The sequence below is a fragment of the Ammospiza nelsoni genome, chromosome 5 (genome assembly GCF_027579445.1).
Source record: "Ammospiza nelsoni isolate bAmmNel1 chromosome 5, bAmmNel1.pri, whole genome shotgun sequence".
Classification (NCBI taxonomy): Eukaryota; Metazoa; Chordata; class Aves; order Passeriformes; family Passerellidae; genus Ammospiza; species Ammospiza nelsoni.
In genome coordinates, this window is record NC_080637.1 from 37,537,537 (window position 1) to 37,681,715 (window position 144,179).

The 144,179-nt window shown below is 40.4% G+C and overlaps 3 protein-coding genes across 4 annotated transcripts in view; 1 reads left to right on the forward strand and 2 right to left on the reverse strand.

The window, feature by feature from the left end:
- Window positions 1–7,178: 7,178 nt before the first annotated feature.
- On the forward strand, window positions 7,179–71,551 carry ZDHHC17 (zinc finger DHHC-type palmitoyltransferase 17). 2 transcript variants are annotated; one of them, XM_059472136.1, is made up of 17 exons: window positions 7,179–7,345; window positions 23,631–23,734; window positions 31,076–31,198; window positions 34,445–34,522; window positions 35,874–36,018; window positions 41,840–41,904; window positions 43,184–43,346; window positions 47,878–48,003; window positions 49,243–49,385; window positions 51,653–51,753; window positions 58,202–58,326; window positions 60,333–60,395; window positions 61,542–61,635; window positions 64,861–64,944; window positions 65,349–65,506; window positions 66,337–66,431; window positions 68,449–71,551. In XM_059472136.1, the coding sequence occupies exons 1-17, from the start codon at window positions 7,283–7,285 to the stop codon at window positions 68,585–68,587; spliced, it is 1,869 nt and encodes a 622-aa protein (XP_059328119.1). In that variant the 5' UTR covers window positions 7,179–7,282; the 3' UTR covers window positions 68,588–71,551. The 2 variants fall into 2 exon arrangements, with proteins under 2 accessions (XP_059328119.1, XP_059328120.1); XM_059472137.1 differs by lacking the exon at window positions 64,861–64,944.
- Window positions 71,552–73,456: 1,905 nt separating this feature from the next.
- On the reverse strand, window positions 73,457–82,386 carry CSRP2 (cysteine and glycine rich protein 2). Its single transcript, XM_059473270.1, has 6 exons — window positions 82,333–82,386; window positions 78,331–78,449; window positions 76,263–76,431; window positions 75,124–75,256; window positions 74,355–74,448; window positions 73,457–73,758 (listed from the first exon to the last, which is right to left on the reverse strand). Exons 2-6 carry the CDS (start codon window positions 78,440–78,442, stop codon window positions 73,682–73,684), a joined length of 585 nt encoding a protein of 194 aa, XP_059329253.1. The 5' UTR covers window positions 78,443–78,449; window positions 82,333–82,386; the 3' UTR covers window positions 73,457–73,681.
- Window positions 82,387–135,614: 53,228 nt separating this feature from the next.
- E2F7 (E2F transcription factor 7) overlaps window positions 135,615–144,179 on the reverse strand; it is a 19,306-nt gene continuing 10,741 nt past the window's right edge. Inside the window, exons 8-13 of the mRNA XM_059472655.1 lie at window positions 144,047–144,179; window positions 143,314–143,398; window positions 142,146–142,665; window positions 140,911–141,181; window positions 139,228–139,652; window positions 135,615–138,676 (exon numbers count right to left, since the gene is read on the reverse strand). The exon at window positions 144,047–144,179 is cut by the window's right edge and continues 62 nt beyond it. Of these exons, the coding sequence (XP_059328638.1) occupies window positions 138,500–138,676; window positions 139,228–139,652; window positions 140,911–141,181; window positions 142,146–142,665; window positions 143,314–143,398; window positions 144,047–144,179 (1,611 nt within the window). The 3' untranslated portion in view covers window positions 135,615–138,499. The remainder of the gene's footprint in view (window positions 138,677–139,227; window positions 139,653–140,910; window positions 141,182–142,145; window positions 142,666–143,313; window positions 143,399–144,046) is intronic.

Here is a 144,179-nt window from a genome sequence, read left to right on the forward strand (position 1 = left end):
CAATAAGCAAATTAATTGTTCTCTCCAAAAAAAAACTCAAAACCAACCACAGAGAATTTAAACATCTCCCATGAAAAGCAAATAGCCACCCCTGAGGTAATCAGGCTGTTGGACTAGATGATTATTGTAGGTCTCTTCGAACTGAGCACTTCTCATCTCTTGCTCTTCTCTATTATCAGAAACTTTCATCATCTTTTTATTTAATTTATCATTATAAAAAAAAATTTATTTTATTTTTCATTACTTTTGATAAAGTTTCCCTCTTTTATATTGTTTTCCTGTACTATTCCTTTTTTCTACTCTTTCATGTGCAATGAATGAGCAGGTCTATCCCTGACAATACACCTCCCTTGACAATGGGCTCTACACATTCGCTGCCATGGCCATGATAACAACAATTCCTCAAGAGGATTGTAAAACAGTAGTATTCTAGGACCATGCTATTTGTAGAAGTGTCTTATTAATTTATGTTTGGACTTCACCTTGGTCACTGAAAATTATTTTAATTCAGCTAGAAAATTCTCATTTGTAAAGGGGAAGGGTGTTAGTCTACCATGTTCCTCAGAGCTTGCTTTATATCTGAGCAGGAAAAATATTTGCTTCATTTGATATAAAGTGCCAAAAAGAATTCATTTATTGGTTTTCAACCAAAGATTGTAAATGAAACTCTTCACTGTTATTCTTCTCTTATTGCATCATTCAGCCCGCTCCAACCTAAATTCCTGAGGATGCAGTATTTCCATAAAACCATTGCTGAATATTTATTGCTTCATTCTCAATGGTATCTTTTTAAAGTAGTGGAATTACTATTAATTTTATTTTATTGGTTTGTCACTGGTTTTCATTTTGGCAGTGAGTTTCTGCCTCGGCAACTGCCTGTATTTCAAAAATTCATTCTTTGGATATATTCTGCACCTTCTCCAAAGGCAGCTAGAATAATCAGCCCAATGCAAAAGATACAAAGACAGGTCTGGGAGAGGACAAAGGATAAAGAAAATGAAAGTAGAAAAGGAAAAAAGTTCAGAAAGTGTAATCCAGTCTTCAATTTAAGTCTGTCCATTTTCCTTTACAAATATGGAGCATAATTCAGTGTCAGCTGCATCACACTAGTCCTGGGTTTCCCCAAAACACGAGCACAGGCAGATGTGTCAGCAGAACAAACCGGTACATGTGGCACGTTACTGAATGTGCCAAGAACAAGCTCTGGGGGGAAACTCACAGGGGACTAACAGACTCAGGTAACTGAAAAATTATTTTAGTGCACCTATTAGATCTACCTAGTCTAAGTAATGAGAACACAAAGTAATAGCCACTTTGACTGTAATGAGCAAAGAAAGGAGAGATGGTCCTTTGACATAAAAGAGAGCAGCAAAGTCATCCGTGAGTATGATGTGGTATCAAGATCAGATATTTAAAACACAGGGAGTGGGAAATAGAAGCACATCATCTTAAAGGGGGGGAAAAAAGGGAATAAAAAGTCAAGTTAGATAACCCCACTCATTTTCTGCACTTTAAAATCAATGCAGAATTTGTCAGCAGTGGAATTGCATCAGCAAAGATAATCACCTAGGGAAATAATATGATTGCTTTATGTCACTCACGGGTTATACATATTTCATGCTAATAAGATTATTTTGGCAGAAAAGAAATATACACTAAAATGCAAAACCACCAAAAATGGAGAGCAAGGGTGCTATGCTTAGCAGCAAATTATGTTTAGTCCTTACCCCTCTGTGTTCAAATACTAAGTAATGATTCTACAAAAAAACTTGAAAGCAACTGAAAGTGACAGAAAGAATCTCTCCAGAAAGAGATATTGGATTCACAGGCTGATGTGCTTACTGTTTTGAAAGCACAAGATTAATTTAGACATTTAGGATTCAACAAATATAATTTATTTAGGGTTTTTTTTTTTTAGTAGATGTCTAGCATCTTGCAGATTGTCCCTGTTTTCTCTATGTGCTCATGTCATCAGCATTATGTTTCAATAACTCTATAGGGACATCTCCCTGGATATAATTTAATACAGGGATTTGGGGTCCAATTATGCAGTGGGAAACTACACGCAGAAAAGGCTCCCTTTAAATGAAATGGGTGACAATTTCCTCACTGGAAGGGCATTTCCAGCTTCCAGTAGTAAAATGGAAAGTTTGCTCCGTTAAGGAAAGTGAGGGGGAAATAGTACAAATATATTATTTTTCTGATGTTTTATATCAAACATTGCCACTGGGCCTTTTTTAAGACTAGCAACCTCCTGGACTGTTTCCAAGGGAGCAAGAGGCTATGAAGCAAAAGAAAAGACTTCCTTGGCAGAGTCACCCTGTTCCATAAAAGCACCTATCATTTGCAGACCAGTAGACAATACTATGGCTTCTTATCCCATCAAAAGAAGCTTGCCCCCAATGAATACACTCAGGAGGAATAGAGAAGAAGGTGACTTTCCCTTTTAGGACCCCTGTCCATGCTGTGTACACTACAGACTACAGGGAGAACCCAGACATTGGATGATAGTTCAGCTGGGATTTTTCCAATATTTTCCCCCCTGTTTCAGGAGGATTGCTTCATGGTACCTAAAACCGCCTGTCATGATGTACAGTGCTATTTGGCAAAGAGTAAAGCATCTGACTTTCTTCTCTCAACACAACAGTGTAAATCAAGATGACCACCACTGGAATTCAGAAACACACTGATAATAAACTGGTGTAAGAGCATTGCAGGCTCTCTTTGGTGATGCTCAGGAACAAACTGCCCAACGCAGCCACTGTGACTGATCCTCTGCACTGGCTGTGCAGAGAAGAACCTGACCACGCTCAGCAGCGAGGGAAATCACATCCCCCACTGCAGCCTTGTACAGCAGCACCGGCTGACATGCGGCAGCACATTACATGGCCACACGACTGCTGTCCCCAGCCATCCCGGCTGACAGATGCTGTCACTGCTGAGTAAGGACACTTGATCCCCTCATGAGTCCTCTCCTGAACTGCCATGGCTTCCTGCCCAGGATGCTGAAATCTCACATTACCCTAACTGCTGAAGCCTGCAGTAGTTCAGGATTGGACCTACAGCGAGATCTGATGGATCTGCCTTGCAGGACAGTCACTCCTCGCCACTGTCATATTTTCTGGAAATATCCCTTCGCCAGGATTTCTTCTCCATCTTTCTCTGAGAAGCCTCAGAGAAAAATGAAAACAATGATTATCTGATTGCTTCTCCTGTGTTTTGCTACTTTGGAATGTGGTTGGAGATTGTTTATCCAACATGTGAAATGTTTTTACTTAATGACCAATCACAGTCAGTCCGAGGAGTCAGTCACGAGTTTTTAATCAGTATCTTGTTAAGCCGTCTGTAAGTATCCTTTCTCTATTCTTCAGTATAGTTTTAGTATAGCATTCTTTAATGTGATATAATATCATAAAATAATAAATTAGCCTTCTGAGAACGTGGAGGCAGATTCTTCTTTCCTTCCTGCACGGGAGACCCCGAAAATACCACAATCTCTCTCAAGAGGGCGGGGCAGGCAGTTGGGACCAGTCACACAGGTTTCATTCACATCCACACTGCTGTCAGAGCCCTGAGATACTGTAACAGAAGCAATGCCTGCAGCTATAAGAGGCGCTGTATAGAAGAATTTCACTGTCTGATTTCTGTTTTCAATCATGCATATTTAATATTCTCTTAATGCACTTGCTTTGAGAGCATTTTCAGCCGGATTATATTTTTAAAGACAAATTCTGTGGAGCTGTCATGCAAACTCACAGGCTTTCAGTCACCCAAACTGGTCCAAACTGTGAGAAGTGGATGTTCTCCATGTAGGAGTGAATGCAGAGAGAAATCATAGACTTGGATAAACCCATGCAGAATGACACATTTTATATATTCATTTTGGTATACACATTTAGATAGGTGGGTGTCATTTCCAATACATAAAGCACAAGGCTCAAACAGTAATGGGATAAGAAAATGAAGCATAGATAGAGAATAATAAAGATAATTACTCATAGCCCCTCTGCAAATATACTCAAGAGAACAGGACCACGACATGGCTTCTCCAGATATTTTAGCCCTTGATAGTGAGGCTAGTTTTTTGGGTCACAATGCAAGTGACAATTATGCCAGAGAAAATTTCAGAGGCACCTCTGAAGGTTGGCAAATCCATCTGATGATTTATTAATTAGAATAGGATTAATCAAAACTATGTATGAAAAGTGAAGGACATGCACAACTGTTTTAAAGATACACATCTTTGTAGGGTTAGGTAAAGTACTTTTGACTTGCTACCTATTTTTGTACTAAGACATTCCAATATTTTTACTTTAAGTTTTGACCTGCCATGAGAATAAACATTTAGCTTTAATAGCAATATTTCCTTGCAAAGTTAAACATTGTTTACACACACTTTTAGTTAAGTGTTGATGGCATAATACAAAGCTATTACTAAGAAATGTGTGTTAAAAGTCTTTTATTTCACTGTCACATTTCACAGTCTAGTAGAATACCGAAGCTAAAAAGGCTGCACAGTCATGCCTAGCACTGAATAATGTATACAGATGTGTGTTCCATAAATATGTTTTGTCTCTGCCAGAGGGTTTTTTTCCTAATAACTTGTTAAAGAAGATAAAATTCATGTCACAGAATAGAGACTCATAAGACTTTGTGCTATTTACTTCCAGTTCATCTGTTGTTTGGCTTACCTGAAAATTAAAAGGTCTCAAGACCTTATGCCCCTTTTCACAGTGATTAACATAAAGCAAAACAAAGGCAAGAAAATCTGTGTCTGTGGTACTGGTGAACTGTTTACCTTTTGTGAGAATATGACCTAAAATAATTTCTAGTGTGTGTTGTTTAACCAATATTACAGACTTGTCCCTACTGCATGCATAGTTAAGTAGAGCTGGATAAAACCTCTTGGGTCAATAGGGAGAGCACTTCACACATCAGCTATGGAGCATTCAATGCAATCACACGGAAGAGCATTTCCTGCCATTGATCAACAACAATTCCTGGCATTTACAAGGCATCTTTAATCAGAGAGATAAAATTGCTCTGCAATGGTAATAAATTCCCAGACTACCCCCCGAATGAGATGACAAAGTTTTTGATTTACAAGTGAGCAAAGTAAATTATAGAGAAGTGAAATACTTTCTTAAGGTCAGATAGTAATTATTTTGGCAGAGTCCAGAGAAACATCTAACCTTACAGCCTTTTAGATTTGTGGGAAATAGGAGTAAACTTTGTTACTGTAGCAGATTGTTGGGTTTCTATCTGCCATTTGCTTCCTCTGCACAGATCATAACCTCTCTGTAATGACAATGCAAAACAATGAAGAATCACATTTCCATGTAATTATGTTAGATGGTATGTAGATTAGGAAAGGACAGGGAATGCTTCAAGTGTGGAAAACTTTTTAAACTCCTGAACCACTGCTAGCTTTTGAACGAGGAGCTCCAATGCAGAGGCACAGCAGCACAATCCCATATTCTAGTTCTGCTGTTACTTGGCAGTAAAAGGGACACTTGTTCTGAAGAAAAATATAATAGGCTGCACATGAACTACACTCGCAGATCAGGCCTCAGTTCAAGCAGCAAAAATTCTCTGTACAGAAATATCTGGAAACAGAATTGTTTTGCAAATGTATAGATCTGTGAAGAACAGGCTATAAATACCTAGAGAGATGTCAGAGTGTTTACAATCCCGTTCAGAGCTATGGGACAAAGCATAACTTCTTCAGAGTTCTAAGGAAAAATAATCTGAATAGTAAAAATACTATAAAGATTTTTAGTTATTTTAACACCTTTGCTTTTATTATAAATAGGAGTGATGAACTGTCATGATTAATAGGATTCCTATTTCTGGAGGTTGTAGGGGATTGAAAACCCTCTTCCTCATGCAAATCAAATTGCAAATTATATCTAAGCCCTAGTACATTTAATAATATAGACAGTTAAAAAAAGATCCTCTCCTGTATACTCAGTGTCTTGTTCTGCTCTTTTAGCCCTTCAGCCCTTATGGTTTCAAATATGTGCTTTGAGACCTGTTTCACACCCCCGCTTTCTAAATCTTATGTCATTCTTCTTCACAATTTTGATTTTAAATACATTAAAAAAAAGACATTTATGGTTTAACATTTTAATAATGCTGCAGTCAGATTTTATTACTGCTTCTCTGTTACATTTTGCATGAGATAGAAAAGAGTAATGAAGAGAATATCATGAGGCTTATGAGCTTAATGTATTATGATACAACAAAATGTATTATCCAAAGGTCCCTTTCTCACAATAGCAAATGAGAGCACCATAGATATAGCAATATAGAGCCGTAGTCAAACCAGCAATAACGTTCTGTAATTGCAAAACCGTTTTTGATTAAAATGTAATTTATTTGTTAAAAAAAGAAATAAAGCACTTTAGGATTCCTGATCTTGGCTGTATGCACACTATTCAGCCTGTGACAGTAGAAATGACCAGCTAAACAGAGCTATTTTGTCACTTGTCCCCAAATCTGCAGCCATCTGGTCGGGATGTGAGAAACCACTGGCCCAGTAGGGCACGAATGGTTGCAAGGAATTGCTTCCTCAGGGAGTCCTGCTGGGGGTTTCCAACATTCCTGCAGCTGGGAGCAAAAACCTAACTAAAACCTTCTGGCTTTCTTCCCATGCTCTCTTTGCTACTCCAGCAGGCATGAAGGTAGCCCCCAGAGAAAAATGGACAGACGCTGCTTAGTATGGAACCAAATCTCCATTAAAGGCAGAAGGTGAAGGGCTCTCTTCTGGCTCACATTCCAACTTGTAATGAACCCCACTCCTCATTAGGGGTATCTCCGCTAACCTGCGCTATACTGAGTATGGATTCCAGGAGAATACACGACACGCTGTGTGTGTATATGTACACCACACATGACACACGCTGTGTATGTGTATATATGTACACCATACACGACGCACGCTGTGTGTGTGTATATATATATATATATATTTGTACACCACACGATACACGCCGTGTGTATATATGTACAACATACCCTGTGTGTATATATGTACACCACACACGACACCCACTGTATGTATATATTATATATATATATATATATATATATATATATATATATATATATATATATATATATATATATATATATATGTACACCCGTAGCTAACTCGCACCCTCAGGCCGCCTCACCCCACTCCGTCCCTCCCGCCCGGGCCGCCAGAGGAAGCGGCGGCGCGCGGGGGCGCGGCGGGCACGCGCACTACCCGGCATGCAGCGGGCGCGGGGCTGGCAGGAAGATGGCGGCGCCGCTGGAGGAGTACGAGAAGGAGGCGGGCTGCGTCCCCATCCTGCACCCGGAGGTGCGAGCGGCCCTCCCGCACGGAGCGGGGCGCGGGAGCGGGGCTCGGGGCGCGGCCCGGACGGCGTCCCGCCGTGGGGCGGGGGGGAGCGGGGCTCGGCAGGCAGGAGGGCGGGCGGGGTGCACGGAGGGCGGGAGGTGCGGCGCTGCCGCCCCCCGCCGCCGGCCTGGGTGTGCGCGGTGGCGGCGGTGGCGGGCCGGGGTGGGCAGGACCGGGCCGGGCCGGGAGGAAAGGCGGGTGCGGATGGCGGGGAGCGGTGCAGGGTCCCTCGCCGGCAGTCCCGGCCGCCCCCAAGCCGGGGGAGCAGCGGCGGGGGCAGAGGCGCCCCGGGTGGTGCCGCCGCACCGGCCCCGAGCGGCTGCGCTCGGAGCCCGGCCCGGCCCGGCTGCCCGGGGGAAAGCGGCTCGCAGGAATTACTGTTCCCTTGGGTTTGATGGCACCGGTCTGCAGCTCAGCCGCAGGTCGGGGCTGGCCCCATCCAGCCCAGCGCTCCCTGTGTGGCGTGGGCTTATCTAGAGAGCGAGCGGTCTGGTTTTTTCCAGTGTGTTGACGGTGGGAGGAATATTTACAGGTAACATGTAGAGGTCGTTTTATGCCGTTTTCTTTTATCCTCCTTTTGTGCCGCCCACCTTTGTCAGCAGCGTGTGTGTATTCTTGACGACTAGCATGATTGTTTTGAAAGGTATTTTAAATAGTTTAGAAAAGCTTTTACATTTGGACTTGTCACCTGATACGTTAAGGACTATAAGAATTGATTTTTCAGCCTACAAAACAGATAAGTGCATATGTCAGGCTCCAGTTTTTGCTAAACAGATGGTATCTTTTCCTTAAACAGTATCTTAAAAGACTGTTAGTTTATTTGATGACTGAAGAGGCTGTATAGGCCTCTATACATTGTACCTTACCTGCTCTACCTCTCTAAACTATGATCATGACTTTGGTATAGACCCGTCTGTTCTGAAAGGTAATTAGCTATCACTAAACCCCAAGTCTCGAGTTTTTTGTTGTTGGTTGGGGTTTTTTTTTGTGGTTTTGGTTTGTTTGTTTGTTTTTTGGGGATTTATTTTAAGGGATGTGTGTAGACTGTTGCTACACGTTTTTGCAGCCTAACTGGAGTCAGATTAAATGCAGTACCCTCGGTAGCGGTGTCTGATGATTTTCAGAAGTGACACAACTTTTCAGTAGTGATCCAGACTGCAGGATGTTGATGTTCTTTGAAAGACAGTGTTCTTAACTTGTGGAAACTTGAAATAGGCAATCTAAGATTGGAAAGTGGAATAAAAAGTATTTACAGCTTGTCAGAAATTCATTGTGTTTTAAAGATTGAAGACTAGTGTTTGTTAACTTGGAATACTTATTGTATAGCAAACGAAAATATCTCAATTTAAATTTGTAGTCTAGCTAGTTCGTCTGGTAGAATTTTATGCTGTTCCTTTGATGCATAAAGTTGAATGTCTGCACAAAAGATGGGAATTGAAGTTAATATATATTGTGTGCTGTAATATAAACTGGAATCTTTTAATATGCAATCAACATCACTAGTTTGGAGGGAGTTTTATTCGATATTTCCAGAAATGCTGTATCTGACTAGATCTTACTCACAAGATAGTGTCTACATGGATTTCAGTGAGTGTTTCTTTATTCCCTAACGTCTTTGTACAGATAAACTTTAAAAGAGAAGGATGTTTTTCATGTTGGTGGTGAGACATCAGTGTGTGGCTGTTCACAGAGCCTCCAGAGATGCTCTTTTGAAAACTTACGGCTGGTGTGCCATAGCAGAGCTGTACTGCACAGACCTGCCCACTGAGCAATGCTCTGCATCTGTGTTCACTCGCTTCTCAAGGTCAGGGCCCCTAATACATGGTGATTTCCACTTTTTAAGAAAATAGCACCATGTCCTTATGTAAGTAGTGACGTTAGAGCATATAATCAGTTTCAACATTTGTGTACATTTAATACCGATGCTTTTTATAGGACTGTCAAAATCTTAACCTTTTTTTTTTGCTTCATGCTGTTGTTTATTTTTGGTATCTTTTTCAGGTATTTTTGTACACCTTTTTTAATGAGGCTTTTGCTTCTTACTGTCTTTTTGTATTGACTAATTTGGATTACTTTCAAATTGTTTGAAGTTTTTGCAGGTTTTTTTGTTTGTTTGATTTTTTTTTTTGTTTTGAAGGGATGTGTTTGTTTTTATCTGGGCTCTAAGGCTTTGCATTTTGCCATGAAATACTATGAATACAATATTAGTGTTGTAGGAAAGAGCTTTGAAGGAATAGTGAAAATTACTTAACTACTGTCATGCTGGGAGATCTGTTTGTTTATTTATTTATTTGTGAAAGACTCAGTTTAAAGTGATTCGGTAATTTTGGTAAGAAGAGGTAGAAATGAATGGAAATGTGCATGCTTTAGGAAATTTGTGATGGGACTGCTTTTGAGGGGCTTTGTGTGGTACCATGCCGAGTTCTTGGGCCTCCCTTGCTCCCTCCCTCATGAATGCAAGCTGAACCTAAGTAATAGACTCTTCTTTCCAATGGTATTTATTCTGCTTTATGGCAAGTTCAGTTTAGTGTGACAGGGTAGATCCCATCTTTCTAGCTGTAAGATTGCCAGTGGGACAACAAAGCTTCTGAAGATAATTTTAGTGGTGAAGTACAACAAATAATATTGATAGCAAATGTGATACTTGTAGGAGGATCTTAGTATGTGATAAATGCTTGGAGAACTGCTGGCTAACTGATCCATCTTGGTAATAGCTGTTAGGATTATTCCTGAATTTCATTGTTCCTAAAAGTCATGAAGGAGTTAGTCTACTGGACTTGGATTTTCTTCTTTAATGATTTGGACGCAATATCAAAATTGTCAATAATAAATTTTGCAGACAAACAAGATGGATGGGTGCAAAGCAGGGAGGTTGGAACTGTAGAAAACCATCTAGAATTCATGTGAAATTATGCTGAAATATTAGCAAGGCACACCTTAGAGTAGCTATATTCAAAGTAGTGCACTGAAGGTAAGAGGCACATGCATGGGATTGTATTCCAAAAGTTATTGACTGATAGGATACAAATATGAACAAGCAGTTCAGCAGAAGTTCTCAGTATAATGCTTTGTTTACAAATGTATAAGAACAAGGAGATGATTTTTGGCTGAACATGTGGCAATGCTCATGATGAAGTTTTGTCTTTAAAAAATATTAAATAGTGAAGAGTACGGGAAAGAATTAAAAATTACTTTTATAATGCCTTACAGGAGGTAAAAGGCCTGCAAAAGCCCTGTTCACATTTACCTGGAAAAGTGAGTGGTATCTTTTTTCCCTTTGTGAATATTTTCTTACTGAAATCCAGTGTTTTATTCAGTTCATGCTTAACAACATCCAGTGACTGGAAAGTGAAGTTGAATGGGGTCAAATTGAAAAGCACAAGTGGTAAAGGTGGAGGGTGAGTAATCATTGTAGTGAAGGAGGGAGGGCAGTAGTGGATTATCCAGCTGTTGATGCTTTCAGCTGGAGTTCAGGGATCTTTCTATAGACCAGATGCAAGTTTTTAATTCCACAAATGGCTAACTGAGTGGTGTGTCAAATATATGAATGTAGAGGAGTGTAGACTGTGTTGGAGTGACTCTGATTCATATCCATGAATTCTTAGGATTTCTCAACAAGGTTGGGAAGTACATGGTCGACCAAAGGGAGCCCCATGGGTGCAGATCTCAGATGGCCACGGGGTGGTTGACCTGCAGTGTGTGATGTGGTGGCTCCATTAGGAGGGATGCAGAGCACCCTGCCATGGCAGGCTAACACTGGGCCAAGGAGTCCCTCCCTGCTGGTTTGTTCCCTTCTCCCAGTGTTTAAGTTTCTGGTGATAGAATAGCAAGCTCTGCTTCCTTTTATACACTGTAGCCCTGCTATGGGAATGTTGTTCATGCTGATTATGTTTGTTGTCCTCTGATTAAATTATTTCATAGGCCAACAGACCTAACTTTAAATTCCTTGGATCTTCTAAACAAGAGTGAATTCCTAACTCTTCTGTGGTAGGTGATGATAGGTTTGGATGTTTTATTCTGAAATTCAAGGGGCGGGGAGGGAGAAGAATCTTAGAAAATGGATTTTGCTTGTAATGCTCCTTTGTATTTGAAAAACATTCTAGATATGTGTCTAGTATGGCCCTAACTGCCAAAGATATTGCAGCTGTTGAGAGCTGCATCTCTTCCTAAATGGTAAGAGCTATTACTGGGAAGGAAGATCTGGTTTGCTATGTCAGTGTAGTGTATTTACCACTATCAGGTGGTGGTAGATATATTTGAGAAAGATGGAAGTTATTGTTTATTACAGATTCCTCTTGGCATTTAAAAAAATCTTGTCCAAGAACAATCTTCCTGCAAAGTTGAAAAGCAATATTAACAGTTATAGCCTCTGTTTGACAGGAATTTTTCCAGTTGGAAGCCATCATTCTTATCTTTGTTTCTCTCCCTGTGGTTCAGTTTGTAACTACCAAGGAAGTTAGAAGCATATATACTTATATTCCTTCTTGGTGATTTGAAGAAAACAAGTAAACCTACTGTAAGTTTTGCTCTAATTTTTTCTGTTCAAAATTTCAGTGAAAGGCCTGACTTTACCATCCAGCTCTATTCTCTGGAGTTGTGTCGATATTGTTGGGGTTGTCCTGGAGTGCGGATTGTTCTTAATTGTCCTGTACAGATCCAGAACTTACTGTGTTGTTTAGTCAGCTTCACTCCCGAGACTAGTCTTGCATTTGTGAGCTCATTTAAAGATCAGGTATCACTTATTATACTGCTTAGAAAGGACAACAGTTCTGTGAAGTCTCAGACAAATTAGCATGCTTCACAATGAAGGCTGAGCCTTGCTTGGTATATCTTGGGTAGCTCCAGAGGCTGAGTATGGAGAGGACTGCAGATCTAATCCAACCTTATATCACAGGCTGAAGGTTTTTAACTAATTCTTTTTATTGCCAGAGTGCTAATTATAAAGTAAGAAAGAAAATAAAATCCTATGTTAATAGGTCATATTGCATAAATGGGAAAGTTGCCCTCAAATTTAATTAGTCTGTTGAAGACTTAAACATGTGTCTAGCCTGAATTTAATTTATTCCTGTTCATTACATCTTGCAAGATACCTATCCAAATATAGGTCTGTCTGTATCTATTTAATATGCTGATGATTATCAGACCCCTACACTCCTGTTAGGGTCTGCAGTCCTCCTGACCCTTTTGAGTCTCTCATGTTCATTTGTCCCTTCAGTGTTTTGATGGCTTTGCTGTCAGTGCAGTAGCTGTTGCAGGAACTTGGAAGCAGTGCACTATGTTTGCTCTGGCAGCAAACACCCTCTGGATGACCCATCCCTGGAAGTTTTCAAGGCCAGGCTGGATGGGGTCTGAGCTCTTGAGGCAGGTGTCTTTGCTCACAGCAGAGGGGTTGAGCTGGATGGGCTTCAAGGTTCCTTCCAGCCAAGGCCATCCTATGATTCCTGCTCATCATTCCCCATAGATAGATTTGTACTGGTCTTGTTGGGAACTGTGTCACACTGGAAACTTGTACTCAGATAATGACCAACCCTTTGAGGTAGTTTTTAGGATAGGTCCTTATTTTAGATAGGACCTAGCTTTTGTTGATATTTAAAAAACCCAAATTTTGTCCTGTCCCAATATTCCCTAAGTTGTATCAGAAAGAGAATATTACTTGTTCCCCTTTTTCTCTCTCCACACACACCCCACCCTCCTCTCCAGTAAGAATTATCTCTAACTGTTGTTTACTTCTGGGTTGCAGTGATGAAATAGGGTGGGTCAAGGTACAGCCTATGAAGGATGCTTAGTATTTTCACATTGACACCTCTCTGGGGGTTTAAATATTGGAGCTACTGAAATAACCAGAATGAGGTTTTTTTGGAGCATATTCCTTAACAAGGAGAGTAGGTATAATTGTCACAAAAGAAATAATTAAGCTTGCTCACCTGTAGCTTTTATACATGCAAGATAGACCACATTAACTTTCATTGTATTCTGATTTCTTAATCAAAATGTCAGACACTACTAACCCAAACATTTTGGACATTAACTGTGTTTGACCATTGCTACTAATTTATCAAAATCAAGTGACAGGTTTAGTTTCCTGTGAAGCCATGGTGCTAGTCTTTGTAGTCTGCTATATTAGTATTTGCTCTTTTGTCAGTTTTATATCAAAACCTAGAAAAGGCAGCAATAACTTAAAATGGTAACTGTTTATAACCCATGTCATTTTGTATCCAGACTGCAGGAGTTTCTTCTGGCATAATGAATAGCAATATTCACATCTTTTGGACTGTATGGTTGACCCAAACAACCTGTAATTTGCAGAAGTTTTATAGTTATTGTTCTATAAAAAGCATTTTATTGGGGCAATTTAAATTTTCTTTTTGTTCTGCACTTACCAAACATTTTCAGATTTTGTGGGTTTGTGTTTTTATTGACAGTTCTATTATTCTTACTTTGTAATCTTGGCAACTTTTGTTAATTTCTTTTATTGCTAGGATGGTGCTTGCCCTTCTAGGGATAGGGAGGTATTGTATCCTTTTGCTAGCATTTTTTTTTCATATTTTTCTAATTTGTCATCATCATTGCCAGTGCTTCATTTACAATTCTTACAAGATTTTTTTATAATTGTTCTGTTACAGTGGCCTTTTTAAATAGTGCAGTTTTTCACCACTCTCATCTTTTTCTCAATGGTAAAATTGTGGCTTCTTGGGCATTGGGTGAAACACTTAAACTAGTTTTCAACTATTTAAAATTTTTGTTCTGTGTATCTTCTGATTTGGGCAGTAATTGATTTTAAAGTTAAAAATTTGTTTTGAGACAGGCCCTCTTAGTGCATAAGAGAGAAATGTCTAGTTTGATCCAAATTTGTGTTTGGATTCAGTTTGCTTTTACTCATTAAGCACAGGCCTTATTTCTCTCAGATTTCTCAGAAGATTAATCTTTCAACAGTGCTTGTTTCACTGTGTTTGCCTGTTTGCTTAGGGAAGTAATAAGACTTTATGAATGTGGAAGAAAATTTACAGAATTAAGGAGGATGTTTGTTTGCTTGAAAACTGAACAATGTTGCCATTGGTACTGACATGTTTAGGTAGGAGCAGCCTCAGTAAGTGATATTTCAGCATGCACACTGTCCTCTGTGGCTTTTCAAAGACAGTATGAGACTAAGATTTGACTTTTATGGTGTCCTTGTAGTTGAGATAAACACTGGGGTATATTACAAATGAGACTGTGAAGCAAAGTAGAAAGCTTTTTGTGAAGTCAAAGGGAGTCTGGCTGAATTGAAGCTTTGGGCCTGTCACATCCAGTATGTAGTGTATCATTAGACTACAGTTGTGCAATTTGGAGGTCTAGTAATTTCTTCCTACACTTGCAGGATGCCCTGAGGTATGTAGAAGTGTTTCCTTGATTCTCTCTATGAGGGAGGAGGTTCCAAAAGTGGAGGGTAGTGGGAATGCCGTGGTCAGAGCTTGGAAAGCTGCTCAAGATCAGGAGAAGATGACTGAAGAAGGAGGGAGCGCAGTAGCAAGAGAGGGAGGACATCAGCGCATACTGTGAGAACACTTGCCTTGCTGGCTCTGAAGGGTGTGATTTTTGTGGTTGAGTTTAAGCTGGTCTCAAGCCATGGTGAAGCACAGACACAGCTCCTCCCCCTTCTTGGGGTGAGCTCTTGCAATTGTGTGGCCAGTAGGTGACTTGGGGTGGCACTTACTTGGTGGGTCTGTGGCCTGATGTGACACCTTTGCTGTGCTGTTGTGAGAATGGGTAAGAGGTAATGGAGAAGGTGCAGCCAGGACCAGGAGTGTGATCACCTGCCTGATTGCAGACCACTTTTAGCTTGTCTTAAGCTGATTGTGATTTAGGTGCTTCCAGCTGCACTCATCTGCCAGTGATGCTTCTCTGGTCCCAGGATGAGTCAGTTCAGAGAAGTAAATCAGTGACAAATGCATCCAGTAAAAAAACTGCTGTGAATAACACTCTGCCAGTTCACTAAGCCTACTCATGGAAGGGTCAAGTGCACTAAAGCGCTGACAGAAGGTAGATGGTGAGCTGTCAGTCCTGGTTTGGAAAGTGAGGAGTTGGAGAAAACAGGACCCTTCTGCATGTTAGACCATGGATTCACTGAGCTGTCTCATTTGCTGCAGAAGATTGTCTGTTAGCATGACTTGAAACACCTTTCATGCAGTTCCTAGTTGTGGTGGATTAACCAGCCACTATTTATTATAAGTGGTAATGGGAGTTTGCTCCACTGGCTGTTGATGAGAGGTTCCATGGACTGCTAAAAAGTTGAGATGGGAACGCTGAAAATTGAAATTTTTTGTAAGGATTGAGCACAACTTGTACTAACTTTTTTCTCTGTATCTGAGAAAAAGGGCATCTGTAGCTAGGCTGACTGCTCGTTCTGTTGTGTGTACTTGCTGGTGATCTAATTCTTGATGGGAAAAAACATTTACTTTTGAAAAATACTTTTAAGAATATCCTTTTCTGTGAATTTGAAAAAGAGGACTTTTTTCTCCAAGTAACTGAGTATCAGTGTTGGGCTAGACACATCTTGGGTGCATTTTTGAAGTTTAGCACTTTAAAAGAGTGAAATATGTAAATGGTTTTACACTAATTTCATGACTGACTCTTAAAGCTTGCTCTTTCAGAGATTTTTTGTTTAGATCTGTAAGCTTCTGTGAGACCTAGAGCTGTGTAAATCACTTGGAAAAAGCATAGTTTCATTTTTGCCAAAGTCCTGAGATTTTTGGCTAAGAACATAATGCAACACTCATTGAAAAGAAAGCCGAAAAGATAAATGTACATGTTAATGTAAGTTGCTGACTAAACAAAAGCTTTATAGTGAGCTTTACACCATAGCATTTTAAGTTTTGAAGCTCTTTAACCATTACAAATGCTAATAAATGTAACTTTTAAATAGTGCTTGCTTTGTGTGCAAATACAAAGCCTCTTGAAAAGCTTACTTGTGAAGCTATGGCTTCCTAAAGTATAACACTGTTCAATTTAGGAGGAATTCTAATTCCTCCTCTAATTCTAATATTTTCAAGGAAAATATTAGAAAACAGTTGACTGGTTATGGGTGCTTGGTTTGAAGAAACAAAACTTATCATTATAGCTGTGCTTTAAATCACATGAGCTCTGACCTCTGCATAGAGTGGTTGGATTAAGGGCTCTAGTTGAGCATCTCTAACTCGTTATGTAAAAAATTAGATCTGTGTTGGAGAGTATGCAGGATTATGGTCGCTGTGTGATGCCTGACTTGCATGTGGGTGGAAATCTGTAGCAGCAAAAGGACTGCTTTATGGTGTTTGAGGTGAGGCTTTTCTCAATCTATTTCTCCACTTTTTAAAGAAACATTGTCTTCTTAAACTGTATATTGATTTAAAAAAATTGAGTATTAGGCAAAGATTTATTTCCATTGTTTATGTATTCTATAATTAGCTTCTCTAGGGATTTTCATAAATGCATCTTTTCTTTTAGTCAAGAAACTGTGCAATTAGACCAAAATTATAGGAAGTAAGCCGAACAGACTTCACAAAATGCAGTAAAATGTACAAAGTAATGGAAAAAAGTAACAGAAATACCACTGAATCGAAGGTTATTTTATCATGTCATACTCATTTTGTGTAATTCAGTGCTATAATAGGGGCAGGGAAAATCCTAATGTTACTGGTTAAGGATCAAAGTAAGGCAAGTCTGATGGTATGTATTTGCAAGCCAAACACTGAACTATTTTTTAAAATGCATAATTTGATCAGTTAATAATACAAGTGTATGGCATTTTTTTCCCATGGAGAACGTAGTCTGGTTTAGGTGGGCATTTTCTAGTATGGATTAGCTAAACTGAAGGTGTGTATGAATCATTCTGGTCCAGACAATCTAACAGCTCATAGCTGCTGAACATTCTGGTTCCTCAAAGTTATGAACCAACATAGCCCTAGAGAAATCTTAACTTTCTGGTCTAGGTGTTTGTGTGAATATGAGAAGGATCAGACTGTTCTCACTGGATGGCAGTCAACAGTTAGATGAACTGTTGCAGCAGTAAATGTTGGGGGAAACTGGTTTTGAGAGAAGAAAAAGCTAGTCTTCTTAAGCCTGTGATTGTGATTCATTGTGATTTCTATAATGCTAACGAATTTTAGCCTCTGTTTCTGGAACTTTGTGAGTTGCAGAGTTAGCTAAAGGGGTAGGGGAAGGAAGACGATCTTTAGAAGAGGATCTTTCATTAAAAATACTAAAATACCAGCAGTGTCACTTTTTTGTTATTTGTGTTTGATCAATTTGCTTGTTTATTTTGGGAGCATTTTTCTATCCATGTTAGTTCACGAGTGACTAGTCTGTGTATATAAATGAATGTGGGTGTTTATAATATGCAAATAACTATATATAAATTTGTCCGTATAGATTCTTGCACCTTTTTAAAAGCAGGAGGAAAACTGGGAGAGAAAACTATAAACCACTATAGTGTAGTAAATGAAGTACAGGGAAATTGAACACACAAATATGGGGGAAGGTACTAACCTCCAGTAGTCCCTGCTAAATGTAACACACATACATGAGGGTTATTATTTAGCTTCCCTGAAACAGTTGCAGTCACTTCCAATTTGATTATGATTCTCTGACTACAACCAGATATGAAAATAGTGTAGTCATCAATTAAAGAAGAAATTTATTTTGTTTCCATTAACAAACAGATGCAATAGTATGCAATATTTTATGGAAGGTAATACTTCTATTTCTAAGTTTATATTTTGAAACCTATTAGTATTTTCTCTTTTAGTATCAGTGATCTTGGTCCTCATTCAGAATTTGAGTGTCTGATTTTGATCATGGTATCTCTTCCTTTCAGCAACATTGCATAACGTTAAAGGAGAAGCAGTGCTAGCCATCTGTTAGTGCTCCCAGAGCCATGTGTGGCAGCTGCAAGCAGCAGTTCTTTCCTCCCTCCCTTATGTCCAAGCAGGCACATTGACCTGGTCATATCCGCCTGCTGTGTGTAATTGGGAATTATGAAATTGCCATCTCAGAGTAATTCAGTCTTGGATATCTTACTCTTTCATGCGTAACTTCTTATTTTTTTCTGTAAATACTGCTCTCAAAATCCTTCTTAAGCTTGTTTCATTTAGGCTTTTTTTATTGGAAACTATTAAGAACTTTGAGTGTTGAGGGGAAATTAGTGTAACTTTACTTATGAATTTGGTTTAGGAGGAGAACTGATTGGGAATGCTGAAATTAGCAGAGCTTCCAAGAATAAACACTTTCCCCGCTCCTCTCCCTTGTGCTTCATACTTTTGCCTTTGGAGTTACATTTCATTTCATATTTTGCATTATCTTCTCTTTCCCCATCTTACTGGTCTTGTTTTCCAGAGGAGGTTTTTTTTTCTGTTGTTTCTTTTTTTACCAAAACATGTCTTTTGTTGTTGTTGTTTTTACAGCATTATTCTCTTTTGAGTTTTGTTTTTTTTTTTTTACATTGTGTTACTTGTGCATCTGTGCAAGCAGTCTGCACATTTTGTGACTAATGGATAATGACAAAATTGTCACAGATGCACATGAGTGATTAGGGCCTTGTCAAAGGATAGCCACTGATGTGGGAAGCTCATCTAGAAGTGATCCTTCGTAGGAATGGAAGAACCAAATATCATTCTTACAGATAAGCGAAATTTGTCTTTTTTGCAACCTTCCACACCAGACAACACTAGCAATTTCTAAGCAGAATAATTTCTTCAACCTGTCAGCCCAACTTCTTTGGTTATTTAAAAACTGAAGTAAGTTGTCCATGATTACTTAGTCAAATTAACAATTAGCAGGTGCAGAAATGTTCCTGCTACCTTGGATTGGCTTGCTTTCCCTCTGTCAGTGGCTCTGTGTTTTCACAGGACAGATTCAGCTCTGTCCTACTAAAAGATTGAGATTTTTTTCTGTTTCGTGTTGATCCCCCCTGCCCCTTCCCTGTCATGAGAGGAGTGGGTGCGGTGTGACCACAGCTCCAAGTACCAAAGTTGGCTTGAGTTAGGCAGCAGGAGCAAAGAGTGGGCAGATGAATGACCTTTCTCTTTTAGCAAAGGTAACAATTTTGGCTCAGTCCTGCTTGAAAATGGCTCCTTGAAACAGGATGGAACAACCAGAAATCTAGTGTTTGCAATTTGCCTATTTTAAATCATTGACATCAGGTCTCTGCTCTACTACCTTCTTACAGGTTTTCATGACTCAGCTGGGGAAGAACCATTGTCACAAAAGATTAAAATAACAAAAAACAAGTGCACTTGGGTTTCAGTTAGCTTTCTGTCTTTTAACTGGCTCTTGAGGTTTTTTTAACAGTGGCTCATCATTGAAAAATTAAATTTTCCTGGAATAAATATTTTCATCAAAAAAGGGAAAATATTTTAACACTTAGGAAATGTTGTTGAAGCCATTTGTGAATGCAGTTTATACTCTAGGCTCAAAATGTTATGTCGCTACTTTATTATCAATCTGTCATATCATATGTTTAAAAAAGTCTTAGTGGTTTCAAGAACTTAAAGTATAATCCTAAAATTTGTGTGAGGGTATATGAATTTGGGGGAGATTCAGTCTTTTAAGTGGGAACTTAGAAGTCTATAGTCATCATTTTTCAGTTTTTTATGCTTATTTCTGTTCCTCTAATAGTGGGAGGCAGGTAATCTAGATCATGGTAGAATTTAAAAGTTGAGCGTTCTCTTCTGTCCAGCAAGTTGGAGGAAGCAATCTCTATTTTTGTGTGTTATTATTTGTTAACTCTGAAAAGAGATACTGTGTAAATATCTTAGGTGTGATTTCTTTCTAGTTTAGCTGCTGATGCAAAATACACGCTGGGCAAACTCCCCCCAGTGTAGCAGCACTGCAGGTGGTCCTGCTGGGGCTGAGCAGGCTGTGTGATGCCTGGGCACAGGGAGCTTTGTTCAGGCAGCCTGCCATCCAGTTAGAGAGGTGCCTGGCTGTGTTGTGGCAGGATCTGCTGAAAACATTGTCTGTGGTAGCAATGCGTGTAAAAAGAGATTGTGTTTAATATCGACAGGTTTTTTGAATGGCAGTCTTTTAAATTGCTGTGCTAAACGTTGTGAAATGGGGAATGTGGCCCCTTGAGCTGACAACTGGTTTGCATTCACTCACTGCAGGTCTTCTAAAGGTCTCCTACTTCAGGCTGTCAGTTGTTCTCCTATTTTTGGTAACTTGCCCAGTTAGTGGCATAAGCCTATGTTTCATGCTCTTAGATCTTTGGTTATTTATTTCTAAAACGTTCTTCCTAGAATAATTTGGAAAACTAGTTTTCTGCATTTATATTCTGGTGTCCTAGCACTGCATGGAAATTTCAGAACCCTCAAACAATTGTTTTCAGTTCCTAGCTGCTGCCTTGCTTCTACAATTTTTGCCTTGTCAGCCCAGCATAGTGTGTAACAGCATTATTTGCATTGCCTTGGTCCAAATCACCCATCACCGGGTGAATCAAGGATTACTGTAATTCATAAAATCCAGGTTTTCTTTTCTCCTGATTCCTGATAGCTTTTTGACTTAGGAACCCAGAGGTTACTGTGCAGGTTACAGTCATAAACTAGGCACTCATACTGCCAGGTAAGAGTTACCCCCACAGAATGGCACTTGAAGTAGCCAGCATGCTACTGTGAGCCAGCATGCAACTGTCAAGTTGCATAGATAATAATGAGTAATAAATTTCAAGTCTAAGATTGGGAATCTGTGTCCAGGCTGCAGAGAATTGACTATATTGGCTGAGTGTTCAGTTTTATGTGCTTTGCTGTAATTTATTGTTAAAGATGTACTTCCAAAGTAAATCAGTGTTTGCATATTCTTCTCTAAAATGATCCTTTTTCCCACAGTTTATGCTGTAATATAGAAAACTCCAAGGTATGATTTTGGAGGAAGTGATGTTCATAAAACTTTGGGGATTTAGTAATTGTTTCAACTATTCCTAAATGTAAAATATGAACTCAGCTCTCTCGATGAATTGTCTTATCTCTGGCTAATCTGGTAGCTGGGGGAAAAAAAGGTTTGGTTAAGCTGTTGCCTTTTTCAGATACAAAGCAAAGCTATGTTTCTGAATTGTAAGAGGATTGGTTGCAACGTATGATTTGGATGATAGCAGATGCCCTGTTACATTTTTAGTTTGTCTCTCCTGTAGAGATGGCAACACAGCAACCTTCCTGCTGAGCTGGCAATGCTTATTTGGTTCATCTAGGTAATTTTTCACACTAGGAAAGAAAAATTAAATGTTGCAGAATAATATTGTGGTCAAACAAAAAGATATAATCTGCTGATCACTTAGGTACTGTGTGAAATGGAAAAATTATGACTTTTTTGAAAAAAAGTCATACCTAAGAATAAGTCTATTTTAAAAATGAAGACTTGCTGCCCTAGTCATCTGTGTTAACTATGCTCTGGTCTTAAAGTTCTAAATGCTTCAAATTCTTGAAAGATTATTTTAGTGTATAAATTTTCATAATTTTTCTAACTATAAATTAAGGTGACAAAATGTACTCAATACATTAGAAATTCTTACTTGGATTTTTTTTCCTTCTGTCTGGAATAGGCATAGTGTATGTACTGGATACAAATATGCTCAACTGAAGTGACTCAGTTTTTACATAAATATTGAGAGTTTTCATATTTGCAACTTGACTAATTTCTTGATAGTTTACTCTGAAGTTATAACTGATATCCAAAGTTTTTAGACTTCTGCCTAAGTGGTACTTCAGCATATTGAAATCTAGAAATAATTAAAATGTGGGTTTCAGACTTAATTTTTTTCTAGCCTCATTAAAAGAGATAATGTATGTAATAATTTTAGAGTAGAAATAGATATTTTAAAATAATAGCAGCCAAGAGGAGTAACATCTGTGGGTTAGAGGGCAGTTCACTTAAAATCCCATCCATTCAATGGAAAATTGGGTAATGCCCCAGGAAGCAAGAAAACACTTTGGTTCACTAGCCACAACTAGGCACAGTATAAAGTTATTTCTCATTGTGCCCAATATCTCCTTTGCAGAAATTACTGCCCAGCTGAGAGAATATGAGAAATAGGAAGGCCTGTTCCTGCTGGCAATTGGAACTCTCCCTCGCTGTAATACATCTCTTAGTTGAGCTAACAGGGCAGCATGCACCTTTAGGGAGAGGTAGTAGTGGAGATTCGTGACTGTGAATCCTTGGTAAGGTTAGATGCACTACATGGTCATTGCCTTGACTCTATTATCTTTATTTTTTAAAAAACATTTTAAATCTGTATAGTGTAATAATGAACAAGTTGATTGCTCATTTCAGTGACTAAGTGGAAGTTGGAACTGTTTTAATTAAACGTCTTTCATAAGGTGTTTAAAAGTTTTCTCAGATATAGATGAAAGATAAAAATTCTTCTACTGGAAGTATATGTTGGGGAAAACTGAAAGTAAACATTTTAATACATTTTAAAGAAATCACCTGAAATGCATTTTTAGAACTTGTACAGGACTTGCTCCTTTTTTTTTGCTTTTTCACCTGTGTTGCAGTTTTCATGCTTTTTTAATGTAGCATGGCTGATGCACAGAGGTGATTTGCTGTAGCATCTGCAACACATACAAAATTGTCCAGAAGATGTATAAAATTAATTGTTCAATTTCAGCTTGCTGAGCTTTCCACATGTCTAAAGAAAAACCATGTGTTTCTGTCCTAGTGATATATCAATAGTGTTTGAATATAGATTCCACCTAATGGAAGCACTGAGCCTGCAAGTGTTGCCCTTCATCAACAGAATTAAGTCAGAAGGCTGTATGGTCATGGTCATGCCATTTACTTTCAAGACCCACAGCTTAAACATCCTCAGCTAACCTCTGCTGTTTGAAATGCAACATTTATTTGTAGTAACAGTGTGAGACTTCATCAATTTATGGCAAATAGCTTTTCTACCTATGTTATGTTGCCTTTATAAAAGCAGAAAAATAAAAACCCAAACCAAATAACTACCTAAAGAAATTTGGTAATAGTTTTTGTTTGCTTTCTGTAAAAATACGAGTAGGAAAAAAGTGTAGGATTTGGCAGAACCCTGTGATTGTGAGTTTATTTTCTGTAAAGTGTTTGATAAGTATACTGGGGGGTATGGTGGCCTGCTTTCCAAAATGTAGAAATGTACCACTCTTATATTTAGGTGACTTTGTAATACATTGAATTGTGTACTGGTTTTAGTTTTGCTCATCTTGTTTTTTTTTTCCTCTGAAACTTACTGATTTGAGTGTTCTAAAAGCAGGTTTGTCTTTTTTAGGAAATAAAACCTCAAAGCCACTACAACCATGGATACAGTGAATCTCTTGGACGGAAAAGCCACATTGATGATTACAGCACTTGGGACATTGTCAAAGCCACACAGTAAGTTTGTTTTTGAATGCGAGATTTGTCTGTGTTGGTATCAGTTAGAAACAGTAAAACAGATTGTTCTATTTGTGTAAAGTAGAAGATAAACTTTTTTCAAACTGTATTTTTAAGTCCAGTAGTGGAAGATTTCAGAAGTAAGCGCTAAAAAATTACTGTTATGACAGATTTGGGATCATTGTATTAAAAATATGGGAGGAATCGTGGTAAGTTGTAAATATAGGTGGTTGCTGGACAGGTTGTTGGAAGAGAGAATGGTACTGATGTTTATTTTCCATAGGTGATAAGTAAGCAGACAACATTTATATGTAAACATAAGGGTTTGACCGATGTATGGGTTAGAAAAAATGTGTCTCTAACTTCCATTATCTCTGATTCTACAGTCTCAGTCCTACTATGAAACTGAGTTTAATTCTGAAGGAGGACTGTTGGAGTAAACTGAGTGCAAATTTAATTGCTCTCTTTATGCAGATGTATTATACAAATTTGTTTGTTCCACAATCCTTTAGCAGACACTAATTTACAAGACAGGAAAGTTGTTACAACACTATTTTTTAGTTTGCTACTTTTTGCCATTCAGAAACCCATCACCACCATTACTTTTCTTCAATGAGCTGAGATAGTTCTGTAAGATTTTTATTATTGTATTGTTAAATTGAATGCTTAAACCATTATGTATCTTGCCTTTTTCTTCTTAAAAGAAGATTTTCTTGCATTTTTTTTTCTTAAAAAAGCCCTGTCTGAGCTGAAAGCAGCTTTGCAGCTCTGCATGTGACACAGGCCCAGTTTAGGCTTAGCAAGTATGTAATTTCCTTCACTTTTTGTTTTGACCTGTAAGGAGTCTAGCTTCCTGAAACAGATGTCTGACTGCTATTGTTGCTCTAAATACTTAATAGTAGGACGGAAACCTATAATAGTCACATTAGGGTTTTTTTAGAAATGATAGTATTGGCACAATATCAAACTGACTGCTTCTTATAAAAGTATGAAAGTGTGTTTGAGAGCAGAAGTGGTTTCACAAGTTACCTACTTCTATTCTTGTCTGCTCATTGCGTGTTTGAAACCCTAAAATATCTTTGTCCTTCTTAACCCTCAGATTCAGACTGATCTGTGCTTTCAGCTGAGTTGGTACACTTCTTTTCTGCTCTCCTCATACAGGGACCAACAGCTCTGAGTTGACATCTCACCACAAGGACTGCAGTTTCATATTGTAGCCCTAATGGTTATTATTGTAGAGAAGGGGGTTTGTCAACATGATCAAGTTGTGGTATCCAGGCAGCACTTCCCTGGCTAGAAGCAGAATTCACAGAATCACAGAATAAACTAGATTGGAAAAGACCTTTGAAATCAGCAATCCAACCTGTGACCCAACATTACCTTACCAGCTAAACCATGGCACTGAGTGCTTCATCAAGTGTTTTTTAAACACTTCCAGGTGACTCAACCACTTCCCTGTGGTGGTTCTGCACTCTTTCTGTGAAGAATTGTTTTCCAGTATGTAGCCTAAACTTCCCCTGGTGCAGCTTGAGGCTGTGTCCTCTCAGGCACACCTTTATTTAAGCATTTACTAGGTTTTGAGGGGTATGTTATAAAAGATGTCTGTTGTAAAGCGAAATAGCTCTGAAATGTCAGGTAGAAAATAAACCCACCAAATATCGTAAGGCTTAGAATAAAATAAATAATCCTGCTGCTATATTAATTCAGTGTTCTTGAAAAGATAACACTTTTCCTCCTAAAATGATGTAGCTATTTGCATTTATAGAAGCATAACATATCACATCCATGTAGAAAAAAGGTGATCTTATTGTCTACCCTGTGTCCTCAGTTACTAATATTCACTGAGATTATCTGCTGACTTTCCTTACTTTTTAGTTCAGTGCTAATGTAAGAAAGATGCCACAACATTTTTTTTTAATGGGCCACTCATCAGTCTCCTAGAAGTCTTACCCCAAGCCGGTCAGTAAGTTCAAGCAAGATGTAGCAAAATATAATAAGAATTATTTTCAGTCTCTTGGTTTGGATTGTTTTTTTCCTCTCCTGGAAAAAAATAATTAGTTATGTTATTGTTCCAACATACATGAAAATTGAGAGCCTTGTTCCTTTAATCAAAGATGATGGTGAGAAAAATGGGACGAAAACATGTAAAACTCATCTATATTTCATGTATGCTGTTTGAGTTTCGAATTCTATTTTGACATGTTTTTATTGACACTAGATTACACAGAAATAAAACAATGTTAGTGAAATACTGTGCTCAATTTTGTTTCTCAGCAAGGAAAAACAAGAGCTTGCAAACTTCTCACATTCTTCCATAAGTGTTTGTGTGTTGCTTCATATCTCACTGAACTGTTCCAGTGCTTTATTGTCTTAATCTGTAGATTGGACACAAATTAACATCCTCATACAGTACGAGCTACAAATACAATAACTTCTTATAATCACATTAAGATTTCATATAGAAAGCAGTGGTTAGGCTCATTGAAAAGAGTTTATTGGTATTTGTATTTTTTTATCCATTATGCTCCTCATAAGTTCTTACAAAGACCTGGGGCCCTAGGCATATTTTGTATCAAAAATAGTCAGTCTCTGTTTTTTATTTTGCAGAAACTTTTGCTGGAGTAAAAATTGTAGTGCTTGGTTTTAGTACCTATTCATACAAAGAATACTTTTCACTGACTTTGTAAATGATCCAAGAGCATCTAGATAGCTTTAAAAATTATACTGTCTAGGCCCTTCATGTTGCAGATGTTAGAATGTGTGTGTAACTTTTTGTCATCTTATATTTGGTTATAGCAAAATTGTTTAGTTCACAGAAAGTCTCCACTGTGTTTCTGAAAGCAGAAGCAGGCCACTCATCTGTATTTGAAAAACTGTTTTCAGAGGAACAGTAAAAAAATCATCCATGCTTGTCTTTGGTTTTGTTCCACTATATTCAGAGTTCTCACTGGAGCTCCAGGGAAAGAATGGAATCTTTTTAAAAAAAACCAAAAACCAAAGCTGTCACAAGTGTTTTAAAGGTGAAATTTAATGGTGATATGTTGGGTACATTTATTTCTATGGTCTAGCAGCAGTAGCCATCTGTCATCAGAGGCAGCAGTCATAACTTTTTAATATGATATCTTGGGAAGCATCCTGTGTTAACTTGACAAAGTTGCTGCTTTGTTTTGTTTTAAATCTTTTAGCTGAGAAACTGAGAAGTAGCTAAAGGTCTCATGTAGAGAAGCATGTGATGGGCTGTCACTAGGAGAGCAAAATCTGAGGCATTAATCCTGGCATTGTGTTCTTCTCTTCCCTTGAGAGTTAATAGACACTTACGGTTTGTAGCAAGCTTGATCAAATTCCACCTTTGTTGAAAGTAAGTTAAATGACCATTATGAACATGGGTATTAAACATTAATGGTATTAATAAGTGCTTTTGTGACATCTGGAAGACTGATTCCTTGTGCTCAAGTATTATAATTTCATTATCTCAAGATGAACTTTTCTGTTAAGTTTTATTCAATGAGATCATTCAAAATGAAGTTGTGTGCATTCTGAATTAGTGCAGCATAAAATATAAATTATGTTGAATCTTGCTAAGGGAAAAAATTGTCAGATACATGCTTTTTTCATTACTATTTTTCAGCAGTCATAGGGTAACTGATTTTAAAAAAGGTATATATGAAATAATTAAAATTGATAAAGATTGGCCAAAGGAACAGTTACTCCTGGCTCTTTTCAGCTAGTCATAGGAGAGAGTGGACAGACTGTGACACAGGTACACATTCTTTATTCCTGGTTATTGTGCCCATGAGGTTGATTATATTGCTGAAAGTGAAATGTACCTGACTTTCATGTGGAAGGATGGGACTTTTTAAACCACATTAGTATTATGGCCACAACTGTCTAGACAATTTAGGGCTTTGGAACAGTATTTAAGAGCTAAATTTCTTTTGTCTTTCAACACTACTGTTAATGGTCTATTAAGTAGCTCTTGAGTTAAGCCTTTTCCGTTGAAAACAAAACTGTTATACTGTTAACACAAAAACCTTGAGAATGTGTTAAAGGCTTTTTTAGTATTTACCACCATTATTCATGAGAAAGAGATTTCCAAAGAGGAAAAAAGATCGTTTTCCTGTTAATTGCATTTCCACTTCAAACAGCTTTGATTTGAGTTAGAATTATAGCAAGATGAGGGAGTGAGCTCCTGGTTTACCTGCTCTTTGTTGGCATGGTGATGTGCTCACTGTAGAGAGATTCCTTGCTATTATTGTGGCCAAATCTAATGTTAATCATGCTGCAAAGCTGGCGGTGTCTATTTTCAAGAGTCTATGTATTTATAGACAAAAGAATAGAAAATGGATTACATATTTAAAATGCAAAAGCCAGTAGGGTACTGTATTTCAAGGTATTAAGGTCAGAATATTTTTAACCTGAGATGTCAAATAAAATGTTACAGGTTAGTTACTGAAACAGCTTAGAGACTGTGGTAGCAAAAGGAAATTGCATAATGGTATTTTTTTCCTGGACTAATCCCGTTTCTTTCAGAACAAGCCAAACTCAATAATATGCTTTAATTATGCTCCGTATTGATGTTTACAACATGACTCTCTAGAATTCACTCAGATGCTGAATATTTGTCAGATTAATGTATCAGTCTCCTCTGAGGGTTTCAATCTTGCTCTCCATTACCCTTGAAGGGCTTAGAGCCCTTTATAACAGCATTGCAAGTGTGATTATGCTGAGTGTCTGAAATACGTGACTTTGTCATTTTCTAACCTAACAGTGCATCATGAACCTTTGGAGAAGGCAAGGTGAAGTCAGCTGCAGCAAATTGATGGGACAAGACTGTAGGTTGTATGTGAGAGAAGAATGGTGCACTTCTGGGATGGATATGGAGAAACTGTAACTGCAGCAGATTCAGTGTTTTATTTAATTGTAGAGAGCCTGCTGTTTCCAGGAAGAGGAGCAAATGGATGTAAATGCCTAACTTTTTTTCCAGGCAGATACTGGTCTGTCAAGATCCTTAAGTCCTCTTCTGACAATAAATTGAAGTGTCAAAAATTATACCTTGTGTGCTGCATCTTTACTAAACAGTTATGATTATGTTCAAGATATTAAATGTAAATTGCTAGAAACAGACTGAAGTGACTTAAATTAAAAAATTTCTGTATACTTCATTCTCAGTGTCACTTTTGGAAAGAGCTTTATTTTCTTGTAAAGGCTATTCTGGTATATTGCAGAATTTCACGTTCTGTTTTGTGCTGAAGTAGTACCATGCTCTGTGACTTGTAGATTGCCTTCTAGTGGGAAGAATGGGAAGCCTATGGTGCTAACTCCAAAAGAGTGAATCCATTCCTACAATTCCTTCTTGTATCTGAGGCCATGTCAGCAGTCTTTGCCCGAGGCCTGACCACAGTGTATGGGTGAATTCTAGAAGGAGGTACTTGTAAACATCAGTGGAGCATAAGTGGAGCATTCTATGGGAACTGGCAACAGCATTCTGCATCTACAGGCTGCAGGGTCACTTGTGACTGCTTTCCTTGGTTTTCATACATCTTAAGCCAAGTCCTTCAGAAAGTAGCATCACATTTTCTGTAAGACTGGAGTTTTGCTTTTAATTAAAAACCTGACAAATAACCCCTCCAACCTCCTTCCCACAAAAACTGCCAAAGAATAATCACCCTTCTTCCCCCTTCCCCTGAGACTGTCAGGGGGCTTCTTGGTTATTACTATCTTGACAATATGACCTAACAAAAACTTGGGTAGCAGTCAAAGGTTACTTTCAAGGAGGTTCATGTGTTGTGTAGTCAACTTGATAGGACACTCATCTTAAAGCATATGTGCAGTTTGCCATAGCTGGCCAATAGTGATGTAGTGGTTTAGCTGCTGTGCAGCTGAGCCCTGCTCAGCCACTTTCTTGCTTGCCTCTGCTGGGATGGAGAAATTGGCCAAAGGGTAAAGATAAACAAAGTTTAATACATAAAGTAAAAGCTGCACATACAAGCAAAGCAAAAACTAATTAATTTGCTGCTTCCCATGGGCAGGTGAGTGTTCAGCCATACCCACGTAATGGTTACTTTGGTGGGTGAGCACCTTCACTCCAGATGTCCTTCTTTTGTCCCTCAGCTTTTATTGCTGAGCACACTGCCATGCAATACTGGATATCTCTTTGGTCAGTTGGCATTAGCTGTCCCTGCTGTGTCCTCATCCAGCTTCTTGTGCACATCCAGCCTGCTGACTGGTGGGGCAGCATGAGGAACAGCAAAGGCCTTGACCCTGTGTAAGCACTGCTCAGCAATAGCTTAAATGTTGTTGTGTCAATCAACACTGTTTTGCTCACAAATCCAAAACACAGCACAGTACTAACCACTCTGAAGAAGAGTAACTTAATCCCACTCAAAACAGATACATGTTGGTAAAATCCTAATCCATTTGCATGAAAGCTTTATGTGATTGCCTCTTGCATTTTATAGGAAGTTAAAGTTATTGTATCCTTGTGTTCTTTGTATCTTTCCAATAACTTAGACTATTTTATTTAAAAAATTCCTACTTGTTGTTTTGTACTGCTTATTAAAGCAGGATGAGAGTCAGCTAAACTCAGCCTTAGACAATACATTTTTTTAAGCTGGTGACTGTTAAAACTGATAGCAGGGCTTATGTGAATTATTTCTTACATAATGGTTTCAATTTGTAGTTTAAGTGAAGGCAGCAGGCATTCCAGCAGGAAAGAGTGTCATAAGAGACTGGCTGGAGTAGAACTGCTTGTCAACAAATGGTTGCATTGCCATTCTGTATGAATCACTTTCCAGGCTGCCTTCACTGTAATATGGCAGTGTGATACTGTACTGTGGGAAGATCAGAATTTTGTCCGTTTTTGGAAGTCCTTCTTTCCCCTCTCTTCTCTTGATTGCTTGTTCTTGCCTGACCTGCCTTTTTTAGTCCTAACCTATTTCAGTGGCCCTTCCAGCTGACATGGGAAGTCAGGAATGGTATGTATGTGTTACAGACACTCATCAGGCCATACTACTGATCTAAACTAGGATTTGGTAGATGGTGTGCTTCAAGGCTGGATTGACTTAGAACCTTACCATTTTCCTACCAGTTATGTTTGTCTGAGTACATGTATCTTGTCTAGCTGGTTGCATATTTTTAAGTCATCGTAACCCAAACGTCTTCTTTCCACCTGCCTCAGTGCATTAAAAAAAAAATCATTTGTAATCATTTAGAAAAGAAAGTAAAGTTTCTTCTTCATTTCTCTTCTGTTGAGGATTTTGTATTGTGACTGAAAGTATGGTGTTTGCTGAATGCATTTTAATCTAAGGTAAGCATTTTGACAAATGTTATTTTATTTTCAAGGTATGGAATTTATGAACGATGCAGAGAGTTGGTGGAAGCTGGTTATGATGTTCGACAGCCAGATAAAGAAAACGTAACACTTCTCCACTGGGCTGCAATCAACAACAGAATAGATCTGGTGAAGTATGTATTAGACTTTAAGTTTAAAATTAATTATGTCCTTACAAATGTTGATTTGAATGTCTTTAAATTTAATATGTTTAATATGTCCTTTTTTCCTTGACAATATGTCAAAGATCTTGTCCATTAATGCACCTCTACCACTGTGACATACAGCATTGCATTATCTTCCCACTGTTTACTAGCATGCATGTAACTACTGGTGTGTCTAACTGTATCTAAAATTCCCTTCTCTTGATGCAGTTCTTGCACTTCAGATTCCTCTGTCTTTAGAGGATCTTGATTTTTTTTTTTTATCACTCGCCTTATTTTATGCTCTCCCACTCTTTTTTTGCAAGGCACTAGTTTATTTTATTTCCTCAGAATTGAACTATTTAGTGGTTTTTCTATTTCTTCAAGCCTATCACATCTTTCCCCAAGTGTTCTCAATTTCCCCATTATGTGCAGTGGATAATTTCATTAAATATGTTGGCTATTAAGCTTGGTACTGCCGAGATAAAGTTGTTTACTCTTGTGATACTAGATCTCAGTGTCTTGTTTAGTGAGTGTTGACTATGTAAATTCTTTCCAGTGAAGTACCTTAGCAGCTTGTCTGTCAGGAGTGCAGGCTTGGAATTAGACTTCTCTTATTTTTAGTATTTCTTCATCCTGTCTATTTTGAGACTTGAGATTCAGTGTACATAACAGTGAAACTCATTGATAAGAAAAGCTACAGAACCTTTTCCTATTTCTGTAGAATCAGGGATGAGTGTCTAGAACACCATTCTGTTTTCATAATTTCACTGATCTATTGATGTCTCTTCAACTCAGCTTTGTAAAAATGCAAAAAATGGCGTCATGTCTCTACAGTTACTTACTTCCTACAGTAGTTCCCCATCCCCTGGGGAACTTTCTCCAGAGAAGGATTTCTTTTCTACTTTTCCTTCTTCTAGTAACAGTGACTGCACGCACTTTGATTCCTCAATCACTGAATGCAAGCTGTGGTAGTTTTCAAATGCCTGCCAAAGACTTAGTGATCCTAATGTGGAGATCAGTGGAAGTATTTTCTTCTTAAGGCGACCTCTTATGAGATCTGCTTGCTTTGAGTGTAAGTAGTTTGCTTAAATAGAACTTGCATGCCTGGCATCTTCTATTGGAAGCTTAGATGACTCACTGAGAGTGGGATTGCCCAGTTCTTTCTTTCTTCAGGGACCTTCTCACCTAGCACACATTTCCTTCTGCAAGATCTGCTTAGACAAATAGACTCAGTTCTCAGTCTGGTTTTGCAGAAAAATCTTACCATTTTTGTATACTGAAACCGAAATGCAGTGATAAATTTCAACTGAGTCTCAAAACACCCTTACAGAAACATAAAATGATATTTCAATGCACCATCTGGCAGGAGATTGTCGCCTTGTCTTTTCCCAGTTGTCAAACTGCAAATTCTTCCTTCTAAATAAAACCTACTAACCAGTAAGCAGTTCTGCTGGCAGTAGAACCTGAACGTATTCTGCATTTCTGCAAGGCCCAGTGTTTGAATGAAGACAATCTGTTTAGTGTTCACCTCCCCATGAGTGGCTGTCACATCAGGGAGATGAATCCAAGCTTTGACTGTGACTTTCTCTGTGCTGTCTTTTTATCTAGACAAGATTTCCTTTGGAGCTCCTTCCCAAGGGGGAATAAATAGCTCTTCAGTTAGTAGCTGATACTTCACTGTAACAAAATTTCTTTGTTTCTTTACCATATAATCTGCTTTGTGTTTTCACCTAGGTGGGACAAAGACTTTCGCAAAGTCTCTGGTTTGTCTCATGGAGAAATAAAAAAAACTTGCACAGAAAGATGTCAAAGTTTTGTTCTTTTAGTGTTGGAGACCAGTGGAGTGGACTGTCCTCCATCAATCAGAGCAGATATTGTTTGTCTTTCACAATGTTTGTTTTTTTTTTTTAATTTGGCAAATCTGTTGAAGTACTTAATTGTGTCTGATGACTCTAAAGCAACAGTATAAAAACTTTAGATGTGTTTAGTCTGACGTGCATTTTTCAGTTTCTGTTCCTAAAGGTTCCTAAAAGGGCTGGTTTTGAAATTTCATTCTCTGAATCAATAAGCACTCTAGAAAATGAAGGTAGTTACTTAAGACTAATGTTTTTCAAGATTTTCTCTTTTTTGCCCTTCTTCTTGCCATGTCTTGAAACACTTAGCAGAGTTTGAGATGGCAGAAATTCACTGCCGAGGATTTGAAGGACAGCTCGTGTGGGTGGGAGAGCAGTGTTCATGTATACCTGACAGGTATTTTCAAAGTGAAAAGTCTGTAGGCACATGCACTGGAAATGTGCAAACACAAATCTATAGCTAGGTATAGGCAAAGGTTAGACAGTGGTGAATGAAAAACTGGAAGCCTTCCAGGAAGGCCTGGATTTGGAAACCGTAATTTCTCTAAAAAGCATGCATTTCCTTCTACAAAGGAAAAGTAATGTTGCTAGTTTAGTGTTCCAGATAAAACAGCAATGACAGCAGTTCACAGAAATATTGCAAATCACTGTGAATATGAATTGTTGCAGTTAAAAATAGGTAACTTCTTTTGTTCTTACAGATAGCTCATCTTCTTATAAATGTTTTTGAGGGGAAAATAATGTCTATCCCATAGATTAGAAATACTTTTTAAATACTCAGATGATTTTTGTCCTTTGATTAATAATAATTGAAAAGTAAGTAAAAATCTCAGTCCTTCACTAAATTTGTAACTTAAGTGTATTCTCTGGGATCTATGACTTCAGTAGGGTTATTCCAGTGATGATATAAGCTGCAAGTTTAACGGCGTATAATTTAACTATTTAGCCAAAATTCTCTAAAATTATAGTCTTCTAGCACTATAAACTTTTACCAGTAATTCAGAATTCTATTTAATGTAACAGCCCCATAATATTTAAGAATAGTTTATGAAATACTTCTCTGGTAGCACAGTTTGTACTACTGTACATACTGTACACTGTATATAGCAATTGTTCTGTTTTACCTTAGAATAAAATTAGGAAATAGCATAATGTTTAAAACACTGTAGGAGGCATCTCTAGTTTCCCAACCCATGTCAGAAATGCAAGAAAATTGAAAGTATATGCGTGACATCTAAAAAGGAAGGTTATATGAAGGCAAGAAAAGACTGTGGTCCTCTGATCTCGAGCTGCCTATTTTGCCTAACATTAGACATGCTCACCTATGTCCTTTCAATTTAACCAAAACAATCAGTAATGTTTACTGTTTCTGTTATTACAGGTACTATATATCAAAAGGTGCAATTGTTGATCAGCTTGGAGGAGATTTAAATTCTACCCCACTTCACTGGGCAACAAGGTATGAAAAAATCTTCTGAAATTTTCTTCTCTCTTTTTTTGCTTAACATGGAGTACTGATGGTTTTATGGAACTGTTGTGTTTTATGGAAGTACTTTGTACTAGAATTAATTCAGTCTTTGATAACTGAGCTCACTGTGAATGTGATATGTTTGAATTAGAAGTGCTTTCAGCATTTTTTTTTTTTTCTGATATAGAGGAAGATGATTGCTACAGTAGGAGAAAAGTGAAGTATAGGCAATTTACTCTTACTTCTGAGCTCTTATTTTTGTCAAGTCATCTGAAATTCAGTGGCACTTTTGCAGATGGGTCGTAGGATGGTTTGGTGTGACATTGTCCTTGAAATGTTATATTGCATATGTGGATTTTAAAAAATATGTACTTAAAATCAGGGTTTTTGTGTAGAAGATGGTCATGATAAATGGCTGAAAAAATTAAAACCAGCCTTCAAGCAGTACCTGCTCCTTTAGACAACCACTTAGAAATAGATGGGAAAGGAACAGTGTCCACATTAATATTTTAAACTGTAGATGGCAAAAGGAGACTTGGAAAATTAGCTTTTAGAAGATTTAATGTATCAAAATAATCTGTTTGCTAAAGGTGTGAGGACTTGCTTGTTAGCCTCTATTAAAGATTTTAGCTCCTATGTTTCTTTTTGTTACAGAACACAGTCTGTGATTCTGTGTTAATAGCACAAAATCTTGACTAAATTTCCTGGTGTTCATTCATACCTGTAATCAGTTCTGTGAAGCATTGTCTAAAGTGGCTTCTTTAAAACTGAAAAGGTCTTTTGCTCATGTCAGAAATGGTGTACTGACACTTAGGCACCATGTCTAAAAGAAGGATATGCCTATGCTCATTAAGCTAAAAAGATGCATAAGCTTTTAAGATAGTATGGAGGAAATGTAGACCTTCAGTTTTCCTTTTTTCCCCTACTTTTGTTTTACTGCAGTTTTTAATGCCCACAAAAAGGGAGAGTATCTAGCCAGTTTGACATCTCTTAAAATAGCAGGTTTCATATGTGGTTTGTAACAAGTCATAGTGGATTAAATTTCTCAGTCATAACTTGATTTTTTGGTTGACTGTCTTTTTTTGCTGTGCAGTACAGTTAAGCAAATGGCATGTGATGAGTGCACTATATGCATAGAATTTCTCATATGAATGAGTTTGCTTACTCACTTGGAGAATCAGATCATGGCAGTTGCTGTTTTTAAAGTACGAGTTAAAGTGTGGGAATTCTGATAGTGTAATTAACTGCTAAACATACTTGTTGTTTTTCATTATTCAAATTTTAATAGTTTTCCTGCATATAGTTATTCAGTTGTTTGTTTTCTGTGTTTTGTTACATTTAGACAAGGTCACTTATCCATGGTTGTACAGCTGATGAAGTATGGGGCAGATCCGTCGCTAATTGATGGAGAAGGATGTAGCTGTATTCATTTGGCTGCCCAGTTTGGACATACTTCGATTGTTGCTTACCTGATAGCAAAGGGACAGGTAAATTTAAAGTAATACCATATTTAAATAGATTCTACTAAATTTTAGAGTAGGAACACAGTTTAAACTTATACCTGTCATTAAGGAGATGCAAAATACTTGCCTGAATAAAGAATAATTCCATGTCCTTTTTTGTAGACTACAGTGTTGATATGCCACCTGTTAACTAATTTCCTGCAACAGTAATCTGAGTACTTTGGCTTTAATTCACACCTGCCTAATGTAGTGTATGGAAATTCTCATTCTTTATTTCTAATGAATTTATTCTTTAAATGTAGCTATGACAATGGTAGCAAGTGTTGTAGAATTCTTCAGCGAGAATGAAACAACCCCAAACCTTCTTGCTAGCCCCTTATATTACTGCTAGATCTGTAAAGTGTGTATATAATGTGTATTCATTACTGTTCCTGTTATGTCTCATCTGTCATTCTGTTCTGTCTGCTCAAAATCTTGATTGTGTTTTTGCCATGCACCCTGCACTGTAATTTGTAGATTTACACACCCATAGGCATGTGCCTGAAGCACAGATTGGATTTACTGTGTAAACCATATAGGAAAGTCAAAGCCCTCCTCTTGTGTGGCAGTCCTACTAATGCTGTTCACACTTCTCTATTCTGCTTATTCTTTCAAATACCAAGTGAGTCATGTAGAATATGAAATCAGTGAGTTTGGTCTGTGTAAAACAAATACTGAATTTGCTGCAGAAAATTACACCTGTACATGTGAAAAACCCCAAGCTACTGCTCCAGGCAGTATTCAGTTTGTATCTGTTTGGTAGAACAGTACTTAGAGTATGATAAAGAGTAAGCTAGGCAGAAGAAGAGTTTGATCCTATTCTGTATAACTGCTGTTTTGTAAGAAATAATTACTGGAGGGGAGAGTGTTTTAAGAGGAGCAAGTTTGTAATTTCTTCTCGAATTACGTATAATTGCATGTGGGTTTTATGTTATTAGAAAAATCTTGCTGTATTTTACAAGTGTGAATTTGTTTAGAGCATAGCATTAATAAAGCACTAGTAGCCTTTAAAGTATTCTACTGTGGTTATGAAGTCTCCCTGTGTTTGTCTTCATGTCTGTATACAGATTTGTCCTGTTTATTTGAACATAAAATGCTTCAATTGAGAAGAATCTGTATGTCTTTACATGAGTACATACATAAAGACAAAAAAAGTGCCTTAAAATTTAAAACTGTTAGTTTGAAAATAGCTCTTCTTATAAATAGTTTTTAAAACAATGATTTTTATTGAATCTCTCAAATATTTTCAAGTATGATTTTGGTATTCTTTCCATGATATAAATTTAAATTAATTTAACAGTAATTTTTCACAGTGCTTCAAAAAGTTCCACTTGAAAAATTATGTATTGATTTGTATCTAAAATCTAGTAATATCAATAGCATTATAATAACAATCCCTAAAATTATTGTTCTCTAGCTACATTACACACAACTACAGAACCTTTAGTTTATCTAGAAGCCATGGGAGATACGTGATTCTATTTTTAAATTTTCCTTCAATTAGTACTGAGGTCACTAATTTTTTCTCTTTATTTCTTTCCCCACCTTCCTGGTGGTGCTGAGATTCAGATTTGGAAACTTGAACTGCTTTTGCTTTTGTGGGCTTACCCTTTATACTGCTACTTATTTTCCTTTTGTCTTTACAGAGACCAGGTTCCCTTATATCCAAAGAATAGGCTAGCCCTTGTTCTGAACCTAATTCTAGCAGCTGTGTGGCAAGTGACAGCTAAATAAATGTCAAAATGAAGGTCAGTGTAGGCTGTTGTGGTGTGTTAGTTCAGATCCTCATGCCTTTGTGGATGAATGTGGCCAAAGAAAAGCCAACTTTCTTAATGGAATAGAGGACTGACAGGTGGATTGAGAAATTGTTCCTAATTGCTGCCTTATCAATTTTTGAGACAGATCTGGAACCCAACTTCAGTGTTGCTGTTTCACTTTCTTCTGGGCTGTAGCAGCCAATGGTAAAATTTGCAATCTGAGGCTTGAGTGAAGGGGAAGAACTCTTGGTCAGATGCACTCTGGCTTTGATTGGAAGTGAACCCATTTTCATGCCAGCAAGTACTACTCAGCCAAGAGGCAGCAGTGGCTGATAGAGTTGCATTTTCTTTAGTCATGCCTCTTACTGAATTGTGAAAGACTGATACCTAGCTGTATTGGAATTTGAACATGTTGTTTGTGTCACTAGGTTGCCTGGGCCAAAATCAAGCGTGGTACAGGTACATGATATAAATATAATAAGAAATCAAGTAACAGAATCTGTAGCACAGTTCAAGTTTAGGTAAGACCTTTATGTAAAAAAAATGTGAGAAAGAAAAACTGAAAAAGCGGTTGAAGGCACTTAATGTGCAGTGTACAATTTGACTGCTTGATCTTCTGCTTGGAGGCATATCAGGAGCTTACATACACAAACATTGACCTGGAATAAGTTAGGATACAGATGTGGTATATGAATGGTTAAATAATGTGTTCTCATCCTGTGCATGTGTGAGGTGACTTAATCACAGATAATGAATGACTGTAAGGTTGCTTGTAGGGTAAAATTATGTAAAAAATATTCTACTTCTAAAATCACAGTTTATTTCATACTCATAGTTCAACTATCACTTCCATAGTTTAACTAGCACTTACTCATCAAGTACATTCTTATACTTTCAGAGTTACACTTTTGTATGTTAACTAATGTCTCGAGCTATTTAGGGTCACCTGAGCTGTGGCTTAGAAGTACGTTGAGAGATGCCAGTGTGGTACCAGCAGCTGTGGTTACTTTGGTGCTGTGATCCATGAGCAGTGCTCCTAAGCATTGTCATCTCAGTTGCCACTGAGGCTCCTTCTCTCCACCAAGCTCAGGCCAGCATTAAGACACTGAACCAAGTATTTTATTTCCTAGACCAACTCAAAGCACATTAGTTAGAGAATTATAAGCCCAGTTGTGTTCTTCCTTATGATTCAAGCCTAACTGTGTTTGATGGACTAGGGTATTCAGAACAGAGCTTTTGTTTGAAGGAATGGAGTAGGTTTAGTTCTGTGTGTTGTCTTCTTTGTTGGTCTGTGCTCTGTTCTATGGGACTCTTAAAAATCTCTGGTTTAGTGGGAATCTTACAAAATCTCTGCTTCTAGTCTGTAACTAGCACATATTTTCTAAGTTAAGAAATATTGTCAGACTTACATCAGCCTTACTGATAAATCTTCTTTACTATATGCTTTTAAAGCCTTTTTTCCTTTCCCTGGGCAACAGTTCATGTGAAAGAGATCTTTTCCTTATGGAGAATAGGATTCTGAGCAAGGATGTGATGGGTCTTTTCTATGAAGGTCTGTGTTTTGTGAAAGAAGCAGTAATGGTTCTAAAGAGGATCAGACTCCTGGTTCCTTTCTGTGTGATTTAAAGTAATTCTAAGTGGGATCTCTTGATGCTTTCTGTGCATATTTAATCACAATACTGGTTTGACCATTGCTTGTTAAATCTCCTGGTAAGCCTAATGCTGCTCTGATCTCTTTAGAATCCTTCCTTGTCAACTCTTGCTTTCAGAAAGTCGTATTAACCTTTTCATGCAGAAAACTCTTTCTCCCCAGTATTTCTGCCTCACTAAAAGCTTTTTGTGCAATGTTGTATTAGTGTCCTAGGATTAAGTCTGGTTATCTTTGCATGTGAAAAGTTTTTTCTCCTTCAGAACCAGAGTTGTACTTTAGAAACGTGAGGAAATTTTGCTCGTTGTGGTCCACAGAATTCACACTTGAACCACGTGCAAAGGGCAGCAGTATGTGCAATTTTTGATCATTACATCACTTATTGTTTGAATCTTTGGTTCTTGCAGTGCTTGCACCATGTCCTAACAGCGCAGACACACCCCTCCATGAGCCCTGATCTGTCACTGAGAGTTAAACAAGAAAGTAATGTTAAAGTGCCTGCTGGATGCTGCAGAATGGAAAAACAGTCTCTTAATATGAACCAGCTGCTGAAGATTTAATTCTTTGCCTCAGCCCTCTCCTTGTCAAAAAGCAGGAGCAGAGCTTCCTTTTTAAAATGTCTCCCTCAATCTGTGCTTATAGTAGTGATCTGGAGAAATAACAAGGAATTTTTGATGAGAGATTTGTTGGAGGACATGTCTGCTATCTACAGCTACATCATCTTTGTTACATCTGTACAGCAGTGCGCAAGTGAATCTTAGCATTGCCTCTTATTAAAGTTCCTTTGAACAGGGATCTGCTTTAGCCAACGTAGTAGCTTAATATGAGTAGTAGCTGTAGCCTGCCTAGGTAACTTACAGGTAGGGAATGCTCTGGAGCTGATGGGTTTGGGTTCTTTTAGCTGACTGTCATCTAGTGTGCAAAGTGTAGTTTGGATTTGTCAGGTGGAATCATTGAAGGAATTGTACTACTTACATCTAGACACATTCCTGCTGTCACAAAGAGATGCTTTTCTGTACAAAATCTAAAGATGAAGGAGTGCTTGTTCCTGTTGCAGTAATTTGTACAATCCTCCAAGTATCTTGTTCGCACAGTGTGAGCTGTGAATCCCAGTGTGAGTTGTGCTTCTCAAGGATGAATGAACTTGAGATTGGGCTGTGTTTCTAACTTCCTTCATTATTTCAACCACAGGGGGTTAATGGCAATGCCAGCAGATGCATAGTCCTGGTAGGCTCAAAAGGATCTAACCTATACAAGTACTGTGGGCAGAGTTGGATCCTGATCTCAAACCAAGTAACTCCTCAACAAACAGTAGGAGCAAGTAAATCAAGTAACTGTTCTTCTCCTCCATCAACTGTGGTTTTTAAATAACCTTTTTTTTAAACTAAGCAACAGAGTAACAACTCTGAAATACAAAGTAATCTGCAGGCTAGAGATGTTTTAAAAGCAATTATTTGGAGGCCCGAAATTGGATTATCTGGAAAACAGCTGCCTGGGTCAGGCTAGCGGCAGTGTGAGTAGGGAAACCAGGGTGCTAGGCATTTTGTAGACTCTGGAGCAGGGGAGGTTCTGGGGGTGACAGAAAGCAATATCAGTCACTTTCTGGGTTTTTGTCAGAAATTTCTCTAGCAGAAGACTTCATTGAAATGCTTTCCAATCTATTTTTCCTAGTAAGAGCTGAGAGAAGTGGTATAGGAAATGTTGTCATAGGTCAGTTGCCTCTTCATGTCCTGTGTTACCTTAGCTTGCAGTGATTTTGTTAGTGCTGGTGTGGGAAATCTGCCCAAATGTGCTTGAGAGTCTAATCTGCCTCCAAATATTTAGGAATTACCAATTTCTCTAGGCAGGAGGGGAAAGAGATTATAGATCAGTTTTATTTCTGAGGAGGTTGTTTGGCATTAATTAACTGGATATCCAGATACATAAATATCATTGGAACTCAGTGAACTATGGGAAATTGCTTTGCAAGTGGAAAAATAGGTGCAACTAGCATTTAGTAGGATGTAGAATTCAGACAGTGGTATTTATAGTAATTTATCAAGTATCTTTTCAAATATTGGTACATTATTTCAATTTTTTTCTGCTTTTTAATGCAGTAATACACCACCTGTATATATCTTTAATATTGAAGAGTAATAGTAAATTAGAAATTACTGATCTTACACAGTATGACTGTTTGATAGTTTTCAAAATAGATTGGAACAGTTATTTTTTGGCAGTGGTGGCATCAATGTTTGTTTTCATTTTTTAAATACTGTTTGAGTGCTAAAAGCTTGCCAGTTTTTCTTCCAATTCAGATGATTAGTCTTAGAACACTGCTTCTCATTGAAAACATTGCATCTCCTGGATCTTAAGTATGCTTACTTACCTCACCAACTATTTTTCTTTTCTTTCTTTTTAGGATGTAGATATGATGGATCAAAATGGAATGACACCTTTAATGTGGGCAGCTTACAGAACACATAGGTAATACATGCAGTTTTGACTTTATCTTAGTGTTAATCAAGTGGCATATAGTAGTGACTGGTTTAGGGAGTTTTTTGGAAGTTTTTTTCCTTTCCACAGTTGCCATTTTATCTTTCTTCATTTATGGTTATTGTGAATTCATCCCGCTTGGTAGCTCAGCCCTACACAGCCAGTTCTTCACTCCTGCCAAGTGGGATGAGAAGGAGAATCAGGAGGGTAAAAATGAGAAAATTCATGTGTTGCAGTAAAGACAGTTTAATAGATAAAGCAAAATAAGGAATTCATTTGTTACTTCCCTTCAGTAGGCAGAGGTTTAGCCATTTCCAGGTCACCAGAGCTCTGTCACCTGTAACAGTTACTTGGCAAGGCAGATGCTGTAACTCTGAAATGTCTTCTGCTTCCTACTTCTCTTCCCCGGCTTTTATTGCTGAGCACATTGCCGTGCAATACTGGATATCTCTTTGGTCAGTTGTCCCTGCTGTGTCCTCATCCAGCATTTGTGCACCCCCAGCCTGCTCACTGGTGGGGCAGCATGAGGAACAGCAAGGGCCTTGATCCTGTGTCAGCACTGCTCAGCAACAGCTAAAACATCCCTGTGTCATCAATACTGCTTTGGTCACAAATCCAAAACACAGCACAGTAGGAGCTACTGTGGAGAAGATTAACTTGATTTTAGCCAAACCCAGTACAATGACTTTTTCAGGAGAGAGGCTACTATGAAGAAGTGCTCACTAATCCTTCCTGTGGTGATGACTGGAAAAAATGGATTAAAAATAACTCTTCTCCAAAGACCAAATGTTTGAATTAGATTCCCATTTGGAAGGCCCTATCTCTATCTATTATTGGGAGGAACACAAACTAGCTCTTAGCAATACTTGCTATTGCCAGCATTCACACCCTATTTTAGTTTCATCTTCTGGACTGTGAAGTGGAAACATAACATGTTTTGAATTTCATTGTTTAAGTATATAATCGTGTGCATATTTTTACAGATCTGTTAGTAGTGTTAGATTGTGGTAAACACAAAACTAGAGCTGTAGAACAAATGTTTCTTGATATCCCAGAATGAGCTGTGTTAGGGAGATCCTTTAAAGTCAACAGAATAGTGGTTGGTTTTGGTGGGAAGAGATTTTGAGTCATTCATAATTGGCAGCAAAAAATGTCACTTTGCTATTATAGTGTGCCTGATCAATGATCTTCATAGAAATTGAATGCATCAACAATAAGTTGTCATGTATTTGAGTTCATCTGTAGCTCTAACAAGAATTTTCTTTTCTAGTGTGGATCCAACACGATTACTACTTACATTTAACGTCTCGGTTAATCTGGGAGACAAGTACCACAAAAACACAGCATTGCACTGGGCTGTGCTAGCAGGAAATACTACAGTCATTAGTCTGCTGTTAGAAGCTGGAGCTAATGTTGATGCTCAAAATATTAAGGTAAACATTTGGTCTGGTTTAATTGTAAGTGGTTTGAGGCAGAAATAACAGAGACTATGATAAATCCCAAGAATAGGTGGGTATTGTTGGTATTGTTGGGATTATTGTGGGTATAGTGGGATCATGAAGATGGAGCAAAAGCAATGCCACTAATTTGTCATTTGGCAATTTTTTTCTTAAGAGTGATACATAACCACTAGATTTGCACTGTAAAAGATGCTCAAGGAAATTATTTAACAATGATTATGTGTAAATATAGGGGAATGGGATGTGCAATTAGACTGCATGTATGAAGACTGGTGTATTTGGATGCAAAATTGGAAACCTGACCAAATATCTTCTAGTGGGATTTTGAGCTGACTGTTGGAGTGAGATGTGAGGCATCTCAGTCCTGTCCAGGGAGCTGACAAATGCTCTAGTCGGTCTCCCAGTGCCAGTAAGCAAATTGGAAGCCTGAAAATGCCAGTAGGAGTCAAATAAGCAAATAGGCTCTTTTTATGCATGTGAACTTAGCTTGCCTGATTACCAGAATTTCTTAACTATGAATCTAGATTCTGTACTAGCAGAGCCATCTCCAGCATATGTTAGACCAGCAAAACAGCTCTTAGAATTTCTGCCACAGATTTGGAGCTTCTCCAGCTTGGAAGGTGTGCCTTTGGAATGTGGTTTTGTCCATTACTTCCTGATACTCTGTATATCAAATTAGATGCATATTGCTACCCAAGCTGTTTCATCTGTGATGTCAGAGAAGAAATCACTTTTAGAAAAAGAATTTTCTACTTAGTTTCTCTTCAAATATTTGTATTTTCCACTCAGAGTGTTATGCTTGAAAACACAGCTGTAACTTAATTTAATTTATTTGTCCTTTCGCCATTTTTCCTACTGATGGCTGGGGCCTATTTTGCTTGGCCACAACTGATAGAAATATATATATATTCAAAAAAAAGTACACATCAATTATCTTGGAGAGCATGGAATAGCCTTTCTAAGGGAGCAGCCAAATTTTGCTGGCAGCTTTTTAGGTACTACATCCACTTCAGAATATCAGAAATGCTCATTATCATGAATGAAAACTCATTACAAGGAATCACTTGTATACATGTTTAAAACAAATAATCTAGCCTCTTAGCATGGACTGAGGTGAAGCTACATTAATTATTCCTGGTCTGTAAGGTCAGTTGTGTGAATGATTCTAGTCTCACTTCTGGTGTTGAAAAGCTATTTTCCTATGCCACCTATGGTAAAAAATTAAGGTATTTTTGTGGGAAAAAAAATCAGTATGTCATACCTTACTTGTCTTGGCAGACTGATTAGTGTGACAAGAGTTCTAAAGTTGTCACTGTACCTACATTTCTGGACTTCTATAAAATCTGTAATAAAAATTTCTGTGTTTGGCTATATGAAAAAGTATATGCTAGCCTGAAGTAGTTCATGGTCTTGCCTTCTTTATTGACAGACAGCAGCAGTCAGTAGAAAAATAGGTTTTTGAACCTGCTGGATCATGATACTTTTCTAGTCATGCCAGAAGATATGTGTCTGGTTTCACTGACCACTGCCTATCTTCTGCAGTGAAATCTAGGTTTCTTGCATGCCTTCCCAGGTTTTTGGGATCTTCAGAGGATCAAAATCATTTGAGCAATGGCAGTTTTGCCATCCAGCCAGTGGCTATAATGGATGCTGACTTAGGTGGTAGTAAATATATAGGAAATATAAACATTTGGTTGATTCTTAAAGGCCAATAGAAACTCAGTTTGGTGCCCCTCCTTTGACTGTTCAGCAAAAGTGTTCTTTGAGCCAAAAACTAATTAAGTGTTTGGCTCATGTTGCCTCAGAAATAAAAGGAATTGTGAAAGGCTTCTTACTGATGCAGTCAGTTCTAGATTCCTGCAGCACTCTTTAGTGAATTGCTTTTCTCAGATAGCCCATGGAATTGACCAAGAATGGTGATGAGACAGCTGATATTACAGAAATGCATTGGCTGAAAGCTGTTCATCTTCTTCAAATGATGATATGACTGAAATATTAGATGTGAGCTTTGACCTTACTGTTATCAGCTCTAGTCAGTCTGTGCTAGAAAGGCACATGCTGCTGACTGCCTAGGCTTGGAACAAATTGGGACCAGTCATCTCTGCAAGGTGTTCTTTACTTTGCACAACAGTTTGTGAAGTATTTGAACAACAGCACTCCTATCCTAGAGCAAAACTTGATACAAGCAGTGACTTAGTCCTGTTTTGTTATTTACTCTCTTTTTATTATGCTGTACAACAAATTAATATTTTCTGTTTGGTAGTAATATACGTATTTCGTTTTTGAGAACTAGATTAATGTTAGAGTCGGAAGCTGTATTTCAGTAATCAAAATAGAGTGGATTTTTTGTTTGGTTGATTTTTTTCTTAAGGAAATTTTCTTGCCAGACCATTAGATAGGTTGGGCAGATGAGAATAGGATTTCCCAGGGAGCCAGGTTATCACTGGGGACTTGGGGAAAACTTGTAAATTTTATTTAAGTATGAGCAGAAACTCCTTTTATTTAGTAGAAAGATATAGAGACCTACAAGAGCTCTTATGGTCTAAGAAAGATTTCCTTTTTTTTTAAATCTATAAGTGAATCATTTATTGAACTTTAAATGTAGTTTCTTGATTATGCAGTGTATCTTAGGCTTGTCCATGGAAGTATGCATGTACAGTTCCCTATCGTAATGACTCTTCAGATTATTTTTTCTATGTAAATACTTTAAATATGTATTACTGAAGCCTTATTGCTTGCTGACAATTTTAAGTATGTTACTAGATTAAGTTCCCCGATACTTTTTTTTTTTTTAATTTTTAAGGAAGTCAGCCATCAACTACTCCTATAAAGACAAGAGAATATCAAAACGGCCAGATGATGAGAGGCATAGTCAAAGACTTCTTTAAAGCTCCCTCAATTTTTTTATCTAGGCAGTTCCTAGGTGTCTCATGGCCCTCTAGTGGAAGGGATGCTCAGCTGGACCCCAAGACAACTTCAGGATTTACTTGGGAGATCAACTCCCAGAGGGGATTGCTTGTCCACAGGTAATTTTTATAGTCTGGATATATAAGATGATACTAAAACAACAGCATCTCTGGAGTTTCCTAGATATTAGCAATTCAAGGTGCTATTAAACCTGTGATAAAACAGGCACCAATAGTTTGATTTCAGGCATTTCTGTTGAGACTGGAGTTCATTTAATCTGTTTTTTTAAACATCTGGCTAAATAACTTTGAAGCCAAGTCAGAAGGTTATTCTTTTTTAACTGATTTTTCTAGTTAAACTTCTCACACAAAAGGTGTGAAAGGTGTTAAGTAGCAAAAAGCTTCACCTCATAATTTATATTCTATGCTATTTACTCTCTTAAAGATTTGAAGCAAGATTTCAAAGGCAGAGATGACATTCAAGTACTCAGTTCCCGTTGTCTTTCTATGGGACATAGGTAGCTAACTGCAGTTTTTAATCTTTGAAATCACTTCTGTCTATAGTAATTATTGCCCTTTCTGGGTAGTTTCAGTTTCTAGTACCTGTCTCACTTTTTTTTTAGGAGGGGGCCGAGCGATGGAGGATTCAGCCATTTTTCAAGCCTCCATGAATGATTTGTTTAGGAGGGGAGTTAACTCCAGTAGAAGAGAGGAAGAGTCAAATGCAAAACTGAAGCTGGAGGTACCTGCAATTGGTTGTCTCTTGCCTCCTCTATAATTTTAGACCAAGTCAATAACTTTTTCATTTATCTCTCTTCCTAAGTGTTTAAAAAATCAAGTCAGTTTAGTAGGCACCTTTGGTCCCTGTATCTTTCACTCTGTGTTTCTCTTTTGCTGCATCTGTTAGTCCTTTCTGAAATTACAGAAATAAAAACATGAGCCATTGCTGGCTTAGCACCCAAAATACATGAAACACAAGCTCAAAGTAAAAGCTCAGAATTTTGAAATAAGTTGGATGTGAACACTCAGTTTATTCTTTCACGTTTTCTTCTTAGGACTTTCATAACTGAAATAAACTTAAGAACATTAGGCTGGTGGAAAAAAAATATCCCAGAAGCATTCCATAATACTAGTAACTTCAGTCTGCCAAAAGGCAGAAGTCAGGCTTTAGACTTGGGAGAGTTTCCATGATCCAGTGGGTCACAAGTTCTTATTCTTTGCTTGATTTCTGCTGCCTGTCAATAGCTGAGGGGGAAGCACAGTCCTTGCTTTACAGACTAGTAGACTGTGTGTAGAATAGTGGAACATAGATTTGTTCTATGCCAAAGGCAACAATTATTACTGTCAGGACATACATCTCATCAGAATCATACATTCAATATGCTACTTGTGCACACTTGTATAGTTATGAGAGAGTGAAAAACCAAAAGGAGTGAATGATGGTTGGTGTCAAGTAAGCTGCAGAGCAAAAAGTATGCCAGAATGTAGCTAAACGGCTTTGAAATGTGTTAGTTTTAACAGCCAATCTTCTGTTTCAAAAGTGCTGCAAATGCATTTTGTTTTAAATTGGATGTTTCCCACATTTTTACTTCTGACAGGGCGAATCACCACTTGATCTTGCAAAACAAAGGAAGAACGTTTGGATGATCAATCATCTACAAGAAGCAAGGCAGGCAAAGGGCTATGATAGTCCATCCTTTCTGAGAAAACTAAAAGCAGATAAGGTAAGTAGTAGCATAACACTTGTGTAAATCAATCTTATGGCTGCTCTTGGTTTGGGGACCTGTGTATTTGTTTAAAAGAAGTTCATGACTGTGGTTTCCCCACATTTCAGCTTTAAAGAATGTCTTCTTATTATGACTAAAGTCATAATAAGGGAAAAGGGGAAAAGTGCTTTATTTAGGGCAGGAGGAAATAAAACCCTAAGCTTCTATACACTTACTTTTAGTTTTTGTGGTAGCTAAAAGAAAGTGTTAGGAAAGTATTATGTGGTCATGTTAGCCAAGACATTCCAAAACTGATTCTCAGGTAGCTGAGGAAAGAAGCATTTTGGGTATCCTGAACTCTGATCTCCTTTCTAGTTATGTATTGTTTATTGTTATTGTGTTGAATGAAAGAAGCAGTCAGTCTCAGCAGTATAAACTAATACATGAATCACTAATGTGGAGGCCTTTTGCTTCTCAGAGCATTGTTTAATACTGCAGATAGGAAGAGGCCATAAATGAGGGTGTAAGGGTTAACATACTGCTGTAGCAAGAAGAACTCTCTTCCTACATATTGTTTGATAATTTAAAGGGAGTTAATGTTTTCTTCTTAGTATCCATCCACATTTAGGCTGAGTGTTGGACTGGATATTAAGTGTTGCTACCACTGATATAATTTTTTAAAATAAAGATACATTGCATCAAGGTCCTGAAAGTACTGCTACAGTCTGGGCGTTAACCCTGTGGTACTGTAACACTGCTGTGATTATTGACCTGAAGTGGTTTGTATCTTTCATTGTCACTGTACTTTAATTATTTGGAAAGAGTTCAGTGGTTTCATCAGGAGTCGTATCCACACAGTGTAAGACAAAAAAGGTCATATCTTTATTAATAGATGCTTCAGTATGGCTTAAAAACTGCAGTTACACGAGTAATAAAAATTTACTGACATTGTCATGTGCTGTGTGGCAGTTCATACACCCACGGATTTGTTAAAAAGAGCTAACGTTGCTTGATTCTGGATTAGTAGCAAAGTCTCTAGAAGACAGTTCTAAAAGTTATCAATTTGTAATATGACTTTAGGAAGGTTTATTTTCTTTGCAAATTCATTGGAGATGTGTAAAGACAAGAAATGAGGAAAATTTGTGAAGATTTATCCCCCTAAATTTTTTTGAAAATTTAAGTTTTTATGACTGTCGTGTTTATTATACAATCTGTTCCTGAAAACAGAGTTACTCACTGGTGTTTGTTTCTATATAGGAATTCCGTCAGAAGGTGATGCTGGGAACTCCTTTCCTAGTTATTTGGCTGGTTGGGTTTATAGCAGACCTAGACATTGATTCTTGGCTCATTAAAGGGCTGATGTATGGTGGCGTTTGGGCTATGGTACAGTTTCTTTCAAAGTAAGTGTTTTACTGGGACACTGTCTATTTAGTGTGCATGTAAGAAGTATTTTGCTGACATCTTTATTGGATGGATAACCTTAAATTTCCATTTGTTGGAATTGGTCTTTATTTCTGCAAAAGATCTTGTGCAACTATAGCTCCTGTAATGCTCTATTGTCTTGTGAGACCTGGAATTAGCTTGGGTGAATACTGCTGAGCTAACAGAAGCTAACAGCAGAACAGAAATTCAGTCATTATCCAGAGGAGGGTGCTGATTGTCTGTCTACAAAGTTATCAGCATGAATGTAGCAGAAAGCAAGCAATGGAAAAGTTACTATAAAGTAATAAAGACAATATGCAAGTGTACTATTAAAACTGTTTTCTCTCAATAATTTAAATGCACAAAAGCATCTAAAGATATTTATAGAGAGAAATTAAGTTAGAATCAGATTTTGAAGCTTTTGTTGTTGTGGAAATAAGTGACTAAAGAAAGAGGCTGCTTTCTTAGAGTGTTTTTTGTACATCTTGTTACCTGATCATAAATACTTTTAGTTCTATTTATGATTACTTCAAATGTCTGTAAATGTACCTACAAATACACACACACACATGTGTAGTCATCCTCCAGTGGATTTTCAAGAGCTGTAGACTGCCTCATCTCTACTTTGCTTTTCATTATCATGTGCTGCCAACATAGGAGTACTTGTTGTATCCCCATACTTAGCAGCTTTCTGCTTTTCTGGGGTTGGATGTCATGTTTGTTTAGAACCATTTGCTTCTCATTTCTTTCTGTATCAAGAGGAAAATATATCTGCTCCTTAAACCAAATTCAGAAGATTTTAGTGAACTTAGTAGACTGGGAGGGAAGTGGAAGGTTATCCAGCATTTGCAGGATCTTGGAGATGATCTGTCTGGTCTTTTTGTCACCTCTGAGGCTTTGCAATTTGCTGGCCTCCTCCCACAAAAAAACATATTTCTCATTTGTCAAATTCTCAGGTGTGTCTCCTACAGAAAGGAAGGACAAGATTTCCCAAGATCTGTGTTTTGTCAAGTTTTATATTTTTGGCCTAACTGACATGAGTTCAAGATTAACATTTTTATTTTCTCTTATCTGTTGTTTAATATTTAGTATAAATAATTTTTTAAATGTTTTACACAAAGCCCAGGTTTGAATTAAATTTGTGCTGTTATTGTAATAGTGTTTTCTTCCCCTGTAGAATTTTAGGTAATCTGCTTAGCTGTATTTTCCTCCCTGCTTTCACACACACAAAAATGCACAGAATTCACTGAAAGAAAGAGTAGTGCAGAGTAACTACTGTGTGGCCAAATCTATATTCACCTATTATTCATCGAATTAGCTCATGTTGCTTACAGGATTTTCTCCTAAGACCTAGGGAACTTCCACTAGAGAAAAGAGAGGTACTGTAAGGGAGTAAAGAAGTGAAATGGAAACTACTCCCTGCACACATTTGTCTGTGGCAGCCCTGAGGGAATCACCAGCACAAAAAGCAAAATGGATCAATAGCAGGATGTTTAGGCAGATAATGCAGAAATTTTATTTCAGGGAGGTTAGTTGTTCAGAGTGTTGTTTTCCATACGTTTTGTAGCAATTTCTTCTTGAATATGGAGTAGCCTAGTTATTCACCTAGTTTATCTCACTGTGTGCAACTTTATTCAGACAAGTCTTTAAAATGCAAAAGTGTAAGAAAGTGAAAGTCATTCCGATGGCCTAATTTTTTAAATTAATCTAGCAGCATTTTATCTTAGAATTTGGTAAATATAGTGATATATGGGAAATTAATTAGTCTGGATTTTTTTTCAACTTTATATTGGCAACTGCAGCAGAAGCAAAATATTGAATTATCTGAAATATTTCAAGTATGTAGGCTGATAACACCAAAGTCTCTTAAGCTTGTTTTCTTAAGGACATGATTTTAATGTACAGTTTTCATTGTATGAGTTTTCAAAATGTCTTTACACTGGAATCTCAAAACTTACTGCAGTTTGCAACGCTGTCCATGTTGCTGAAAATCTCACAGGTTCCTGACTGCTTGCACAGTGTGGTTTTAGCATCAGTATTTACTCATTCTGCCTGTCTTGGCAGGTTGAAAAAAGGAATTTCTCATGAACCTTGAACAGAAAAGTGAGGAAAATGTATGTATGGCATATTGTGCAAAATCCCATATAATACATATTTTAATAGGAAGTGTTTCCCTGAAGCAGTAGTTCAGGATTTACATTTTATGAATCAAAACTTACCATGTGACATTGTTCTTTCATTACAGGTCATTCTTTGATCACTCCATGCACAGTGCATTGCCTCTTGGAATATATTTGGCAACAAAATTCTGGATGTATGTGACGTGGTTCTTCTGGTTTTGGAATGATATCCTTTTTAGTGTACAGTAGTATTTTTTTCATGTTCATAGTATGAGGAATTACACAGCTATATCCTATATATAACACTAAGTAAACTAATAATAATTATAAAAAGGGAAGCACCACTAAACGTCGCTTTCTATATTAATGTTAATTAATTTATTGCTTTAGAAATGTGCATGCTCTTGCTGTTCTTTGGTAAGTAAAAGATTTTCCTCAAAACTTGCTTACAGTACTCGGCAGAATTTCCTTTACCAATTTTCTATGTGGAGGAAATGTTAGCAACTTTGTAAAATATTCTCTGGCTGTGAGGGGACACAATGTAATTGACTGCATTTTTTAGACACTATTCTGAAAACAGTAGGCTGATTCATGGTCTGTATCAATTCTAGTGGAATTGGTTTCACAGTTACAGCTTCTGAAAGATTTTGGAAATTCCATTTTGTGCAAACTTTAGATGCATTTGATAACTATATTTATAGTTATGTTGAAAATATGTTTATTAACAATACCAGATTATAGAGATTCAGCATACTGCCGTATTTTTGTGGTTTTGATTGTCTGTCTAGATATGAATTTCCCTTACTCATGGAGGTAGAAATTGAGTCAGAGTTCAGTGGGGAATGTTAGTTTTCTATGGCAATTAAATAGATTCAAACTTTTAAACAACTTTCTTGGGTTCTGTAATTTCAGTTGCCAAGAAAACAAAGTAGAGATTTGATGTTTAATATAGTTCTTAAAGTTGTAATTGCAGGATTTTTATCCTGAAGCTCATATTTCATTCATATATCTATCAACTTGCTTAGATTTTTATTTCTGTAATTCATTCTGATTAAATAGCTTGAAGTTCATCACATTTTTTTTTGCAGAGAATAATCTTAATTGTTCACTAGAACTGTAGGCGATTACCCTAATAAAACCTGACTTCAGAATGTCAATAAAATACTGTCCTACTTCTGTCCCAAGCTGGTGTCTCACAACCACCAACAGTATAGAGAAGTTGTGGTCTAAGACCTTCAGTTACTAATTACTTTCATTAGAGCTGACACAATTCTCTGACAATCAGTTTTAGAGACCAAGTGCTTGAGGCCATCTTTCTTTAATTGGTGATTTTTAATTGGAAGTCTTTGTAATAAGATTCCAAATTCATTCTTCTTCTGGAAAGTAGCCCTGTAACTTTATTGCAAAAAAGAAATTGCATGCCTCCTCTATTTTTATAACATGAGGCATAGCATTGTGGTTGGATAAAGAATTCCTGTATTTTTACAGCTTTATATGATTGCTTACAGCAGACTAGAGTACTACTTTACACTTTGTTCTGTTCAAGTGATAAAACCTGTCCTAGTAGTTTTCACAAATTCTGACTGTCTTTTGCTTGGGGAAGAGAAATTATAACCTTAAACAACTATCAGGACTTGCCTTACTGGAACTTTACATTATAAATAACATAAAGATCTTAATTGCTGCAAGTGCAACTTTAATATTCAAGTATTTAAAGATCATCAACTCTTGTGTGTTTAATCCTAATAGGACAGAAAAGGTCAGGTGATGCAATGTATCATAAAGAAAAAACAAGGATTTGCAGTGCATTTTCTTGAATTTCAGTGTGGTCACATGAAAAATAGATCTCTAAATTCTAAGGTTTAATAATGTGTCTTTCAAAAAGCCAGTATTGAAAATGTATTGAACGTTTTGTAAATGTTTCAATTCTATTGGATTTTTCTCAGCAGCTTCTGAGTCTGGTGTATTTGATAAAGTAGAAATCCTGTTCTTGCAGGGAATGCGGAATATGATCTGTGTATTTTTGAGTCTATATATGAGTTTATGCTCCTATGCCTCCCTGCCACTGTTTTGCTGCATCCTTGTAACTATATTGTGTTTGTAACAAAGGATACTTATGTCTTGCCCCATTAGTGTATTCTAGTTTTCTAGTGTTTGCAGAGTAGGAGCAAAAATGCCCTCAAAAATCCTACACACTATGTTGCTGTGTTTTAATTTAGTTTTATTTGTAAAAGAAAAAAACTTACTGAAAATTACACTTTTAATAATGTGAGACTAGAATTTCACATTTTTTTTTCTTTTTCATTAGTATTTACAGGTATAACATTCTCTTGTGTCCTGTAAATGCCCTGCCAAGATTATACCTCAGTTGTTCATGCAGTCTTTCCAGTTGCAGCTGAACAAATACTGCTCGTTATGTCAAAAGGTTCTTACACTGCTCTGTTTTTCTAAAATGTCAGAGTTTACTGTAACCCAAACTATTCACAGTATTTTTTTTTCTCTTCTGTTTGTATTTGGTGCAAATGGGAGTGTGCAGTTTTAAGTCAGCGAGCTTTTATGGCTGTGACATCCTTTCTGCAATGCTGAGATTTTGAGATTATATAGGGCAATTTGTGTTTTTTAAAATAATTTATCGTTGACTAATGCTGTATTGATTATCTTATTTCAAATATACTTCACCAATTTCTGGTGTCTAGGTTAAAGGAAACAAAAATTGCGCACGTTTTCAATTAGTTGAAATTAGTTGAATTAGATTGTTTTAAAACTGGGTGTAAGAGAATTCTTTATGATTTTCATTCTTTCACAAAGCTGATACAATTGTATAGGATTTAAAAACTGTAACAAGCTAATTGGTACAGTTAAGCAGTTAAAAAAAAGTTTATTACCAAAATTAGTTTCAGGAAAAGAGCAAAAAGTCTTCATGCAGAAAAAAAGAAGTCAGCAGCTGTTTTTCTACAGGAACTAAAGACCCCAAAAATCCAAGATCTGGGCCCAGCTGTGCAGAGCTTCTGTTCCCATGTCTAAATACTTTTTCTAAAGTTAAAGAAAAAAGTTAAAAAAAAATCCAGTGTTGGTGGAGATAGGCTAACTGAAATAATTTGTAAGCTAAGGGATTCTTTTATGTCAGGTAGAAATGGAGTTAAAAGGCTTTTGCAGAGCTTCAGTTAATTACAAACTGATTTTGTCTAATAAATGTCTAGTGAAATGAGGCTTCTCATGTAGCTAGCTGCTGTTACCTGCCTGGACTCTTAGATCCAGATGTACAGCTGTTATTAATTGGGGATTTGGAGCATCTTTCTAATAGGGAAAAGCTGAGGGAGTTGGGCATGTTGAGACTCAAAAAGACATGTCTGAGAGACATTAGTCATCAATGTCTGTAAGAATCTAAACAGGGAGTGTCAGAGGATGTTTCCAGGCTCTTCCTAATTGTGCTGAGCAGTAGGACAAGAGGCAATGGGCAGAAAATTATGCACAGGAAGTTTCACCTGAATATGAAAAGGGGCTTCTTTACCATGAAGGTGAGCATGCACTGGAACAGATTACCCAGAGAGGTTCTGGAGTCTCTCCTCAGTGTTCCAGAACAGTCTGGACACAATCCTGTGCTGTGTGCTCTGGTGTGACCTTGCTTGAGCAGGAAGGTTGGACCAGATGACCCACTGTGGTCTCTTCCAGCCTGGAAGAGACCCATTCTGACCCATTCTGTGATGCTGTGATTCTGTGAATTGGCAGGTTTATTAGCATATATTTGATCTCTGACACCTTACACTGGCTGCAGATTTTTCTGTGCAGGAGAAAAGGATTTTTGGTTAGTGAAAGGGCATATCTGGGTCTATAATGTGCATTTTGGCTTGATCTCAGACTTGTATGATACCTGATACCAGGAAGCTGCATGTATTTGAGGCCTTTAAATAGACTACAGTTCACAATGAAAAATTAACTTAACCCATGTTTACCTGACTTAGGGGATTGGTGGTGCTTGTTTTGTTTAAATTTTCTTTTTAATGAGATGATCCTTTTCATTCCAATTCCTGCAATGATTTTCAGCATCTTGTACTTGTTCCAATAATTAAAGAATATTGATCAGGACTAAAAGTAGGAAGTGTTTTGTGGGTGTTTCTGCTTTGTCTCTCAATGAAAACTGGGGAAACTGCATAAAAGAGGAGCAAATTGGTGGTAAGGCAGGAGTTGTGAATGCCTGGTATATTATGCATTTTGCAGCCTTTAATAATACAGTAACGCGCCTTTTCCTTTTGTAGCTGTAAATGAGGATGTTAACACAAAATGGGACACTCTCCCTAGAGAACCAATTCCCTGCTCTACTCTGAAGCTATTGCAAACCTACAAGAATTTTTTACATGTGAAGAGTTTTGAGAGATGTCTATGATGCAAGTTGCTAAGATCTCTTTCAAAGTAGACTTCAGAAGGAAGTTCAGTATGATTTTAGATACCTCTAGTGTGGGCATCTGTACTGAAGTTTAAACACTCTTCATAGCCAGTGACAAAAAATAGCCACTTGTAAGGCTCTGCTTCTCTTATATAATTTAAATATCTTGATACTGAAGATAGATTGGACATGGCTTTTTTCCTTCCTGATGTCTGTGAAGGCATAGTGAGTGATTTAAAGTGGGTGAGATGAATCCTATACCTGAAGTTGTTTACCTACATCACATGCTGGAAATACCCTGAAGAAAACTTCTAAATTCTCATGTGGTTTCCCAGCTGCAGCAGAGAAATCCCCTATCTGCCACAATTTGCATTGTCAGCATTGCTCTCATCTGACACCACCTGATAAAAACACAGGGAAAACAGGTTCTGGGGGATGTCTCTTATGTTCTGTCTGTATTTGAGGGAATAAAATGGGGGAGAAGTCCATTGAGACAATGGACTCTGCAGCTTTGTTACCGATTATCCAAATTTAAGTTAGCGGAAAAACAATTGCAAAGCATTAAGGTTATAAAAACCCTCTTAGTCTTTTTTCACATCTTCTTTAAAAGTCTAGACATGACGTATGGTATTTAGAAATGGGTCATAAAATTGGTTCCAGTTGTACCTTCATTGTTTGTAATGGTTGTCTGATTAAGGTACACTTAATGGAAAATCAGTTTTCACTGTTATAAAAAACCCAGCAATTACTTTAGTATTCTAAAAAAATGTAACCTCTCTCTAGCTAAGCAGTTCAGTTGCACCAGCTTATTCTTGGCAGCAGGTAGCTTTAGAAAAAAATAGGAAGTTGGATTGTGTAAATTTTGACATCAGAGCGTTTAATCTCTAATGTATAAAATAGAACTGTGAATGTTCGGGTTATAGTATAGCTGATGTTTTTTCCCCCATTATAAACTTGCAGGAAACGTTACTGGAAAGATAAATTGCCTTTAATAAGCTGATACTAATTCTACTATATAGTATACTTTATTAAAATTTTAATTTAGCTTACCAATATTTTTTATTAGAAATTCACAGCCAATTCCTTACCCCAACCAGAGGAAAATAAAAATGATTTGTGATACACTTCACATAAACAATGTGACTTCCTTAGCATTACAGAAGTCAAAAAGAGGCCTACTTGTATTTGTTTGCATTTCTGGGTTCTTTTGCATCTCAAGCTGTTTAGATCTGAATGTATCTAAGTTCCTCAAAATGCAGTGTCATTTGGGTGTGTAGTGTTTTCTACCTGAGTACTAGGTGTCCTTTTTGTTTGGATAATGCTGTAGAGGTTTCTGCACCACAGATTTGTCAAGTAGGGCATCTTTTGGCAGTTGTAAGTGGTAGTGACAGCAGGTGTCTTCATTCAGTTTTGTCAGGTCTTTTGTAGGTTTATGAGAATAAATAATTTTCCTTTTGTGGAAGAGAAACATCTGAAGTATTTGCTTTTTCAACATCACTGCTAAAAATGTTTTAATTCTCTGAAGAAATGTCAAGTGCTGTAAGACTAGCATGTTACATGACAAGACATTGAATGCAGGAAATGTATTTTAAAACAAATGGCTATTTTCTGTCTTTATGGTAACTGATTTTATAAACACTTCTAGAGAATAATAAACCCTGTGGTTTTTAAAGTATTAGACATATTAGTATGTTAAAAATAACTTCCAGTGATGCAAAATATGTGTATTGCCTTATTACAGGACCAGGTTTCAGACACTACCTTTCTTGGAGATAAGTGGTGTTGGGACATGATTGCCGTGCAACAGTGGCCATTGCAGCAAAATTCCTTCTATGGCCAGAAACAGCATGTCCTGTGATATCATAGGAATGTCAAGCCAGTGAAGACATAGGCAGTCAAATGTCTGTTTTATAAATAGAGCTCCAAAGTGTTTATTCTGAAAACAGGAAATAGTTATTGAGAAGATAAATTTCATGGGATTTAATTTAATTAAAAGGGAAAACAGTTACAAAAACTGAACTATCGTTGTTCATCCTTTAGAATGATAAATGCTTTAGAAATACTTTATGAAACAGACCATTCTGAAAAGTAAGTTTTGAACGTCAAGCAATGGCAAATGCTGAGTACCAAGCTAGTTCTTACAGCAGTGCTGAATTTTGTTAATTCTGAAGACAGTGACTCAAGGGCATTAGTAAAATTTAAATGTAGTTAAATTTTGTTTCAGAATTATCAGTGAGAATGTTGAAGAGGAAATTCAGTTTTACACTTGAGATTCCTTGACTGTAAACACATCTCAATTTTTTCTTTATACATCTTCCGTTCCTTGCTAATAGCATTGCACTTTTCTACAATTTTGGAAAATCCTGGAAATCTGATCCAGGAATCATCAAAGCTACGGAAGAACAAAAGAAAAAGGTAAAGCCAAGAGATATGAACTTGTTCTTCAACAGCCTTCCATCAGCTGATCAGAGTATTTAGTTTACTATTCAGTACATTGCATTTCAGTAAGTTGTATGAAAAAAGTTTAAAATGTTGAAAAGTCTTCCAGATTTATTTTTTGACATGTGGAATGCATTTCAAGTCTTAACTGGTGCAAAATTACATATTAGTCATTTTGAGTAGCAAAATAAAATTGTAACTTGAATTTTCAATATTAAAAGTTTGAAAAGCAGTTATGTGAAAAAGAAAATGTGAAGTTTCAGACTTTTGCCATAGTGAAACAAATAGCGCATTGTGGGAAAAGTGTTAGTTAATTTTATGAAAACTTTCCAGACTTCTAAGCACCTCTAATTTTCTTTACCTTTGTATCTAAAAGTATTAAACTGACAAACATTTTGAAGCTAAAACAGCCATAATCCCAGGCAGTTTGGGGTGGGCTTTTATTTTGGCATAAATGTCAGAGAAAATATGGGTGATCTAATGATATCTACGACATTGTATCATTATTAGCATCTCATATTGTTATTTCAAATTAAGTACATTGTTCTCAGCAGCCAAAATGAGCATTGAATATGCCAAAATTATACAAGCAGCAAAACTGTTTTGTTTTGTTTAAGTTTCCTAGAAGCCAACATTCCACCTAAAAATGAACTTTGAGCTTCTACTTCATGGTTATTTGTGAAAAAACCTGTGTGAATCAAAATCAGACCACTTGGAGTTATGTTCTTATGTAGGAATGAAAATATAATAGCCATTAAAAGGATGGTGTCAATGAAATAACTTTTGTGTTCTGCAATAGGCTATAGCTGAGTACTTAGTCAATATGCAGATTTGGATTTACTCTGAAAATTCCATTTCTGTTATTGCCAGTTGCCAAAGTAAACTCCCAACTAAATTCCACTCCTTGAACTGGACTAGATTAAGTAGAGTAGTAAACTATGATACTTTGGACTGGATTCAGCAAATTGCACAAATATGCAGTTTCTTTAATCTACTTGCTTAAGTAGGTGATTAAATGTGGTTCCAAAAGCCTTGTTGAACTGCGTAGGAATTGCAAAATGTAACTTTTTGAGGCAGATACATATGGCTGTGAATGTTTTGGATTTCTTACATTGCAGCTAACCACATGGTAAAATGTTTTGTTACCAGGGGTATGAACCACTGTAGGACATGTGTGTTACCTTCATGCAGTGTAGCACTTCATAACATTTTCATAATTTCTCTTCAAGTATTTAATGCGGAGTTATCCTTTAGCTTTGAAATAACTAAGTAAGAAAATTAATTTCAGATGAACATGTTAATTATGTTTAGAAATGAGTAGTAAGCAACAATTTCAGATGTTTGTTGTTTTAGTATGTCAGGTCCTTCATTCTGTGTTACAAAATAACCCAAATCACTCTTAAAGCAAGTGAAGGAATAAATAAATAAATAAGATATTCCTGTAGTTCAAAAGCATAGAAGGTACACAAAGGTTTACAAAGCACAGTGATGTGGATCTGACGGAAGTGATCCTGGGTCTGCACAATACTTGTATTTAAAAGCTCTTCATCTGCTCTTGTTCAGTTCTGTTCTCCTCAGGTTTGGGATTTTGCTTGTGGACAAGCAAATACTGAACTCCAGTTTTGAGCTGAATGTGCATGAGACCATGCACATTTGTTTTTACATCCTTTTGTTATCTGTAGTGTAGTGTTATACCCCCACTGAAATCAGAGGGACTCATAATGAAATTGTCCAGGGTACCAAAACTGACACCAGCAGCACTGAAATCGCAGTAGGTGACTAGGAATAAGTATAAACTAGAATTAATTTGGAAGTAAATATGCATATTGGTTTAATAAAGTAGATTCAAAATCAGTTTGATCTGAAATGAATTTGCTCCTGTGTGTAGAAAGTACCTGAAATCAAGGGTTCAGAGCCACAGGTCTGAAAATGCTTGTCACCATTTGTTTATATGCTAAATTCTAATTTTATTTTTCCTGCAGACAATAGTAGAACTTGCAGAGACAGGAAGTCTGGACCTCAGTATATTCTGCAGTACCTGCTTGGTAGTATATTTTTTCATCCATTTCTCTGTTTTTTTTTTTTTCTTTAATACTAAGCCAAAATTAGTGTTCCTGTAATTAACACGTATTTGATCTTACTGCAGTTTCAAAGGCAGAATTTATTTGTACTCTTTAATCTAAGCAGTGTTTTCAATACATAATATGTACACAAAAAAAAATGCAGCAGTGAGAGGAAAAAGATTATCTCTTTGGAAGTAACTTGCCAGTGTCAAAATTCAAATATCCAGTATATCTACCAGGTTGGTTGGTTATACACCTAGCAAGTTAGAAAAAACACATGTGACATTCCACTTACCTCTATAACTTGCAGTAACGTTATGGTGTGCTTCTAGTAAAACATTTTTTCAAAAATCAAGTGTGTTTCCCTATCTGGCAATAGTCAGGAGGCGGGGGGGAAGAAATCTTAATTTTTGTAAAGCAAATATAACGTGCTTTTTCTTTGGAAGTTAACTAGCAGATACAAAATGCTCATGCATATCAGTGTTAACACCGCAAAGCTCTGATGTATGTGGAACATGAATGCTGTTTGTATCTCCAAATTTGAAGCTGGAAAATTATGTACAGATGTGGCACCTTAAAAATGATGTGTGTGTATATACATATATATTTCAGAACACTTCTTTCAAGACATAACCTTTCAAGAAAAAATTCTGGGAGTAATTTAGTATTTTAAGTGCCATCGAGTTCTGCTTGTTGAATCATATTTCTGTCTTTAGAAAATAACCTGAAAAGTTTATGTTAGAGCTTGGTTATGAATGATACACAATCATGGAATTCAAGCTCATTCTTTATTTTCATTGTTAAAAGCTGAAATGAAGCTGGTTGCTATACAAAGCTCAATAGCTGGAGGTGATAGAAGAACTTTGTATGAGGAAAATAGTTCTTCATGTAAGAAAAAAAAAGTGAAAATCATTTCAGTGCAGTTTTAAGGATATTTGTGTTTAAAAGTGAGTAGATTAAGCTAAATAGCTAGGATGGCTTTTAGAATTAGCTTCAAGTTTGAAGTTCTCTGAGGAATTAACAATAGCACAATCAATTTACATTTAAATGGAGGGTTTGTGTTTTCTCCTATTTAAAATACATCAGGGTAACTTGCTTTTCTAAACAGATGTTTGTTATCTATTGCAGATACGGAAGCCAGTGAGGTCCAAACACTGCGGCGTTTGCAATCGATGTATAGCGAAGTTTGATCACCACTGCCCGTGGGTGGGGAACTGCGTAGGTGAGCAATTTGCTAAAATGCTCTGCAAGGTTTGGCTGTTCTCATTTCACAGTGGAAGTGACTTGGCTTCTTAAGAAAAGCTTTTCAGTATTGAGCTCAATTTTTTTTCTACTTGTGATTCTCTGCATTATTCTCATTTGTATTGTCTATTATATACCCGTCCTCAAAATTGTTCTGTGTCTAATTCAGTTTGCTACGTATGTATTTTAATTGACATGAAGTTTAGTAGTGAAAAGATTCAAAGCTTTACTGCTGAAAAGGTATGTCCCAATTCCACAACTGATTATTATCCATTACATAAGATGAAATTTTTCATTTTGACCAATATTCAGTGGCTTATTGGTAGAGTATGTGTATTTAAAATTGTTATGGTTATACAAGTTAGATCCAGAACGACTTCCTGTTGAGGTATTCTCCTCTTTTTGACCATCCAGGTTGTCTTTTGTTCTCCCCAGTGATTATTAAATGAATGGATATAAAACAGAAATAAAGTCTCTAAATGCTGCTATTTCCAGTCATATTTTTTGAGAAACTTATTTGAAAACCATTATTATGCAGGGAGCACTGAAGACCTCTCAGCTAGGAAATGAGTGCAGCTTGCTTCACGTGTTTAATTTTTTAGGACACAAGCAGAGGTAACTTTAATCTTGGGGAGGAGTTAAGACCTGGGTTCACTGACAGTTGACAGTTTCATAAATGCTTCATTGTAGTCCTTTCAAATAGATATAATAGTGAATAATCCGAGTAGTTTGGTCTGAAAATCAAGAGTAAAATCTTGGCATTTAAATTGTAATAGAACATTTCTAAAGTCTCATTGATCAATTTATATCACCCCCTTCTGTTTTATGTTTCCTACAGATGTTACTATCTGAGATATTTTTGTTTTATATTTTAGATGTTTTACAATGAAAAACTAAGAAATTTTTAATTCAGACAGGCAGGGGACCATGGGCTCAGGTTTTACAAGATACCAAGAAGTATGTGTCAATGGGACAGAAAGATCCAGTATTTTAATCTCTAACCAGAAAAAACCAAAAAACAAATGGGGAAGGAAAGCCCTTAGTTTGAGTGTATCAGTGATGGGATTAGGGTATGTGGAGGAAATGGTTTTTAAGTCACAGTGATGATGGAAAAGTAGAATCTGTCTTTTACTGGTAGTGTACAGAGAGGGGTAACTGGAGGTAAACTTAGGGCCCTTGAAAGTATGCTGGGAAAAAGCATTTGAAATCACAGTATGGGAGCTGGAGTGAACTGGAGGGATGGTGGTTTGAACAACCATATATGGCTTCTCTGTCTCACATTGGTATGTGGTCACTCTAAGCATGGGATTGCAAAACAGAATCCATTCTTAAAACAGCATTTGTGGTATGTTTGCCAAAAAGGGAAGCATGAATCATGCCTTTCTGGAAAGGTGGAATTTGGATGTGTGTGGAATGTGTTAAAAGGATAAGAATGTTGCTAAAGATAGGACTGAGAAATCTTGTAAGAGTGTTTACAGACACTTTAAAATAAATCCTTTGGGGATAAAACTTGGCACATAGAATATTTTTACCATTTTTAAGAGGTTGACAAAAAGTGGAGACTATTTGAAAAATAAAGGAATTGGCAACTAGGGCAAATTTTTTTCCTCAAAATTTTAGTTAAAATACAGCAAACAAATCTCTGGAAGTGATGATATTTATATTCTAAATGGAGCATCAAAATAGCGTTATGTTTTTCTACAGTTTTTAAAATTTTATTTTAACTGCGGAGGATGACTATTCCTGCCAGTCCAGGAGGCAGCTGTAGAGCACAGTACTGTGTTTTGCCTAATCTTATTCAAAGTACAGGTTCTCCAGTTTATTTTTTCACATTTTTTTTCTTTTTAAACTGCAATCAAGATTGTACTATTTCATTTATAGTTTTAAATGCTACATGTTTTTACCTCACACATATGGATTTCCTGTTAGGCAGAATTTTGTTTAGTATCACTAAAGATGTTGCTGAAAGAAGCATCCCATCAGATGTTTCTCAGATGGGCTTCTAGGCCACTCTTTAACTTCTGTGTTCTTTATAGAATGTCTTTTATGAAACTTAACAGTTCTGAAATTTAGAATGCAAATGAAAGTGATACCTTAGGGGCATTCCCACCACTTTCTCATATGCCCTTAGGTGATTGAAGGCAATATTACAACATGATTTTGTGTTTTCAGGAACTTGTTTGATTTTCAAGGAAGTGTCTTATGTTTAGTCTAGTTTGTGTTATATGTATGTTTTTCCTCATGTCTTATTTATACAGTCTTTCAGCTCACTTGCTAAAAGCACTTGATTATTTTCTGCCTCCAGAGGATGCTCTTGTTTTAGCAGGGAAAACATTTGACATAATAAAGAAGTAAATGCTGTGCTGGTAAATGATGACAGCCAAAGCTTTTGTAGCCCATTATCATCTCTGTGGGTTTAGTTTACAGCCTGGAGCTCTTGGAAGGTTGCAACACTGGACATATTTTACCAAAGGAAGGAAGGCTGAGTACTTCAGAATTATGATGTACTCTCATAAAAGGCATATTTTTAGCTCTGCTACTGTTAAAAATAGATCAGTCTTTTAGTAACTGAGTTTTCTTGCATTAGAATTCTATCTAAAGCAGAGTTGTTTTTATCCCATTCATTGTTATAGCTCGGTTTCCTAGACCTTGTTTGTTCAGTTACAGGTATTTGTTTTACAAGTTTTACCAGATATTTTATTTTTAGCTAGCTTCATCAGGCATCCCAACATAAGATTTGAGTTAGTTTATTATCAAAGAAGGTTGTATATTTGTTCATGTTTCTGTTACTTTTAACAAAGCAAACTCCATAGTTTGATGATTTTTCAGTGGCTTTTAACAAATACTTACAATTTTCAATTCCTGGCTGTTAAGGGCTCTGCAACAGCTGTCACCAACTTTGCTCTAAATATTGTCTATCAATAATTTTATTAGCTCATGAAAGAGGTTACAAATGAATTACTGAATTGCAGTTGTAACATGACAGAAAATTAAAGTTGCTTTGTTGTCTGAGAAATAAAAGAAAAATCATAAGTAAACCAGCTAATTTCACTGTCTTGAAGTTATAGAGGCTTAATATTGTAGCATAATGTTTCTGTATACAATAATAAGCAGTACTTCTAAGCAAGCAATTAAACTTTCTGGTGTAATGTTGTCTTTCTGCTGCTGAAAGTGTAGTAATTTGGTCCCTGTTGTGCAACTTTAGGAGCAGGGAACCATCGTTATTTTATGGGATACCTGTTCTTCCTGCTTTTTATGATCTGCTGGATGATCTATGGATGTATCTCTTGTGAGTAAATGTCATTTTTGGCTTTTTTAAAAATTGCGTCTAAATATTGCTTCTGAATACTTTATCTCCTCATATGGACTTTTACAGGTCTTTGCCTTATCAGGGTTTTGGGTATTTTTATCCTAGAATTGAACTGCACATTAATATTTGATTATATTGGGTATTTTAATTTAGAAGATGTTTTTCTTGTTCTAGATCTTTCTTTTTTCATCACAGACAAGTGTGTGCATGTGTCATGTATTCAAGGATCTGGGAAAGGAAGAGAGAGCAAGTAAAGCTCAGAATTCTGACACTTGTCATTTTCTTATTTAATTTAACACATTCTAATGTGGGCATTATATGTTGCTGTAAAACAAACATACCTTAAATCTTTGTATATTTTTTGACTTTTTTTTCCCCTCTAGACTGGGGTTTCCACTGTGAGACAAGTTACACAAAGGATGGATTTTGGACCTACGTTACACAGATTGCTACCTGTTCTCCATGGATGTTTTGGATGTTTCTAAACAGTGTGTTTCACTTCATGTGGGTGGCTGTGTTACTCATGTGTCAGATGTACCAGGTATGGAAGGGCACTTCACTCATAATGCCATGTCTTGGGAGTGACATAAGAATATCAAATAGTTCTGTCGTTTAAATGTGCATGTTCATTGTGCTAGACCAAGTGTTTAATCTCTCAGCCCTGCTGGAGGAGGCAGGCATCTGCTGTCTCTCAGTATTAGGCATCATTCAGCTCTAATTCACGTGGCCTTTTTTTTTTTTTTTTTTTGCAAGAGGTTAAAATACCTACCTCTTGCTTTCCATTCTCAGAATGACAAAAAGGTAAAACAGACCAGAAAAAGGCAACAAAGACTAATAGAGGATAAGAGCCATGGGGCAAATTTATAATAATGCTGTATGTTATTAACAGAAAGGGAGTGGTAACATGAAAGAGGATGCAATAATTTTTTACATTGCTTCAGTGTGAGTTGAGGCCATATTATTATACTCTCATCTGACCAAACCCAAGTTGTTTTTCTTTTTATCCTTTCTATGGAAAGAAAAGTCATACTGAAAGCCTTGAAGTATGACTTGCCATTAATGAACCATGAGACTTAATTTCTATTTCCAGGAAATCTTCTGGAAAGATTATCCTCTAAAGCTTAGATAAAACTTGCAGGAAGTTTAAATTTTGTCGTCCATTTTTACAATATTTGTCACTTACAACGTATATAAATTTCAAAGTCTTATGGTTTATATTTGCTCCTGATAATTTCCCCAGTCAAAAACTGGTTTGTTTAAAAATTAATTTAAAAACAAACCAATAAATTGGGTCCTTCCTCAGTCTGTCTTGTGCAGTACTTGGTTGCATGTTTTTATGTGAGCTAAAATACTTATTCTTCCTGTCTTAAGATATCTTGCTTGGGTATCACAACAAATGAAAGGATGAATGCAAGAAGATATAAGCACTTTAAAGTTACAACCACATCTATTGAAAGCCCATTCAAGTAAGTTTTGAAGCCTATACAATTTTCTTATTTGTGTAGCCTTGCATACATTTGAATCACGTTGCTTGTTGAAGCAGAACACATCTAAACACTTCCAGACTGTTTTCTCTACTTGGAGTGCTGAATCTTGTCAGCTATTTTCAGTTACACATTCTGTCCAGTTAAAGGAAGTGATTAATGTTTTGTAGCGTAGGAGGGACAAACACAGAAAAGAATGCTTTCCAGCAGTGGTTGTATTTCACTGTAGAGTTGATGGGGAAAAAAGTATCATCTTTATAGAGCAGATGCTCAGACCAGAGGTAGTTGCTTACTGCAGCATGTCTGTGTTGACCTGGACATTCATTTCCACACTGGGCACTTTCTCCTGAGTAATACTTACTGTGCTGGTGAAGTTGCTGTGTGCAGTAGCTTCCCTTTTTCTCTTCTGTGAGAAAAGAGACTTCCCTTTCTTCCTATTCATCAGGAAGAGAATGGCCAAAGCTGTTTGTGGGGAGGGAGCAGGATGTCCCAGGAACTGAAGTGGGTGTTGCATGGGTGAGAGCAGGCTGATGCATACAGTTTTTGGGCATCAGTATGTAAAAGAGTAGGTTGGGATTCTGGTTTCTGTAGTGATGAGGGTGCAAGATGAAAGATGGGGGCTTGGGGATGAAATAGCACTGAGATGGAATACAGGGTCATGGAGCAGCTTGTGGAGCCAAAGCAGGACATAAATGAAGGCATGAAGCTGGTATATTGGTGGGTTGAGAGCATGTTACAAAAGGAGCTGGAAAAAGGAAAAAGCACATCTCATCCTGCTGCACATGCTGTGCCTCCTGTGGGAGCTGCTGCTCTTTCTGGTGCAACACAGGGTAAAGGAGATAGGAAATGTGATCAGGAGCAGTCAGCATGGATTCACACAATCCTGTGCAATGAGCTCTGGGATGATCCTGGTTGAGCCAAGGACCCACTGTGGTCTCTTTCAACCTGCCCATTCCGTGATTCTGTTCTGTAGCAGATGGATTTCTGTGCTAGGAATTTGTGTGGTCTTTTTTTTAATATCTCTTCGTAGAAAACTTGTGAGAAGCAGACAAGCATTCTTGTAGTTGCAGTTTTCCTACAGATTAGAGTTGTAACAAAACCAAATAATTTGCCTGGAAAACACAGGGTGGTACACAGGATAAGAAAAAAGTGCTGGTTTGATCCCAAATTGCTGTCACATTCACAAACCATTTTTACTGAAATAGCTGCTATTATAAAAATTACACCTGAAAATAACACCAGATGTCTGAAATAACTGACTTGGCATCACCTGTCACATGAAGCATTGACATCAAATAGTTTCATCTCCTTTTTGCTTAGACCTGCTCTCTCCTATATCATTACATGAGCTTCTCTTCCAGAAAACTATGATCTATTCAGCCCATTATTCAGTCTAATTAAGTTAAAAATTCCCAGCATGCTGGGAGTTTTTATGTAGCTTTCTTAAATATTTGACAGTTAATTGATTCAGCCACAGAAAGTGCTTGAATAGTTCATTTAATTCAGATCATGGTTTCTTAATTTTGTGTTGCCAAGGGACCTGGTTGATTCTAGACCTGCAGCTGGTGAACCAGTATGTATGCAGAAACAGATACCAATAAATATGGAAATTATTCTAGGAAGACATTCATTTCATGCCATTTTGTTTTGCATCCATCTGTACAATGCAACTGTCCTCTTAAAACAGGATCTGACCTACCAGGTTGTGCTACATGGTGATGGATTGCTAAAAACATGTTGTGGTGGATAGTGGAAGAAAGTTGGTGTCTTGATTATGCCCAAGGATCAAACATTTACCAGTCTGGTGACCACTTCTTATTTCAGAACTTATTCATCAACTTGCTGATCAAGTATGAGAAAAATTCTGAACAGAGCTCATTTTCTAAAGTTAAAAACTTTAAAGGTAGAGAATCAAATTTGTAGGTAGGCAAAAGATTGTGTACTTTGTAAGATGAGCTATGATATTGCTTGCTAATGTGTGTTTCTCTTTTGTTTTTAGCCATGGATGTATAAGGAACATTATAGACTTCTTTGAATTCAGATGCTGTGGGCTTTTTCGGCCTGTTATTGTGGACTGGACAAGGCAGTATACAATAGAATATGACCAAACTTCAGGATCAGGCTACCAGCTAGTGTAGCACCACCTTCATCCTGTGAGCATATCATCCTGAGTGGTGCCTGGAAAATTTTCCCTCTCTCTCTCTTGACTCCGCATCCCTTGAAGAGTAGCATGCTATGTGTAGGGCTGATGATGAATCATAAAGGTACCTTCTCTTCATCAGAATTTTATTAACAAAAGTAAAAATGGACAGAATAAACTGCCAAACCTGATAAGGAAGAGGAGGAGGATCAAAAAGGGATTTTAACAGTTCTTAACATGAGAATTATTCATGACAACATATTCACAGTATTTGTTATCGGGTTTTTTATTTAATGTCTTTCACAATGGAGCATGAGATTATTGAAGTATTGACATAAGTAGTTACATTGTGCTGAGCAGAAAAATTTGTATCCCAATATCAATTATTCCACTGAAACAAGAATCTAGAATATAAAACTAAATTTCATGATACAGAGTTCACTGATCTCTATGTTGTAGTTCCTGTAATGTGATTTTTTTAATACAGATTTTCTGTAGTAAGATGTACATTGAAAAATGTGCTTTTTAGTACATTGAAAAATGTGCTTTTCAATACTGTTATAAACATCCTGTGGTGGGGATCCCCTGTAACATGTTAAGTTATAGCAGTAGGGCACGTCAGGTAATGTTGAGTAAAAATATGTTGCCCACGTTTTTTGGTGATTGTTTTTGCCACCAGTTAGTGGTACAACTAAATACTTGTAACAACCCTGTTCTGAAATAATGTAGTCTGAAATAAACAGCTGCGCCAATAAGGAAAGCTTTTCTGTCAAAGTTAAAGCCCTGCCTAAATGCATGATACACCTGTAAAATTAGTTTACAGTATATAATGTTCAGGGAAAAAAGTGGGGAAAAAATAATTATCTTTGAAGTAATTGTATAAGCAAATTACAAACTAGTGATGTTTTAGTATTAGGTTTGGTCCTCATACTGTACAGTGTAGTGTATTTGGAGACACATTGGAAGAGAAATTACATGGGGGATACCACAGATGTAAAAGCAAAAGTCTCAGTTATTAAAATACAAGATAGTTTACAATTGAATGCAATTGGAGAAGAAGAACCCAAAGTTGCCTGAAATGCTTATTTCATTTGGATGTGAAATAATGGAACCCAAACTTTAACAAAAACAAAAAATTAAGAATCCCCATAATGGCACGTGCGCACAGAAAATGCAGAGCAGTGTTCTGAGGAAGATGGTGCGTTGGCACCTGGAAATCACCCTTAATTTCTGTTTTTAAGTTCTCATGCTACAGATGTGTTTGGAAGGTAAGGAATGATCTGAAATTGCATTCCAAAGGGGCTTTTCTTGAATGTGATGCACTGATTTTTGTTATGGTGTTTTCATATACTCATAGTGAATTGTTCACTGCTTCCTTAACTATTGTTTACAGAGAGACTGAGAATCAGTTTAGTTCTCTTCTAAGTGCTGTAGCAACCCAGTGGTTCAAGGAACCTGTGAGGGGAGTTTGGGGAGGGTCCTGAAAGCAGATGTCTGAGACCAGTGTAAAGAATGTGTATCTGTATATAAATAATTTATCAAATAGTTTTCTCTCTGTGAGTGTGTGTTTAGTGTGTTTAAAGCTGCTCATTTTCATTTTATTCAACCAAAAAAGTATAGGAAGATATCTAATGAGCTTTTAGTGATGTTAAATATTGCTGTTAATAGGCATTATGCCCTGCAAATTCACTGCATGTTTGATGCTTGGCAAAATTAGCGTTTTCTGTAATATGCAGATTACAGATAATAAAGCAATCTAGTGGTATTCCCGGCCCTTGCCTTAGTAGGAGGAGCAGTGAAACTGTAAATAGTTGATGTTCAGTATTTGCAAGTAAACATTTTTTCTGTAGTTGTTCATTGATCTCAAGACACACACTTAGTTTGCAAGTACCAGATATCAGGATTTACAGAAGTGCAGCACCAGAGTCCTTGAATGTTTAATACTGGAAAAATCAATGTTGTCTTGGACACTTTTAGCAGGAGAGGTTTGGGTATAGGGGTGAATAATCTTTGGCTATGTTGTCAGACAAAATTTGTAATCCTAACAAAAACATGCTCTATTTCTGTGAAAACAGTTGACTTCATTTATTCATATTTTTTTTCTAATCAGAAAAAAGCATGAAAGCTTTACACTATGGTTTGTTTTGATCACCAATGATGTTCCGCATATTTTTTCATTAATTTCTTTTTTCACATTTTAGTTGGGGGTAGGTTGGCTTGAGGAGCTTCAGTACACTTTATAAAATATCACCCAGTTCAGTGCACGATGCAAGTTTTGGTCACATTTACCCAGTAGCATTAAATGCCATGAATTGTATCGTGCACTCCATGTCAAAAATGTTTGCAAAAGAAGAGGTGATCCTTGGTAGCACGTAGGAAGTTCTGCACTATTTCCATGCCAGTAGCTCTCTGGTGACAGATTTGTTGAGACCTGCAGAATCTGAGCTATAGAAGGTAGTTGTGAAAATTAACATGCATATATGGATTTGGGATGTATGAAGTTTCCAGTGCGAAATGTAACTTGTCTTGAGTAACACTGAATTGTTGATGTGAAATCATAAAGCAAGCAGGGGGGAGCCAACTATGCAGCATTTTTTCTGTCAAGTTATCAAACTTAAAATTCACTTGTTGAACCAAAACTGCATTGCTTCTGAAACTTAAGCTGATCTAGACCAACAGCAGATCAGACCAACTTAATCTGACATAGGTAGAATAAATAGGAATTTTGTCTTGGCCCTAAACATGTGCTGTTTCTTTGCAGGTTTTTGTATTCTTTGATGTCCACCAGATTTTTTTTCAATTAATGTGTAAAACAGCATCACTACATTTTAAGCTGTGGATTTTTTTGTATATTATTTATAACTGTGCCAAGTATTATTTTAATATCTTGATGTGTATTACATTGTGAACAAAAAAAATCTGTAAAATGTTTAATAAACTAGCTCTCCTTACGTAAATTAAATCTGTTAAATTTTGTAAGTTATTAATCAAATAAATATTGACTCTTAGATGCAGTGTTTGTATTGACTTGGGGTGTGATTTCATACAGTGCAGTTTGTGTCCAGTTTCAGAAGCCTTTCTGGAAAGAGGTACAGCTGTCTTACAGATGGCATGCACCCAAATCTGAACAGATGTGAAATCCTATGAGTTACTACACTGTGGTAAATTACACCTTTGCACTACCAATTAAAGTTAGCATTCACTAAATTAAATATTCCTGTCTTTTGAGTGAAGCATGCTGGCAAGCATGCTTTCTTAAGGGAGAACTCCATCTAGGTAATGCTTCATGTGGCCTAATGTCCTTTCATATATGACATTATAATAATGTCATTTGAAGTATTCTGAGGGTCAGCCAGGCATCTACATAGGGCTAGGATGTGTCACCAAGATGTGTGCTTCTGAGTGGCACTTGCAGGACACAGACTACCTTGGCTATTCTGATCCACCCTAAAGGTTAGAGTTTGAGCAGAAACAAGGTAACAATCCATGTTCAAATCTAATCAGGATATTTATAACCAGCAAGGTGTATTAAAGTGTAAGGCTAGGACTTAGGAGCACATCTAAAGGGAAGAAAAAAGTGTTTTTCTGCTGAGTCTTGTTTTGCTATTGGCATTGGGAATTGGTGGTGGTGTTCACCCCTTCCCCAAGCAGTGTTCCTGGTGAGGCTGTGTCTGGGCTGACCATCCATGAGCTTGTCAGGAAAAGACCAGGGAAGACTTTCAACCTGTGCTGAAGATCTCCATCCAAGATTTGCAGTTCTCCACCAGAGGAATTGCTGTGTTTGGGAGTCTTGATGATTTGAAAGCTGGCTCCTGGGTTTGGGTTTTTTTGGAAAGAAGCCAGCCCTCTGCACCCTCATTATGCTTCTACTAGAGCTCAGTGCCTTGCACCTCCCATTAGCTGCCTTTTAGTAAAATCAGACTTACTTGCTATGAAAGCAATGTCCATGGTATGAGTAGCAGGACTGAGTTTTTCCTAGGTTTCCTAGGCTGTGCTGTTGTTTACTGTCTCACTCCCACCTGAAATGTGCTGCTTCAGAGTTACTGTTGTCTTTTTCAGCTCTAATCTTTCCTGCTCTGTGAACTGGACAAGTTATTGGGTCACTGAGCTGGCTTGTTTTTCCTCCTATCCGCATGGTTCCTTTATAACCTGTACAAAATACTCTTTGTGTATTATTTTGAGTAGTACATATTTTTCTAATTAGGCTTTTGGCTTGAACTGCTTCACTGCCTCAGACCATGGTCATAGATGTTGCTTGAAACTGCTTTAGACCACGCTGACACAATTGCTTAGTGTTTCATTGCAGCAGTCCCAGTTATGTGTTTCCATAAATTCAGTGTTGTGAAGGGTTCTTTTATCCCAAAAAAGTATCAGCTTGTTTCTCAAACTAGACAAGAGTTTCAAAGTTCTTTTTCTATCTTTACCTAACTTCTTAATCTGCAGCTGTCTGGGTGGAGTATTCCTGCACAGTAAGTTCTGTGCATAACAGTACCTCAATACCAAAGCACGCTCAGTCCCCCAGAATATTACGCTTTGGTTTTCATTTACTTGAGACTCTGTGCCAGAGACAGGCAGCCATTTAGGCACACAGGTACCCCTTATCTATCACTTTCAGAGCTGTGTCACCCTAGAGAGCAGTAGATTAAGATTTACTGCTTTTGTGCAGCAAGCAGCTCTTTGCCTTGCACACACATATATTATGGTGTGATGCTGGAGGAGAGTTCTTCAGCTCTGAAGGCCATGACTGCGTATGTCCAGCTTTCAGCAGAGCTGTGCATCAAGTCTGTAAAGCATCATTCTTCCACCCCTGAAGTACCCAGTAACACTCCCCTCACTTTTATTGTTGACAAAGTAGGCAACACTTAGATTTAGGGTATATCAACAAGCAAAGCTTTATTACATTGATACTCAGTATTAAAAGTTACAGTGTGATACACAAGGCAAGAAAAAAAGCATTGTGTGTGTTTTTAAAATCATTGGCTGAAGGTACACTACAGTAACTAGTATCTGTTTCACAGTAGTTAGTAACATTTGGAAAACTCTTGCTCCTTCTGGCAGGATCTCAGCAGAACTGGAAGGCGTTTTAGCCCCCTCACTGGGCATGAACAAGGGCACCTGCTCCCTGGCCATACCCAAATCCCTTGGGGCCAAAGTTCTTCGCATAACAACCTGTGAGAAAGATGAACACACAGTAGCTGAGTCTTCTAGCACATTAATTAAGAGCAGCACTGTCTGGGCTAAGCCTCTCAGTGGCTTCTCCTTAGTCACTAGAATATCCCCCTGGGAAGCAACACTTAGAAACATTTTGTTAAGCTGCATAACTAACAGGACTGAACTCAGTAGCCAGGATTGTTCCATCTGTGTAGCTCCCCGCCCACTCTGTGACAGCAATTCACAGGTCCAGTCTGTGGCTTGGTATCTGTAAGTCATTTGTTGTCATCAAACCACTGTGTGGATCAAGTTTACATCCACAACCACTCAAGAAGGCAGAGCACAATGCTTGCTGGCTTGTTTTCTTACTCTGATCAGGCACAGGGCAAGGCTGCTGCTGCATTTTTCAGTATGTGATGTCTTACTTGATGCAGATGTCAATTACATCAGCAGCTTCAGTAATATCCATTTCATTTTTTACTCTATTCCTATGACTTACAGAGCGCTTCCATGTGACCATAAGCTGAATGTTTCTTATGTCAGCAAGACATTGACTGTTTGTCCTTGTAAGGCATCTTGAACCATAAACAAATGCTCTTTGCTTATTTTCTCACCTTTACAATAGATTTCTCCCTCTTTTTCGGTTAGGGTTGTAGATTCTAGGCTTTTTCCACACTTGGCACATCGGAAGCAGTTCTTGTGCCATGGCTAGAGAAAAAATAAAGACAGTAGTATTAATACACAGGATACCCAAGTTGGTAAAAAACCACATTAACTGGAGATATTTGCATCACTATTGGTTAGAGACTGGTGCAATGAAAAGCAGCTGAAGTGCACCAGCAGCAGACAAGAGCATCTGCATTTCTGTGAGCAGCACAAAGCCCCAGATTCCACCCAACATTTTGCTCAGAGCAGCACTCTGAAAGTTTGGGCTTGCTGTGATCAATTCAGAGCAATCTTGGCTCTCAGTAGCAAGTAAGCCAGACACCAGGCAGACTGATATGCAGTTTAACATGGTATTTTCAGAGACCATCCCCCTTCAGATGAAACATTCTTTAGATGAAACATTTGGCCTCCCTCACAAGCTGCACACCTAAAGATTGTTTCCTCTTCTGGGTGAGGGGCTTCTGTCGTTTTCTTCAAATCTTAAACATGAGACAATATTAAATCTTCACCTTTGAAATCTAAAGCGATCACTCATCACCCTGCATTTCAAGTGCTTTTTTTTCAATTAAGTTGATTGATTTGATTATTTCCAGTGCAAAGAAATGCAGTTTTAAGGTAACTGCCCTGCAGTTGGTTCCCTGCTGGGACTGACGTCACACACCTTGCCCAATTTAAAGTCCGCATAGCAGGTACAAAACGGCACATGCAGTTCCTTACCTTGCCAGCTCCTATTACTTTCTCTGCTGCATAAACAGAATCACCACACCTGGAGCATTTCTCTGTCCCTCCAAACTTCTGAGCGAACTTGGAAGGGTTTGGATTTGTGGTGGGCCGGTGAGGAGAAGGCGTGCTGAAAGAAACAGGAGATTTGTTTTCTCTACTCTTACTCAAATGATCTCTTGCTCTGCTTAGCAACATGAACAGACCACGACCCAGCAGATAGTACAGAATACAGTACTGCTGCAAAACTGGAGAAGTAAGTTACCAGAAAGGCTATCCAATTACACTTGGTAGAGAAAAAACCAAAGCCACAACAACAAGAAGAGAAAGGCCATGCTTTAAAGGATAAAAAGAAGGTACTGTAAAGGCTAATTTCTTCAGAGCCTTCCTTTTTTCACTTAACTAGAAGAACTGAACTCCATCAGAACATGGATTTTTCAGACAGTAAGCTACAAATAATTCTGTTAAGTTCCTGTCCACTGATTATAATCAGGAACCTGAATGGATCACTGAACTTGGTTGCAGAGCATACATCATATAAATATTAAGCAGTCATTTGGGAACTTGCATGAAGCACATTGTGAGACATACCTCAGCTTCTTTCCACAGAAAAGCTGTGCTTTTCTGGCATTCCTAATGCTCTGCTTTACAACAAGAACTTAATCAGATTAGGAATGTTTACTATTTAATGTGACTTTTGGTTTTGGCTATAATTAAGCACAAATGGTTCTTCATTTGCCAGTTAAAAATTCGTTCTGCTTGTGGCCCCAGATTCTCAGTTGTCCAAATCCATCCCTGCAAGAATCTGTAGAACGGTAGAGCAATGTGAGACCCACATTCACATCTGCGAGCTCATGCAATGCCATCAGCAGCTCCATAATCCAATCCCCTATGGCTCATTCATAAAATGAGTGTGTCCTTGCTTGCACTAACTCCTGCTTCTACTGTTCTGACTCACACAATCACCAGTGGGAGCTTCATGCAATGCAGGTTCAATGCCCTGCATTCAACTAGACTGGGGTATTTTGCAGCGTTTCTATTCCCAACATGAACATAAACAAAATCCAGCCTGAAAGACTCCTCTGAAAATAGTACTGAAGGACAAGGGCCATGCACCCCCAACTCAGTTCACTCACCTCTCAGGCTTGATGCCTAGTCTCTCTCCCCTGTCCATGTTCAGCGTGCCTGCCCCTTGGCCATATCCATAACCTTTTGGGCCATACTTTTTCCCATAGCAAGATTTGCAGTAAACCTCAGCATCATGAATTGCTACAGTTGTGCTGTCCAAGTTTTTCCGGCAGACCACTGGAGGAAAAAAACCAAAACAATTAAACTGCCTTAAGGGACTATTTCCATCAGCACACATGGTAAGCCAAAAATCAAGTGAGAAGTGATGTGGTTTTCCCTGTTCAAAATTCTTCCCATTAGGCAGTGGGACCACCAGAGATTAGAGGGAGCAAGTTGCTGTTTGAATTTGTGAATAATGCTTAGCCCCATAAAGGGCTCTATTCCCTCCCACCTCTTCATGACCGTGACATTTAAAGCCTGGAAACTTGCCGTGGTTTGATGAACGAGGCTGCTCAGAAACCCAGAGAGGGCAGTCTGCAGTTTCCCTTGACAGATGCCATACAGCATGAAGCCAAAGCCTATCAGTACAGAAGAGCCCCTGCTCTGCCCTTTTGGCCAGGGTGGGGCTGGGAAAAAACCCAAATCTTCAAGGTTTCCCACCTCCCTCACCCCCCAATACTGCTTCAGGGCAGAGCTGGGGCTGGTTCTCAGCTGACACTGGAGGGGCTGTGCTTTTCTGGCATTCCTACATTGTCCTCCAGCACAATGAAAGCCCTCTACTCAAGGTTACAGTAGAAAGGAGAACTACTTCCTTCCTAAACCTCCTTTTGTATGGCAACTGCCATGCCCTTTCCATCTGCAACAGCATTATGCCCATGAAAAAGAATTTGGGGGAGAAAAAAAGAAACACTCTCAATGAATTTTTTGTTTAAAGATTTTAATGTCTGCAAAACACTGGTTGACTTTTGTGTATGGCAATCATTAGCTCCAAGGTTCTTTTTATATAATATCCAATAAGTAAATCAATTAATGCATGTTTGTTAAGCCTGTGGACTTTAACCCCAACAGAAGTATGCACTAAGGAAAACCATGTATTCAGACACACTAGAGCCATTGTTTGACTGCAAGTTCTAGGTTTCTTTTAATAATAACTCCCATAAAAGGCTGAAAATGAGGCAGCCGAGGCATCTAATCTTTGTTTTTTGTGACCACTGTAGAGCTCAAGGAAAGGAGTGTAGGTGTGCCGAGGCTCTCAACACCAGCACAGCACACCAAGGTTAGGCAGCAGACTTAACAGCAAACTTGTTTGAGAGGCCCAGGGTGACTGCAGACAATATAAGAAGGCTAAACCCTAGTTCTGCCCATATGTATTAATCACCAACAAGTGGGGAAAAGCAGTACCTCATGTTTGCAATAAGGTAAAATTCTCTGATTCGGACAGAGAGGCTGTCTGCTCGCAAAGTAGGAGCCTCCGATTCACAGAGACCCTTTGTTCCCCTCATCTAAGCAGAGGTATTTTCAGCACAGAAAGCGATTTTCAATGCCTCACTAGGCTTGTTGGTTGGACTGGAAAATAATGCTTTGGACTCCTTTCATCTGAAATAAACCACAGGCCTCTGTGCCAAGAAAGTTTAGGCTTTTGGCTGTGCTAAAGCATCAACAACTCTGCTGTGCTTGTGTGCACTGCTGTCCTGGTCTGCACAGGACTCCAGGGCAGCAGTTTGATAACTGTTCCTGCAGCCTCTGCCAGCCCCAGGACCACGGGGAGAAGCCCAGCTGAGCTCAGATCAGTGCAAACAAGGCTCTGCCACTGGCCTTCCTCCTCTGCATGAGCCATGCTTAAGCCAGGTTTCCAGCCTTAGGATCCCTTAGACTCCTGAGGAAATTTGTACTCCTGGCAAGAATACAAATGGATGTGCTCTGCTCTGAGACATGACAAAACCTCTCACTGAGAGGTGAGCTCTCCCCTCGGGACTGCCAAGCCCAGGAAGCACATGGGGAAGCAGGAATCATGACGGACAAAGTCATCTCTGGCCACTGCCCTTCCCAGTGTCAGGGACACCTTCTGTGGACCAGCCCCCTGCTGCTGTGACTCCCACAGCTACAGCAGGAGAGATTTTGGAGGAGAATACTTACTGCAGAGGAAGCAGCAGCGGTGGAAGCTCCTCCCGTCGCACTGCACCTCCTCAGCATGGTAGACGGTGCGGCCACAGGCTCCGCATTTGTTGCCACCTCCCCAGTTCGGCATGGTGGTTCTGTGTGCCCAGCCAGGCAGGAGGGGAGGAGGGGATCGTTAAATGCACATTAACAATTAAGAGACATTGTTAAATGCAGTGTCTTCCATCACCCTGGCCCCAGGACAGCTGGGCTTACAGGCTCCTTTAAACCAGATCTGTGAAGTTTGGGTGGCATCAGAGCACAACTCTGTAATTTCATCAACTGTTTAAAAACATGACCCTCCACTGCGTGAGAAGATTTTGGGACCAGTTCAATTTCCCAGCTCTTCAGATGCCAGACCAGACTTAAAGGCTTAGGCAGGCTCTCTACAGCTGTTTGTAAAAGCAGACGAACTGGCAAGGGGAACAGAGACCACTGCTGCTGAACAGCAAGAAAAACAGAGACACAGTCTTCACGAGCCATGTCCTCTGTCCCTGCCCGGGGATTTTGAAAGTTATATAAATTGGATATGCACAAATTACAGTTTCATGCAAAAGAGCTTTACTGTACCTGGAACGAATGCCCCCCCAGATGGATATAATTTCAGTTTCTATGCTTCACTAATGCTGGGCCTCTTGTCTGATAGAAGCAAACCAGTTATGCCAACAATGGCATTTTGTTTTACTGCAGGGCCTGTCATTTGGGATGTGGAACAAGCCAAAGTTCACTTCACCGGAAAACCACTTATTAGGGTTGTAGGAACATTCTGAACTCCTTTGAGATCACACCTGCACTTCAAAGAAGTTTAAGGGGGATTATTTTCCAGAGACTCCACCCCTGTTACATGAACTGCACCTTTACCAGGCCGGTATATCAACCAAACCCAACTGCTCAAGTAGCCACAGCTGATTTAAAAGGAAGTGAAACCCCCTCTCATGCATTACTTGCAATGGACACTCAGAAAACTCTGGGGACAGGCATCTCACCCAGTGTGTCAGCCTGTAGCCTTGGGAACAGTCTCTTACATTAAGCCAGAAGCAGTAGCTGTCCCATCTCAAGCTGATTTGCTCCCTCCTGAACTCCCCTGCACTCTCTGGCACCACCATCAGTGGTTCCCCCCAGCTCCTCCCATTCACTGTCTGGGGTTAAAGCTCCAAAGCAGATCCCTGCCCATCACCCTCGAGATCTCTGGGGCTTTCCTCCCGCCACCACTGCCACTACCGTGAGCTAACACAGCTGTGTTTGCTGAAGGCTCAGCTCAGCACCACCACCTCCCACCAGCACAGAGGCCAGCAGCAGCCAGACAGGGCTACTGCCTCCAGGAGCTTAACCCAGCAGAGCTGCTCAGCACTCATCACCCCAGTGCTCCTTACTGATCCTCATTTCACACAGGGCTTTTGGACAAGGACCATGGTTTGCCCACAGGCACCTCCTGCCATCCTCCCCCACCAGCAAGAGCATTCCCTCCCTGCAGAGTTCCCACAGCAGGACAGGTCAGCCATCAGGGAGGGAGGCTGGGAAGGAATTTCTTGGGACTTCTGACTTTTCTCTGCAAAACTCACCTTTAGTTGCCCTGAGAGGCTCTCCTAGGCCTGACAAGGAGAAGATACACACAACATCATCCCCACACAAAGCCCAGAGCCTGCTGCCTTCAGTTAACTCTGTGCTCATCCCTCTGAGCCAGAAGCAGAGGACTACCAATCTCCAGTTGCCTCCCTTGTCAACAGAGAGGAACTGGAAGTGCCACCCCAGGGAGCTAGAGAGGAGCACTTTGCTTGAAGAGCTCTTTTCTCTAAGGAGTTTTTCTCCCAAAGCAGGGGACAGGCCTCAGCGCAGAGCGAGCTGCCTTGTACCCCAGGCAAGGTAGAGCAGACTCCCAAATCACAACTGAGAGCAGCAGTTTTGGCTAAACCTGAATTATGTGACCCATCTTGCTTGGTGAAACAAGCCTCCCACCCCAGCAGGATGAGCAGCAGCAGTTCAGCAGTGCAAGGTAGGACGTGTGGTTCCCAAGTAAGACATGCTTCCAGGTAGCTGCTACAAGACCTTTGTCCAAGACAGGCAGACAGCCATTCATAGCATGTGGGAAAGTGAGATTAGTTTATTAACCTAAACTGGGGCACCTTAGGTACATTCCTAAGCAACAGCTTAGGAACCTTGCTTGGAGTGGCTGAGCAGTGCCATTTGCACACTGACACCAATTACTGAGAAAGCCCTTTGTTTAATACTTCCATGGGATTAGCATCATACTGCTCCATGGTTTAGCACTAATACCCTGACCTAGCTCATAAAATTAGTTTTATGACATTTCCCACTTTGCTTTTGTCATTCTTGGCACAATTGTACAGTCTAAAAATCAAGATTCCATTTCTTTTATCCAAGTGCTTGGCTGTGCTACCGCACAGCAGCTGACATCAATCAGAGCAAAGAGCGTCCTTAGCTAAAGAGAATATAGGCTGCACAACGCTCTGGAAAAGGAATGCACGGACAGGGGGGAAAAAAAGAAAGGGAGAAAAGATTCCTTTCCACTTTGTTTGCTTTCCAAAATGTAAATGGTATTTGGTACAAGAACTACTTCTGTCTTTTCCTCTCATCACCACCATCCTCATGTTCTATTGTACACTTTCATGAGCCTGCATTACCTTAATCGTTTTGTTAGCAATTCAGTTTCCATGCACACTACAGCTGAGGACCTGAATCAGGTTTCCCCAGCTTTGCCCCAGATTTCACATGAAATGTTGGGCAAGACAGGGTGCAGCTCCACCCTTTCTTCCCCGAGAGAGACAGAATACTAGACGACCCGACAACCATTAGCTAACTCAAAACTTCTGATAAGGGCTTTGGGAATTCATTAAATGAAAAATAAAAAGGAACTGAAGTCGGTAGGTCAAGGTAACCGTATTCTCTTCCAGGGAAAGTATTTCCATTTATCCTCCCCATGATGTTCCTATGACGCTTGCGTGGGAAGAACGGCAATATTTCCTCAGTTACTCAACAGCAGGAGCTGCCTCCTGGCAGCGGTGCTCAGGAGGCGCCTCGGGGGTGAGGGCTGGTGCCCGGCAGCAGCTGTGCCCCGGGGCAGCGCTCCGCTCCTCACGGCCCGCTCCTCACAGCTGTGCCCCGGGGCAGCGCTCCGCTCCTCACGGCCCGCTCCTCACAGCCGTGCCCCAGGACAGCGCACCGCTCCTCACGGCCGTGCCCCGGGACAGCGCTCCGCTCCTCACGGCCCGCTCCTCACAGCCGTGCCCCAGGACAGCGCACCGCTCCTCACGGCCCGCTCCTCACAGCTGTGCCCCGGGGCAGCGCTCCGCTCCTCACGGCCCGCTCCTCACAGCCGTGCCCCAGGACAGCGCACCGCTCCTCACGGCCGTGCCCCGGGACAGCGCACCGCTCCTCAGAGCCCGCTCCTCACGGCCGTGCCCCGGGACAGCGCACCGGCCCGGCCCGCTCCTCACAGCTGTGCCCGGAGCCTGCTGCTGCCCAGGGCTCCCTGCCGAGCGCCGGGGGGAGCGGGCTCAGACCGCCAGCCCCGCCTCAAGCCTGCCCTGCTCCCTCGGGACTCTCCGGCTGGTTCCCGCAGGCCTCCGGGGAGCTCAAAAGCAGCAATCAAACATCCAGGTGATCTCACTGCCAACACCAATAATTCTGGCTGTCTGATGCGGCTTGATGGCAGCTGCTCGTACCCAGCACGCATCCACGGGACAAACCGCGGCAGCCGCCAAGTCCTTTCCGACCCATTTGCTAACAGCGGCTCAGATTCAAGAGACCTAAACCACCCGCAAGACAGACACACAATAATTCCAGGCTATCCGGTTATCCTAGACGGCTTTGTCGGGGAAGCCCGCAGCTCCATCATTAGAGCAGCGGAGCGGGTGAGCATCGCTCCTGCCCGCCACCTCCCCGGCCCCGGCTCGCCGTGCGCCGCTCGCCACCCCCGAGCCCTGCCGGGATCCGCTCCGGCCCCCCTGCCCCGGCACTCACCTCGGCTCGGCCCGGCGCGTCTCAGCCCGGCGCGGCCCCGCGGCGCCTTAAAGCGCCGGGGCGGAGCCAGAGGGGCCGGGCCCCGCTACCCGCGCTGGGCCGGCCGGGGCTCGGGACGCGGGGCTCGGCGCTGCCGGGGCCGCCCCGGGGGCAGCGGGACATGGCCCAGCTGCAGCCTCGGACCGCAGCACCCCAGCTTGCGGTTTCACCCAGTTTTAGGGTTTTGCTTGACGTACTTGCCGGCTCCGTGACCGTGTTTCCCCAGAGCACAGGGAAAGGATGCCGGGGTCGGGAAAGCGGTTTCCCAGGACGTGAGGAGCGGGCGCAGGCAGGAGCCTGTGCCCGGCTCACGGGAGCCTCGGGGACTCGGCACCGCGGCTCCCGCTGAACCACTGCTCCAGCGGGGACTGATGAGGAGGGGCCACAATATTTTCACAAGAGGCCGGCAATTAGCGCTGTCTACAGCATGCTGGAGAAAACTGCCCGAGGCTTCAGCTGCTTTCTGTAAGCGTCCCAGTTTCCCAGGGCTGTTGCACACTGGCTCTGTCGGTTTCAGGATTATGCGCAGGGCTCCCTATGCCTAGCGGGAGATGTGGGCTTCTCCCCTGCTCGTTATTAACCCGATACCAAGTCACCTACTCGTTGGCCACAGGAATGCCAGGCAGCACGGGAGCGACCTTTTCACACCCACCAGGGATGGAGCCCCAGGAATGAGGCTCAGCGAGCTTGGTGGAGGCAGCACGCAGGAGCCCTGCTGCACAAGCACTGTGCAATGAGGTGGGCTGTGTGCTGGCTGGGGTGAGAGAGATCCCGCCGAGCTGCTGGCACAGACACTGGGTGACATGCCACCTGGGCCCAAACTGCCTGTACTGGGAGGTGACTGACAATGACCTCCACCCCAGGTCAGAGAATACAAGGGTTACTCTTCCCCGCCTTAAAATGTACTTTCCATGTACTGCAGCCTGCATGCTGGCAGCTGCAACTTGCTGAGATTTTTTGCTTTCCATTTTTTAATTTTCTTTTTTTTCTTTGTAAAGAATCTTGAGTGACCAGACTGTGCATGATTTATGTGCATCTCGGAGTCCTGCTCCATAAGCAAAGCCAGTATCTGTTCCTGTGGAACAAGCTGGTGTTCATTGTGAGCAAGACCAAGAGTCTGACCTCAAGCAGCACAGCAAAAACTTTATGTGAGGCTTTGAGGGAAGTGAGCACTAGGAGAAGCAGAAGCGTTAGCAACTGTTGTTTCTTGAATTGGAGGTTGCATGAAGGGAGAGGATCTCTCAGAGTCGATGAGAGGCTGTGAGTCAGAGCAGGCTGACTCCATTTGCTGCAACAGAGCCTGTGCTCTCTTGTCCAACTTGTCCTGCTCCCAGCCCTGCTGGAACTGCGTGTGATGATGCTGAGTTATTTACCATGTCTCCTCGGGTAGCCTCCAGAGCTAATACATTTTGTCTTTTGATAACATTTCCTACAGAGTACAAAAAAATAAACAGCAGAGATCCCAATGGAGAGAGAGAAACTTTGCAGACCTAGCAAGGTCTGACCATGCTCAAAGAAAGGAAATTCTCACTGTGACGAAGGGGCCATGCTGGTACGAAATAAAACACTCTTCAGTGTTGAGGCACTGCTGAGTGAGCTAGAAGACAGTCTGGCATCCAGTATTTCATTTTCTCATGTTTAGTATTTAGTCAGTTAGTCAGAAACAGACTAACCATGAGGGTCAGACATAAGTATATCAAGTATGTCCATTACTATAGGAACAATATTAAGCATACATTACTGCAACACTTGGGAATAATACCTTGGAATGAAGAAAAACAAATGAAAGAATGAAAAATGTTACCACATACTTAATTTTTATTGATATGGACTATTTTAATCAATAAATTTTATAAATTTAAGTATGCATAGATATATTTGTTATCTATAAATACATAGTTATTTTATTTATGAGCGTACTTATTCTATCTCCTCTGCAGGTCTCTTTTTCTCTGTTTCTTTCCTGAGAGCATAGTTCAGAATATATTTAAGATAAAGCCTGGATCCAGCCCTGCTGCATTCCTCCTTGTTGTCCTGCACTCCTTCAAGCTGTCATCCCGAGCATGCCTGCCACTGCCCAAGCAGCCCCACTGCCCCCTCCACCTTCCTCAGCATCCTCCTGACCCGATCCTAGCCTTCCCTGTGCTCCTGCCTAACTAACACCTGCTGTAAGCTACTCTTTCTGATTCACCCAAAATTTCAGGTGATGCCTCTACTCACTGACTTGGGGAGAAATTTCCACCTAGCCACCATGGCAGCCTGGCTTCTGCAGTCTGCCAGCTTTTTGTCTGGCTTTTGCCATTTTGAGCTCAGCAGATTATAATTAGGGCACTTTATTTCTGAAAAGCAGTGTTCAAGTGTATTAAGAGCTCCTGTTCCTTTCCCCTGCAGATTCGGCAGCTCAGGGGGCTGGGGACATTGGGTGTGTGTGTTTCCTCTCTCTTCTTCTGCTTTCTTAGCCATGGGAAAGCCCACAGGCTCCACACAAAACTAGTTCTCCCTTTGTGGAGGAATAGAATGTAAGAGAATAGTGCAGAGGTCATCTCACACCTGAGGAGTTGCAGCTGTACTAATCACCAAAGATTAGGAACAGGCCTGAACTTAATAGGCCACAGCTGTGTCCAATAAGGAGCCGAGTGCTACAAAAGAGTGGGTTAGCTGGGTGAGGAGAGAGTTGGGGTTTGTTGGCTGTGCTGTGAAGAAGAAGGAGTCAGTGCTGTGAGGAGCTGGCTATGAGAAATCACCAAGAAGGTATGGGATTTCACAATAAGATGACACTATCCTTTCACATGTAAAATTCACCTGAAGTGTGTCTGTCACCTCAGAACAAATTTCTCAAGGTTTTAGCCATGCCATAATTTTATGTGAGGGCTGTTTTCCATGTTTTGAAAAGCTGAGTAAATCATCAGCTTGTTTGACCCAGTTACTTCTCAAAAGACTTGGCACACATCAGTGTACTCAGGGCTTTTGCACCCGCTAAGTACCTTCCACTCACCTGGGATTATCTTATCCTTGTTTGATCTGGCGAGCATGGACCCACGGCTGCTTATGGCAGAATCAATCTGCTCTGCTGGTGACCTTTGCTATCGTTTTCTGAAAGTTTATTCTTGTTAGTCTAGATTTTACTTTGCAGAGGGTATATCCATATTCTGACACTGGTTTTTTGTCAGAACTAGTTTTATCCAAATACTGTTACTAGTGACTGAAAATCTTAAGTATATTCTTGTAAGAGCCTGATTTTAGCTATTTTGCCTATTAGGAAAGCTGTTTTGAAGCTAGCATAGAGTTTATTGTTTACCAGCCTTGGAGGTCAGACACTGAGAAGTGCTTCCCATGGTTCCTTGGTTAATTTCTCACTGGCCATCCTCCAAACTTGCCCCTAGTAAAAGGGATTTTCAAGTGCAACATCAGCAAGTGAAAAATTAATTTGTGCCCAGCATTACCCAGATTTGTCCTATCACAAAGGGAACTATGTGTTTAGCTAATTTCCTTGTCTAAGCATCCATGCATTTCAGCAGTGTTATATGTTTATTCTACTATGAATATAATAATGATAGATTTGTGAAGTTTGCACAAATTTATGAAAATACAACAGGCGATTCTAGTGTTTACCGGAGTTGTGATTTTTGGTTTTTAACTGTCTCTTCAAATCCAACAGATATGGAAAACATTCTCAGTATGAGACCACCATGCTTCTTAAGGTTATTGATTTCTTTATTATTGGTTATATTTTTATTTATTTTGCTATAGAGGCTCCAGGCAGAAATGGAGGCAGTTTCAGAGCTGCCTACTGTTACAAGTGAGCACTGATGGGATTTTAAGGAGATTGAGCAGCGCGTTTGACTCAGAGGTTCTCAGATTCCTCTCCAGTTCAGTGAAGTTTTTGGGACCCAGTGTGTTCCTGGTCCCCCAGGGAGATGGATCATTCATTCTGAGGGTCTTGCCTGCAACACTTCAGCCTGATGTGGGACTTATCTAAATGGAACACATGGTTTGCATCTAATCCTAAATACATTTAGTGAGGTAAAGCATGGTGTAGGCTGCCAGTGATGAAATTATCAGATCACAGCACTGTAAAAACCCAGCAAAACATTGAAGTTCTAAGGGTTTGAACAGAGGTTTCTGAAAAGTCTGGGGAAACATGAGCTCTGTTTTAGATGCCAGCTCAGCAGAATATGAATACCTGGACTAGTAATGATGTCACCTCCCTGGCAGGAGGCATAATCTAGGCTGAAAGTATTGATTTCTTTAATAAAGCTCAATTTTTTTTTTCACTGTATGCTCACAAGGCCAGATTATCCCCTGTGTTATGCTATGGAAAAACCTGCAGGCAAGAGCTTCAGTAATCTCAACCATGTACAAGTTCTGTTGCTGACTGACAGGATATCATTAGCAGAGGACAGAATTTGAGGACCCACACAGCTTGTTCCAATAATACTGTTACTGATTTTGAGGAGGGCAGGGAAGTGTATTTAATATTAGATATTAAGCAGAGAGGGGATAGCCAGGTGAAACTCTCTGACTCTGCTGTTTTCAGAAAGCTTCCCAGCTCCATCAGGCTGCTGAGGGAGCTGCCTGGATAGCAGATAGCAGTTTCTCCAAATACATAATGTCAAAAAGTGCTGGTTGGGTTCAAAAAAAGAGCCTATATGATCTTTTTTTCCCCCCTGCATTGTCCCCTTTCCCAGTAACTCCTAGGACTCTAAACCATTCTGCACCATACCAGCACCTCTGCATGCAGCTTCTTGTCCTGATAAGAGCAGGAAGCTCAAAGCCTGTTGTGCCAGGGAGTTTCATCACCTATGAGCAACCTTCCTCGGAGCCTCTGGCAGTCTTGTGCCAGAGCCCTGCTGAGCGTTGTGAGAAAGAAGAGGGCGGACAGTTTCCAGCTTGCATTGTGTTGCCATTACGTGAAGTTTCCAGTGTCCTTACATCAAAGGAAAAGCATTTCATTCTCCACAGAAACAGCTAGGGGTGGTCAGCAGTAAACCCAGCAACGTGCTGATGCTTGCTGCAAACCATTGCTGCTAAAGCTGTCCCTGCCCCTGGCAGCACAACACGCTAAGATGCAATGATGCTTTACCTTTCCCAGGCTGGGAACATCAGATGTAGAGAAAGGAAGGGAAAAATTTGGCAGAAAAGCTGTCCCCTTGCAGGAGAATAAGCTATCGAGTGTGGTGAGGCTGGTAGTTTCTAGCATGTCTCCGTGCAGCCAGGAGTGCTTTAATTGCTCTGACTCTTTGCAGAGGGGCTTGGTGGGCTTTTGTTCTAATCTGAACATAACATGAGCATCAGACTCCTTTTTTACTGACTGTAATGCCAGTGACAAGCACATGTCATTTGGGAGTGTATGAGCATGCTGTGAAGCCTGTTTTTCTCCAGCAGTAGAAAAGTAAAGGGTAGGTAAACCTTGTCTCACATTGAACCTCCTGGAGGAGAAAGACAGGACTACCCATAAATATGATTGTGCTTCTTTAACAGCCACTGAAGGGGAATAGGACTCTAAGAGTGCCTCAGTGGTGCTGCTCACCACCTTAGTGGTGCTTCTAAGGCTGGGTGTAGCAGCAGCAGCAAGAGCCAGCCATAAGATACAGCCCCCCTCTGATCCCTTTGCCTGAAAACAGAGCACCTGAAGTAGGCTCTGTCTAAAAAAGCAAGGGTATTCTGGTGCAGGCAGCTTGCCAAGGGAGACCTGTGCCTGAGAGCTATTCCCAACCTGCACAGCTCCTGGTTTGGTGCCTAGCAGCTGTGAGTCTGAACCTCTGTGGTGAACCAGCAGCAGTGCTGCATTTGTGTGATGACTTTCTCCAGTGGATACCAGCTACAGGTGAGGCTGCATTAGCTCCTGCCATGAAAGTGAGCTTCCATTAAGCTCTTGATGGACACATTTCTGTCTCTGACATATCCCTGGTGTGCAGGATCCATGGCAGCAGCTGTGTGGCCATCTTGGTTTAAAAGATCTGCCAAGGAAGATGGAAAACTTCCTGGAATGGAAAGGCACCCCCTCCCTCCCAATTATTGTGACTGCATGACACAACAGTAATACCTCACAGCTGCATTTTGGAGCTGAACCGCTCACTGCAGTGCCATCTGAGGAGGAATGAATACTTTGTCAGTTCAATCACTCAGCTAATCTGGTTATTAATTAATTTAGTTATCATCACTGACTGGAAAATTTTAATTACTCTATCACTAAATAATATTTGAACCAGTAAAAACAGACAATAATAGCACCATAGAAATGCTGATTGTTTGCAAAGGTTTCAGCAGGTAGAGGATGTCAGGGCTAAGTGCTTGGAGATGTGTTTGTGACTGTATTAATGTAAAAGCCATTGCAGTGCACAGTGAGCACCCGATGCGAGCTGCCCTGCAGAAACTGCTCATTTGGGATGCTGCTTTCCCCCAGCAGCAGTTATATCCATCACCCAGCACTGACGCTGGAACTCCCTGTGTCCCTTGGCCCCAATGCTCATTCCTACTCCCATTCCTGCCTGTTATTTACCCCTCTCATTGGCCACAGCATGAATCAGGGTGCTCAACAATCCCCAGCTAAAACCGACTGTGCAAAAATCCCACCTAGAGGCAATGCTGCATCGTCAGGAACAAATCACTGCGAGGCACTCTGCTCCTCTGTGGTTTCTTGGGAGAGCAATTTACAGCCCCTTCCACACACAGCGAGTGAAAACAACTGTGCTTGGGAAGAGCACTTTGGCCAGCTCTTGCACATCACACAGCCTTGGCAGAGATCCCTGTTTTCTTGGCACAAACACAGAAGCTCTCGGAGGCTGGGGGTGTCAGAGCCTCGTCTGCACGGCGCCGATGGTCAGCTTTCAGTGCTCGGCTTGCTCATTATTGTTAATGCTGCGTTCAAATTATGACAACCACTGTCACATAATGCGTGGTCTGTGACAGCCACACATCCTCCTGCTATGGTAGACCAGTGCCTGTAAAGTACAGATCTCTTTTGCTGAGAAATATGGGCATGAAAAAGCAATGAAAGAGCTGAATGGATTCCTATTGAAATTTTATCACTTGGAAAGAAGATCCAGCATCAACAACAGTGAAATTCCATGGTCAGGAAAAAGCCCAAACAATTTCCAATATTTTCCTTAATTGGATTACAAATGCCACCTTTGGAATACATTTTGAAATCAATTATTCTTTTATCTTTGTTGTGCTGTCAGTTTGCTTTTTACACTTCATTAGGCAAGGGAATGAAATGAGGATGTTGTGTTTCTTATTGATTCTGCTTTGTGTTTGAAGTCAGTTTATCTTCCTAGATGTTAGGCCACAGTAAAAAATTTTCTTTTCTAGCACAGATGAGATAGCTATCTGCACAAACTTTAAAAATAAGGGAATTGCCATTGTCTACCACAGAGTAATTTCTGGTCTTCCTTGAAGTCTATGCTCTTCCATACACTTAATTAAATAGCATATTATATCATAAAAGAGATTGTAGGGATGTTGGGAAGACAGCCTACTTAACCCAACCCCAAGAGGAGATGTACTAACAGAGACTGAAGGGGAGGTGGTTGAGATTTATTATCTAAAGGGCAAGGATTTAAAAAGATTTTAAAAACTGAATGTTCTGGAGGTTGTTTTGCAGGCATAAGTGGGGACACTGGCAGGCAGAAGAGAAAACGTCAAGCTCGGAGTGAGTACAGAAAGCAAAGAGAGTAAACAGGGTAAATGCGTAAATAGGGGAAACAAGATGAGTGGTACTAAGGGAAACTGGAACAGAGATAAGTAGGAAGATAATATGCAAGATCCTAGTGGGAAATATTCTGGAAGAGGACAAAGAACCAGCATTTAATGCTGTTTGAGAGTGGAGACTGACCTAGGGAAACAGTCATCAGCATGAGAGAGGTTTTAGTAATAGGTTAAAAAATACTTTAAAATGCAGAAGTTGATTAACTCCAAACTGGTTATGAGATGCAGGAATACGTGTATTTTCTGTATTCCTTGCAAGTTATGTTACTGCTTGTGCAGTTAGATTTATCTTTGATTTTATTTTTTTGTCCTAAGATTTTTTTCCTGCAGCAGTCCAGATGTTCAAAAGCTTTAATAAACAACACATTAATTGGAATTTAAGGATTTAAGGGTGATCTTTTCCTACTACTGAAAGGCCTGTTCTCTTAACTGAAAATAATTTGCATATTTCATCAGAGACTGAATTTTAAGTCAAAAATGTATATAACCTTATCTGTCTATCTATCTGGATACAGACGTGGACCTGTTGAAATGGGTCCAGAGAAAGCCGGGACAATGATCAGGGGTCTGGAACACCTCTTGTATGAAGGCAGGCTGAGACAGTTGTGGCTGTGCAGCCTAGAGAAGATCCCAGGGGCACCTTAGAGCACTTTCCAGTGCCTGAAGGGGGCTGACAAGAGAGATGGAGAGGGACTTTTTACAAGAGCATGTGGTGACAGGGCAAGGGGAATGGCTTTAAACTGAAAGAGGGTAGGTTTAGTTTAGTATTAGGAAGAGATTCTTTATTGTGAGGCACTGCAACAGCTTGCAAGAGAAGTTGTGGATGCCCTGTTCCTGGAAATGTTCAAGGTCATGTTGGCTGGGGCTTTTTTTTGAGCAACCTGGTCTCGTAAAAGGTGTCACTACTCGTTGCAGGGGGTGTTGGACTAGATGGCCTTTAAAGGTCCATTCCAACTGAAGCTAATCTATGATTCTATGATACAGATGCCTGTAGTTTTTTGATCATAGGCTATACACATTATTGTTTATTCTCTGTCGTTTGCTCAGCACAAGTACACACTCACCAGTCCAACGTAAATCACCCAAACATTTCTGCTCTCAATTGAAAACCTGTAAGTTACATGCTGTACCCTGCAGTTTAATACTATGCTTTGTGTGCATATAACAGCCTCAGTGACATGGTTCAGAGTGGGAGGAACAGCAGGAGTTTTTTGGCATTTCTCTCTCCCAGGGGCTGGTGTAGGTCATGCTAGGGCAGCTCTGGCTGCTGGCTGTTGCTGGGCTGCAAAACCCTCCTAAGAGTAGGTGATCCCCTCATCTAGCCAAGGCTGAGGGCAAATCAAGAACCTACTAATTATTGAATCATAGAATGGTTTGGATTGGAAAGGAACTTAAAACTTTGCCTAGTTCCAGCCCTCCCCACCATCCCCCCACCATGCCAGCTAAAAGAAGCCCGTGGATTTCAGTAAGTTTGGGGCGGTTTTTCGCTCCTTTTCCTTGGCCATCTTACCCCTGTTGAGTGAGGATAGCATCTAACTGTGATAACTGAGCAGGGGCAGTAAGGTTTAGAGAGCCATATCCCTCTCACAGCTGGTTGCAACTGTAATTAAAGGTCACTAATTAAAGGTCAGCAGTCTAGTCTGAAGATTTAATGTTAGGCAATACTCTTATGGCCCTGGTCATTGAGTAAGCAGCCTGCTGTCTGTCTTTCCTCCACCAGACGTGGTCTCAGTCTTGTTTCTGCAGTGAGCCACAAACTCTCTTTGTCCAACAGCAAATCCTCAGCACAACTCAGGCCAAACCCTGCAGAAACAGCAGTGGAGCAAAAATGCAACTAACACTGAACAATTTCAGCAGGTATTGCAGCATTAAAAGCTTATGAATTTTTCAATCCAAAACCAAACCGTTGTGTTTTCTTTACAAAAGAAATAAAATACTTTTGTTTCCAGCCCATGATAATTTGGTGTGAATCAGGCCTTGTAAAGGCCCCTTGGCATTGTTTGCATCCTTCCAAACCTGGATTTTAATGTTCTAAGTGTAATTACGTGGGCCTGAAATTCACAGCTAAAATTTGTTTTGATTTGTTTACATGTAATTGTTGTCAGGCAACCAGATACTGTTTTCAATTAGGCATTATGTTCCCAGCAAGAGGGTTAACAGAAATCAAAAGTAATTAGCTCTCCTAAAAAGCAGCCATTCTATGCCAAACAGAAGAGGATTTTTATTTTTGCAGAAGATGTGAGGTAAAATAGAACTGCTTTGTAGGTTAGCAGAATTATTACTGTTTGGTGATACTTTCAATGGTCTTAAGAGAAAGAAATGGGGCAATTCCATTGCCTGTGGTGAATCTGGAGTCTGGTGGCAAAACCAGTATAGAAATCAGCTGAGAGATGAGAATTCAGCCATTTCATGAGACTCTCACTGATAATTTGGGGTAATCAATGCTGGTAGTTTCCACCAGCTGTTTTACTTGAGCAGAGGGCTTCCCAAATTTAGGGCACACAGCAGAAGACCCCTCATGTGCATGTTGCCTCCTCTCTCAGACCACCTGGCTTGCTCTTACCAGTTTGCTGTTTCAGGAAGATGTTCCCTAGGAGCTAGTGTGCTTCAGGAGTACAGCTCTTGTTTGGAGAGATGGCAGGCAAGCTGGTTAGATACTAAATCATTTTTTGATCGTGCAGATTTACTGTAGAGCACCTGGACACCTTGGGGGCTTGGAGGTGTTGGAGATTTCTATCAGTTTGTTTCCTTGTTTCCAGCCCACTGTTTCACAGCCCAGCTGGCATGGCGCTCAGCCAGACATTTTTTGGCCTGTTTGCCCATGTTTTGTTCATTGTACATGTGACTGTATCTGCTCAGGCCTGTGCCAGCTCAGTGAGGCTTTCACTGTTGAGGATGGAGGCCCTGCACTTGCCTGTGGATGTTTGTGGGGGTCAGCACATCACTGGGGCCTTGTTTGAAATGAGTTTGTATAAATGAGGAAACAATGGGTTGTCTGGTCCTGCCATTGACAGCTTGCCTGCCATCAGGACACTGCTCTTGCTGCTTTGGACTTGTACAACAAGACAAAGTCCTTCCTAAATGAGGAAAGCTGGTGATTCTTGGAGTTGTTTATTTAGCTACTGTAACTCCATAAGATATTGAAACCTGTGTGAATGTAATCCTTGTGTTTTCTATGCTGTTCATCTTAGTAATGTGTATGGAAGTAGTTTCTAGGGGCTGTTCTCTAACTTACACAAGCATTTCTTGATACTCATTTTGCTTGCATTGCCTTTTTGCTTCTCCTGCTCTCACTGTATGGAAAATGCAGGACATAACATGTTGCCTAATCCTTTATTTTCCCCTATGCCTGGCGGTCTTTTTTGCCACCTTCACTCCAAAGCCTTAATCTGACCTATTTTACTCCTCCTTGCCTTAGAGCAGCCCTCAAGCTGGTATGGAATGCCCACACATGCACAGACTCATGTGCACATGTATATCTATATGCAAACATTATTTTCATGTGGACTGGGAGGACAACATGGTTTACATAATCTCACATCTATTGCCCTGACCTTTTCAAATAACTTATGTGAAGTTTCAGTGCTATTTTAGTTTGTCTTAGTAGCAAGTTTGCCGTTGAATTTATATAGTATTTTAGAGTCTTTTTTCCATAGTTCAACTGTACTTCAGGGAAGAAATGTTGGGAAAAAATAAATATATATGAAATAAAATTATTGTGCAATATACCACTAATATATGAATATATCATGCAATATACTCTAATGTTAGAATTTCACTGTGCTATAAATAATTTCACGTAGAGATGAGGAACAGACTTACAGATTTACTACTGGCTGTCTGAATTAGTCATATATGGTAAATTTCTCTAAAGGGGTCATATTTGACCGAAGGTGTCTGTTATTGTTGGCATTAAGTAATGTGCTTTCTAGAACTGCTAGACTACTCATGGCACTAGACCAATTTGTTATTTTGGGAGTAGATAAAGTCTTTGTTTAGCCTTCTGGCACTCAGTGCAGCTCTTAAAAATGGTTTTCTTTGTTTTGCTAAGGTTTTCTGTTCCTCTTAAATCTACTCCGGTCTATGGAGTTTTGTCAAAGGAGACAAGAGCCCTGAGTATTAGGTGCTCTCCTTTCTTGGATGTTTTCCCAGAAGGCTCAATTTCAGGTGGGTGGGGGGGGACACGAGCAGATAATGTACAATACTGTGCTTGTACATTGCAGTGTCAGCACTCCAGCATTTGTCTAAAACCAGCAGCTGTCACTGTTGCTGACATTCACTAGATGTCAGGTATGATTTTCCTATTATACAATAGTACCTGGAGAAGCTGAATCATATTTTTTTTCCACTTAAAACTGTTACCTCACTGTGTACAACTCAGAGTCAAATCTGCTAGAGGACTTGGGCAGTTAAAGTGTGGGGATTTTTACTTGATAGCAAAACTTCCTCAGTTCCTGATTTTAAGATGGCTCGACCTGCATGTTTACAGAAACCCAGAGCTGCCCAGCCCTGGCACAGATGTTACCTCGGGGTGTGGAGGATGCCAGAGACCAGCTGGGATCCCAAGCAAAATGTGTCTGCCCCACAGCCATTGCTGTGCTTAGTACACAGGCAGGATTGTTCTTGCAGAAATACCATTGCCAGCTTCCCTGAAGGCAGCTTGTGGTGCGGCTGTGTGCGACAACCTTGCAATTAGAGCAGTTAACAAGAGTCTGGGAAACCTGGACTTAGGTCCCTGTCCAGGCAGAAGGAATGCCAGCTGTCCCCTTGCTGGGCTCCAAGCTGACCTGTGGGAGTGGAATGTCACTTGTGGGTCCAGAAGGGGTCCATGCTGTTGGAATAAAGGCTTATCCACCCTGCTCTTCCTCATGCCTAGGCCTGCTTTAGTGCATCACTCAGGGACTGCGTCCTGTAAGAGCATCCACAGGGGTCTGAGCATATGCACTGCTCCCAGCCCTGGGGGCTTGATCCTAGCTGAGGCTTTCACCGTGTTACACAATTAAGACGGACTTTTGTGAAGCTCGGGGGGTCGGTGGGCTCCACTGATTTACAATCCAGAGCAATTTTCTAGATTCGGGCTCTGTACTTATGCTATTTCTATTGCACAAGTTGCCAACAATGCCTTTTGTTTGGCCAGGGCATTGTTTGGTCAGTAAGTATGCTCCCTGATAAACTGCCCACTTCAGGACATCCTTAAGTCCCCATCAGCTTGAATGAATCTTGAATAGGCTCCCTGTAGTTGCTTTGCAGAGCAGAGCTGTGACCCACAGGACCTGATTTCATGTTCCTGCTCAGGCATTGTAGTCGGTGGGGGCTGGTATTGCCATGCTACAGCCCAGGTCTTGGAGCTGAGTGAGGGTTTCAGGCTTTGATTCTGAGTCAAGACATGATCACCCCTTTGAACGTATAGCACAGAAATGGCACTGTGCTCTTTCTGTACTCTCCTGCCACAGCATGTTTTCTAGAGAGTTCAACAGAGGTGGTAGACTTGAAACATTTTTTTCATTTGAGGCTCGTAAAATATCTTTCACTCCTCAGTCTTTGAACTGAAGTACTTCCATATTTTCTCAGGGCGCATATTAAAATGTCAATCAAGGAAAATATCTCCAGGAATCCAGTTTTCCTGGAGACAGCTCCTCATTCATCATGAGTCCCAACTTACATTGCAAAAGGCTCAATTCAGCAAATGTAAACCCAAAAGTTTACCTCAAGTACCAAGGGAGCCCTGCTTGGTACAACTCTGTCTTGCATTAGCATGTGTTTGAAGAGCCTGAACACAGAGACCTGATATTGGAAATATTTATTTGACAGCATTTACTTGGAAATGTCACTCCAGCAGCCTGTGGATCTCACTCCAGCCCTCATGAAAGCAGCAGGTGGGTGTCACTGATGCCCTGTGTTGCAGGTGCTCTGATAACAAAAGTCTAAATGATTTTTAGAGGAATGAAAATATGTTTCAACACTTGGTTAATTTTTATCCAACATGCACACACTCTGTACAATTTAGATGGCTAAATGTCAACTTGCAGTGTTGCTTAAAACATAGGGCTGTACTTCGTAGTCTTTTAGTGGTTACTAGAGGCTTAGGCATCTGGATGTTCTGAAACACAGCTGAAGAAGCTGATGTGGACAGTTCTGTGTCACAGGTGTATGCAGTACCCCAACATCCCTGCTTTCCTGAGACCTGGGCTTCTGGCTCTACCCACACCTTTTGGGGGGCCTGAGAGGAAGGACATGCCCCAACATTCTTGTATATAATCCCCTAATTCTGGAATCAAGGCTTTGAAATTTCAGAGCTGTCCTTTGGTTTGTTAGTAGTTCATGTGAAGTGACAGGACAGGGAGTGCTGGATGCAAAGAAGGGAAGCCACCCAAAGACAGCGGCACTCAGCTGATGGGGGCAGGCTGGTGAGCAACACTGACCAGGGCTAGAGAGGTACCAGTGTGCTGTTGCTGGCCACACCCTGAAGCCCTCATGCTGCTATTTGCTCAAACAGGCTGTTAACATCAGATGGTTTGTCTGGGTGAGGTGAGGTATATACAGAGCAAGAGCATCAGTATTTGATGTCTTACAGTGAGGGAGGGAGCTGTAAAATTACAAGTAAAGAATGTGATTTAAACAACAATTTGAAGGGCAAAAAGGGGGGTGAGGGGTTTTACAGGAAGGCAGGTCTCTAGGCTTATAGCTAGAATGGATTTTAAAACAGAAGAGCATTGTGGGTACAAGAAGATTCAGCTACTTTTTGATTCAGTGTTTTGGCCAACTCATCGCTTTGCTTGTTTTTGGCTGAGTGGCTGCCGTGGCTTGTTTCCATGGTCATCATTGGCTCATCGGATTTGCTCAATTCTTTGGCACTTTCAAAGGGACCAATTAAGGCCATTTCCTTGAACTTCATCATTAGAGAAAGAGCTCAGTTTGTGCATTCTGGTTACTTGCCAGATCTGGAGCAGCTGTCCCATGTTTGGGGACTTTTGTGCAGCTTTGTTTTGTGGAACTGGGATTTCTCCTGTCAGCAGAAGAAAAGTTTTCTACCTGACTTGAATTCCCCCAGGCCTAGAATGATACCCAAGAGGAAACTGGAACCCATGCTTCTTTTATTTTAAATACATCTGCGCAAACATCTGCCATAAAGGGAGCTTTGAATTACTGGGAGCAAGGGCAAATGGGAGAACCCCATAGGGTATGGGAACATATTGTAATGCAGAGGATTTGGGTTTTAATTTGAGTTCAGCCAAAAGAAAGGTGTCAAAATATTGATCTTTCCAAATTCTCTGCAGCATGCATTAGAATTCGCCACTGAGATTTTACTTCAGTTTGCATCAGGATTGTTGATACAAGTCACTAATACAAACATTACTAAAAGGTTCATTTTTCTCCTTTAGCATGGCTTCTGGAGTTTTCAATTTCAAAATTTTTTTCCTGACTATTACTTACTAAAAGTACACATTTAAGGGGTTATCTTTTTGGCTGGATAGATATTTTATGGTGTGGTCAGTGATGTTTATTGAACAAAGCTACAGCCTGGGTCAAAAGTGATGCAAAATTGCAACAGTGCATTCCTAATAACTTTTAACAGGAAAGTAATGTTGAAGAAATATAGTCACCATCCTACAGTACCTGGAAGTGGATGCATTCTCCTACTTGAAGAGTTCTTGGCATTACATCTCATGAGAGGGAATGAAACATATTAGATTCATGTGATGAGAAGAGAAGTATATGGACATTTTAATCACAGTTACCCCAGCCAGGAGCCAAATCCACACAGCTGCTTATTCATTCCCCCACCAGTAGGATCAGGGGGAGAACTGGAAGGGTAAAAGCCAGAAAACCCATGGGTTGAGGTAAAGACACTTTAATAGGGAAAGCAGGAGCTGTGCACACAAGCAAAGCACAACAAGGAATGAACTCATCACTTCCCATGGGCAGGGAGGTGTTCAGCCATCTCCAGGACAGCCCCATCAGGACCTGGGATGACAAACACCCTCACTCCACACATCACCCCCTTCCTCCTGCTTTCCCCAATTGATACACTGAGCATGATGTCAGATGGTCTGGAATGCCCCTTTGCCCAGTTTGGGTGACGTGTTCTGGCTGTGTCTCCTCCCAGCCCCTGAGGCATCCCCAGCTCCCTCACCAGTGTGGCAGCATGAAAAGCAGCAAAGGCCTTGGCCCGGTGTAAGCCCTGCCCAGCAATAATAAAAATGTAGTACCAACCCTGTGTTCAGCACAAATCCAAAACACAGGCCCACACCAGACATACCAGACGCTGTGAAGAAAATTAACTCTACCCCAGACAAAAGCACAAAAAGAGGAAATGCGATGCAGTGCAAAGGACCAAACCATGCCAAAAGAAACCTCACAGGTGTTGCAAAAGCAGGGGAAAAAGTCAAGGAGGAAGACACAACTTGGAGGGGAAGATATCAGGAACATGGCATGGATACTTCAAAAAAACAAAAGAAAAAGAAAAAATCTTTACTAAAGTAAAAGACATTGAAAGCCATGGCATGCCATCAAGTGCAGGGACATGGACCAAAGCTTGCCAAAATTGTTCCCCATTCAAATCGCAATATATCATTTCCCTTCCAGAAGGGAAATAAAATTTCATTTCCTTTCAGGAGAGGGAAATTAAATCTTCCACAGCAGAAAAGAAAGGCTTACAAACACTAGGGAGAGGAGATATGATCAAATGTAATGCAATTGAAAAAATCCCAAAAAAACCCTAGAAAATGTGAAGATTTAGCGACTAGAAGAAAATGGTCTGGGAGGAAATGAGGTGCAGTGCAAAGGACTAAAACACGCGAAAAGTAACCTCAAACCTGTTGCAAAAGGAGGGGAAAAAGTCAAGGAGGAAGACACAACTTGGAGAGAAAGATATGAGGGACATGGCATGGATATTTAAAACAGAAAAGAACAAAAAAGAAAAAAAAGAGAAAATCTTCACCAAAGTGAAAGCAATCAAAAGGCATGGCATGAAAAAAGGGCAGGGAAACGCACAAAAGCTTACCAAAATTGAACAACACTAAAAACCAGCAAAGATAAAAGAAGAATTTACAAACACTCTGGAAAGGACATACCATCAAAGAAGATGAAATTCAAGAGAAAAAAAAATTTTAGGAAATTTAGTGACTAGAAGAAAATGGACCGGGATTACAAGAAGTGAAGTGCAAAACACCAAAATGTACCTACATTACCCTCACAGATGTTGCAAAAGCAGCGGAAAAAGTCAAAGAGAAAGACACAACTTGGAGGGGAAGACATGAGGGACATGGCATGGATGCTCAAAAAGAAAGAAAAGTAAAAGAAAAAATCTTTCCCAAAGTCAAAGGCATCAAAATGCAGGCAGGCCAAACGCCATCAAGTGCTGGCACATGCAGCAAAGCTTGCCAAAATTGATGCCCACTGAAGGCCAAAACAGACAAGAAGGACTTACAAACACGCTGGAATGGAGATACCATCAAAGGAATTGCAATTGGAGGAGAAAAAAAGAAAATTTGGGAAATTTGGTGATTACAAGAAAATGGCAGGGGACCACCACAGGTGCAGTGCAAAGGACCAAAAGATGCCAAAACTAAGATCATGGAGGTTTCAAAAGCAGGGGAAAAAGTCAAGGAGGAAGACACAGCTTGGAGGGGAAGATATGGGGGACATGGCATGGATACACAAAAAAAACAAAAAAAAAGAAGCAATCTTTCCCAAAGTCAAAGGCATCAAATGGCATGGCATGCCATCAAGGGCAGGGACATACCCCAAAGATTCCTCTATTGGTCCCCATTGAAATTGCAAGATTCCGTTTCCCTTCCCGAAAAGAAATGAAATTTCCTTTCGGGAAGGGAAAAGGAATCTTGCGAACCCAAAAAGAAAGGCTTACAAACACTCTGGAAAGGAGATAGGATCAAATGAAATGCAATTGTATAAAACCTCAAAAAAACCAGAAGATCCCGAGTTTTAGTGTCTTCAAAAACTAGGCTGTGAGGGAATGAGCTGCATTGCAAAGGACCAAAACATGCCAAAACTAAGCTCACAGATGTTGCAAAAGCAGGGGAAAAAGTCAAGGAGGAAGACACAGCTTGGAGGGGAAGATATGAGGGACATGGCAGGGATACTTAAAAAGAAAAAGAAAAAATCCTCACCAAAGTGAAAGCCATCAAAAGGCATGGCATGCCATCAAGGGCAGGGACATGCTGCAAATCTTGCCAAAATTGATCCCCATTGAAATCCTGCAAATAGAATAAAGGACGTAGAAACCCTCTGGGAAGGAGATACCATCAAAAGAAATGCAGTTTGAGGAGAAAGAATTTGTTCTGGAAGTTATGATCAAAGGGCAGCAGTAATGCTTTATGTTTGCTTTTTTTCCTAATGAATTAAACAAGTTATTTGTTCCTGTCCTGTGTTCTGGCAGCCTGAAATGCATGGAGGTGGTGTTAACTGTTTTGCAGTAACAGATGCCTTCTTTTCCTTTACCCAGCTCACATACTTGTTTTAAACACATCCATCAATTTCTCTAAGACTTTGTAACAGTGTTTAATTTGAAAATCCAGAAGTTATCTGTTTCCATATAGTAGTATAGTTAGGAAAGAAAATTCAGATTGGCCCAGCTTATGCTGTACAAGCAGTAAATGTACTTCTGCTACAGAAAATCACTCCATTTGTACTCTTTTGAATGAATGAGCAATCAAAGTAATAAATTTCATACTTTTTTTTCCCTCAGAAAGGGTTATTAAAAAATGATTAATACATTTATTTTCAATTCAGTACTCACCTGGATTCTGTTCTGAGATTTGCATAAGCTGCATCCTACTTGTGGTTCTGGTACCCATTTCAGCATGAGTTGGCTCAGCTGAAGGCACTGGGGTTTGGACCACATGAATAAGTTGATTTCTGCCCTGGACCACACATATATTCCCCATGTGCTGTGTACAAACACCCTGTGGTGAGTAAACACTGGTCTAAGGGGTCCCATCAAAGGCTATCATTGACAGAACTGGTTTTGGATGAGGCAATGAACTTGGGCCTCCCTCTGCATCCATGAAACAATTTTCTGCTTTAGGAAAACTGACTCAGAAGCTTATTTGCCTGTAGATTTCCATGCTGAACAAATGAATGCAGGGAGTAAGGAGAACTAAGCACAACAGCAGATGTAGCTAAGGAGTTAATAGCCCAGAAGGAGCAATGAAAGTTTTAGGATGTGGAGGTTTTTTCCCATTGCAGTGTTACAACTCTCCTAATTTGTGAAAGGGAAGATGATTAACCTTAGCTGTGTTGCTGTAATGTTATAAAATGAATGGGACTGTATCTTTGAAGGAGACTATCTACTGATCCAGTAGCATGGATAACTAACTGCAGATTTCTCTGCATGACAAGACTAAGTTGTAATAACAGCTTGGGAATCATTCCGGTACATTTTTCCATTAGCAAAAGTTTAATTTCTGGAACTCTGACAGGTTTTTAAAGTAACATAGCCATTTCTTACCACTGAAACCCACATCTTTATTACAAAGCCAAACTGTTCTCTCTGAAACCGCATTATGCATGTTGTAACAGTACTCTCCCACAGATGATGAATACTTAGGACATATTTTTCCATGTGAATCATCCATTCACTTAAAAATAATTTCTCTTATTAAACAAAATACAACCATGTGACACATTTTGTAGGTTTGTCTCTCCTTTTCATTAGCTTACCAATGGGTTTTTACTGCCTCAAATAATTTTCTGATGATTTCATTATTTTTCATCTTTACCCCTTCCTCCTCTTCTTTTCAGTTTAATAGAAAGCAGTTTCCAGCCTCACTTTGCTGCAAGCACCGCTCAGTAAAGTCAGTGACCAAGAACTGATCCTGCAGTGAGATGAGTGCAAATACAACTGTAGTGTTCCTTGAACCCAATGGTCACACAGCTGTATATAAAGTTGCCTGACTGCATTTCTCTGCTGGATAAAGCCCTTAAAGAGAGAGCCATCATTGCAATTCCCAACCCTGATTCTTGAAGAAAACAGTCTCCACAAATTTTTTTACTTTCCTTCAGAACTAGAAGGTTACAAGGGGGCATGAAAAGCATGTGTTGCTGTAATGCTGGCGCTCTGGGTGAGCATCCATCACCAGATGCTGAGCCTTGCCACAGGTGATATGGTTTTCATGGTTATTATCTGACTGCTTCATAGCCCCAGATAAAAGATAAACAACATCCTAAGTTCCAGGACTGATTAGTTTTGATAATTGTTCTGCTGCTTGCTTTGTGCAATTTACTTCTATAAATACACACTAGGGGAATCATTTGTCTAGTGTACCATGGCACAGTAATTTCCTATATAATTTTATCCTACTGCTGCAGGAACTCATTTGAGCAATTGTTAATTAATCATTAACAGTCATTAACTTTGGGTAGCAATGATTGCTAATCAAGATTTTCATGCTGCATTTTTTATTTCTGAAGGTTCCTAATTAATCAAATTAGTAATATTTTTTGTTATTTGAAAAAAAGAAAGAGTATGTTTCTAGCAGAACTGTTAGTTGCATCTTTGACTTTAAAATCTTTGCATGCCTACACTCTGGCTGCTTTTTTGCCACATAAATTGCTGGAAAATATTTTGCTGTTTAAATTAACAATGCTCTCCCATTGTTCATACTGTTGGCAATTATGCTGCTAGGAATAACCATGAAAGTCATGACACCACTCCAACTATTTCCCTTATGGTTAATTTTCTTTGCCTCATACCTCATGTCTTTGAAAAAAAAGAAAAAAAAACCCTAGATATTTATAGTACTTTTAATATCAGCTTTTTCTCAGTGGTGTAGTTAATAATAATCTATTTTTCTTTTAGTGTACCCTGTGGCCCATCACTGTCGATGAGGTAGACGTTGCTAGCTCAAGATTTTGGGCAGATCCTCAATGAAGGAACATATAATTCTGATTTTCTCTTGCACTGAAGTGACTTTGCAGAGTCCCCTTAGAAAGAATGGAGTGGCACAACCCATGGATGACACAGGGATGAAAACTTTCCCTTAGGGAAAAAAGCTTGGCCAGGTGTCTCTGCTTTCCTTCCTGCACCCCTTTGCCTGCTACCCTGGGTAGCAATGGTGGTGGGAAGGAAGGAGCAAAGGTTGAGCAGAGCTGCAGCTGGGCTGTGCCACATCTCCAGCAAGGACCTTCCCCCTCTGCAGCTGGGCCAGGCTGCATCAGACCCACACAGAACTTAGGATAACCATGTGGGACAAATGGGACTTAGAGAGTGAAATATTTCCCCTTTCTGAGGTGGTGGAGAAGCAGCCCAGAAGCTGTCAGGTTAGCAGTGGAACCTTTGCAAGCCCTGGGAGCGCAAGGACAATGGGCTTCCTAAATGGGCGACAGGATCAGCTCCAGCACCCTGGCTTTAGGCAAGAAACTCCCTTCTATGTGCCTTCATTCTGGCCAGAAATGTTAATAATTAACTCACATGGCTGTGAAGTACTCGAATAAGAAAAGAGCAGCATATTTGAACAGCACCTAAATCCAGCTGAGCCTACCTCCGTGACACCAGAGCGAGCTGCTGTGACCCACCAGCCTTGGGACTGAGAGATTAGCCACTCCTGTCACTGTGGTTACTGAGATAACCTGATCACACACATTCCTCACTGGGAGCTGCAAAGACTAAGGTTGGCAAGTCCCTTGACAGTGAAATGATATTGAATTGCACTAACACTTTATCACTGCTGCTTGCTGCACAAATAGTTGCTATTACATCCATTATGAAAACACGTTTCCTATAGAGCTGCAGATTGCAAAGCTATGAAAAGTAAAAGGCTGAATTCAGGGTGATCTTTTTCCAAGGAATTCCAGAGGAATGAACAATAATTTGCCACTAATTGCAAAGAAGCTTTGATAAAAACTCTGAACAGATTCCCAACAGCACATATTTTCCAGAGGCTGCCTGGTAATTTTCAGTAAAACCCAAGAACAATATGACTATTAACTTCTATGTTAAATGTCGTCCAGATTTGTTCACATCGTTCTCGTCTGCACTGTATCTTTTCTGGGCATGCTTTCATAATTTATGGTGTGTGGCCACATTTGGGCTTGCTCAGTTTTACACCCATGGAAAAACACTAGATGAAGGTCAAATGAAGCCCACTGGGATGGTGATTATCTTTCCGTTAAGTCTTCTTTTAAAGGAATCAAAGTTACCTTCTAGCCTGTGGCTTCATTTGTAGACAGATGGCATCTGCACAGACCTCTTCCCACGTAAAGGTGCAGTCAGTATTTCCTCGAAAGGAACAATGTCACAAGCAGTGATGGCATTTGATGGCACAGTGAACTCCACAGGGATGACTGGTGGCACTGTGTGAAATGTGTGCCAAGGTGTGCTAAATAATGGGACGTGCTTATTAGGAAAAACCCCAAACCTCTTTGTGCTTGGCTGCTGCTGCTGCTATTGTTTGATGGTTGTAAATATTCAGAAAATTGCCAGGTACTTGTGAGGCTACGCTGAAGGCTTCCTACCTCTAGAAATGCTGTTTCATTGTTGTGAACATTATACAAGGTGCAGCTTGGGTCTGCTTAGATTTGTTGCCATTTAAACTTCCAATAGCTGTAATCAATACCAGATGACTTAAGTTACCAGCCAAAGAGACCAGCGGATGGTTGAAACAATTTGTAATACCTCATGGGAAAGTTAATTGTTCAAATTATTCAGCAAATATTGCAAGTTCTCAGACAAATAGAACATTTGACTATTTCATCATCATGAAAGATCTAGGTCTGTGCAGAAAATTATTTAAATTAATATTTCAACTGACTCATGTTTTATTTCTTCTGTGTAGCTGGCCTGGTTTTGTCCTATTGATAGAGGAAGTAAAAAATGCATGAACGTGTTCTGATTCCCCAATTCCCTACTTAATAAAGCTTATAAAAAAATTAGAAACAAGCTTTAAGGCACATCCTGCTGTGTGGTTAGTTCTCTTAAGAAGATTAGCAGACAATTCTAGCTGTGATGTGATCCCAGCTGCCAGTGGCTCAAAGGTTGGGATGCACAAGTCATTAAAAAATATAGTTGTTGATATTTTAAAGTTGCCTAAATTAGGAGAGGTCCTGATATTGCCTGAACTGGGAGATATGCACCATAGTAATTAGTTCAAATTCTTTGCTGACATAAAGCCACAGAAAGAAACACAACTGACTCTAAAGATCTAGAAAAACCTTTAGCACAAGACTTTTAATTTCGAAATAAAAATACCAGCTATTATAGTTTTGTGTTTAAATAATAAGGGTCAGTGCAGATGAGATTCTTTGTATGATATATTGTATTTGCTAAGCATGTATGTAAGGTTTATTGTCCTGCTCCAACTCATGACTTTGGTGTGGCCACCACTCTTTTTGGCTATTTGTTGATCTGAAGTTACTAAAGATAAATTTTGTACAAGTCTCTTACAATTCAAATGTACTCTGATTTAAAATGTAGGAAAATGGTAGATGCTGATGTGTTTTTTTCCTGAAAAATAACATGCAGCTTGTCATTTAATGAAACCTCCTCAAGAGCTTTTGTTTGAAAGAAAATGGCTTGTACCCCAGCAAAGCACTGACACTTTGCTGGGACATATTGGTGTAATTTTTTGTGGATGAGAATGTGACCAGGTAGAGCAGCAAGCTGTACCAAGCGAGGAGATTGTTTTTCCTGGGGAGAGCAGATTTCCCCTGCATTAAGTTACAGAAGCTGGTCTGTGGGACAGAGCTGAAGAGCCAGGGTGTCTCTCAGGTTTCTGGAAGCTTTTGCCCAAAAGGACGTGCTCAATTTAACTGCACTTGAACATTCAATCAAATGATAACTCAAGCTTCCTTAAATACCTGAAAATCTGGTGTGGATGCTTTCCACATACTTGATCAAAGGTGTGTATTTTACCCATGGGATCAGCAAAGATAAGGATTGAAGGCTTGAAAACCATCACAAATATTTGCTGCTGGTCTTTTTTAAAAGAAAATCCATTATAGCTGCAATTCAGGGGCAGGCACAAAGTAAAGATGCACAGGTGAGACAAGCCCTGGTAAAGAGCTGAGAGGGTCAGCTTCCCCCATTCACATCTCAGCCTCTGAGTAGGTTCTGCTACAAAAAACAATGGCTACTGATATATTCATTGAACTGGAATAGTCAAAACACAATTTGTCAACTTCAGTCTAACAACAGGGAAAAAAACAGCCAAACAATACACCACAACAACACCCACTATTAAACAAAAAAACTGGTTTACATTAAGACAAATTACAAATCTGCACCTCAATTCTCCTATTGTCAGAAAGCACTAAGGTGACAAAATGTTTATCCTTTCAAATATTTATGCAAAATGACAGATAGTTGTCCTCTTATTGCAAAAGTTCCATATCTTCTCAGTGATTTCTCATGGACACCTCCACAATACAGACTCCACCATCTTCACAGCACAACCACCAAACTCCAACTCTTTTGTAGCTCTCATCTTCTTATTGGACAGAGCTGTGGCCTGTTAAGGGCAGGTATGTTCCTAATCTTTGGTGATCAGTACAGCTGCAACTTCTCAGGTGTGAGAGTACCTTCTACACTATCTTTATTTTCTTACATTTTATCCCTCCACAATAGATAGCTCTAGTATCTTCATTTTTGCTCATTTATGTCCTTTTGTGTAACAAGATATTTTTAAATTACATCCTTCTGATAACTTTATATAGCACCTATTATTTCTTTTCTCCCTTTTTTTTTGCTGTGCTTTGTAAAGTCACATTACACTGCAACATTTTAAGCATGGACAGATTTTGACAGTACTTCATACCAAAGGTAATTTTCAGGAACAAAATTAATAAATGCCCAGGAAATTGCTCTTTTGGCTGTTACTGTCCATTAAATCCATGGAAATGGAGAAAAATACACTGTGAAGTTGATAAAAGACCCACCAGCTCAATCTGGTTTTTAAACACAGAGGAAACTTCAGTGATATTTTCTGCAAGCAGGAAATTCTTGAACTAAGAAAATTTCATTCAGAAACCACTAATATAAGTGATAAGCTTATTTCTACTTTGCCCTCTATTCTGCATATAAGTTTTCTATGTTTTTGTCCTTGTATTATGTCGTCCATTTGAGGCCAGGCAGATTTTGTAAGGCCGAAACCTCAGTTGTCATTAGATTTATGAATCAATTTTGCTCCAATAAGGAGCTCTAAAAGAAGCAAAGCAATATGATATTTCTTCTATAGGAAACAAATAATCTTCCACAAACTCAAAACCTTTTTTTTTTGTTGCTTAATGATAGTATTATATTCTCTTCCTGATTTACATGTTTTGGCCCTTCCAAATACCCTTTATCTTCCAATTAGTTTCCCCATTACATGTATAATTAAAGACAAATCAGATTATGGTGATTAGCATATATTATAAGTCATTTTACTAATTTCTGAGGGCATATTCCTACAAGGGATAACATAGAAATTAGAAGACTAATTAGGCCAAAATTACCTTTGCTAATGAATCTAAGCAGTAGTTAAATCCTCGAACAAAAGAGACATTTTTGTGCTTTGGAGGTTGAAGGTATGGCTCTTAGGAACCAACTTTAGGGAATAAATCTGTGGAGTTTCAGTATCTAGAAAGGGCTCAGCTCCAAAACACCTGAGCTAATTCTCTGAAAATCTGCTGCCATTGGGTCTAACTGTGGGTGCTGGAGACTCTCATAAAATAGCTCTCCGTGAAGTACAGCTCTTTCCTCTGCTCTTGGGACTCACGAGGAAAAAGAAGAAGGGTTCAGGAGTCAATGCCAAATTTTATTTGTGATGTGAGGTTATGATCAGGCGAGAGCAGCAGCACCCCAGCAGCAGGGCAAAGGCAGGGTGTGTGTTTATGTGATTGCCCCTGTTTCCCAGGCAAAGCTGCATGAGCAGTTGATGCAGGGTTGTAGTCAAAGTGTCAAAGACAGAAACCTGCAGTGGAGGAGTTCTTTGTGCCTGTCTGTCCATGTCATGTGTGCACTGGTCCCACTCCCTTACTGAGCAAGAAAGTATTCTGAACTCAGGAACAGTTGTAACAGAGCAAAACACAAGCCCAGAGCTCAGGAAACCCATTGTGATTTGAGGCCATGCAGTGGGTACACAGGTTTTGAAGGTTAACTAATCCCAAACCTTCACACGCATTTGAGTTGTTGAATCTCCTTGAAATTAGGAGCCAAAATACGTTTGAGGGCTCACATCTCAGTATCCCCATCATAGGCTCTATCTGTATAGAGGAAAAATTTATTTTCTGCTTCAGATATGCTAAGTATGCTGAAGAGGGAGGAGTTGTTGAACAATAGAAAGGAAAGGCAATAAAAGTCCTTAAGATGTACCAACTGAGAACTGCCAGAGCTGTTGCTGGGATAGGTATCTGTGCTCCTCCTGGAAAAGAGTGCTTCATCTCCTCATTCTTAATTGGGATGTATATTCATTCCTGTTTAACAGCTGTAGTTTCAGATTATAATTACCCACTGAAAAATTGGGCCTCTGAGCTTAAGCTTTCCAGACCAGGTTTTTACCCCAGATTAATTTTATTTAGATGTGTAGTTAACAAAGAGCAGCTATTCTTGTAGGCAGGAAAATCTCCCATCATCTGAAGGAAAAAGGAAAAAAGTGATAGATTGTTTTGAACAGCTTTGGTGTCAAAATGGGTGGGAGCAAGTAAAGACTGAAATAGTATAGGAAAATAGTCCTTGGAGAGGTGACAAGACTTTCAGAATTCCAGTGAAGCTAGCCAAGGTTTGGGTATGATAGTTTCCATATGTATAGTGGTTTGCACAACCATTTCCCCATTTTCTGCATGAAATGAAGCATTGCTGCATGTGGTGATCCTTTTCTTTGCACACACTGGAAAACCTCCCCAGCTGGGGAGGTGGGCTGCACCTCCAGTGCTCTGCTACAGGTGAGGGTGTGGGAGGAGTGAGCATGTAAAAGGGAGCAAGCTTTAACTTGTAAAGGTGTCCATTGGAAGTGATGGGGTTTGATCTGTCCGACAGCTTTTTCCTTAAAAAAATAAAGACTAGGTAAAGACCTGCTACTGAGCATGTGTTTATGTATGCAGAGCTGACTCCCAACTGTGTGCCTCAAGCTGTTGAGGCAGCAAGCAGTATCAAAGAAAGTGAACTATTCATTTCAAGAGGAATGATATAGACTCAGAAACTGAAAGGAGAAGTAGGTAAAAGGGGTAAAAGGGGTAAAAGGCTTTTTGGAGGAATAGAGTCATTGTAACTGTTTTTCAAATCTATCTCAAGTCCAAGGGCTGTTTTCAATGTGACACTGGCAAAATAACCTTGACTTTGAAATTAACTTACCTTTCAGCACATTAACATATATGTTTTATTATCGCTTTGGACTTTGAGGAAATGAAGATGATTAAGCAAAGAGGAAAGCACCTTCCTCCCCGTTCTCCTAACTCAGTTTAAGCCAGACACCTCCCAAGCCTCAGATTCCTTTGTTTCTGCCAGCCCTCACACCCAGCCCCTTCCAGGTCCTGTGGTGAGGCACTGCTGGATGGTGGATCTGTGCATAAGGTTTTCTTTCAACTGCTAGTTCCTTCTTACTTTTTTCATCTATTCACCAGCTGCAGGAGTGTCCCTGCCCTGACGTGTGTCCTCTGAGGTACTGCCCCAAGCACAGAGCTGCTCCTCCCAAAACTGCATCACCAGAGTGCTGTCAAGGACAGGAGAGCAAAGTATCAAGTGTGAGCAGTAGGTGCAGAAGAAATGCAAAAGAGGCTATAGCTGAATGCATGAGTTACTTGGTAATGGTTTGGAGAGAGGAGGTAACATCCCCAGTGCACAACAAGCAGTGTGTCTGACAGAAGGGTACACACTCCTGGCCAGACAGCAGGCCAGGAGGGGCTTGGGCTGGAAGTCCAGCTCCAGGAGTTTGCAGGAAAACATCCAAGCCCAGGATGAGGTTAAGAGGGTTAGGTTATATTACGCCCTTCCTTTAAGCATTTCCTTTTGGCTAGGTCAGGTTTCTGTCTCTTAACCTCCAATGCTGGCATGGTCAAGGACTGTAAATCCCTCTCTGGAAGACAGCCAGCTGAAAAGCTGGTCACTACTGTAGCAGCTTATTGTGATTTTAGGTCTGTTTGCCTTTTCAGAAGGCACTACTGCCATCTCTGCTCCATGTACAGTGGTCCCCAAGCCCAGTTTTTGTGGAAGAAAGCTAAATCCTAGGCAGAATTAGGTGAATGGTGTTATGCCCACTATCACTGGGCAGGAACTAAGAGACTATATAAAAAGAAAAAGCGGAGAAAATCCTGGGGGTGTAAATTCCCCCTTAGGGAATTTATTGTTTTAAAATGATGAATGAATTAGTTCCCTTCCATTTTCCCTGGACATCACTGCCACTCAACACCTGTGCCTCCTCTTCACCACAAAGTTTTCCTTCCTATGGACTTGTACAACAGTTTGTCCTGGCACCTGTGAGCTTCGTGGTGGCCCTTTGGCAGTGACACAAAGCAGCCACAAACCACAGCTTAGGCTGAGCTCTCTGGCACTGGGAAAGCCTGGACACCAAAAAATTACCATCTTCACTTGGAGGAGACCTGCCTTGAGCCCAGCACGAATGGAGCAGCTGTAGACCTTCTAGGATGTGTAGTTCCCAATCTTTTTTACCCCTGCTTGACTGTGCTGGGGGTTGCTGTTGTTGGATTGATCTGTTTGCCCTTGTCCTCTGAAGTGGGCACCTCTCAGAGGGGTGTCCTTGAGCTTCAGGGTGCTGGACTTGTTCACACTGACTGTCTATAACCATCACTGAAGCACATATTTAATCTCTTTGGAACATTTGCTTAGCCTCAGGAAGGTTTTCTGTTAGGGCCAGCCCTAGGAGATAGCCTGATTAAGCTTGAGTGAGTGCAATTTTACTGCCTTGTGAAGAAATGGTTTCTGCAACATAACATGCAACAACTTATAAGGCTTTTCTTCCCTGTGGCACTTAGACAATATGTCAAGTGCAAAGAAATTCAACCAAATATAGAATTCAAAACACAAAGAACCTTAATTAATTTTCTGGAAGAATTTATCGTGGGAGAATCAGTGGGAGGTGAGAAGCAGAGCTTTTAGCTGTGTTTCATTTTCCTTAGCTATATGTGGCAGTAGCTGTCTCTCATCATGGCTCTTTCCTGTAAGCATGCTCAGATGCAGCTGGAAGCTGGTTAGACTGTGACAGATGGTGCCAAACATCTATTGTTTGGCTGGAGGTAGGTATTTTGGAATGGTTTTTCTTTGAAAACACCTCCCCTCCAAACTTTCCATTCTCTCTGAGGTCCAGGAAAGATTTCCAGTGAGAAAGCAATCCTCATAGTGATGTAATGAGTGTAAATCTACCATTATTCCAAGATCATTTCTATGGGCTGAAAGATGGAAAAACTCAGAAGCATTCCCATGCCTGGTTAAGCATTACTGCTGAGCCATTTCTAGAACGTTGTGCTCCAGGACAAAGCTTTCACCAAAGAGCAGACAGACACTGCTGGTTGTATGCAATTGCAGCTGGCTGGGAGCTCCAGCTAGGCTTACCCTAGAAATGTTGGCTGCAGCAGGAATGTTGGCTGGGGTAGAGGCATGTGTTTTAATACAGAAGATCAGTGCCAGCAGCAGCCGTAGTGAGGATGCAGCCATGCTAACACAAGTGCTCTTGCCAGCACAGTGTATACAAAGTATAAGAGCCACAGATTCCCTTTCCAGAGCTTGGCATCCACTTGAGGAGTTGAACTAGTGCCTCCTGTGAAGCTGTGGATCTGAGGCCTTGGAAGAGGAGTTATTGTCTCTGAACTGGGCACAGCACACGTGCCAGGGGATGGTGGCTGCTGCTGCTGTCCTGAGCACAGCCCCACAAACCAGTGGTTCCCACCACTGGTGCAGCAGGTTGCACCTTCCAACAGGGACAAGCTTTGGGTGCAGAAGGAGCTGGTTCTTCCTGTGCACTGGGGAATGCATGGATGGGCCTGTACTGACGTCTGGTCTACTGAGAGCTCAAATCAGGACTAAACCTCATTATTGGTAAGTCCTCACAAAAATTCTGCTAAGAAGGGTAAATCTTGGTAAACAGCCAAGATTTGTGCACTTGGCAAGAGTCACAGCCAGCTGGCTGAAGCAGGCTAAGATAGCTGGTGCTTCTTCAAACTGAACACCCACAAGGCACTTCAAAAAGCACCCCCATCAATATGTTTCCAGAGCCAGCATATTGCAAAAGCTGAAGGGATCTTGGGAAGGAGAGATTTTGTTTGTTGCTGGGGTGCCTGACACCCTGTAAGAACAGCTTACCTTGTTAGAGGCTAGCAGGTGCCAGTGGGAGGGAATTTGTGTTCACTAGACAAATGCAAATTCCAGTGAGGAGATTAAACTTGTAAGAGCATTATGGAAAATAAACATCCTGGTTAGGGAGGGAGGCTGGAGAAACAGCGCTAAGTATAACCATTGAGTGCTTTGCCTCAGCAAAGAGTATTAATGGATAACTCGATATCCAAAGTGTTAAACAAAACCTCAAAAGCCCATTTGAAAGGAGTTAAAGAAACTCTGTGTGTGTATAAGATAAGGAAAGAGGCCAACAAACACAGCACTGTTGAAGGTGCTGGGAGTGATTTAAGAAACAGGAAGATCCAAAAAGCTGTTAAGGAGACCCTTCTTGCAAGGGTAATGGGATTGTGATTTTCCCAGTCTGAGGTGCAGGATACAAGCAGGGAAAAAAAATTATTCTCAATGAAAATGTAACTATTTGAGTAGAAAGGAGCACAGCCAAAGCCTTCTGCCATTTTTCTGAAACTGAAAACTTTCTGTCTAAAGCATATGCTTTTGTGAAGGAGTAGGATGATAGGGCAGAGGGTAAGTCCTGACAGACTTTTCTTTGAGAATCTCTCTCTCACACATGAAAAGAAAAGAAAAGAAAAGAAAAGAAAAGAAAAGAAAAGAAAAGAAAAGAAAAGAAAAGAAAAGAAAAGGGAAAAGAGAAAAGAAAAAGCAGCAAGTATTTTGGCCAGCCAACTTCACTTTTGTTCCTGAAAAGATTATGGGATATGTCTTCTTGGAATCCATTTACAGACATGAGATGGGCAAGAGGGTACTCAGAAATAGTTGACATGGATTGCCTTCTACAACAGTGTGACTGTGTGGAGAAGGAGAGCCATGTAGGCAATACACTATGACTTTATTAATGATATTGGTGCCATCCATCACCCACTGCATTCTCATGTGAAAGCTGAAGAAATATGGGCTGGAGAAACAAAATGCTTGGTGGACTGAGGAGCAGTGAACCTCTGGACTCAAAGGGTGGCTTACATCTGATCAGTTGTCACTTATGAGAGGAGTACTGAAGATGTTGCTAACATTTGTATCAGCAGCCTGAATGATTTCACAGAATGAACCATCAGTGAATTTATACAAGATATTTAATTAAAATTAACATTTGATGAGATGAGTGGCAGAGCTTCAATCTAAAACACACTTGCTAAACATAAGAACCAGTCCAACCTAAACAGCTCAAATAATTTAATAAGGAGAATTGCAGAGTTTTGCACCTGTTGCAGAATAACCCCATGTATCAGCACAGGCTGGGAAGTGACTGGCTAGTGGCAGTCATGCTCAGAAAGTCCTGGGCGTTCATGGGGGATGGATGCTGAGAAGGCACTCTCATTGCAGATAAGTCAACCACTATGTTGCCTGCAAATAAGAAAAAACCTAATGTAGATTTCCATCAGGAAGAGTCTTGGGATGGCGACACTCCTGCTTTGAGAACAAGATTGGGGTAGATGGCATATAAAGATATATTCTAACCCACATATCCATGATCCTATAGCTTCAATATCAACAACAGCTTAGTCTTTAAATGTTTTTTTTTCTCAGCAAATATGTATGAAAGACTCCACTCTGTAGTATACATCTAGTGTGAAATTTAGACAGTACTTCAATTTTCCACATAGAGTCATCTCCCTCCCCAGGCAAGAACAATTACCATGAAATCATAAGGTAGACAGAAGAATATGAATGTGTTGTGTGAAAGTTGGGAGTTGGGCCAGTTACACTCCTACCGTGGATATTTCTGGTTGTCTTAAAACTGTTTGCTTTATAGCTTAGCTAATTGATGTTGGTTGTTATGAGTCTTGATAGCTGGGAGGGACTCGGGATAGTTCCTTCTAGTTTTCATTACTGGCCCGTATAATTACAGTTAATAAAAAGAATGATTTCTTAAAGTGCACTTAGTGTATTCCAGGCGTCCTCAGACAAGAGAACAGTATGTCCTGTTAAACATACAGCCTTTACAGCAGCAGCATAAACTCTAATGTTCTCCTCTGAATCATGGGAGAGGATAATGGAGCACATTCCTTGCTGAGAACAGCGTTTGGAAATTATTTTCTCCATCTTGCTCTGGTTACCCAAAACCCATTTTGGTATAGTCATTTATACACCCACTCTCTTTCTAAATTGAAAATGGAATGCTTTGTGCTTTGGGGATTAGTGACTTGAGCACAGCCACTGAGATGAGATCAAAGCTCATGGGAGAATGATGAGCTGGACTTTACCCAAATAAAAACAGGACAGAAACCTTCTCAAGAGTCCTGTTGTTGCAGTGGCATGAACACCTTTGGCCCAAATTCATCCCATCATATCATAGGCAGTTAATGAGGCATCTAAATTAAGAGTCTAAATGCTTTAAGTTCTCTTATTCTTGTAGTCAAGGTACCTGGAATGTCATTTATTCATCTTAAAACCTGAATTACTCTTTCAGACTGTCTCTCACTGGATGCTCAGGAAGCCTTGGGTGACTCAGGGAGGCACTCCAAAACTTTCATTTTGGTATGAAACTTGGGATCTAGTTATTTTTCTATGGAAAGATTACAGGTTGTGGTTAATTCTGTTGGTTGTATGATTTGATGCTGTGAGCCAGCCTGGGGCTGACTCACTGCTGATTTACTCTATTCCATTTAGAGGGTGCTACAGAGGAAACAAAGGAGCCAGTAACCTCAGTGACTCTGCTGTGGACAGATGGGCAAGAAATTAGCTAAAGGTAAGATCAGAACTTGAATAATAGTTCCACAGATGAGCATGCACAGAAACCTAGCACTGTCAACATGCTGCAGCTGTCCCCCCTCCACCTTCTTCCCTCTCTTTCCTTCTTGGAGGCATCAGACAGGCTGTGAGAGCAGTATGGTTTGTTGCATTGGTCTGCATGTCTTGAGAACAGACTTGCAAGATTTCCATGAGCTTCTTTGTACCTACAGTGACTCTGTTGCTAGCTGTTTGAGACTCGGAGCCATAAATAGGTGGAGGAAGACCTGCCAAAGAGATCTAGTAGCACTTATCTTCTTGCCTCTCCACCTCTTTCTTTTGTCTTCTTTCAGTCTCTGGATGATCCAATCCCACTGGGCATGCAAGTGTCCAGGAAATTTCCCAGCCTGACCATTCGCATGGCTCTCTGCCCATCACACTCCTACCAGACTTTCACTGCTGGGACTGAAGCCCTTTCACAGCTCCAGGGAGCCCACAGGTGCTCTGCCTGACTCCCTGCAAACTCCATTTACACTCAGACCAGGTTTCCTGACTGGTTCAACCCCAGGTTTTCCCCAGAAGCATCTCAGGTGTCTCGTTCCATAAAACCATTTGTTCACAGTGCAGTAACAGAGAAACAGCCTAAGCTGGTGTCTCTGAAGAGAGATCTCCCAACCAAGGAACCCCATGGCTTTCATACCCTCATAGTCTACTTGTGCTCTGCTCCTGAGACCTCCTCTCCTGCTCCCTCCCTCAGTGTCCATCCACCTGGCTGATGCTTCTGGTCTTTGTGCACTTTGTTATCCAAAGGGTTGGCAGTTCCTGGCCTCTTGTCTTGGACTCCCACCAAAGCTCCACCTGTACCTCAATGTGCATCTCCCCCAGCAGCGAGCTGCCTGCACCAGGTGTGCTCCTCAACACAAACATGAGCTGATGGGCTGTGCCCCTTCAGCCCCTTCCCTGACCTGTGCCCCTTCAGCTGGGCTCTTTCAGAAGGCTGTGAGATGGCTGGGGTAACATCCTTCCGTACAGCATTTTGCACACTAAGTGTGTTGAGGATAATGACATTTAGCTTTCCTTAGGGTTAGATTGCCCCCTGCTAATGGTTTCTTTACCAGCAGCTTATGTGGACTTCTCTTGGACCTGAGCTGATGCAATCATGTTATTTCTCAGCACCATCTCCAAGTAGTTCTGAAGGATGGCACTGTATTTCTTCTCCCAATAGAAGGAATGCAGTGATATCTCCCCTTCCATTTATCACACTCACCGGGAATTTTTCTGGACAAACTAGTTGTGTCATACTTTAGGAAAAGTATTTATTGCCAGTGTATGGACAGAAACAGAAAGGGGCACCACAGAGACAAAACACATCCCAAGCCTCAAGAGCTGATTCTATGAAATAACGGTGTTGCTGCTCATAAAAGATGCTGGCTTTCCTGTTCAGATGTCCAAACACACATTTACCTTTTGTTTCATGCAGATACCCACTTGTTTGAAGTTGCAAGCACATGCTGAGTGTTAGTTTCCTTCTTTTCTTGTTTCAAAGTGTAGGCACCACGTCTGTATAAAAGTATCTCTGAGTGTAGGAAATCCTTCTTCCTTTCATTGTGCATCTATTGGCCACACGATCCATTTGTGTAAACAAAAAGGGAAATTTTGAAAAAGTGGAAGGAAAATCCCAAACACTTAATTGAATTAACACATATTTTGCCTTTCAATAGATTGTATTTATGTAATACTCCAGTGTTCCACTTCTGGAACTTTCCACACATTCCTGAGGGACCCAAATTTTCCCCTGGAGACTCAAGGTATTGGATTAATCAGGAATGACTCAGATATCTGTGTAAGCCTGGCTGCAGGCAGAGTGGGCTCCACCTCACTGGAAATCATCTGGAGGATGTCTGTTTTATAAAGAAATAGAAATTCTTAGTTCATCTAGGCAGAAATAAGTAGTGCAGAGACAAGTACAGTGTTGCAGTACTCAGGAGAGCTCTTCTGCAGGGCACATGCCCCAGCCATGGGGAGAGCCAGCCAGGCTGGCAGTGATGGGCAGCTGTGGCAGCACCCAGCCTTCCAGCTGTACAGCTCCAGGAACCTGGAGCAGCTGCACGGCACCCAGCCTTCCAGCTGTACAGCTCCAGGAACCTGGAGCAGCTGCACGGCACCCAGCCTTCCAGCTGTACAGCTCCAGGAACCTGGAGCAGCTGCACAGCATCCAGGCCAGAGCATGGCTGGCCAGCACAGGGGACAGCAACAATGGCCACTGACGTGCAACCAAGTGTTTCCATGGGACTTTGAAGTGCTTTTTCTTTTTCATGAATAGCTTGCTGCCTTGCTTTCCCAGTGAAGCACAGAACATGTTTTACTTCCCAAGGACACCCGTGTACCCATGGGCAGGAAGGAAACACCTGTGGAGATGAGCGAGCATAGTGAGGGGCTTTTGCTCTGTGCTGGTTTGTGGGAATTTATTGCAAGCCACCTTAAGGTTTTATATAAAATGAGTAGTGTGCTAATATCCTGGCCTTTAGGAATATTTCAGGACTAGGGTTTTCCATTTGTTTTACCTTTTGCTAGTTGTGCTTGAGATGCCAAGGAAAATTACTTGGGTGGGGGGGAAGCTGCTCAAGCACTGCTGAGCAATGCCCAGATCCCACCAGCCTGCCTGGATCCCAGGCCTGTGTCTGGTCACACTCAAGAGTGCGCCCAAACGGATCAGGTGCAGGCTGCTTCCAGGGCACCTGGCAGCACCTGGAAGGCAGCATCTTGGCACTCCCACTCTGTGCAATGCCCACACATTGTGTGGCACTAGCACCCACACCTGATGTGACACAAATGGCAGGGGCCAGGGCTCCAGGGCTCGGTGCACTCCCGGCTGCTCCGGTCCCCACGGTGACTTAGCACAGCCTGGGCAAATGAACAGCTGAGAGAAAGAGGCCACAGAGACGAAACACAAAGCTACTCTTGGAATGCTGGCTGCCCAAGCTGATTCTGGAGAATGTTTTGGAGACTCATGGGGCTTTAAGCTGTGGTAATTCAATATTTAAAAACAAATAGGTTCTCCTGCCCCACTTATCCACTAGACGATGACGTTGATCCAAAGTGTTCATGGTGCCAAAGGCCTATTCAGAGTGATAGGGGCTTTGAATCCTGCCTGTCAACACTTAACATATGTCTGCTTGGAAATCAGTGCTGCAGGCCTAATCTGGCAGGCACGGCTTCAGAAGAGCCCAGATTTGTCTGTAAAAGAATGGCAGGAGGGTACTCTGTGGTATTTCTAATCCCAGTTTCTATAAACTATAACAGGGTCTGCAATGCTGTAGTTGTTCAGGTAGGTGCCTTGGCGGTTGTTTTCTTCTCCTGGCATTTTCCCATTATTTTTTCTTGAAATGTATATAAAAGAAATAATATTTTATTTTATGGAATTGGTCAGAAACTGGTAAAAAAAATCAATTAGAGCAGGGGCTGATCCTGTTTTGAAGGAACTTCTCCCCTTTGCTCTCTCTTCTCCAGGGCTGGCAGCTCTCTTCATTCCCAGGCATTCTCTTCATTCCCAGCCCGTAATGTCTGAGATGAAGTGCTATTAAATGTAATTAATAGCATAGTTTAGGAGACAAAATCTACTACCTTGGTGGTATCTATAAGAACAGGTGCTTAAAAGCTGCATTGAAAAAGAGAAGTCCATTTTTCCAAGTGTAGCAAACCTATACTTCGCAATGGTTTCTGTCCCACTGAATCTCCATGCCCTACTATTAAAAACCAGGAACCTGGTAAAGTATTTATTTCCAAAAAACCTTTTTTCTTCCTACTGTCTGAAAATTGCCTCTTAGTTTTAAATTTTGAAACACACCAGAAAATAATTTTCCTGCGTTGGTTATTCATTCTGCCTTAAGAATACATAAAAAGCAGATGGGAATCATTTTCTCTTACTTGGTCCAAATATTTCAACAAGTGGGTTATTTTTCTTACCAGTCTTTGGGCTCCCTGCTGTTCTTAGCAGGATTATTTGGATAAATAAACTGATCCAACTTTGACCCTTTACTAACCATTCACCTGTGGCAGAACATGCAGAAATTAAGGGAAAGAAAGGATGTCTGTTCTGGTGAGAAGTGAGCTAATATTGCTTTACTATGGAAAGACATACAATTATTTTGTCTGAAGCAAAAAAATCATGCATTTTTGGCAGAAATGTCCTGGTTTATTTCTGATGTAGTTGAAAAACACCAAAATGTTAACAGGTTGGAATAGTTTGGGAAGGAAAAAGAAGGAAGGCTTACTCTACCTTATGGTTTACAGATGTTTCAGGTAGGCATATAGACATCTCCTTTGTTTCAGACTTATCCCTGTAGGATTTTGTCAGTGTTCAAACTAATTTTTCTCTTTAAGGCTTTGTCTACCTTAGCTACAATTGGAGGAAAGCAGGATACAGTCTAGCATACAGCAAAAGCAAGACAAAAACAAACAGTGAGACAAAACCAGTTTCCGTTGTAGACAGGAAAGGAAAATTTTCAAAAAGTGAAATGATGAATCAAATAGGACAGACATCCTCCTTTTTCTTCAGGTCTGAGTGAATTAAGATTAAAAAGATGTCTACATCAGTGATCAGACACTGATACCTATATCACTGATAGGTTTCAATGACAATACTGAGGTGCAGATCCTGAACAAGGAAGTTAAAAGCTGAGCAGTGCTGTAAGTATGCAGGTCACAAAAGAGGTGCAGGTTAAATTCATATATGTCATCCTTCTTTTGCTTCCCAAGCTCTGATCCCCAAGGAGCTGAAGCTGTAGTAAAATGTTGCGGTGGGATGTACCAACCTTTAGGATTAAATGTTTTCATGCTGTGAATGACAGCTATGGCTGAGGTGCTCTGACATGCCACACTGCTTCTGGCTTTCTCCTCATTATCTGGTCCTTTTGTGGAGGGATTACAGGAGCAATGGAAGTGATGCTATGATAGAATGGAAGTAGGAGCGGGACTGAAGCATCGCTTGTGTCTGCTGACCGAAGGTGTAAGTGACATTGATGTGTGGGCCCAGTGTGCAAGGAAGCATGCACTGCAAACAGATGCAGCAGTGGAAGAGGGTGTTACCTGCTCCTTTTTGTTTCTTCTGGGCTGCCAAAAGCTCCTGTTTGCTCAGATGTGCTGGTAGGGCAACGCATGAAACTCCCTTCCTCCATTCAGTCCCCATGAGCTGAGGTAACCAACGTCTCTGAATGGAATTGTTTTAAGAATTTAAGAAGGGGTTGAGGAGATGCTCCTGAGGAGCAGGGCAGAGTGGTGAGGAGTGGTTTGCAGCAAGCTAAGAGCACTCGTCTCTTTGGCTCTCAGCATTGCATTTGTCCTTGGTGCCAGGCCCTGTGAATTTGGCACAGTAATTTATCATCCTGTAAACAGGGAGCTGGTTCCAACTGTGAATTCCAGGAGCAGGCATATAATTATAATGTTTTTATCAACTCCTTCAGCTAGAACTGCATTAGGACATTAGTTAACTACGGTAAATGAAAACCTAGACAAATCTTTAAAAGAAATTTTTCTCAAGCAATCCTCTTATTTTATATATAAAGTACTAATTAAAAATAATTCAAGATGTGGAAGAGTGTGTAGGTAATTACATTGTACAATAATTTTTTCTTTATATTCAATATTGTGGGAATAAACCAAGGAGACAGAGGTATATTTGACAAGAGGTAGAGGAGATGACCCTACTCAAGGTCATTTTGTTTCTGCATGGGACGTGTCACAGCTGCAGTAGTGTCCTGCTCTGGATGAGAATGGTGTGCAATGTAATTTCAATGAAATATTTAAGACCCTGTTCCCAATGTGAATGGGGTCCAATGAACACTGTGTACTAGTCCCATTAACGTTGACTGTGTAGTGACATTGGATAAATCATTGCATCTCTTTGTGCATAAGCTCATCTACAAAATGTCTTCCTCACAGATATGTTGTGAAGATTCATTAGTTACTGCTTACAAAGTGCTTTGAAGACATAAATAAATACTGTTATTACTTTAACAATGCTGAAGTTTTGAGATCAAGAGGGCATTATACCCTCTGCATCCCACTGCCAGCTGGGGCCTGCAGTGCATGTCCATAGTAAATGCACCTTTCACATTGGTGTTTGCACACAGCTGTTATCTTCTGCTAAATGCCATTATAAATCTGCATGGTCACTGGCTATACACTGACTATGAGTGCCCAGTCTTTTATAGCAATTAAGGAACAAATTATAATCATTTTTGCAAAAATTGTACACTAGAGATGAAAACCTTCTGAATGCACTGGTGTGATTTGGCACTCCAAACAAATACAGGGTGATTTGGTTTCAATCATTCCTTCATTCATCTAAACCATAGCACTTCATTTCCCAGGCAAACAGCAGAATCATATCTGAACCAGGGGATGCCATTAAAATGAAAGAAGTTTGAAATTCATAAATTTATTTAATGCCAAATCCCTGGGACACAATGGCATTGTTGTGTCTTTTCTGAACTTTCAGATGAATTTACTAAACTGATATATTTACACTTAGACTGTAGTTTAATATGTGACAGGAGATCTCTCTAGCACAGTGAAACCATAGAAATCTTGATCAGAACTATTGAAAAAATATGCATTTTCATAAAATCAGACTAAAAATAGTATAAGTTGCTGAATATTAGATTTCCACCGATTAAAGTTAAATTGGACTTTGTCCCAAATTGGATGTTAACTTATTTTTAAGGGTTTTTTTTTGCAAAAAAGGAACAACACTGGAAAACAGCATGGAAATATAGAGGGGCTAAAAACTAGTAGTTTGACATTGTTTCCATGTTGATAAGCATACAGTTACAATGATGCCTCCATTTCCCTGTGTTCTTCTGTTCCTTTATATTAGAGACTAATGTGTTCATTTCCACCACGAAGGGAGACATTCATGGAGCTATAGGGCACAACAACTGTGTGTATGGAATGACACAAAATGGGCCATGAAAAAGTGGATGGGGCTACTTTCCTTTACCAGTAAGGGTTAACAGGAAAGAAAGGAGATCATGAAAACCATGAGCACCATTCACTGATGACAAAACAAATACAGAGAAGCCACAGGTTTTTTGACTTTGCTGCCATCTAGCAGAAGATGGACAGCCTGACATACATCCACCCCGTGGGACAGAGAAGAATATTAGATTGCTGAGGTAGCTGGGGGATAATGTGGGTTATGGTTCAGGTCTGAGCTGGTCACTCTGGCTAGTTGACTCTTAAAAGGTGGCTTCTTTCTGGAAGAGCAGATTCAGAAGCAGAACTAGCTGAGACTCACTCCTGTTGCTGGAGGAGTGAAACAGGCTGGTCTCCCCTGTTGGACCTGTTGGATTGAAGGAGATGTGCACCCAAAAGAACAAGACTTAGGAAAATTCAGGTATGCCCTCTAAAGACAAACCTTCTGAGCAAGGTAAGAGCCATTTTCAATTCTGGGGAAAGGAAAGCACTCTTTGTGTGTACAAACCACATTTTAAAATAATCAGTTAATAATATCAGTCACCTTGATCAAGGTTTGGTCAAGGCATATGCTAAAATACCCTCTAGCTTTTAAGACATTTCAAGCAAGTCATTAGCTGATTCTGAGTTTATACTGCTTTATCATCTGAATGGTCTTGAACAGAGCTTAGTTACATAATGACCACGTTAGGCTCCTAAATGAGTTTCCTTTCCTGTAATTAATAACCCTCCAGCTTCTCTCTTTCTTTAAATCTCATTTTCTCCTGCAGTGTATGGTCTTTTTGCAGGGACAGATAACTATGTCTTGCAGACAGTCATTTATGGTCTGTGTTCATTAGTTCACAGGCAAAGGAAGCAAAGCAGACTGTACTCTGATTTTCCCTTTGTGCAATGGAAACTGAACATTTATTATGGTTTTGTTGCTGAGGAGAAGTTCAATTGCTAATGTAACACAGGCTAAAAATTTGTAGAAAGAAATGTTTTATGTTCTGGAACAACTGAACTCATGTGTTTTCCTGGGAGGGAATACATTGGCTAAACCTGGGTTGAGGTGTTCTTGGGAAGCTGAGAAACATAATGATAATGCTGTGCCTAGGCTCAGGCTAAGGATTAACCAGGTCACTCAGCCTGAAGGTTAAGCTTTAAAAGAAACTGAGACAAGTGAAGATAGAGGACTATACACACAAACCATACAGTTAAGTTTGCCCTGTCACTGTGTTCTTTAGACTATTGAAAGTAAATAAATTTCTTGCCAAATCTGATTAGACTGAATTTTTTAAAGATGAAGTGAGAAGTTTTATTCCCATTTTTCTTCTATTGGACATCACAATAAGGCAAGGGCCACTTGCCTTTGAGGAGCATATCGGAAACTCTGGGGCCCACACTCAGCTGAGGTTCTGTGATGCTGCTTTTTCCTAGGGCTTAGGAATACAAGAAAAATTTACATTCTAGGTCTCTAAATCACATTAGATTTCATATGAATGCAAAGATGTGCTTAGTAGCTTAAGAAGTGCCTTGGGGAGGGGATGTTGGCCACCCTTCCATGCTGGAAGGGCGCAGGGCATGCTCCACCTTCCTCAGGGGAGCTGTCAGCTGGACAATGCCCTTCAGCCAAGTATGGGGGAGATCTCAAGGGCAGAGGCTGAGATTCAGCACCTCCAGAGACACAAGCCCTCTCCAAGTGCTGTGCACCAGGCGTCGCTTGCCAGGCCCTGTGGCCGGTGTGGGACAGATATCACCCCATGAACATCTGCTTCAGAGTGCTGGGGTGATGGGCTCAGGGGAGGGAGCTGGCAGTGTCCAAGGAACCATCATGGCCCACCCAGGGGCTGCCTGGAGGAAAAGCCTGGGTGCTGTGGGACCCCGTCCTGGCCTATGCATTACAGGCACTGGGTTCTCCTCTTAACTTTGCAGCAGGGATATTTTAAAGTGATTTTGTTCCACAAGCCTTCTTCAACTATTCCTTGTTCCACAAGCCTCCTTCAGCTGTTCCTTTTCCCCAGGTGCAGTGGGTCAGGAGGGAGTGGTGTCTCTGCTCAGAAATGCCCCTGTACCCAGCCCTGAAGAGCTCACCCCACTCGTGTGGTGGCATGAACTGCATGTGCTCCCTGTGGGCCTCAGCCTGGCAGGGTTCCATGGTTAGCCTCTGCTCCTGATTAAGAGGGAAAACATTCATGTGTGCTTAGGTAAAATAAAGGACTTTAACCGAGAGAAAATGAGAGAGTAACTTTAGCTTTAAAACAAAAGAGTTTCCAAAGCGTATTGTCAGTGTCACCAAATAATTGTTTTAAATCCATTTAACTAAAACAGACATCTTTGTCAAAATGAGAGTGTCTCCTGCTGCAGAAATGTACATTTCTAAATGTAAAGCCATCTAAACAACACTTTTGTGGCAGGACAATTATTATTAAAGCCAGGTTAAAGCAAATTGATTTTTGCATCAACACACCAATGCCTCTACAATTTCAGTCTTTCTGAAGTCCACTCCAATGTATGGGGTGGACTTCATATTCCTTTATGAGCTGGGAACTCCTAAAAACTCTACAGAACATTTCTTTTTTATGTTCACCAGGTCCAGACTGGTGGAATGTGGGTTATTTTTGAAGAGCTAAAGTAAAGGATGTGTGAAGTGCCAATCAGATTCAAAGAAAGTGGAGTTATGTGCATGCTCCTTATATTATCCTGACTGATGGCTTTATTAAATCACTTGTGGCCCTGTAAGTGCTTTCTGTGATAATTTACTTGCAGCTGGTCTGGTGATGGGAAGAGAGCATGGGTATTTTGGTGCATCCTTAACTGTGGGATGTTGTTGGTGATGCTCTGAGCATACTTTAACCGGAGTTAAATTTTCAGGGAAGGAATTATGTTTTCATATGTGCATATGGGTTCAGCACAGGATCCCAGCATGCTTTTTATGAAAGCAATAAATGCAGCTGACTAGAGGAGGTAGAGAGTTCTGTCTTTCTATTCATAAAGGATGTAAGGTATTGCCTGGAAAAGGACAGTTTGTCCAACCAAGATAGAACTAGCTAAAATAAATTTACAAAAATACAATATTAGATGATGGATTTATTGGCTACTGATAAGTGACTAAAAGGAAAGAGCAAAGCTGCCTAAACCACCACCATCTCTGTTATGAGTGTGCATTTACGCCTTCTAACATCCATTGATGATATTCATTCACTCTTCAGTGTGTTTTATTCACTCCTTTTAATAAATTGACTTGTTTTCCCAGAGGAGAAGAAGGTGGATTTTTTCTAATGTCCCCTCTATAATGTTTTCACTTCCTCACTCAAACCAACAGCTCTTTAAGTGCAGGTATTTGAATGGACAGTCTAGCTCCCAGCAGAGCCTTACATGTTCAGGAGGTATCAGCCATGGAGCAGTCATGGAATGATGCTCCAGTTTTGAAGCATGATGTTACTCACATGGAAACTGTTCTGTCATGTGAAGACTGATAACTTTATGGAAAAAATGCCAAGGGCTGTCAAGGAAAAGACTTTCTAAAAATTCTCAAAAGCTGAAGTCTTTTTAAAAATGTTTTTCAGAAAATAAAAAAAAAAAAAGGCAGAAAAATGTGAGGAATGACATTTCTCTCTCCAAGATGGAAACCATGAGCAGAAAAAGAAATTATTGTCTGTGCTCCTCTGCTGTTGAGATATTTCCAGTCTCATAGAATTTATGGCTGCTTGTGAAAACTCCTACCTGGGTAGAAGAGCAATAAACATAAGAAAAACTAAAGGAGATGCCAAGATAGTATCATCTGTGTTATTTAAACTGTTTAGAAACTGGAAAACCCCACTCTGTTTATATCATGCATAGATTTAATTTCTTGCTTACTAAGGAAAGCTGAAATCACTCACTGCTTTTTGCAATATGATCACTTTGTAATGCTGGGGAAAAGAGTAGGGAGCTTTACATGATAGAGATGGTCCCTGGAGGCAGCAGCATCATTTGATCCTTGGCACAGCCAGTGTCTGACATCATCTGAGACCAAAGAGTGTCAGGTTAGTAGCTATTATCTTTACATAAAGAGGCAGCAGTTATACACCTTAACTGTTGTTTGAAATTCCTATCTGACAGAATAACTGCCCAGTGCACAGGTTATACTTTGCACATACCCTGAGGAAATGTATGTACCTGGCTAGAAAGAGGGAAAATGAGGGCAGGCACTGGCAAGCTGGCTGGACCCAGAGGCCAGTTTTATTCTTGCAACTGAGCTATTGTCAGCAATGCTGCATTTCTAGGAGCAGCTTGTGCATTAATTCCAGCAGGAGACATTGCCAGTGCTTGTCAGGACCCCAGACTAAAGCACTGACTTGCTCAGGATTCTTCTAAACCCCTCCTATGCAGGACCATATGTCACATATACATGCAAAAAAAAAAAAAAATAACCCCAAGAAACCCCCAAACAACATTTTGGTTAAAGTATATTTGTGTTATGAGCATATTTGGGTCTTGTGTGCAGCATAACAGATTTCATTATTGAAGGCTGTCATCAATTTGAGGTCACTTGGTGAGGGCTTTAGTGGTACAAAACGGAGTGCCTGTAGTTTTGCCGGTGCTGGGGATTTGGGGTGGTTAAAGTGGAGTTAAGAAAGCTTCTTATTCAACCTCACAGTTGTTATTTACTTAGAAATCAGCAAGCTGTTCATGTGGACAAAGCTTGGCAGAACTTGAACATATCAGCACTTGTGTAGCGAAGGACGCTCCCACTTGCTCGTCCTGTGAGATCCCCATTATTGAGATGCATCTGTGTCTATGACCTTGTGGAGATTGTAAGCTTCTTAGGGCCAAAATAAACCTTTGTAATTCTCTACCTGGAGAAGGTGATTGGAAGAGGAACCAGCTGGAAGTGCACTAAGAGCTGTGACAAAATGGTGTTGAATAGATGATGAGGAGCACTGCTAGCTGGGCTGTTAGGAGCTCTTGGAGACTATTCCACTTCCATCTCCTCATTCTTACCTTTCTGAAAAAATATCAAACAATACTTTTAGAGGGTAGTAGACTCCACCTATCTATGTTAGCTAGAATACCCATACAGCACTTTTCTCAGATCTTCAAATACATCATGCTTGGTATGTGATTTTCCTGGCCACAGCAGACTGTGGTTTGAGCATGGTGGTGAAGCACTCACAGCCATTTGTTGCTAAGTAAAAACATTGCTTGGTTTCATATAAATTGAAATGTTTTCAGTGTGTACAGCTCCCATTCCAGATGTGCATTTCAATGGCATGAAATCAGAAGCTATGAACATTTTGGCACACTTTGCTCCAGGGACAAGTGTTGATAGGACAGAACTTAATTGAGATAAATGCAGTGAGATAACAATCTTATGTGATATGACCTCACTGCAGGCATTAAAAAATGTCTTGCAATGAGACACCTTGGCCTAGTTAGCATGCTGCCAAGATATTTCTCTTAGGCATTAATTTTGTCCACATCTCCAGTTACATCCATTGTCCTGTGCTCAGAGAAATCAGTCCCACAAGCCTCACAAAATGGAAAGACTTAAGAAGCAGACATCAAAGCAACCTCCTTTGATAGCCTTGTTGTTTGTGCAAAAAACACTCTCCTTGTAGTATGTCATAATATGAATTCTGATGTGTACGTGTTTCCAGTGATATTTAATCCAGGTCCCAAGCAGAATTTTTTAAATCTATGTTACAGCATGACCGATGTGCTATAGGAGTGACTTATTCATCCCTAAAATTCCCTGGAACTAGATCACTATGCAACAGGAGATTAATTGAAAAAATCTGCTCCCAAACAACAAACCAAAACTGCACAGTTGAATTACACATTGGTAAAAATAGGAGGTGATTGTGGTAAGGCTGAATGCTGAATCCACTAAACTGAGAGTTTAAATAATACCTTCAGTGTTTTATATATAAATATATATGGATGTTTTACTCATGGTATAACTTTTACTATCTTGAGAGAAAGCATAAAAAATTTGACTCCTCTAACATTAACCACAAATGTGATTTATGGATTCAAATTGATCTGTGTGTTTCTGCTGACAGAATTCATTACTTACCTGAATGAGCAAAAGTTTTGTTCTGCAATTCCAGCAGAATCAATGACTTGATAAAATAGGAAATGAAGATAAGAGAAAAGAAAAAAGAAAAAAGAAAAGAAAAGAAAAGAAAAGAAAAGAAAAGAAAAGAAAAGAAAAGAAAAGAAAAGAAAAGAAAAGAAAAGAAAAGAGAAAAAAGATTTTTTTACACTTTATTTATAGAAGTTCAACTGTAATGCAACACAGGCTGAATTAAAATATAGCAGAAAAGGTCCCAAGAACAGACTGACACAGATTAATTTGATTCCTTAAAAAGCAATGATGTGGCATACAAGTGTTCTGGAGACAGTATGGTGTGGAACAGTCCACTGTTATCAGGACTAGATAAATTATTGCTTTTCTCAAGAACTGCTGCAGTGAGGTAAATTCCCTCTCCCCACTTCCAGGAGCTTCTCTGTATTTCCTGTATATTCGAACTGCTGATTTCTAAATGACAACTTGCGGCAGGAAAGGCAGGACTGTCCCTGTAGAGGTGATACAGTTACATTCCCTTACATTCTCAAAGGATGTGAATGCACATCCCTGACTCCTCCACTCCCATGAAAGGGGGCAGTACTAGAGAAAATTACCCCCTGAAGCAAGATGGATTTGTGAGGGGGGTCGTGCCTGAACAATTGAGCCACTTTCCAGGCAGCACATATATGGATTTACCTCAGCTTGTAACATCTTCCCTATTTTACAGAACTTAATTAGGATGTGCATCTGGTTTACAGCATGGAGAGTGATGGGACCAATCAGAGTATGTCAGAATGCAGTGATATAGCAGGAATCCGTGGGAATTGGAAATGCAGGGTGCTTGACTCAAAGGGTTTCACCCTTGGTTAATGCACACAGGCAGAGGCAGTGCTGTCTCCAGCTGTTGTGCTGTGCTGGATGAACACCAGAGCTGTGCCAGCTAATGCAATCACACAGGAGACCAGGTGAATAGTTTCAGGGGATGAGAAAACTGGCATGAGAAAATATCCCAGTGCAATACTCAAACTGCTTGGATTTGCTGACATTTTTTGCTCTGCAGAATTGTTTCTGAACCTGTGATCATCTCACAGTTGTTTCACATTTTCCTAGGTTGAAATGGAAATTATCTAGCTTCTATTCTGGTTCAGCTGTAGGTCACTGCCTGTCTGCTGTTACTACAAAGGTTTTGAATTTATTTTCTAATTCTTACTCTTCCATAGAATCAGTTTCAGTTCAGCATCTTGTCCTCCAAAGTGTTTTCAATGGGTTTTTTCCCCTCTCACATACAATTTCAAGCTGCTGTAAACAAATTGTATGGCAGGTGAGCAGACAGGAAACAACTTGAAAGGATAAGAAGAACATAGAAATATTAATTCCCTTCAGAAAAGAGCTTGAGTATCATCAGTTGTGGTTAGGCAGGTATTTGCACACTGAGTGTGGCAAGTAGATGATGCAGTGCTGGGCTGCTGGAGGGATATGCAAACTTTTTATGATATGGCTTTCTGATAAGCTGCTAAGAACAAAAATCTGTCAGTTGTAGCAAATGTTCTGACTCTGTTTGCTCGAGGAGAACTTTAGCCAGGGTAGTAGAGCAAAATTCCCCTTGTGCCCCCAGGGTGGGTCACTGTTCACTGAGCAGTGGCTGCTGCCCTCATGCCACAAATGGATGTGTTCAACTGGCCCTGGTGAGCACAACAGAGAGAGTGACCACTGATCCTCTGGTTGGAAAGATATTTAATCTGTCTCTTCATGCTGCTAGCCATTGATCCAAATGTCCTGTTTGAAGTACTGCTGAAGGGAGAAGTTTTTTACTCCCATTTGGTTATGATTAATCTTCTCAGCCAGGCTCCCTTGGGCCAAGGAGGAGCCCAAGACAAGAACAGTCTCTCTCCCTCTTAATTACACTGGTTTAACAGAGAAACACCAGTAATTAGAGCCCAGAGAAGCCAGTAGGTATATGTGAACATGGTGTCAGTTTACAGGGTGATGTGTTAAAGCTGACTCAAGCCTTTACACAATCTTTCTCATTACAGAGGTGAAATTAATCATTTTGTCTCATTAGCACACTATTGGATTAAACAGAGTCATTTTAACCTTCCTCCCTATCTTGGAATCTACTCTCACACAACTGAAGCAAATTTCCTTTGGAAAATATGATCAAGCTTTTACATCTGTGTGGACGTGGCTCTGCAGAATTAAGTTAATTTTAGCCTTTTGATTATTCACCTGAACTTGAACAACATGTTAAAGTCATTGCTTTGGATACATCCCTGGTCCAGACGTGTCATTGGCTAAGTTGAGGAGCTTGGCTGGCTGAGTCTGAGGTGGGATCCTCTGCTGATAAGGGCTGTGGTGAAGAGAGCTAAAGGTGAGACACTGCCCCTCCTTTCCCTTGAAAGCAGCTGCTTTTCAGCTTTATGCCTGCTCTCACCCAGGCTGGAGGGCAGCTGGGCAGCAGCTGTGCCTGGGCTCAGCCTCTGGCTCGGCCTCAGAGCAGCCTGGTCGCTGAGCTGGGCCATTGCTGGGCTGGGCCATTACTGAGCTGGGCCACTGCTGGGCTGGGCCACTGCTGGGCTGGGCCATGGCTGGGCTGGGCCACTGCTGGGCTGGGCCATGGCTGGGCTGGGCCATTGATGGGCTGGGCCATGGCTGGGCTGGGCCATTGATGGGCTGGGCCATTGATGGGCTGGGCCATGGCTGGGCTGGGCCACTGCTGGGCTGGGCCATGGCTGGGCTGGGCCATTGATGAGCTGGGCCATTGATGGGCTGGGCCATTGATGGGCTGGGCCATTGATGGGCTGGGCTATTGATGGGCTGGGCCATGGCTGGGCTGGGCTATTGATGGGCTGGGCCATGGCTGGGCTGGGCCATTGATGGGCTGGGCCATTGATGGGCTGGGCTATTGATGGGCTGGGCCATGGCTGGGCTGGGCTATTGATGGGCTGGGCCATGGCTGGGCTGGGCCATTGATGGGCTGGGCCATGGCTGGGCTGGGCCATTGATGAGCTGGGCCATTGATGGGCTGGGCCATGGCTGGGCTGGGCTATTGATGGGCTGGGCTATTGATGGGCTGGGCCATGGCTGGGCTGGGCTATTGATGGGCTGGGCCATGGCTGGGCTGGGCCATTGATGGGCTGGGCCACTGCTGGGCTGGGCCATGGCTGGGCTGGGCCATTGATGGGCTGGGCCATGGCTGGGCTGGGCCATGGCTGGGCTGGGCCATTGATGGGCTGGGCCATGGCTGGGCTGGGCTATTGATGGGCTGGGCCATTGATGGGCTGGGCCATGGCTGGGCTGGGCCATGGCTGGGCTGGGCCATTGATGGGCTGGGCCATGGCTGGGCTGGGCCATGGCTGGGCTGGGCCATGGCTGGGCTGCTTCTGGCCATGGCTGCTGTCTCTGGGCCCAAATCAGACCTCACAGGCATTCAAACCCTGGCTGCTGAGGCTGCTGCCTGCCCAGCCTTGCTCCCACCCTTGGCTCCCAGCTGTCCTTCCCTGGGGAGCAGTTGTGCCCTGCCACAAGTTTTTCCTGAAGGAGAAGGATCCAGGTCAGTGTCATGTCTCAGACCTTGTTGGTGCCTCACAGCCCTGCATGGGGAGATATTTCAGGGAGGGATTTTTGCTACTTGCCTTTGCATCTCATTTTTCTTTTAATATTGGCCAAGCAGAATCCCTCCTTGTAAATGAAACAGAGCAAATAAGCATGACCCAATTTTGCATAGAATTACAAAAATAACATTTTTCTGTGCAAAATCATAATTCAGACCAAGATTTTCTGAGTTTCAACAGACTTAAAAGTTTTATGAACCTTTGAGATTAATTTTGCTCTCTCTAATTAAGCTCGTGTCTTGAGAAAGCCAAGGGAAGGTTTACAAACATCTTCAAAAAATAACAAATGGCAAAGACTTTGCTAGGAAAAAGCTAGTGGTCTGGTACTTTCTTCCTGTCTGCTGTTTTTTCCCAGAGATAACAATTTGCTCAGGTTGTGCAGGACTTTGCAGCTTGCCTTAACTTGAAGAGATGTCCAGAGAGACTCTTGGCAGGGCAGGAGGGAGGCTGGTGCCTAAGTGAATCCTTTTATCCCCTGCAGAGGCTCCTGGAGCTCAGCTCTAGCTGCTCTGGCAGGGCATTGCACAGTTATCTGATTATACCAAAATATATTCCCTGAAACATCTCTTCCTCTTTAATTGTGTATGCTGGGAAGAGCTTTTGCATTCTCAGCCTCTTAAAATACTCTTTTTTTCTAATGCATTTGAAATGTTTTTGTAAATGTCTTATATGCATAAGGGCTTCAAACTATGTGATTTCTGCTACACAATGATGGAGTGGAAGCTTACATTAAAAATCAACGATCAGACAGCAAGGGAAGGTCACACCAAGACCATCAGGCTTGTACTGCAGGAGCACAAGGGCAGGTTTTGATGCTGTCCCAAGCTATCAGACTCTTACATGTCCAAATAACAGGAAGATCCAAGCAAGGCTGAGCAGAAAATCCCCAAATTATTTTTAAAATTATTTTCAAATCAGTGAGTATAGTGACCTGCTCAACAGGGCTGCTCCCTGCACCCTTTCCATTTTCCTCCACATCCAGAAGCTAGATCCCCAGCTCTTGTGAGTCCAGGTGATATTCCTGGTTGCTGTTTCTCTGGATTTAGAGAAGTCAAAGGCTGCTTTGCTCAGTGATGTGCAGTAGATAATGGGTAGAATTAAGAACTCCAGAACCAGAAGACTGACCCTTCTCCCCTTCAGGCCAAGGTAGACCAAGAGTGAGTCCAGTGAAATCACTGGCATTGTGTTACTATAAAGGCAGAGAAGAACACGAGTGTTTGAGTGTTTGCCACTCAGGCCTAGTGTCTGTAGAGACAATTTTTAACCATCATCTTCTAAACATCCGAGGTTAAGTACAATAAGGAAAAAAACCCTAATGGACATGAGCTGCCAAGTGGGGGATTTTGTCATTGGAGCAATTCTCAGAGCAGAGCTCCAGTCAACTCTTCCCTAACATCTTCTACCTCATGTTCATTTAATTACTGGTGCCTTTCAGGCACAGAACCAATCATTAGCACTTAATCAAGATTTTGAAGGGGTGCAGCGTGATTAAATTACATGCTGGTTGGTTATCAGTGAGATCCAGAGACTACGGAGAGACAAAGCTTTTTCTTTAGTGTTGAAGAATTGGCTGCCCAAATAAGGGACATGTTTCCTTCTGGACAATTTATTGTGGGATTTTTATTTCTTATTTTCTAGGCTTAAAAAGTCTCCCTTTTCTTCCCAAATGATTAAGCCTGGTCCAACTTGGCCCATTTCAGCTGCTGCTACAGGTACTTACCAAGATGCAGTATTTTACATATATTGGTGGTTTGTTTGGTCTCACTACATTGCCTTTGCAATCACACTATGCTGGGGGATGGGAGTGTAAACTGCTGGTTCACAGCTGTCAGTGTTGAAACGAGAAAGCAGCTGTTGGAAAAAAACAAGCTTCATGCTCCCCTCCCACCCAGATTTGGTATATCATCTATGAAATTACACTGTTGTCACATCCAAGGTGAGAAATACCCAGCCAGAGGCAGGGGAAAGGCATAAAAGCCTGGCATCCGGCATTTGGGGCCATAATGAGAATTTATTTATTTGGAAAATGCAGTAAAATGGAGGTGCTCCAGCTGAGGCAGAAGGTTTTGTCTCCTAGGAGGTCTGGTGATAGCAGACTTAGAGGTCCCAACATTTTGTGAACAAGCAATGCAGCCTTTTGCCACCCACAAACAAACTTACCATGGCCTGCAAGGGGAATGGGGGAAGGCTTTGTGGTCTCAAAACTTAAGCCGGCGTTGACTGACATGATTAGAATTTATTTCATTGCTCTAGGAATCCTTGGAGAAAGTGCTTGAAAAAACATCCTAAATTCTCATCGCATTTCTGCTGCAATAAATGAATCTGGAAAGAATCTGGGCACTAATGCTTCCTGCACGCATGGATCGTCTCAGATGATCACAGCATGGCTTGAATTTGCCTCAGTTGTGTGTGCGCAGCCCTTCTTTTCACTCCTTTACATCCCAAGCTATTAAATTTTAAATTTTTAATCAAAGCATGGAGCCTTGCTCAGGAACCCTGGGCTGGAAGGAGAAAGCATTGCCATGACCCAAGCCCCTCTAAGGAAACCCTTCTTGTTGACCAAGACAGGTGGTGAAGATCTGCTTCCCTGGCCATGGTGGGAGGAGGCTTTGCTTAGCTGCCCATTGGAGGCTTTGCTTTTGCTTGCCTCTGGCTGGGTTTGCTGGCAGTGCTCAGCACCTGCCAGCACCAGGGGCTCTCTCCCAGCCGGCTCTGGGCTGCCCAGCCCAGGCTGGGAAGGAGTAAGATATTAACCCACAATGTTAATTTCCCTTTTTCATGGCAAGAACTGAATCAGATGGAGTTTGATGTACCCCCCTAACTACTTCTTACTTCAAAAAAGGGAGTTCCAAATGCACCAGTGAGGACAAGAACTGTTGGAGGATACAGCCCTGCTCCACCTCAAGGAAATGATGGCCATGGTCCCATCAGTGCAGCTAGAGCAGGGTTAGGGCTTGTTAGTGATTCTCATAATGTATTTAATCTTACTAAACTTCTATTTTTTCTGGATCAATTGAAAGGGAAAGGTATTATTGTTTGAGTAGCAGGATAGAAAAAAATCCTAAAACAACACCGAGCGAGCTGCTGAGTTTTCCTTTTAGAAATTATTTTTGAGCATCTCACCCTTTTGCAACTCAGTCATTTTAAAGCTGTTGTTGGTGACATGGGGCATTAACTCACACCTCTCTAATCCCAGGAAGGGTAAGGCTGCAATACTGGGCTTGCTGACATCAATAGTGAACCTGCCATTGATTTTAATGGGAGCAAGCTCTGTTTTGGTCATGCTGTGTCTTCTGTGTGTCGTTAGGCAAGGGCAGGAGAAAGGGAAGGGGAAGCCACAGGTCTGTGGCTGTTGTCCACTCGCTCTTTCCAGGCAGCCGGTGGCTCTAAGGAGGCAAAGCAAGCGCCAGCGGCTCGGCGTCTGCGGCCGCAGCCGGGCAGGCACTGCTGCCCTCCTGTGGAGAGCAGGACCGAGGCACGGCTGCAGGCACACAGGGCTCCAGCGCGGCTCCGGGCAGGGCTGGGGGCGCTCCCGTGGCGGCCAGCTGAGCATCACCTCGCATGGCTTTGGGCAGGGTCACCCAGTCTCGCCCTGGCCTGCCCCAGGACTTTAAGAGCCAATTGACATCGCGCTGGTCCTGGTGCCTGCAGCAGCTGGGTGGGAATTGTGCCCATGCTGTGGGCAATAGCTGGGGGCTGGAGCCACTGGGGTGAGCTAGTATCTATCCTCTGCTAGTCCTGCAGTGCTCACAGCCAACGAAGACTCCTCACCTGGACATGTGGTGCAGGAATATTTCTTTGCAAGATTGCCCTTGAAGTTCTTCCGTACTGAAATCAGAGCCTCAGTTTTAAGTTCATTTTTTATTCTGTAAAAGTTTAATATTTTGCTAACAGATAGTATAAAAAAATATTCAAACCAACAGTGTGATTGGAGTAAAGCCATATGCTGACAGGTAAACAGATAGCTAGAGAGCAGGAAAAGCAGGGCATCTAATCACTGAAGAACAGTTATAAACAGCAATAAAATTAATATCTATATTAAACTAGCAGTGCAAAAAAACCAAACTGGAAGCAGCTTTACATAAAAAATACAGCTTTTTAAATACAGAAATAGCACCAATTTACAGAAGACAATCAGAAATGTAAACGTGGCAGATAGATTCAAGTATAAGTTACATGCTCAGCCTCCTCAACAACTGACTTGGGACAGAAAGGTTTCACAAACCCTGCAGAACTTCCTGGGTATGCACTTTGTCTCAGTGCAAATACAAATTCTGCTTTTCCAAAGCTGCTTTGCTGATGAGTTGTTCGTAGTTTATTTAAATTCCTAGCTTTCAGTGAAGGTAAAGATAGGAAAGGTAAACTCATTCCCTCCTGACAGCCAACTGCTCCCCCTCACCAGCCCGGTTCAGCAGCTCAGGTACAGAACATAGCTGCCCGACTGCTTCAGAGGTCTCACTCTATTTTAGTGAGAATTTTGCATTGACAAAAATCAAGACAGCATATCAACATCCTTTTCTCCTAGGCTCAAAACCTGCCTTCCCAGCCATGACTCACTGAGAAGAGGGAGTCAACCCTCATTTCCATACCTGCTGTATTTACAGAAGCTCAAAACTGTAAGCAGAAATTGGAAACGGAAAATCCATTTTCACTCCCTGCATTTTCAAGTATAGTTAAGTTAGTTATGGCACACAGTAACATCACCAACAAAGAAAGGCAATTTTGGTGATGATGCTTCAACTGGAGCAAAGAGCCAACATTAGCTCTAATCCTCCTCCCTGCTTCCAGCTGCCATTTCACTAAAAGGCTGTACTGTAGTAGAGGGAGAGAGAAGAGACAAGAGTTGGAGAATCAGCACCCACTCTTTTCCCTGGAACCCCAGCAGCAACACATGCACCCCAGCAGAAGTGCAGGGGCAGCACTGTGCTAGTTACACACTGCTTTTCAAAGCAAAATTCATCTAAGTGGGTGCATAAGAAGAAATAATTCAGAAGAAAAATCTGTAAACTTTCATAACTGTAGTGTCATTAAAATATAAAAAAAAAAATAGCAGTCTGAAGATGTCTCTTTACCATCCCTGAAATTTCCTATGATAATTCTGCTACAGATTTTGTTTGAACCAGGGCTAACCAAGCCCTCTTAAAACCTGTTATTGGTCTATTCTAAGAGAAGGCCACATTACTCAAACCCTCAGCTTCACTAAAATTCTTTCTTAAATTTCTTTTTCATTATAAAAATAAGATGCCCTCATCAAATCCCCAGCCTCAAAGTCCTAACCTCCCTTGACCAATGAAATAGCACATCCAAGAGTGCATCTACCCTTGGAAAATCAATGCCAATACCAAAAAGAGAGCTGATCATGCCAGCCATTTGCTAAAAGTCCAGGCTAATGTAATGTCAAAAGCAACACTTTCTGTCTTTTGAACAGGAGACTGCACAAATTTATTTGCAGTTTGCTACATTAGTGAAAACATACTCAAACATAAGAGCATTAGCTCTTAAAATTATATCCTATGTTGATAATAGCACCATCTATTATTTGAAATTCTGAATGTGAACTGTTAAGACTTTTCTTCCTCATTATCTTCTCTTAGGGTATACTGATAATTTTTTATTAATTTTTATATTGCTTTAAAACTCAAGGCTCCTGCTCTATTCAACTTCTTTTTCTGGTTTATATGGATAAGATCTCCCTTGTCTTCCCAACATGCTCAAAAGCACTATTAACTAGACATAAAATTCCTGCAAGTGAAGAGTTAGGCACTTAAGTACATACCCCTTAAGTACACTTAAGTAAACAGCTAAGTAGGCACTTAGTAGACTCAGGTTAGACTGAATCTAATCATGAGTGAGGTTAATGACTTATCAGTGTTCCTTGGTCATAAAGTCTAGAGTAGATATATAAACAGGAGATGAAATCTTAGCACAGTTCTCTCAGTGGTTTGTCTCTCTCAAATCACTTTGTCAAATCTGATAAACCATTCAAGTTTTGTATTCTTTACATCTAACTTGCAAATTTTGTTCAAAGTAAAAAAACAAAAAAAAAAAAAAAACCAACCAACCCAAGGACTAATACAGTTCATTAACACAACTATAAAAATGTTAACATTCACAGTTATTTTGGTCTTAATATTTTTCACATGTATACATTCAATCATACTGTGTTATTATTAGGTTTTTCTAACCACAAGTGCTGGGCAAATTGTACAACAACGAACTGACATTCAAGTAATCCTACCCTGAGAAAATCTGTTATTCTGAAACTGCAAAAATCCTTTTTTGCACTAATCCCACTCCAACATACAAAATTAAAAGCAAGAGGCTGCACTGCAGAGGCATGCTTTGATAGTTTGGAACCAAGCAAGCAGTTGCTTTCACAAGAAGAGTTTATAATTTTCACCACAGATTTACTCAGGGTAAGTAGAGTACATGCAAATGAAATGCTTACCCCAGATAAGTGCTAGACATCTCATTTAAACTATGAATTAAGAACCCCTGGGGACTCCAAAAGAATTTGTTTGCGTCTCCTCGCAGAAATAAAGAGAGTTTTCCAAATTAAAATCACAATTACAATTTGATGCCCACAAGGCTGTGTGAAGCACAGAATCTGGATTCAAATCAGTACTGAAGGATCAATTCATTGAAAGGATTTCTGTACCAAGGGTGACTTTGAAGAAGATGGCTAACAGAATCAGTGGGTGAATGCATAGTGGGGAAGCATGCCAAAAGGGGTGACATTTTAGCATGCTCCTCTTGCCAGGTAAGAGCTTGGTCTCTTGTAATTGTTACAGGGTCCGAGGACAATCTGCCCACCTCTTGCAAAGAGCGGAATTAGTCAGGGCTGGTACTAGAGATTTCCAGTCTCCTCTGCACAGAGCTGGCACTTCTGGTCTGGCTGCCTTCATTTTTCTTCCATGCCACAGGGTCTCCAAGACTTCCAGGAGTTTTGAAAAATGCCTCATGATGTGCAGGACGAATACTCTTGGGAGTGAGAGGAGTTGATGAAGGCTATTTGTGAAAAAAACAAAACCCCAAGGTGATTCAGCAGAGTTCTCTCAAAGTCTACACATAAGCAGGCAAACAGAGGACTGCTAGAAGACATTAATCCCTGTACCCTTTTCCATTACATAGTGAAGAGAGGTCAGAACAGGGTTGAGGGGATAATCCAGGATACTACTACCTGAAAAGTGCTGCAACCAGCTGATTCCAGAATTCTGACACAACCCTCCTGTCCTCCTAATGTTTCTCTGTAGCCATAGCATAACACATAATGACAGATGGGGGGAAAACTCTTAGATTGCTTGGGGGACTTTAGAATTTCTGTAAGTCATAAAACCACTTCACTGTTCAGGACTAAATGTGCTATGCTGGGCTATGACTTCAACAGTGTCCCATATCCTGTGCCATCCCTAAGATGGACACACACAAGCTCAGTGGAAGACAGCAGCTCTCAGTGCCAACTGGGCACTGACACAGGGGCACCAGCCTGCGACACAAGCTGCCATCAGGCACCTTGCACAGCTCCTTCACCACCACTCCTGCCCACCTTTCCCCCTTACCTGCTGCAGCTTCAGAAGGGTCACCGGGTGTCCCATACACACAGGGGAGTCCAGCTTAACAGCACTGCAGGATCTTGTGAGCACAGGACTCAGGTGCAGAGCGGGGTGAGCTGGCTGCTGTGGATCCACCGAAGGGGCGGGTGAGACCTTGGGGGTGACAACGGCCGTGGTGCTTATGAACACAGGGGTGGGGGATGCCAGGCTGGACACACTGAAACTCGTGGAGGCAGCAGCTGAGAAGGAGCCATCAGGAACCGAGGAAAGAGGGCTGGTGAACGAGGGAGAACAGACGAGAGGGAAGGAAGCCAAGGCTGCTGATGGCACCATGACACAGGGTACACTTAGAGAAGGCAACTGGTTTGCAGCCAGGCTGATGGCACCAGGGGCTTGGTTTGCAGAGAACAGAAAATTAAAACTGCTTAATCCTAAACCAAAGAGAGAAAAAACAAAGCATTAATAATCTTGAAAAAGGGAATTAAACTATTGTAACTTCATCTACAATAGGAAAAGTATGTGACATTAGAGAAAAGTCTGCCAAGGAAGTAAACTATGACAAAACAATAAAAAATAAGGAAGAAAAGCGTCACAATCCCCTAACTCTGCTGTCCAGTTCCCTTTCCTTATTTGCCTCCATTTCGCCCCCTAATTGTCTATTCACTGTACATGCATCCATTTACTTTGATCATATGAAGTACCAACCACACCCCTTGGTGTTTTCTGCTTCTAACTTTGATTACAAGCAACATCCTGGCTAAACAAACTCTTTTTTTCCACTAACTGGAATTGTCCTCTGCTATATGAAAACAGACATTACTTTTAATGAGGAAAAAAAAGCCAGACAAACCAAACCCAACAAATGGGAGACACCCACAAGGATATGTCACAGAGGCATTAATTTTGCCGAGAACAGCTGAACTACTGTGTTGAAGCAGAAGCTGCTCTGGCTCTCAGTTTGTCTGACCTTCCAAAACACCAGGATCAGCATTTTTAAACTGAGCATCTCCACCCTAAGTGAAATGCCATAGACCCCACTCCGTGTCACAAGTGAATCAAAGACTAAAGCAGTAGTCATGGAAATCTGCCACACATTCTGTTCCTACAAAGCAGTCATCCACTGCACACAAACACAGGCACAAAACATGGTGGACACGAAATCCCATTGCAGTATTTGCAGCTGCTTCCTCTAGATCCCCACAGTGTCATACAAGCAAGGCTGGCTACATTCCCAGTGCCTTGGGTTTCAGGAGTTACACTGATAATGCATGTTACAAGACAGTACAAGGTCTGAAGATGATGAAATTCATACACTCAGGGGATGCTGCTGTTCTATATTGGTCAGCTTTCTGCCAAATCTAGACTTCCGGCTCCTTTGACTTTTGAATGTTGGATAACTGTCTTTTTTGTACATAATTCATAATTCATAACTGTCTTTTGCACATAATTCAGGCATGCAAACCCCACATTGTTCAATGCTATTCATGTCTGGGAACCTCAGAAAAATGTCTCTTTTCAGACGAGCAATAGTTCACATTGAGTCAAGAGATTTCAGAGTTACTAAACTACTACAGAGAACTGCTGTCAGGGTTTTTAATGCTAAATATTCACCTATTTGTAGGACTCAGTATTTGCTCAGTGAACAGATACAGAGGCTTGGGTGCCTCTAGGTCTCATGGCTGTCCTTACCAGCAGTAGGCTGAACATAAAGATACTGTGGTTGGAAAGGTTGATTGGCATTTTCTTTAGAGATGTGCTCATTTCCTGGAGGGGATTCATCAGGGACTTTGTTCTGGGATTGTTTTTCTTGCTCCTGACAATCTAAAGGCTTAGTGGACTCCTGGTTTGCCTCCTCTGGAGCAGCAGGACTTGCAAGGCCAAGACGATTTGTTTCTAGATGTACAGCAGCTGAACAGCCACTTCCTGGGGAAGGTTCTGCCTTGGGTGACTCGGGCAGCTTCTAAGCAAAAAACAAAAATGGAAATGAAGACTTCCATTTACTTCCAAACTGAAATAAAACAGTGCAATACCTCTCATGAACCTCCCTCATGCATCTGTGCAAAGGAGCAGCACAAACCTGATTAGCAAATCACCAAGTTAAAATTTTTGTTTGGGGATTTGAAGAGACATATTAGTGATGCCTAAACCCTGTGCTGTTTGCTGCAGTTCACATTCAGTACTTGGATACACTACATAAGAAATACCTGACCTCTGGGACTACTTTTTTATTGATAAGGAAAAACATTTGATCAAATGTTTTATATTCAATATTCAAATGGCTTATATGACATGATGTTGTGCTTGACCCCTACTTTCAGTATTTAAGAGAATTCTGAGATAACTGCACATCACCTTCCTCATCATTATCTTTCTCTCACCAGCCTGCTGTGGGCAACACTAGGCCTCAGAGAGAGGTACTCAGGCTGGAGAGTAGGGGGAAAGAGGAAATCACATTTGCTATAGCTCAGTAGAGTAAGCAATGCTGCTGCTGTCTGGGCTGGAGAGTAGGGAAAAAGAGCAAATCACATTTGCTATAGCTCAGTAGAGTAAGCAATGCTGCTGCTGTCTGGGAAAGCTCAAGTTAACAGGGGAAGATGAGAAGTAATAACTATATTGATTTCTTTCCCTCTGACCAATTGTTTTGCTGCAGAAAATGATCAGGACACTAATTCCAAAGAACAGCTGAGCATCACATCACTATGCAAAGCAACCCAAGTCCATTTTCCCCTGGTGGTGTGAAAACATCTCCCAGTTAATGCTCATACTTCCTGACACAGCCCACTTGCAAGTTCATGAACATGTGGGAGGCAGCATGTTTATCTCTCAAGAGCAGTGCACTGAATTTTCCCTTCTGAAAACACTGTCTTAGGCAAAAGTCTTTCCTTGCTATGAGAAAGCCTAAGTGATAATGAAACTCACTTTACCTTGGGTACTACAAGTGAGAGGGGCAGATCACTGTGCTCCAAAGTCTGCTTTTTGGCAGCTGGTTCTTCATCATCTGCAGGTGCAGAGGGCGATGAGCACTTGTGGGAGCTGCGCTTTTGGCAGGCAGTGGGAGGTGCAGCAGCCTGACCTTCTGCACTCCTGTTTGCCAGGCCTCCTGCAGCGGGCACAGGCTCGCTCACGGTATTTTCCTGAAGACCACCACACAACATAAAAAGGGATGAAGATGGGAAGCACAGGAAGGGTTGGTTGGGGACCAGGGTAGGTTTTCCATTTTCTGTTTTGGAGGCTGCTGGCGTGGAAGGGTGTGAAGCCTGGCTGCTGATACCATTTGGTAGTGAGAAGCTTGGCACATCTGCCTGAACCACAGGGAATACTGCCTGAGGCAAAGGGTTAACACAAAAATCAGAGTCCCCAGGAACCGGAAGAAGGGAGAATGGTAAACTTATGTTGGAGTTCTTTGCTGAGTTTAGTATCGTTTCGGTGTCACAAGCTTTATTCCTGAAAAACAAACAAAAAAAACCCCAAATAGTAATGAAAAAAGGAAAAATATTTATTCCAAAATTAAACACCTATTTTATCCTTAGAAGCAAAGAGATATATATTTGGACATAAATGTGGAAAAATTCAACCCCCCAACAACAATTTTTACACAATTTACAAGAAGGGTCACTTTTTATCATTTCTAGTAACACAGAAGCAGAGTTCTCAGGTTTCTGATCGACCAATAATGCTTTTGGCTGCACTTGACTAGTCAATCATTCACAAATGAATTCAAATTGGAATAGGTGTAGAGAAGACAGAGATGCCCTTCCACAGAATCATAATTTGCTCAACCTACCCAGATAATAGGTCAAAGGATGCAGGAATGACCTATATAAACACATACGACAGAAAGAACTACTAAAGCAAAACACCAACGGTGGTACAAGTACAGATGGGTGTAAAATGACCATGGGAACAAAACAAAAAGCCATGCTGATATCCAGCAATATTAAAATATTAAAATTGTAACAACAAGACTTTATTAGGTTTGTTATTTAAGTTACTTTATAACTTTTATATCTCAGTCTCATCAATGGAATCTATCCTTAAACTAAACATGACGAGCACAAAGCTGTAACTGGACAACCGCTAAGACCAACCTACCCAGTATCTTCCTCTATTTTCTGCCTGCAGACAGCTGCTAGATTTATCATTTTGGAGCAATTTTCATCTGAATTCACAATACTGGCTGAAAGAACAAAGAGGAATTCAATTAATCACAGACAGGTTTACCAAACATATTTTGATACTGGCCATATAAAATAATTGCTATAATTTTTCAGTCCTGACACATTTTTATAACATCCACTAATCACCTAGAGCCAGAACCTGCAAGACACTCAGAACTCTCAGTCCCACTGGAGACATGTTCAACATCATTATTTCCTATAAGAGGGAACTGTGAAATGCCCTGTAATTACTTTATCTTTTTTAACAACTATCCATTAGATTGTTACAATAAATTTCACTATGTTAGGAACCATAAAATAAAGCAAGCATTTTCTGGCTAAAAAATTTTCCTTAATCAAGTTACACAGAAGAAATTGTAGTATAGTTGCTGTTAGTACAGAACAGAAATATTTACCTGTAGAAAATAAACTGCAGATTCAATTGCAGTTATGGCCCAAATCCACCTCATGTAACTTTAGGCATTTGACTGGAGGCTCTAAACCAGAAGTTTCATTACCGTGTGCTCAGTAGAAATATAGGTACCTCCCAAGAATAGTTCACATATTTAATTATGCTGACTCACTCAATCAAGTGCCTTAAATTGGTGCATGCCCTCATTTGGGCAGGTCCAGTGGGATAGAAAAGAACATGCTTCATTAGTAGTTACCTTGCCTCTCTTGATGTGGGCTGTTAGGCTCAGAACTGACTTTCCTTCTGGTTGCCTCACAAGTCTGTGCATGGCTAAATGAAGAGTGACGTGTAAACCTTTGCTTTCCAGTAGCACTGGTCTGGTACTGGGC

What these genes read in the sequence shown, in the direction of transcription:
- CSRP2 (XM_059473270.1), bottom strand. Translation starts at nt 78,442, where the DNA reads ATGCCGAACTGGGGAGGTGGCAACAAATGCGGAGCCTGTGGCCGCACC. An exon ending in CCGCTGCTGCTTCCTCTGCA is followed by an intron (nt 76,432 to 78,330) that starts GTAAGTATTCTC and finishes TTTTTCCTCCAG; the next exon opens with TGGTCTGCCGGAAAAACTTG. An exon ending in GGGAGAAATCTATTGTAAAG is followed by an intron (nt 73,759 to 74,354) that starts GTGAGAAAATAA and finishes TCTTTCTCACAG; the next exon opens with GTTGTTATGCGAAGAACTTT.
- ZDHHC17 (XM_059472136.1), top strand. Translation starts at nt 7,283, where the DNA reads ATGGCGGCGCCGCTGGAGGAGTACGAGAAGGAGGCGGGCTGCGTCCCC. An exon ending in GACATTGTCAAAGCCACACA is followed by an intron (nt 23,735 to 31,075) that starts GTAAGTTTGTTT and finishes TTTATTTTCAAG; the next exon opens with GTATGGAATTTATGAACGAT. An exon ending in GAAAACTAAAAGCAGATAAG is followed by an intron (nt 48,004 to 49,242) that starts GTAAGTAGTAGC and finishes GTTTCTATATAG; the next exon opens with GAATTCCGTCAGAAGGTGAT.